At 42.0% G+C, this 128,033-nt stretch overlaps 2 protein-coding genes and 1 pseudogene across 3 annotated transcripts; 2 read left to right on the forward strand and 1 right to left on the reverse strand.

Annotated features, from left to right (window-relative positions):
* Positions 1-15,662: 15,662 nt before the first annotated feature.
* LOC127197243 (histone-lysine N-methyltransferase SETMAR) lies at positions 15,663-23,224 on the forward strand. The gene is made up of 2 exons (XM_051155016.1): positions 15,663-15,884; positions 21,971-23,224. The coding sequence occupies exons 1-2, from the start codon at positions 15,696-15,698 to the stop codon at positions 22,757-22,759; spliced, it is 978 nt and encodes a 325-aa protein (XP_051010973.1). The 5' UTR covers positions 15,663-15,695; the 3' UTR covers positions 22,760-23,224.
* A 22,700-nt stretch (positions 23,225-45,924) lies between these two features.
* Positions 45,925-121,331, reverse strand: Sumf1 (sulfatase modifying factor 1). Of its 2 annotated transcripts, XM_051155017.1 has the most exons (9): positions 121,068-121,331; positions 112,502-112,675; positions 108,818-108,892; positions 91,256-91,338; positions 89,441-89,563; positions 88,516-88,630; positions 81,703-81,816; positions 57,507-57,566; positions 45,925-46,306 (listed from the first exon to the last, which is right to left on the reverse strand). In XM_051155017.1, exons 1-9 carry the CDS (start codon positions 121,329-121,331, stop codon positions 46,196-46,198), a joined length of 1,119 nt encoding a protein of 372 aa, XP_051010974.1. In that variant the 3' UTR covers positions 45,925-46,195. The 2 variants fall into 2 exon arrangements, with proteins under 2 accessions (XP_051010974.1, XP_051010975.1); XM_051155018.1 differs by lacking the exon at positions 57,507-57,566.
* A 2,361-nt stretch (positions 121,332-123,692) lies between these two features.
* LOC127196845 (40S ribosomal protein S28-like) lies at positions 123,693-123,971 on the forward strand (annotated as a pseudogene).
* Positions 123,972-128,033: the final 4,062 nt, after the last annotated feature.

Consider the following 128,033-nt stretch of genomic DNA (forward strand, 5'->3'; position numbering starts at 1 on the left):
ACTGGTGGGTGGCAATCCCATAAGTTTTTAACACAAAACGTTCACAATAAAAACCCTCCAGCTAGGAAATGTCCTACCCATGAGCTACATCCCTAGCTACTGGTTTTTAGAGACAGGGTCTCACTCTGAAGCTCAGGCTGGCTTGAAATTCATGGTTCTTTGTCCTCCACATCCTAAATGCTGGGATCAGCTATGTGCCACAGTTTCTTTCTTTCTTCTTCTTATTTATTTATTGATTTCTCTGGACTAAGAATAATAATATCTGAAATACTTTATCACAAGCATTTAGTAAGAGGTTTGAGAGATGGCTCATCAGTTAAAAAGAAATGTGCTGCCCTTCCAGAGAAGAAAAGTGCACTTCCCAGCACCAGTATCAGCCAGCTCACAACCACCTGTAATCAAGCTCTCAGAGGATCCAACCCTCCCTTCCAGATTTTGTGGATCCTGAATGCATGTGACATACATCCACACAGGTACTTTTACATACACACATATGAAACTTGAACTATTTAATAATTTTTTGAAAATGTTTCATTGAGTAGTACTTAAATATATTGCTGAATTTTTATAGGCAGTATAATGCTTGAAGTCTAGAGTTGCAGCCAAAAGTCTAGAAATGCTTTGAGAAATATTAATGCAATGTTATCTAAATTACTGGTGCACAACTATTTCTAGATGATCTTATTATCTTATAAAAGATATTTGAGGGGCCTGGAAAGATGGCTCAGTCAGTAAAGTGTTTGCTGAGCAAGCATGAGGAGCTGAGCTCAGATCCCCAACTCCCACATAAAAGCTGGGTGTGGTGGAAAGCATCCGAATCCCAGTGGTGGGGAGGAAGCTGAGTGGACACCTTGTAGAGTCGCATCTGTAATCGCCAGCTTTGGTGAGAGACCACCTCAAGATGTAAGGTCAAGAGAGATTGAGAAAGATATCCAAGGCTGACTTCTGGCCTTTATATGTGCACTCATGTGCGCGCACACACGCGCGCGCGCACACACACACACACAGAAAAGGATATTTTTAAGATATTTTAAAGTTCTCATTATAATTTTTACATGTTTTCTATTTGTTACTATACCTTAATACTCAAAATGCAAAAAATTAAATAATACACCTAAGGAGATCAGAACTAAAATACTGAAAAATGAAAGAATATTTGGTCCTTGATGAACATCCTGCAATTTTGAAATTGGTGTCAAATCCTATACATTCACCTTAACAGAAATGATGAAATCAGAAATGTTCAACATTGGGGTTGGCATGGGGGAAGCCAGCTTTAGAAAGCTAGCTTTAAAAAAATCACACTCTAGTTTAAGAGATGTCTCTGTTACTATAACAAACATGTTATTTTGCTCATAATACATGTGATTTTAAAAGTTAAAAAGGAAGCTGTAAAGAAAAATAGAAAAAAGTAACATTTCAAATAAAATATTGATTTCAAGAGAAACCCTACTAGATTAAAAATGCATTTATTGTGGACAAAAAAAAGATATAACAAACTTTTTTAAAGTTTCCTCAGTTTATTGAATGCTATAACTTTGATATATTTTGGTAGTAGAATGCTTGTTCAGCATTCATGAAAGACTGGAATTTAGCCCCATGACCACAAAAAAGTACGTACGTACATATGTACATACATACATACATACATTAAAGCTTCTCTGTTTATTTGAACTATACATTAGCTCATCTTTTTGGAAAACAGATGGGTACAATTTATCAAAAGGTAAAATATCTTTTTGTTTAACAAAATTGCTTCTAAGATTCTCATTTACTTAGTACACATTCAAGGATATTCAGTAAGATATTATGTTTAGTATGAAAAATTGCTGCTGGAGAAGCCTTGCCAGGCCGCAAAGCAAGAGGATACAAGCAGTCCAGATGAAACTTGATAGGCTGAGGACAGACAACAGGGGAGGAGAGCTCCCCCTTTCTGAGGACTAGGGGAAGGGGAGATGAGGCATGAGGGAGGGAGGATAGGACTGAGAGGCAACGAGGGAGGGCATTACAATTGGGATATAAAGTGAACAAATTAAAAATAAAATAAATAAGAAGAAGAAAGAAAGAAACTGTGGTACATTTAAACAATGGAATACTAGTCATCTATTAAAAACAAGGAAATCATGCAATTTGCAGGCAAGTGGATGGAACTAGAAAAGATCATTCTGAGTGAGGTAAACCAGATCCAGAAAGATAAACGTTATATACTCACTTATAAGTGGTTATTAGAAAAAATAAGTGGTTATTGGCCATATTGTACAGGATAAACATACTACACTGCACAGACCCAAAAAAGCTAAGTAACAAGGAGGCCCAAGGGAGGATGATTAAATCTCAGCCAGAAGGGGAAAGAGAATAGACAGCAGAAGCAGTTGAAGAGAGGGAGCAAGGCAGGAGAGAGAGCACAGAGAGAAATGAGAACCGAGACCAGACCTAGGAAGCGTGGGGGACGGGAGGACAGAGGGTCTGCAGAGAGAAGAGAAACTGTGGGTGGAAGAAATCTCTGTGTGATAAGCTGGAGACCTAAGACAGTGTAGGGCTCTGGAAAGGTATGGGCATGATTTTAGCTAAGATTCCTAGTAGCAGGAGTCACGGAGATTAAAGAGAACACTCTCTAACTACACAGGACTCCTAGCGGAGAGAGGAGAACACCAACCCAGCCACAGAATTTTTGACCCAACATTTACTCTGCCTACGAGATACACGGGGATGAAGATAGAACAGAGATTGAGGTTATGGCTAACCCAATGTCTGGCCCAACCTGAGACCCACCCCCATGGAAGAAAGCCAATCCCTGACACTATTCATAACACTCTGCTAAGCTTGCAGACAGGAGCCTAGCTCTCCTCTGAGAGGATCCTCCCAGCAGTGAATCAAAACAGATGGTGAGATTCACAAGCAAACACTGGGCGATGAGTAGAGTCTAGAAGAAAAGTGGAGGGAAGGATTGAAGGATCTGGAGGTGACAGGATCTCCAATAGACAGCTCAGGCTTCATGTGAGCCCCCTAGTAAAGGGAGCAGGGGCTGTTTCTTACTCTCTTACATGGACTCTGCTGCCTGCTTTTTGAACACTTCCGCCTGGTGGGGCTGGCTTGCCAGGGCACGGGGCAAAAGAACCTGCTCAATTTTGATATCACCTGATGTGCTGGGGTGGGTTGGTGGGGGGGTTCCCCTTTCTGAGGAATAGGGCAGGGGGGAAGGAGAAGGGGTGGGTCTGGGAGGAGAGGGTAAAAGGGATAGAAAGTGGGACCAGGAGGAGAGGAGGGAGGAGGCTATGATCAGGATATAAAGTGAATAAATAAATATTTTTTTAATCACAGAAAATCGAACTTATTTCCCTATAATTCCTAGTCACAATTCCTGCAAGTATTCTTTTAGGTTATTCAAGAACAATGAATCTTGTCCTGTGCATAGAAAATGGGTACTTTATTATTTGTAGGTAATAGAGAAATGGACAGGGCTGTCCCCCCACCATGTGGCACACTTGGGTACTGCTGCTTCAGCACCAAACCCTATCTCTAGGCCGAGGTTTGTTGGTTTCCCACACGCTCCGGGTGGTCTACCTCTAATTCCACATCTCCCAACACAGTTCAATGCAGCTGGCCTTCTTATTTTATAAGAAATAAAGGAAATGCATGGCACTTCTTATTTTATAAATCAGATGATCTCTGGTAAGTATTTTGAGGAAGTGTGAGGTATGCTAAAGCCAGTGGAGAAAAGTCTGCTTTTACCAGTACTTTAATAATTCTATAGAATGAAAAAAATTAGACGACTTTCCCAGCTAGCTGTGGCAGTATAAACCTGTAATCCCAGTAAGGCTTCAGAACAGTTTGGGCCCCTCCCGCCTCTCTCTCGCTCTCCGTACATATATATGTATATTTTTAAATTTAACTTCTCCACTTTTATTTTCTCTACAATTAGCATATACTGGAGGGAGGAGGTGATATTGTGTACTCCACAAGATTGTCATAGAATTAATAACACAAATAAAGGGTTTTGCTTAGTTGCTAGCATATAGTTTGTGGCCAGTAAACATTACAAGAATATTCTTCCACAATCCTATCATAATGCCTTGTAGGTAGTATATCATAAACAAATATTCAACTATTAATATAAATACAAGTAAATTTTTCAACAGGCTATTTGAGATTTGTTAATAATAGCAGTAGTTACAGGTTGAAGTAGGCCAAACTTTTACACTAGATATAACTAATCCAGTTATTACTTTTTTGTTACACATGCGTGCGCACACACACACACACACAAAACCTTGAAATTTGATTGCTCTCTCCCTCCTCTTCCTCCTCTCTCTATAGATAGATAGATGTGTGCACTTGTGTGTGTGTGTACATATATGTGTGTATGTATATGTATGTGTATACATATATACGTGTGTATTGTGTGTGTGTGTATATATATATATCCTGGTCTTTCCATTTCACACTAAAGTGGCCTCTTTTTCTTCTTTTTACCACTTTATTTCATGCAAAATAAATAATGTATGCCTCATTCTGTTCCATAGAAGGTCTGCAGTGAATAATAGATAACTCGGCTTCATGCTTAGTGAATAAGCATTTTCTATTTCTCCAAGGGAAGAAAATGAAGTCACTTTTTACCATTCCGCTCATTGGTCCTGTGTTCCAGGAGAAGAAGGAAATGGGTCTTTATATTGACCTTTGGGGAAAAACAAAATTAAGTTTCCAGGCACAAAGTTGAAAACTAAATTGCCATGAATTCCAGACACTTTGCACAAAATGAAGCCAGAAATGTCTCTGTGTGTTATGGTTGCACAGGCCACATTTACAAAGGTAGAGTCCCTGTCTGTCTGACCTCAAAAGGGTCTCTCTCTTCATCTTTTACACACTTGTGCACACTCTCCTCCAGAGGCATTGCTGCCTGGGTTCCCCTCTCTTTACCCATATTACTCATCCTTAACACCATGTTTCTTTAGCTCCAAAGTGGCACCTAATAGATACCTATGTGGAAAATTCCGCCTGTGGCTTCATTTGGTTGCTGAGGAACAAAACTAACACTGAAACATTAGTTTCAAAAACAAGCTTGGAATATGATTTACTCCAGATGGTTTGGAACAAAATTTGAATTGTGTAAATGTAAATGTATTCAGCTAGCATAAATTTTCCTAACTTATCCATTATTAATTAGGACAGAGATGTTTCTCATACAGGAAAAAATCAAGTATTGGCTTTTCTCTAAGACGACCATTTTTGCAGGAATTTATAACTAATGGCCATAATCATCTTTGGTTCTAAAACACACAAGTGGGACTGGGATTGTAGCTCAGTGGTAACGCACTTGTCTAACATGCACAAGATGTAATCCCCAGCACTACAGTGCAACAATAAGAAATAACAATGTACAAAACCTAGACTGAAACAGACAACTGCCTTCAAGACCCTGGTCAAACACAAGGCAGATTTGTTTAATGGGACTCATTTCAACATTAACTGTCAGCCCTATCCAAGAACATGTAGATAGGTCTGTGTGTCACAGGAAGAGGTAGCACCCAAGATGAGTGAGTTAAGAGTGAAAAGTCCAACAAGCTCACATGCACCTGTACTCTATGCGATGAGGTAATGTATAGAATGTGGTTCACCTCAGGCTCAGCTCCAAAGAACAATGTTAAACATGATGATTTTTTTCCCTCTGCCAGCTGTCGCCACCAAGTTGGCTTCTTACTTTTTAATGTTTGAATGCCAACAGTGAAGCAGATGGCTGGACTGGATGCCAGAACAGTTGTAAAACTAGGTGTCTCACCTGAACAGGTACTGCCAGGTTATATTATGGCAAAAGCCTTAGCTACAAAAAGCCTAAAAAAACTTGGGGGTCCAGCAAGCACAATCCAGGGGATCATGTTCTTAATTTGCTAAGAGATTTTTTTTTTAAGTTTACATATTTCATCTTCAGTTGGCGTGGCTTCCTGTGGCATCAACAGTGTAATTTCTAGGCTCTGTATAGAAAGGAATTGTAAGTTGAGCTTGTGGGTGAACTCCAAAACATGAAATGGAACCTTTCACAGCTGAAACTTCACTTGATTAAAAAGAAAAATACCTGTAAATTGAACTGTGCAGATCAGAGGAAAAAGTGAGACTTTCCATTTATGTAGATTAAGACTAGAATTAAACTACAAAGAGAGAAGGAGGGAGTTTAGAGCCATGAGAGATGACAGATCATCCACAAGACATGGGTATGATTATAATATCCAGCTGAGTAGTCAGAGTCAAGACTGAGATGACACTGAACGTTTGTTCAGTTTCCCACAAAAATAACCATCTCCAACCTTTCATTCTGAGTCCAAGGGTTGGAAAAGCCACATAGTCTGGCTGAGTGACACAAATATACACCACTGTTCTGCCTTCATTTTCTTTAAAAACAACAACAAAGGCCGAGGAGATACAGAAAATAGGGTGAGAAACTCTCTTGATGACCATTCATAAATTGGTGGCTTTTCTCAGCATGTTTACAACTCCCAAGAGAGACATAACCATATATGCAATAGATTGGTACCATTCAGCCCTCTAAGGTAGCTCGCAGTTAGCAAATTACAGTAAAGTCAGTTAAATGCCTCAATACAAACTCCTCTGTAGCTTAATGGACTGTTGGCAGCTGTGAGGCTCTAAAGCCTGGAATATTCAGCAGTGAGATCAAGGGTACCTTTGTAGCAGACTAATTAACCCCATGATATTTTCAAAGCCCAAGGGCACAGTCCTTTGCAGGGACATTTCTTGAGTTGCATAATGCCAATCGCTATGTAAATCACTGTACTTTCAAGTAAGACTTTTTTTTTTAATGTGTACACTTTTTACTTCCCTCATTTCTAATCCTTTGCCTTTTCCAAAGCAACCAGAAGAAAAGCCACCTCCAAACATGGGTGGAAAAACAGGAGCTTGCTAGAACCTTTCTGTCCAGCTAGTATAGCCAAAATGGTTCCAACGTCAAAAACTAAAGTGGAGAGCAACATAAAAACATTCCTGATGTTGACCTCTGGCCTGCCCTTGCACCTGAGGAGCATGTGACTCTCATACACACGGGTACACACACACACCCATACACCACATAGACAACAAATTCATAAGTAAACAAAAAACAAACAAACAAACCATGGGGGAAAAAACAGTGTGGCAGGAGGAGTTGAAGAATGCTTGCCTAGCATCACAAAGAAAACCCTTAAGTATCTTACATGTAATTTTAACTAAAAATAATATAACTAAAAAACTTCAAGCACTAAATATAATAAAACCTGAGAGATTGGGTATACCGTGTTTTTTATTTTTAGAATAAACACTTTCTGAATTGCCAAAAAAATAAAATAAAATAATATAACTTCCTATAGCTTTTTCAAACATCCTTAGTGTTATTTATTCCTCCTCCCTCCCGCTCCCTCAGCACTGCCTTCTCTGGGCCCCCCTCAGTTAAAGATACCTCCCCCCATTTTTCCTGGTTTTCCCCTTCACAGGGCCTGTGTTGTGCTATTCCCCTCTCTACAATTCTTTCCAGGCCCTTCCCCCATTATAGTCTCCTTTTTGCCTTCCTTGTTTCTGTGGTCACTCCAGGTTACACAGTCACAGATGAAAACTTAGAGCAAGGATCCACACATTAGAGAGAACACACAGCATTTGTCTTTCTGGACCTGAGCTACTTCACTTAGTGTACTATTTTCTAGTTCCATCCACTTACCTGCAAAGTCCATGGTGCACATGTACTGCATTTCCATCATCCATGAGTCGATGAAGGATATTTAGGTTGTTTCTATTTGCTGGCTTTTGTGAATAGAGCAGCAATAAACATAGCTGAACAAGTATTTGTGGAGTAGGAGGCAGAGACCTTCATGATACTCTGAGGACTGGTATAGCCAGTCATATGGTAGATTAATTTGTAACTTTTTGACAGTTATCCACACTGGTTTCCATAGTAGCTGCACCAGTTTACAATCCCATAAACAGAGAATGAGAGTCCTTTTCCTCAATCCGCTCCAACACTTGTTATCAGTTGTGTTCTTGATCTTAGCCACTCTGACAGAGGTAAGATGAGTTCTCAATGTAATTTTAACTTTGTTTTCTTAGCCATTTTTATTTCTTCTTTTGAGAATTCTGTTAAGATCCATAGTTCATTTTTAATTGGATTCCTTATTTTGTCGACTCTTGGCTTTTTGAGTTCTTTCTGTATTCTGGATAGTAATCCTCTAACAGATGTATAGCTGGCAAAGATTCTCTCCTGCTACATGGGCTGCTTCTTCACTCATGTGATTATTTCATTTGCTGTACAGAAGCTTTGTTGTTTTATGAGATCTATCTTGTCAGTTGTTGGCCTTAATTTTTGAGCAAATGGAGTCTGTTTGGAAAGTCCTTTCCAACACCTGTATTTTACAGAATATTGCCTACAATAATGTTTCCACTCAAGAGTCACAGACTATCTAACAAAATTCCAGTACCAGGCATAAAGAACCTTCTTTTGAGTTCATTTTAGTTACTTTTCTAATGTTGTGGAACGACACCATGACCGAGGCAACTTATAAAAGACAACATTTAACTTGAGGCTTGTGGTTCTGGAGGGTTAGATTCCATGGCCATCATGATAGGGAACATGGCAGCAGGGGGTAGGCATGGGGCTGGATCAGTAGCTGAGATCTCACATCTTGATCCACGAGCGCAAGGCAGAGAGAACGCTCACTGAGAATGGTGTGGGCTTTTGAAACCTGAAAACTTACGACCTTCTGCTTCCCCCCACCCCCCACCCCCGAGTAACATACCTCTTCCAACATGGCCACACCTCTTAACCCATCCCAAAAAATTCCACCAACTGGGAACAAAGGATTCAAATACATGAACCTATGGGAGTTCTTACCATTCAAACCACCACAGAGTTATTAGTCAGGGGAGTCCAAGGAACTGCCAAAACAATAAGCTATTGCCATTGCCCTCGGTTGCTTCACAGAATCTAAAGCGAGTCCCTATTGCTGAAGACAGAACACACATTGAACACAGGACTCATAGGAATTGACATAATTCCTAACCTGGAAGCCTTATCCCTGAGCACTAGCTTTCAGAGTACCCAAGGTGTCATGTAAATTGCCAGGGGAAGAAAGCAATCAACAGTCCTACTCAGCTGTGATGCTTATGATTCACAGCAATGCTGCCAGCATGAAAAGAAATTCCCAAGGGCACAAGTAGCACTTATATCTTAAAGGTAACCAGTAGCCATCAAATTGGACTTAAGGCCCACTCAACAGGAGGAGACTCATGTCTGGTACTATAAATCTAGCCAATTGGCCCATAGCTAGTAAGGCCATGGAACCTATAGGGGAAACTCCTGGTGCCCTTTCCCAAATCAGTATAATGTCTAACTGTATTCTTAGTACCAATTTTTATAACAACAGAGAAGTATAGCTCTCACCCTCATCAAAGAAGCTTCTTTTTGCAGCAGAGACTATTACATAAAGACACAAGTAGTCAAAACGCAGAGAACTGGCTACAGAGTGCCCACACTTGATTGATAGATCTACAGCACAACCCCTCCATCTGAGGCTCAGGGAACATGGCAGAAGAGGGACTGGAAAAACTATAGGAGGCAGAAAACCGGGACATCTGCTTTGATATTGTGACGTCTATAAATGACAGGAAAGCTGTGCCCAGGAAATACCTCAATGCTATAGATGCCTAAATAAGAACTGAATAATGACAAAATCAGTTGACATGCCAAAGTGGATAGGGCAAATTTCATAAGGTGCCACCCCCGGGTAAAGAGCTACAGGCAGTTAATTAATTAATGACCTCTTCGAGAGGGAGACTCAGTCATTCCTAGAGATGAGGCCCTAATTGGTTATTTAATATCAAGTAATCAGCCCTAAAAAAAAAATACATACAAGCAACACACGATGCCTGTGCAGATCACACTTTTATATTTATTAATTTATATATATATATATTATATAGGGATGTGTGTTTACAATAATTAAAGAAAAAGAAGCCATAAAACTAAGAGGGAGCCAGGGAGAGCTAGGAGGAGTTACAGAGAAGGAGGAGGAAGTGATGTAAAGAGAGTACACACACACACGAATGTTTTAAAAAGGCGTAGAGCCCTGGTTCAGAGAAAAGTTACATTACTCATAACTACAACAAGACCTAAAGCATCCATGTGCCTGGTTGCCCAAGTCCCAGCTCTCCCAGGGGAAGAGAAACAGAGGACGTTTACTCTAACTATGGTTATGTAACAGGAAGGTAGGCCACATACAGGAAAGCCAAAGCTCACAAGGAAACAGCCTATTTAGTGTGGTGAACAGCAACCAGGCCTATGATTTGCTCTAGAGGGAGGCAACAGCCCTATCTTCCGAGACTCCATGCAAGCTAATTTGGAACATAGGGATTTGGTATCTTCTGCCTGCATAATATGCAAAAATGAATGTCTCACTGTATAAACAAATTTTAAAAAAGGGAAAGCTATCATGTAATTAATATAATAAAAACAGCTACTACCTAAAGGTTAGCAACTACATACATTGTGCTACATGTTAAACATTTATTTTAATATTTAACTGGCATAAAACCTGTAATATGAGGAACTCTGGTGCCCCATAGTCCCCTGGATGGGGAGACCTGGTGGCACTCTGAGGAAGGATAGCAGGCTACCAAGAAGAGACTTGATACCCTATGAGCATATATAGGGGGAGGAGGTCCCCCTCAGTCACAGTCATAGAGGAGGGGAGTAAGGGGAAAATGGGAGGGAGGGAGGAATGGGAGGATACAAGGGATGGGATAACCATTGAGATGTAATATGAATAAATCAATAAAATTTTTAAAAAAGGAAAAAACCTGTAATATGGAAAAAAAGAAAGAGGAGCCCTGAGTTTACTACCCGGCACCACTTACCAGGGATACGATGCTTATAAACCCAGCCCTCAGCAGGTAAAGGCAGGAGCAGCAGAAGTTCAAGATCAGCCATAGCTAGATAGTACCTTCAAGGTCAGCCTGGGATGTATGGGACCCTGTCTGAAAGCATGGTAAGCATTCATTAATTATGGGACTTGGGGGCACGACTGTCAGACACTTAGAAAGGCCTCTGAAGTAAAAATGTGGAAAAAAAAAAGTCTCCATTGTCCTCCTCAATGGGTAAATAAATCAGTAAGTAAAGATCTGGGGAGAGGATGAGGGAGAACAGAAGGCTTGCAGAGAGACAGAAAACTGTTGGGGGCGTATCTGAGACAAGCTAGAGACCTACAACAGGGGGGTGAATCTAGCTGAAGTTCTTTCTAAACAAGAATCCTGAACTATAGCGGTCCCCCTCTCAGCATCTGTTGAAAACCCAAGCACGTGTTTGATGGATTTTCCTATAGCAAGAACTAAATCTCCACAAAGTGGTCAAACTTCAATAGACAGCCATCTTTGCTTTCAAGTCTGTGTGGAAAAGTGGCTGCTGTGTACTTTACACTAGACCGGAAGATCCCATTAAATATTGACAGAGCATTTAGAAAAACAAGTTTTATTTGCATGTGATAGCTTCTGAGATATTATGAAAATGTTCACTACCTAGAACGTGAAGTGAAAAATGAAAATATGTAAGCATAATTCTAAGATGTGCTTTTCAAGGTCAAATTGTAAGAGGATCAAGTCCATTCTCAGAGCCTTACTGTTGGAATTTGCCTAATACTAAATGAGTGAAATTAATTGATTGTTGATGACATTTCAGCTTCAATAAATTCATAATTCCCTCCTTTCATCTCTCCACCTGTATATAATGGTGTATCATTAATATATACTTTCCAGCATCCAATCCCAAATATTACTGTTAATGTGCTCACACTAATTAATATTTATGGTTTTATTATCTTATATAAAAAAGAAGTAAAAGATTTCATTAACCCAAACTTAAATGATAAAATAGAAAAATATATAATATTTTTATTCTACTGAAAACATTTAATAGCTATATAACCGCAAGGGCACAAAAACAACATCATGATTTTATAAGATGCAATTCTCAGGTTATTTTAGTCACTTGTATTTTTTTTATGACCCACATGTCATACACTTAAACATAAAAATTTTACTTGCTGAAAGACATGATTTTCTGTCTAATTTATATTACTCTTTTTTGTCTTCCATTTGTTGCTATTGCTTTGGTTGTTTTATAATTGGGTTTTACACTGTAGTCCAGGTTAGCCTCAAACTTGTGGCCATCCTCCCATCTCAAAAGACATCTGGGTCCTACTAACAAGAATGCTTCTCCTTACATTTGAGCCATCCTCTAAGAAAATGAAAAATTCACAGACAGCTCTGTGCCCTGCTGAAGGGATAGCTGCAAGCCCAGTTCCTATAGAAAAAGACATATGCAGCATCTGTTAGTGGCTATAATGTCTATCCTATAAATGACTTGTGAACGCAATGGTCAAGTGTGGCCAGTGATTGCACTGTGAGCCTGAATGCTCAGCTGACTCTAAAAAACACCTAAAGTCCAGGATGGATGGGTATTCCAATGACCATGCTATGGCTACGATGCAAAACCCAATTATAAAAATCTAGGGTTTTATTTCTTGCTTGGTCTATTAAAGTCATGTTTTAAAACTATACTCTTCTCTATACACCTACTTGTTCTGTCATTGCTACATTTTGAAGACAGATATATATTTATTGTTATTGCTGCTTAAAACGAGAACTAAGGAAGAGGTAATGAAAATGAAAAATACTATGAAGGTAGAACCAAGACTTGGACATGGCTAACTCCTTATTATGCAGGCCTAGGGAACAGAAGGAATGCAAGGAAACACATCTGTTTGTTGTATGGCTAATCTCTGTAAGATCACCAGAAAAACAACGCTTGCAGAAGAGTAAATCAGTCCCAACCATTTTAAGCTTGAGGAGCCTATAAGACAGAAAGCAGAAATATCCAATATTCATAAGTGAAGTAAAGAAGAAACACCGGGGCTGGACACTGTGACCCTAACCCTTTATATCTGAAACCATATTGGCAGGGGAGGGCCGTGCACCTGTCCTGGCTACCCTGAAGGCTGATACAAGTGGATGCATTAAACCCGCATGTTCAAGACCAGCCTGAGCAACAAATCAAGATCTTATTTCAAATAATAATAATTTCTGAGTCCAGGTTGTCTAGTTAGGGTTTCTACTGCTGCCGAGAAACTCCATGGCCAAAAAGCAAGTTGGGAGAGAAAGGATTTATTTGCCTTACAACTCCATATTGCTGCTCATCATCAAAGGAAGTCAGGATAGGAACTCAACAGGACAAAAACTTGGAGGCACGAGTTGATTCAGAAGCCATGAAGGTTTGTTGCTAACTGGCTTACTTCCTGTGGCTTGCTCAGCCTGCTTTCTTATAGAACCCAAGACATCAAGCCCCGGATGGAACGACCCACAGTGGCCTGAGCCCTCCCCCCATCAATCACTAATCAAGAAATGTCTTACAGCTGGATCTTATGGAGGCATTTTCTCAGTTGAGGTTCCCTCCTTTCAGGTAACTCCAGTTGGTATGTCAAGTTGACATAAGACCAGCCAGCACACCAGGGAAGTTGAAAAAAGGAGACAAAAACCGACAGAATCCCAGAGTGATACCACATTTTAGAGAGTGGGGTCAGGAGAGTGACAAAAGCACACTGTTAAATAGAAATTACAGGGGGTAAGCGGCTGGGGAGAACAGGCAGTGGATAAAGGACTTGCTGCTGCATGAGGTGAGAACAAGTATTCAAAGCCCCAGGACCTAAGGCCCAGCAGGTGTGGCAGCTGCCTGCAATCCCAGCATGCCCTGAGCAGAGAAAGGGTGTTCCTACCTTCACCTCACAAACTAGCTATCTAGCTTAGCCTGGAATCCAGGAGCTCTGAGTTCAGCAAAGAACCCTGCCTCAACAAACAAAGAGGTCATCAAGGAAAACATCCAGTGTCAACTTTGGTCTTCCACGAACACGTTTGGTTTTCACACATTGCACATATATACACAGACAGACAGAAAGACACAAGCACACATACACGCACCCTATATATGCTGCTTTGTACGAAGTTACTATACACTAGACTACAATAAAGCATATTAAAAATCAAAATAGAGTCACTTGTCACCAAGCAGAAACTGAACTGTTTATACACTCCTCCGAAGAAATAAAGAATTAGAGAGATAACAAATTTCTCAGGATAACAAAATTCCTCTGCCTTAATCTTAGCACACAAACACTACCCTGGTGCTAAGCAATCTCTTATTTTCCTACTGCTCCATATTCCTGCCCATGCTGTACAAGATAAAGTCACTTTAAAAGGACTGATCTTCCTTTGTTCATTGCTTCTGCTTTTCAATCTCTTCTCTTCCTATTAAACAAATGTTATGCTCAGGAAATCATAATTCTATTTTATAGGATGAAATGCTGCCTAATCTAGAATTGAAAATAAGGCCAAGTAAGATATTTAGATGCAGTGGTGGCTCATGCAGGTAGTCCTAATATTCAGGAGAATGGAGAACTCAAGGCCACACTGGGTTACATAATAAAATCCTGTCTCAGAACAAATCTAACTAACCAAATATATATTTCTGTGTAAATGAATATATGTGTGTATGTATATGTATATCCTATATATACATGTGTGTAAATTAATATATGTGTGTATGTATCCTGTGTATGTGTACATAATATGTACACACAGGGTATATTCATATATATTCATTTACACAAACACACACACACATTTGTAGTTTTGTCCTCTAAAACACTAAGATGAAAAGATGCATTTTGTAAAACTCCTTCCTTGGCATTGAACTGTAACAAGTCCAGGAACTGGAGTGATATGGTTGCCCTCCTTGAGAACGCAGGAACAGCCTACCTGTAAGCACAAGTGATGGGCTACTCATCAACTATGCCATCCTTCCTCTGAAACCTGTGAGAAGAAACATCCACTCTGCCACGTAGGCCCGACTGCCTGTCTGTCCATCTATCTGTCTGTCTGTCTATGGCATTAATGTCTCTTCTAATAAATCCCCTATAGGAATCTAAGTGTCCCTCTTGAGCCTCCAACCTCATCAAAACTGGATCCCATAGGGGACCCTGCTATCACAAAAAGCAGTGGCGATACGATAGGGAAAACAACAACAACAACAACAAAAAAAAAAAAACAGGGGGGAAAAAACCAAGCAAACAAAAAAAACAAAAAAAAAAAAAAACAGCCAAGACAAGAAGAATAGAGAGGTTTAGCAATGTTAAAATATTGAACAAGATTCAGAAACTAAGTAACTCTACTCAAGACTGGATTTTTTTCCCCCATGATCCGGAGAGAAAGTAAGCTTACAAGGAGAGGACGCCATCTAAACACAAATTCTGCCACGAGTCATCCAACTTCTCCAGGGGTTCTAGATACTGAGGTGTGTCTTCTCCCTCAGCTTGGGAGGTGCGTCTCCCTCCAAACATCTACTAAACCCTCAAAAAGCTGAACAAACAAACATGCTTCTGAGGTTCCCCAGAAAAACTAAAACATTTCAATTTCTCCAAATTTTGTTGTACCTTTCATAGCTCTGTAACTATCAGCTATATATCAGTCTCAAAACAGTAGGAGCCAGTCCAAAAGCATCCCAACAACTCTGAGGGAGGAAACTCCAGCACCTTCCAGGTGTGGGGAGGCAAAACTACAACTCCCATGAGGAAGTGGGGTCACGGAATCCACAACTCCCAGCATCCTCCCGGAGGCCCGAGATGGTCAGGCCAGTTGGCGGAGTGAGACCGCAAATGTCTGCGGCAGCTGAGAAGAAGCGTCCCTTCGGGAAATCAGCGTTTGAGGAGGAATCTGCGGCCCGGATAGAACAAGATGTAGCGCGCGGCCTGGAGAACTTGCCTGTGAGACTGTGGCCACTGAGGGCGGGGCTCAGGCCTAAGCCTTTCCAGGTAGAGGCGGGACTAAGTGGCTGAAGGGGCTGCTCCCAGTTCCCGGAGGCGGGGCCAGTGCCCTTCTTCATGGGGGCGGAGCTAGAGGGCTGCGCAGGGACGTTAGGAGCGGCTGCTCCCCTTCCCCATGCCCCCAGGAGGGGCGGGCTCTCACTGGGCTTGGGTAGAGGGCTGTCACACCCCCGAGCGGCTGGCTAGAGGGCAGCTCTTATTTCCCACTAGGCAGAGCCTTCGCTTTTCCACGTTAGAAGAGGAGATAGAGGCCTGGCTGCTCTTAGGTAGAGAAGTTGAGGCACGCGCCCTTCCACGTAGGGGCGGAGCTGTTCACTACCTTGGGGGCAGGCGTTGCCCTTCCTTGTTGGGCGGGACACCAGGGCTGCGCACGGCCCAAGGGGGCGCTAGGACACCTTTCCTAGGAGCCAAGAAAGGTAAACGCATAGCTCCCCCACGTGGTGGTAGTTGTCAAAGCGGCTGTAACTACGGGAGTCTTTTTATCTTAATGTTTTTATTAATATTTGCGTACACGGTACCAGTTTTATTATGGCATTTAAAACATGTTCATTAGCAAATATTAATTGTATATAATAATGGGTGTCATGATGACATTTTCACACACACACATAATGTGTTTTGATTATATGCACCACCTCCACCTCCCATCCTCTTTTGTCCCTCTCCCACTCTCACTAGTAATCCTTCATCTTCCTGGCTAGTACTCCCTTCAGCGTTCATCTTGCCCTCATGATGTACGTGTGTGTGTGTGTGTGTGTGTGTGTGTGTGTGTGTGTGTAGAGACAGTGAGACCCAATGAGTTTCTTGACATTATTATTATTATTATTATTATTATTATTATTATTATTATTAAGAATACCATACAATATATGTTGATCATACTATTTTTCCCCTCCCTCAACTCCTCACAGATCCTTGCCCATCTCATTATCTACCCAATTTTATGTTCTTCCTCTCTCTTCGGGGGGTGGGGGGGGAAGCTGTTGGCTTGAAGGGAAAGTTCTTAAAATGAACAGAATTTAATGTTTTCTGTAAACCTGTAATAAGACCTTAACAAGGATTTTACCTTATACTTTCTGTAAAATGGCAGTTCCTTAAAGTGTGTGCGGCAGGGGAGTGACTTTTCGGAAAGAGCTTTTTTTTTTTCCCCCTGCAGCTTATTCTCAGAACTTAGTGAGAGATCAGAGCACTGCTGGCATCCTGTCTCCCATGTAAGAAAGCTGCAGTTTCTGGTTATGGATTACGGCCCCTAGAGTCCAACTTAGCTGAGGGCCGCTTCATGCTGAGAGGTCTTGGGCACATATGAATTAATTTCTTCAACTCCTTAGGAGCCTTCCATGTAGGGTTGAAGTAGCTGTCCCTCGCTTTGCAGCCCTTTGGGAATTACTGTTTCTAGTTCTCTGTAAGAACTCACTAAATGGGGGGCTGGAGGGATAGCTCAGTGGTTAAGAACACTGCCTGCTCTTCCCAAAGGACCCGGGTTCAATTCCCAGCACCCACATGGCAGCTCACAACTGTCTGTAATTCCAGTTCCAAGGGATCTGACACCTTCACACAAATGCACATAAAATAAAATTAAATAAATTGTTAAAAAAAAAAAAAAACTCACTAAATTTTCACTACTGCTGCTCCCTCAAAGCCCTGCCCTGACTAACCTTCAGCCCCTGAGCATGAGGAGCTGGGTACTCCACAAAGTCAGAGCTTGTTGTTTCCCAACTGAAAATAGTTTAAAATTTTATACCTTTTCCCTATCCAGTATCAATACAAATTAGGGCTGCCTCTTCCTTCTAGGGTGTTTGTGAGCAGCAAATGGGATAATGAATTGTATAGCAGATTCCAAAAGGCAGAGCAGGATTTTAATGTGAAAAATAATTACTGTCCTCTCGTCTATGATTTGTGGCCAGTAATATACATCTGCTTTTGCACTGATAGTTTCTTGTTAATAACATAAGTAGATAACACTGTATGTACCTATGAGCCCTTAAAGCTTTGTCAAGATCAAACACTGCAAGATGTCTGCTAAGATCACCTGTATGTTTTTCTTTATTCCTCAGACAGTCGAGTGCCTAGACTATGCCAGGCACTGTACTAGGTGAGGCCAAGAAGATGAGATCGTTTGGTTGAAGAAGATAACATTGGGCTGCTTTTATTTTTAAGCTAGAAGTATCTAACATTAAAGAAAAATATTGCCCCATTCTTAAGAAACTTCAATAAATATTCATTAAGAGCTAAAAGTATACCAAGTGCTGAGTTGGCATGCAGAGAATAGGAAAACATACTCCCTGCTCTCAGAGCACTAACAATAGAACAATCCTTCAGTGTTTAGCTGTTTGTGCCACTGAATGAAGTACATGTATGTTTGTGTGTGTGTGTGTTGTGAACTCTAAATTTTCAGTCTTAAATTATATTTTCCTTTGCCAACTTCTCTAAGAACTATCTATAAAATAGTTGGCCTAATGCAGTTCCTTAATCTAGCCTACTGTATTTTATATATATAAATAACTTAGTTAGCCAGGCACTTGCGTGTAACCTCAGCACTCTGGAGGTGGAAGCAGGAGAATCATGACTGTAAGGGCCATCCTGGGCTACGTAGCAAGACCTTGTCTCCAAAAACCGATTGCTAGGAATGTAACTCAGTGACAGAGTGCTGTATGCTCAAGTTCCTGGGTTTTGATCCCCTGCAGCATCAAAAAGTTAGAGGGTTTTACATAAGTATCTTCTTTAGAATTCTTACAGTCATTAGTGTCCATAAATTCAAGGGGGTTGATGTACTAATCATAGTTTTCAAATTCAAATAAGTACCTGTCTACTTTTAAAGAGAAGAGGGAAGAGAGAAACAACAGCCATATGACTGATCCTTAGACCAACCGTTGACAGCATGCATGAAAGTCAGGAGTACAAAGCTGTTGGGAAAAGATATTCCTAGTGTCAGAAAACGAGAAACTGAACAAAATAGAAGTAACTCAGCCAGGCAATTTTAATCTTCCAAAAGGGTTCACAGCAGCTCCACCAGCTAGCTGAGCAGGCACACCACGGAAAGAAGTTCACTTAACTGTGTCTCATTCTGATGGTGGCAGCCCAGCCTCACAATCTGACATGATTGGCTAGTTCAAAGTGGGTTGGCAGGGGAAGGCTGAGTTCCAAGACTGTCTACCACCCAAGGTTTGGCAAATTCACAAGATGAGGGAGCTTATAGAACATTGGTGTTTTGGGAGGCCATCCATCTCTGATAGAAAAGAGTGCTTCTCAGAAATTGCAATCCACATGCTTCACACTAAAACACAACCCTCACAGTTGTGCTAATGGTGTAGGATGTGGGTACAATTCTGCATGTACCACTGTCCTATACTCCCAGCTCACCTTCAGCTCATTTTTTCCTTATATTCCACATGCATAAAAGAAATCTTAGAAAAAGTCAAAATAGCTTACTTGCTGCACACCCTGGCCCACACAACCATTAAGGCATGAAAAACTCAAGGGGAAAATAATTTTATGTCTGCTTTGCTTTAGGGTGCCATGTAAAAAGAAAAGGGGACATTGGAATGTTCAGATTAGAAGCCAGCACATCATAATGTGCACAGGGTTGAAAGCCAAGGAGAAAATAAACTAATTCGTTTTCTTGAGCTAAGTCAGGTCTAATCATTTGTCAGGTCCCTCAGATCAACTTCAAACATTATTTTTAAGTGCTCAACTAGGCCTTGACCAGAATTATCTGGCTCCTGCTCTCCTAATAGCTGTTAGAAGCGAAAACAAACTGACGACACCAGAGGCCAAGTCCAAGGATTCTTGTAGCTGAGTTTTCAACACAACCAAAAAAGGAAGGAAGGTTTTCACAATACTTCCTTAAGTATTCCTAAGATTCTGGAAACTTCCTTAAGATTCATGCCCATGTTTAAAGTCCTGCATTATAGTTATTTTTTAAGTCAGTAAATAAATTTTTCTTAGATAATATTTTTTCTAACCTTTTGTGTGGAGGAAAACAAAAAAAAAGATGAAGATAAAATGCTTATAACTTACAATTTATATAATGGTTACATCTAGTTAAACATATATATGTATTTATTTGGGCTGGTAAAATTGCTCAGGAGGTAGAGACACTTGTGCAACTGGAAATTTACCTAGAAGTCTGTATTGTCTTTTCAAAGATACCTGAAGCTCATTTGGAATTTGGTGCCATTTGTAACCCAAGTCTCAAATTGTCAGACAATCTTAACTATAGAATTTGTAAATCTATCTATATATATGTATCATCTATCTATCTCTATCTCTAATTTCTGGTAAGGATCAAACCCAGCACATCTGTGCACATGGTAGGAAACCATATAAAAACATGTAAAAGAATGTCTGATAGTAAACCATGAATTGGGGATTTAGCGCAACAGTAGGAACACTTATGTAACATGTGTGAGGCCCAAGGTGCAATCTTCAGGACAGATAAAATGAGTAAATGTAGTAAAATAGTCTTGAAATTTTGCAAGTAGAAATAAACAACTAACTTATAAGGAGAGAAAAAGATATTCTCCTGCTTATGAAACTGCAGTAAGTCAGACTTGATTTTAACAGGAATCATCTTTGTTGGGGGAAAAAGTCATTTTATAGTTCAGTGACTTGAGTTCTTTGTTCCTCCTTGAGGAACAAACCACTTTAAAAATAGTCTTCATGAAAAGTTTCACAAGGGGATCATAAAATCTTCATTTTAGACTACTTCTTAAAAATGCCTCAATAACCATTTACATTTCAATGTGGTATCTTTAAAAGGCCAAAAGTGGGTTCTGGGTAAATAAGGCAGCACTAACTGCATTTGATAGACAGGAGCATCTGTTCATGAGACTCCTTTCATCCCTGTAGGACATCCCTACTCAGCTACAGTGGTAGACACAGTGCAAGGGGAAGCTCTTTAACTCCCCACCCCGAATCACTGTCTAAGCAGAAGCTGGCCTGCCCCCACCCTAGACTCCCACTCATCACCTTCTTAATCTTTCCCCAGGAAGGCCAAGCCTCCCCCAGTTCTGTGCTTTTTAAAGTACAGGCCTCTGCACTTAACTGCAGAACTCCACCAAGTCTGCACAGGGCGTGTGTCACTACATGCTGTTCAGTGTCTTTCTAAAGATGGGCTAGGAGACATCCTGTTAACAGGGACAGGGATGGGCATTCTCAACATCCCTCAGGATCCTGTAAAATCTTTATCCACAAATGGAAACCCATGCAGTTGGTGCCTTACAGAACCGCTCTTACCCAACTCTACTGATACAGAATCAGAATAAAATCAGAATAAAAACAATCCCCAGGAACTGCCTCCTACAAAAGAAGGGTTTGGAAGGACACATTGGTGAAATTTCTTTCTTATATTTGTAGTAGAAAAATCAGTGTTGCTTCTGACAGTGAGGTTGTTCCTTACAGTAAGATTTGGGGCTTTATTCTTCATTTATTATAAATGTAATGTTTTTAAAATGCAGGTTCATTCAAAACACCAAGAAATGTCTTCAGATTATCCCTTTGTCATTTAGTAAGAAGAGAATTCGTTTACACGTATCTGCTACATCTATAATTGTTACACTGATACCTATTTAATAAATCCCATGTTATAATTATTTCTGTGATTTTATTTAACATCTGTGACTTTCTTGATGCCAGAAAACATGAGGGATGGCTCATAATGAATATATGTATGTATATACATTATTAGAAATAGCTAAAAAGGAAAAATAATGAACTTCACATAGACATCAAATTCAATAGTTTTTGGTCAAAATGCTTGAAAAGAAATTATTATGAGTGCTCAGCCTTAAATGGAACATCTTTATCGGTCCTCCCACCCCTGCCAGTGCTCAGGGAACATCACAGAAGAGGAGGCGGGGAAATATGAGAGCTGGAGGATGGGGAGGGGTGCTGTGAAGTGCCCGTCTTCTGGGCGTGATGTGGCTGTTGCACTTGTGAATTCACAGTAGTTTGGTTTTGTCATATTTTTCATATATGCTGCAATTTAAAAATGTCCCCACTAAAAGCTACATACACATTACATCCATATGAAATATATGAATGCCACTCTCACCAGTAGCTCTAATTTTTTACAGTATACTCCTGATCATGTAGCTGGGCCTGGAGCAGACATCAACCCCACACAAATAACCTTTCCTGGATGTGCTTGCACCAAAACTCCATGTGTCCCTGGCACTTGTTCCTGTCTCCGCCATGAGAATAACTATGATGACAATTTATGCCTTAGGGACATTGGATTGGAAGCAAAGTACGCCAAGCCAGTTTTTGAATGCAATGCCCTGTGCCACTGTGGTGAGCACTGTAGAAACAGGGTGGTCCAGAGCGGTCTACAGTTCCTTCTCCAGGTGTTCCAGACAGATCAAAAAGGCTGGGGACTTCGGACCTTGGAATCTATACCCAAGGGAAGATTTGTCTGTGAGTATGCTGGGGAGGTTTTAGGATTCTCTGAAGTACAAAGACGAATTCACCTACAAACAACACAGGACCCAAATTACATCATTGCACTCAGGGAGCACATTTACAATGGACAGGTCATGGAAACCTTTGTCGACCCTACCTACATAGGAAATATTGGGAGATTCCTGAATCATTCTTGTGAACCAAACCTGCTGATGATTCCCGTCCGAATTGACTCAATGGTACCTAAGCTGGCACTTTTTGCAGCCCAAGATATTTTGCCAGGAGAAGAACTCTCTTACGACTATTCAGGAAGATTCCTTAATCAAATAAGCAGTAAAGACAAAGAAAGGGTAGATTGTGGACAACCAAGAAAGCTTTGTTACTGTGGTGCCCCGTCATGTGCCACTTTTCTGCCATATGACAGTTCACTATACTGCCCCTTAGAGAATCCAGGCACCAGTTAGGAAGGGAGCTCCTACCTGCTGGCCTTTCTGTGGACAGAAATCAGAGGGAGTTGAGCATTAAGTGGTTCGGCTACGTCTGGGTCATCTGCAAGCAGCCTAGCCTCAAGCGAGGTGTACCTTGTAGTCCGCATCTTCCTCATCCCTGTAACAAAGACCAGGGTTGCCCAGCCCTGCCTCTGCCAGGTTGCCTAAATTCAACTCTACAGTGCATCCCAGACTGTAAAATGTCCAATAATACCTTTCCCCCCAGAATACTTGCTTTTGTAGCTAAATGTGAATAAGTGACTATGTTCAAACTAGCAGGATACAAGCGAAAATTATGCCTCCTTGGGCATCATCCTTGTATTTCTTCTTGGAAACCAGAATTCATACTTGACGCCTGGTGTTGGAGCAGCCATCCTAAATCCAAGAAGATCCTGGGAAAGGGCCATGCAGAACATATCAGCAAGATTTCTGCTACTTAGAAAATGCGGCTGGTTCTGACCTAATGCCACTGTACTTGTAGGGGAGACGCCCACAGTGTTAAGCCACTGTTGCCTTGTATGAAGACCTCAGCGTTGCTTTCCAGCTAGTTTTGTCAGTAATAAAGCTGTTTGGTTTTCTGTCTGTGTGACTCTTGCTCTTATCTCTTGTTTGTTTCTAAACCTAAATTAAGGAGGAGGGATGTTAAGTTATTACCCGCTAAAACTAATAACCACCAGCTACTCCTACAGACCAGCTTAGGCAACAGTGAAGAGGAGAGAAGAAAGTCTTAGTGGATCTGTGGTAGGGAGACTTGAGCAGGCAGTAAACAGCTGGTTAAGGGAAGCCAACCATTGGGGAACAACTGGTGATAGCAACCAGCTTTGAGGAGAGGTTGGGGAACAAGGACTACTGGAGACCCAGCATATTTGGTACAAACTGATGGTTTTAAAGTCCAGGAGAATTTTATGTTCTGTCTCTCACATGCATACTGTTTCTCTCTCTCTACGTCTCTCTGGCTGGCTGGCTGTTGTTTGTTTGCTCCTTCCCCTACTTTTCTGTCTCCTTGTTGTTACCCATCTTTCTATCTCTCTTCTGGCCTGCTGTTCCTTCTCAGGCCAAGCCCAGTATTTTATTTAAAGTGTTCAATTTTTTTCATTACGTATTACCTCATGATTTTTCTCATCTTTCATAATCAATAGGGCATTCAAAAATCAAAAAAGGAAATACAAAAAGTTCTGTATAACCTACAATAAAGCATACAGCAAAAAGCAATCAATTTCCAAGCAATGGTCAACATAACCTGATTATTATGTCTTAAAGAATACTCAGAAGAGCCGGGCGTGGTGGCGCACGCCTTTAATCCCAGCACTCGGGAGGCAGAGGCAGGCGGATCGCTGTGAGTTCGAGGCCAGCCCTGGTCTACAAAGTGAGTCCAGGATGGCCAAGGCTACACAGAGAGACCCTGTCTCGAAAAACCAAAAAAAAAAAGAAAAAAAAAAAAAGAATACTCAGAAGAGTTTACTCATAAATTCCCCTGGGCTAAAGCCATCGTGTTTACATGATTGTCATAGCAACATAGCTTGAGCTACATGTTCTCTAAGAAAAAACTTTATTTATTCCCAGTCCCAAGCCAGCAGGTGTGCTATGCAAGCCTAGGCTAACTGCCAAGGGGTCCTTTTGTAATATATCTGTAAAGCATGACATCCCAAGCCCATCTTCTATTGCTCTCAAAGCAGATTCTAAAAAACTTCTAGAGGTAACAGTATCTAGCCAGGTACTGTTATGTCAAGGTCTTAAGTTTCTTTCATGCAGTTTCTGTTTGTGTGCTCACAGAGTTTAAAAAAAAAAAAAAAAAAAAAAAAAAAAAAAAAACTTGTATTTTTGGTTATGAGCCTAGCCTGTGGGAAAAAGTTTTTCCTGTGTGATTTTTATTAGAGCTGAGAAATCAAGAGTAAAAGACAGTTTTAGGAGAAAAGGGAGATTTTTAGATACAATTAATTATACCTAGACCATACATAATATTTAAGGACAGGATGATCAGCCGGAGATCTTTGGAACTTTGTCAAGCAAAGCTTCAACAGCTGTTCTGGATATTTGGAGATAATGCTGGGTAGTTGGAAGTCTCTGGAACTTTGTCAAGCAACGCCTCTACAACTTGTCCTCATGTCTGTGACAACCACCAGTAATGAAGTACAACCATAAGAATGACTTCTGCTTATAATCAGGTCAGAAAAGGAAGCCTCTTGCAAAGTTTTTGCTATACTCTTGGCTGTGTCTGAGGACTTGTGAAGTTAGATTTCAAAACCTCAAACAGCCTCACTCCTTCATTTAATAATTCTGTCAACATTATAGAAGCATATGGGAGTTTTATAACTCCATTTAAACTTCTGGAGGAACAAAGGCCTTCCTTAAAAGAAGGATAGTATAAAAACATAGGCAACTATAATCTGAGGTATAAAGCTCAGTGGTGGAGCACTTGCTGAGCATGCAGGGGCTCTGGGGTCCAGCATGTATACCACAAGATAGATAAATAAGCAGACATAATTTTTTTTAAATCAGGTTCATTCTACATATATCTTGTGGAATTAAATATCTTTAAAAGCAGTTATTAAGGCCGTAGAGATGGCTCAGAGTTTAAGAGCATTAGCTGTTCTTCCAAGGGTCCCGAGTTCAATTCCCAGCAACCACATGGTGGCTCACAACCATCTATAATGAGATCAGGTGCCCTTTTCTGGCTTGCAGATAAACTTGCAGGCAAAACAGTGTATACATAAATCTTTAAAAATCTTAAAAATATATTTTAAAATGCAGTTATCCAATCATATATATTATTAGTAAAAACAAATTTATTTCTGTAGTACATACAAGCCATACTACAAGGAGTCTGTGATTTTAAAAAATATTTATATTATTTATAGCACCCTATTCCAATGTAATAACCTAAGTGTGTTAGCTGTCCATCAGAAATAAGGGAAATGTATGTGAATTACCTCAGGAAAGGTGCTGTGAGCATACTAGAGTTTGTGTTCTCACAGCATCAGAAATTACACCCTGGGAACAATATAGTAAGCTGTACATACAATGCCCAAGTTACAGGGGTACAGTGTCACATTTTTCCTCCAAACACCAACCTTCCTTGTACTTTGATGTCTCTTGATAAAAGTAAAGCTTACTTTTTTGTAATTCAGCTTGTATCTTTCTCTCCGAAATGGCTCTTTTCCTTATAGTGCAACTAAAGGAACTAAACTACATGAAAAGCAAGAAGGAAATTCTTGGGGGACATTTGACTCACTATCTGGTTGAGATACCCTTTGCTGATTTTCACCCACCCTCTCATAAACATCTCCATCTTAATTCAGGGATATTTACAAAAGACAATCTGTTCAGAGACACAACAGCACCCACCACTTTTGTACTTCAGCCACAAAAAAAAACAATACAGATGACACTAGAGGTGTGTGTGTGTGTGTGTGTGTGTGTGTGTGCGTGTGTGTGTGTGTGTGTGTGTGTGTGTGTGTGTGTGTGTGTCCCCTTTGTCTTAGTTACTTTTCTATATCTGATAAAGCACCATGTCAAGGCAACCTTTAAAAGGTGTTTAATTGGACTTACAGTTCTAATGAGAATTCATGCTGACAAAGGCATGGAAGCAGGTATAGCTAAGCGTTCACATCTTGATCCACAAAATAGAACTAACTGGAATGGTATGAGTCTTTGAAACCTCAGAGGCCACTCCCAGTGACACGCCTCCTCCAGCAAGGCCACACCTCCCAGCCCTTCCCTAACAGTTCCATCAACTGGGAGCCAACCAAGTATTCAAATGCATGAGCCTATTGGGGTCATTTTCACTTAAACACCACATCCTCACGTACTTTCTTAGTCTTAAATAAAACTAAGTCCTGAAAATCATACTCCTAAGGTTAAATCGGAAGCCTTTTCTGAGTACCAAGTTAACTGAATTTGCTTTGTTTCCTTAATGCTGCCATGGGGACTACAAAGATATCTCAGTGGCTAAAGCACTGCTATTCTTGCAGAGGATCTAGGTTCAATTCCCAAAACACAAATGGCAGCTCACAACCATCTGAAACTCCAGTTGCAAGGGATTTGATTCCCCTTCTGGCCTCCATGGGCATATGCAACCCCAGATGTGTGTGGTACACATACATACATACATACATACATACATACATACAAGCAAAATATTTGATACAGAAAAAAATGAAATTTTTTTTAAAAGCTGATATTTTCACTTTTCATAGTAACCATTTTAAAATGTACTTCTCCTTGACTATGGTAAAAAAAAAAATAATGTATTTATATGACTCATGTGGTGTAATAAAGATGGCACAGCACAGCACTTCTGTGATCTTCCTAAGTTCCATCACCCCACTATGGTCATGAAAAACAAATATAAATGCAATAAAAAAGCATTCTACAAAAGTTTTGCCAATAACTTCTCAAAAGCTGCCAATGTCATTAAAGACTAGAAAAGTCAGAATGGCTAAAAGCACTGGTTGTTCTTCCAAAGGACCTGGGTTCAATCCCCAACATCCATCTGAACTCCAGTTACAGGGTATCCAGTGCTCTTTTCTGGCCTCTGTGGGCACTTTATGAATGTGACACTTAAATGTAGGCAAAACAGCCAAAATAGAAAAAAAAATTAATAACAAAAGGAAATAAACAAAAGTAAGTCAGAAATAGCCACAGCCAAGAGGAGCCAGAAGAGAGATGACATCTAGATGCATTGTGATTCCCTGGCGCAGAAGATATTAGGTAAAACTAGAGCATCAGCCACAGACTTAAGAATGGCATGCCAATGTTGGTTCACTAACAAATGTAACATGTGAAGATGAGATGTAAGGTAAATGTAACAGAAGATGGCACTGAGTACTGGAATGCATTTCTCAGCTTTTCCAAAAGTCTGAAACTATTCCATAAAAGTCCACTACAAAAGCAAATGCAAACAATTTGAAAAACTATTTCTCCGACAAGTAAGTGATAAAAGATGCTTAAGGTCATTAATAATATGAGATGTACAAATCAGAGCCACAAGTACCACTTCAGATTCACTATGACAACTATAAGCAGAATAACAATGATAAAGGCTGACACGGATGTAGAGATATTGGAGTATCATATATGATAAGTGAGATTACAAAATTATACAGCTACTTTGCTAGGTAGGATAGCAGTTCCTCAGTGCTTGTAAGTAGGTAGAACCCCAAGATACTTGGGTACAAATCTTATACCATTATTCATAACAGCAAAAGTGGGACACAAACCAAATGGCCAGTAATTGATGTACAAATTCATGAAATGTGGTGTCCATCCATTTCAGGGGAGTATTATTTGGCCTTAAAAATGACAAGCTGGAGACTTACAATAGGCTAGGCTCCTGAGAGGATATGGAGGGTGGTTCTAGCTGAGACTCCTAGTAGCAGTGGTCATGGAGACTGAAGAGGGCACCCTCTAACCAGACAGGACTCCTAGTGGAGGGAGAAGAAGACCAACCCACCCACAAAACTTCAACCAAACATTTATCCTGCCTATAAGATATGCAGAGATAAAGATAGAGCAGAGATGGAGGGAATGGCCAACCAATGCTTGACCCAACCTGAGACCTACCCCATGGGAGAGCACCAACCCATGACACTATTAATGACACTCTGCTGTGTTTGCAGACAGGAGTTTAGCATAGCTGTCCTCTGAGAGTCTCCACACAGCAAAGGATGGAAACAGAAACTGAGAGTCACAACCATTGAGCAGTGCATAAGAAACCTTGTGGAAGAGGGGGTAGGGTGGGGTTAGATAGAAGAACCCAGAAGGCACAGAGCTCCACAAGAAGACCAAGTACTAACTAACCTGGGCCCAGGAGTGGGGGTGGGGTGGAGGTGAAGGAAATTTGCAGAGACTGAAACACCAACCAAGGGCCATGCATGCCTGGACTGGACCTAGGACCCCTACACATATATACCCAAAGGGCGGCTTGGTCTCCATGTGAGTCCCCTAGAAAGGGGAGTGAGGGCTGTCTCTGTTGCATGCTTTTTGATCACTTCCCCTGGCTGGGCTGCCTTGCCAGAATACTGTGAAAGAGGAAGTGCTCAGTCTTGATGTGACTGGATGTGCTAGGGTGGGTTACTAGGGAGCAGACTACCCTTTTCTGAGAGGCAAAGGTGGGGGGCAGGGAGAACAGTGAGAGAAAGCAGGGAAGGACTGCAAGGAGAGGAGGGAGGGGGACTAGGGATGTAAACTAAAAAATAAATTTAAAAAGAAAAAGAGAGAACAATGAAGTACTGGAACACACTATGACGTTGTTGTTTGTTGTTTGTTGCTTACATATGTGTCTGTGCAGCATGTGTATGCCTAGTGCTCAAGGAGGTCAGAAGAGGGCACTCACTGGCTCTCCTGGAACTGGAGTTACAGATGTTTGTGAACCACACTGTTGGTACTGAGACTTGAATCTTGATCCTCTACAAGAACAAGTGCTTAGAGGCCACTGCGCTCTCGCTCCAGCCATCCCCTGAACTTGCTTTTTGTTTGCAGAACAAGACATGGCTTTGACTGCTGCTGTATGATGCTCATGGCTTAGGCCATTATCACCACCATAAATGGATGCTGCTCTGGGATGCAGGAGGAATGTGAGCTACACAACTGTTTGGGCTGACAAGAAAAGAATCAAGTTCATTAACTTACTAAACCCTTCCTTTCAGCATGCACACAACTGATTCTTCAATAGCAGGGTATTGTTTCCCTAGAGTGTATATGTTATCAATTTTTTGTTTCTCTTCCAATTTAGAGGTCAAGAAGTATTCACAATTACACAGTATTTATTACTGCTGCCCTGGAAACATATTTTTCACAATACTGTATAGTTTTACATTTGATTACGTGTGATTTTAAAGTTTTACATTGATTCTTGTCAGTATTGTATCTAAGAGATAATAAAAATGCCCCCCAAAAGTAATAGCTTATGTGATTAAACTGTTTTTTATGGTTTTAATGAAAGATGAGAAAAACAAAGCTTACAGAAACTACCTAATTTATGAACCCAATAAGGCCATTATTTTATTACCTATTCAAATATCACCAGCTCAGTGATTGCCAAGGCATGATAATGGAATTTAAAAATATTCAATATTTCTGCCAACTTTCACTCACATTACAACCAGCCTTGTATGCAGTTTCACTGATCGGGCTAGGAGGATGCTTTCATCCATAGTTCTCCCACAAACTGCCCTCGCCTTGATGCTTATAAATGAGACAAGGGGATACCTCTCCTGGCAAGACTAATACTCAAAGCGATGATGTCAAAGTAATTTATAGAGACCTTACCCTTCTTGCCACCTTATCCCATGCTTTTTCCCGGCCTCAGCCTGTTGGCCTCCAGCTTTGCATTCCTTCCATCTCTTCCCACAAGAATTCCTTTGCCTTTAACACTCAATGCTGATCATCCTTTTCAAGGTGTTTGCCAAAGTTCTAAACATAACCAGCAGGCCTCTGAAAAGCTGTTTCTCTCACCTTTATCCTTGCCGACAGTATTCCCTTCTAGAGGAAGCTTAAAGGAGCAGATTGATTAATACTGCCTTCAAAGGGCAATTGTGTGTGTGTGTGTGTGTGTGTGTGTGTGTGTGTGTGTGTGTGTGTGTCTGTGTGTCTGTGCGCACGCGCGCACACGTGCGTGCACCCATCTGTGTTATGTCCTCTGCGGCTAACTTGATAATCCTCTGGTCCTCAGCAGATGCTTTTGAGCCCCTAACCTAGTACATACTGGAGAAGTACAAGACAAAAGCATTCTTTAGCCTCAAAGACCTTAATTTCCCCTACTAGAAAAGCCACAGACATTATGAATGAGAGCCATATACATACGCTTCATATGGTCTTTGGGTGCCTATATCGTACTGGAACTGTATGTGCAAACTTGGCGCCTGCATGAATGAGTGAGCAGCAGAGGAGAGTTGTCAGAGAAGATTCATGAAGACGAGACTGTTTAAGGCCAGCAAGAGAGTCTGTAAGTAGCTAATGGACTAGTAAAGATGCAAAGATGGAGAAGATGCAGGGATGAGAGCTCATGCAAACTGAGAAATTGTGCTACAATATCCACTAGCACAACTAGATGCTTTGAAGCATCTTTTCCAAGTGCTGGAAGAAAATCGGCTGTTAGAACATGAGACCCCCCAGATAAAGAGTTTGTACAACATTTGTGGGGTCTTATTCACAAAATTCAAGTGTTAAATGAAAAAATAAAAAATTTTTTTAAATCTTCATTGTGATGCTGGGAAGAGGGCTCCATGGGTGAAGTGCATGCCCCACAAGCAGGAGGCCCTGAGTTCAGATTCCCAGAACCTACTGAAAAGCCAGGCATGGTATTACAAGTCTTGGTGCCAGAGAAGCAGAAACAAAAGGCTCCCTGGTTGGCACGAGCTTGTCAGACTAGCCAATCACTGAGCTCCAGGTTCAGTGAGAGACTGTGTCTCAAACAACAAGACGGAATGCAACGGAAGAAGCCACAACTTTAACCTGAAGCATGCATGTGGACGTGCCTACACACATGTGTACACACTGCTTGCTACACACACACACACACACACACACACACACACACACACACACACCAAATCTTGTTTGATTCCTCCTCCTCCTCTTCCTACAAACATTGATTGTTTTGTACTCCTAGCGTAATGTGTATGCGCTGTAGCTTTTGTATTCAGGGAATGCCTTTTTGGATATTTGACCATCAAAAAAGGATTTAAAGTTTCATAAGAGCACATTTTGTTCTGAACTGGCTGTACCACCCCACACCCCACCCCTGCAAAACACACACACACACACACACACACACACACACACACACACACCAAACTAAAAAAGTGACAAAGAACATCACATAGGCTGGCATTGTTGCCAGAAAGCACATCTTGCCAAATTTGTTCTCCTCAAACACAGGCCCTGGCCATGACAGCAAAATTAAAAAGGAGAAAAACAGTAGAGGAGACGAAAAGAAAAACATGGTCAAACAGGAACTCAAAGCAAGCACACCTCCTCACAGGAAGCAGAGGTGCGGGGGATAATGATACCCCAGGAGAGTAGGGGCTTCCGGTGTTTTAAAAAGGGTTTAGAACCCTAGATTTTATTTATTTATAAGGTTTAGGCATCTTTTCCCATTTCTGCTAAGAAGACATATACAAATGCATAAGTATGAATGCATACTGCTTTCCTTTAAACAATTTTTTCCAAGCAGACAAAAACGTTTTCTTTCCATAACATAATAGTACCCTATCAAAAAAACAATCTTTAAATTTTTTCAAAGTCTAGAGACTAGGGAGAGAACTCATCAGGGGAGATGCCCTGTAAGCCTGAGTTTGACGGTGTGGGGGTGAACCAGTGCTCCCCTCACAACCCACATAAGAAAGCCAAGTGTAGTGGGGCACACTCATAACCCAGAGATGGGGAGGTGGATCCCATTTGTAAATCATAGGTTTGCTGGGATAAATGCTACAATGGATTGTTGTTTTTATCTACAAGGAAAATCATTTGAAACACTGCAGGTCCCATTCCAGTTCATAGAGAATGCTGCTCTCGACACACAGAGTAAGAAGTGCCAATCTAATTAGAAGGACCTTGCAGAGATCATGAGACAGAAGTCCTAGGGCATCATGATCATCCTCTAGTGTCCAACAATGACAAAAAAAAAAAAAAAAAAAAAGCACATGCCAAGTACAACCCAAAGGCTATATAGCACCAGGAGGTTGCTAGGAGGCACACTTTACGTCCTCAATCACAATAAATGTGAGAAGCTCAGGTCATTTAGCTATATTTAGTAAGCAGCTATATATAGGAGCCACCATAGAGGAGTGCAGACCTATACCAGAGCTTATGGTAGTTATTGGTACTTGAGTACTATAAAGCCTTGGGTCCAAGCACTGGAAGGAAGACAACACACCCTGCTCACTTCCTAGCACTCGGTGAGATAGTTCACAGACACTTGTAACTTCAGCTCCAGGAAATCCAATGTCCTGTACTGGCCTCCACATGTACCTGCAGTAAACTGTGCGTGTTAACACACACACACACACACACACAAATAAAAACTTTAAAATAATCTACATTTAGCCGGGCGTGGTGGCGCACGCCTTTAATCCCAGCACTCGGGAGGCAGAGGCAGGCAGATCGCTGTGAGTTCGAGGCCAGCCTGGTCTACAAAGCGAGTCCATGATGGCCAAGGCTACACAGAGAAACCCTGTCTCGAAAAACCAAAAAAAAAAAAAAAAAATCTACATTTATCAGGTTTTTTATGGCTGGCATTGCCTCTACATTGGCTTCTAGGGGGATCTATGCCAAGGGTGATGACACTTCCTAACTGGTTTTTGGGTTGTTGTTTCATTTTATTTTGCTGCTACTCAAACAAGAGGCAAGAAATATGACAAAGACAGTCCCCAGTAACAAGGTCACCAAGATCACCCAGGAATGACTCACTTAATCTAATGTCTCTAAGCAGAATTTGCCAGACAGCCCTCCCTTCCATTTCTCTAGTGGAGAGAGACCTCAATATAATTCAAACCCACTTTTCATACATACCACAACTCTATCTCCCAAGAGGCAAGAGGCCCCACAGCTCAGAAGCTAAGAACAGAAACTTCAGGTTTATAATTCCAAGCTTCATTTTGATCCAACAAGCTAAGCCTCCTGAGAGAACACTCAGAAAACTGTAATTTGAACAGTCCCTCGACAAATGCTTCTAGTACAAGTTGGACCTGGTCCAGTGACCAACTCTGGGGGGGGGGTCATAAGATGGAATCAAGAGATGGGGTGTTGGGATATGATGAAACTAGGTGGCATGCCAGGCCTCTCTGGCTCTTAGACCATGGTCGGTAACTCTGAGAGGCACATGAGGACAGAGGCAGCCCGAATGAGCCATATGTGGGAAAGGTCAGAATTATTAACTCAACCAGGGAGCCAACTCACCAAACCACAGGGTGAGACACAGCATGGAAACTGTGGGCACTTAGGAGGTCACTGTCAGTTGTGGGCACAGAGAAGAGTGGAAAGAATCTGTTCCTGGGGATGGAACTAATTAATCGTGAATCACTTCTGCACACTGGAGTCCTTTGCAGCCATGAGTGAACCAAGCTGCATACCCGCAGGGTGCTACTTCAGCCATGGAAAGCAGGGAAGGCTGCAGCGCTAGACCACGTGAAGACCTGGGCTTGAGTCACTCACCACTACTGCCCACCCTCGTGCCAGCTATTCCTGAATCCTGCAGAACAATTTCCCGGATGCCAGCTCTGCTTGCTCTTCTCAGGCTCAGTGTAGGATAAAGAACTCTTTTTAAAAAACATTTTTATTAATTTATTCATATTACATCTCAATTGTAAAGAACTCTTGAAGTATGGCTATCTCCCTGTGTTGAGGCATATGACATGGGTATGCCATTCCCAGTGCTGTAAACTGCTGCAAAGGGCTGGCAATATCCACCACAATTATAATAATTTTGTGTTTTGTTACAGCATTTAGACTCCAGGTACAAATCCTACCAAAATATTGCCACCAATTGGGAAAAATAAATAAGAACTAGTTTTCTGGAACATTTTTTAAACAATAAAGATTTTTAAAAAATACCCAGGGGAAAGGAATGTTTCATTCAAATCAATTATTTTAAAATAAGCTATACTCAGGCTGGAGAGATGACTCAGAGGTTAAGAGCATATGCTGCTGTTGCAGAGAGCCCAAGTTCACTGCCTAGCATCCAGGTCAGGTGAATCAAATCAATGTAACGCTAGCTCCAGGGAATCTAACACCATATGCTAGCCTCTGCAGATACCTGGATTCACATACTAGCGCGCGCGCACACACACACACACACACACACACACACACACACACACACACACACACACAATTTAAAGCAACAATAATAATCTAGGGGTTGGAGAGATGGCTTGATGGTTGAAGAGGTGCAGAGCACTCAGATTCGGTTACCAACAACCATATGGCAGCTAAGAATCACCTGTAACTATAGTTCCAGGGGATGCCACACCCCTTCCTTGCCCTCTGAAGGCAAAAGCATTCGCATGCACATACACACAGACACAAACAAACACACATAATTTTTAAATAGAATATTTTAAAAGATGTACTATAGTAACCAAAAAATTAGGGGCTGGAGAGATGGCCCAGCAGTTAGGAGCACTGGCTCCTCTTTAAAAGGACCTGGGTTCAATTCCCAGCACGCACACAGCAGCTCACAACTATCTGTAGCTCCAGTTCCAGGGGATCCGACACTCTCACACAGACATGCATATAGGCAAACCACCAATGCACCTAAAATAAAGAAATAGAAATTTAAAACTGAGCTATACCCATAGTAATACACAGCACCTTCATGAGATATATAAAATATATAGTATTTATAGATAGGTTTTGTTTTCTTTTGGTGCTGGGTATGAAATTCTAGAGTCACAAATGCTAAGCAGATGTTCTGTCACTGAGTTTTATACCCCAGCTCCTCCTTGTTTTATAAAAACAATGTTTTATACATTCTGTACAATTTCTATATGTGAGCACAGACATGTTTATGCTTATCAGCTGATTATGTACATATTAATATGCATATATTGTATGTACTTATAAGTGCATGGAAAAATCTGCAAAGATAGGCTGTTGACATAATAACCCACCGGCATGGGTTTGAAGGGTCAGAACTCATAGAATGAGCACCTTTGAAAGATACACACACACAAACACACACACACAAACACACACACACAAACACACACACAAACACACACACAAACACACACACAAACACACACACACACACAAACACACACACACAAACACACACACAGAGAGAGAGAGAGAGAGAGAGCATTTTATGTTCTGTTGTTTTGCTTTTTAAAGTCTCTTTAAATAGCCAAGGCTATCTTTAAACTTACATAGCCAAGGCTAGCCTCAAACCAATGATCTTCCTGCCTTGACCTTTACTTTCTCCTTTGAGTTGCTAGTTTTACCCTATGTATTTATTATGTATGGTGAATTTTTAAAATACGTATTTTTCTTGAGAAACTTGACAAACGGCTATTAATAATTCTTTTTTGAGACTAAACTATAATCACATCACTTCTTCCTTCCCTTGTCTCCCTCTGAGCGCTCCCGTATACCTTCCTTTATTCTCTTTAAATACGTATATACATATATTTCCCTAAATACAACCTGCTCAGTCTCTATAATGTTCCATGTGTATGTTTTCAGGGTTGCCCTTTTGGTATTGGATAACCAGTTGGTGTGCTCTTCCCTGGAGAAGCCTGTTTCTCCCACTCTCAGCACTCCTTAGCTCTTTGTGTAGGACCGAGGCCTCATGGGCTGTCCCCCATCCGCTTTGGCATGTCTGTTGTCCTTGTTCAGCTCATGTCAGGCAGTCGAACATGTTGGTGAGATTTTATGGGTGTAGCTTCTGACATTACGAGGAGACATAGTTTCGCAGCGACCTCCCCCCATCCTCTGTCTATTATGACCTGTTTGACCCCTCTTCTGCAGTGTTCTCTGAGCCTTAGGTGTGGGGATGTTTTGTAGCTGTATCCATGAGAACCGGGCTCCACTACTCTGCAGTTTGATTGGTTGTGGTTTTCTGTAATAGCATCCATCCATTGCAAAGAGACGTTTCCTTGATGAGGGATGAAGTAAGATAATTCTTAGTAATAGATGCTTCCAAAATAATCTAATTGGAAAGATGAGGAATCATTCCAACCTGTTTTCCTTCCTGCTCTTCACAAAGCTTAGCAGCTAGGGCTAGAGCGATGGCTCAGCAGGTAAGAGCACTGGCTGCTCCTGAAGTGGACCCAGGTTTGGCTCCCCGCAGCCACAAAATGGCCCACAACTGTCTAGTAACTCCAGTTCCAAGGGATTTGACACCTTCTTCTGACCTCACTGGGCAATGAACCCACACGTGACACACAGACATTCATACACATAAGCTAAAAACAAACACATCTGAAAAGCTAGCTCTTCCAACACCTGAACATTGACCCACAGGAAGAAAAGGTTACCCCCATCTTGTTTAGCTCCTTCCCCTTCGCACCCGTAAGCCCACAGCACCCCTAAATAAAAGGTTGTCCAACTTGACAGACCATTTACTCAAAACCACTAAAAAAAACAATAAAATAAACAACTACAAACCCAATCCGGCCACTAGAGGGAGGACATTATACATGAAAGCACTTTCAGCGACCACCTTAAGACAAATGTTGCCTCAGGAGGACTCGCAAATAAACATTGCTCAAAGCTCAGAGGCCACAAACACTGACCACTGGCAGCCAGTCTTTGGCTTCCCTAATAGAACGTGACACAAAGGCCTTCGCTAAGAAGATCACACACATGATTGTGACCGCCGTGATGATGGGTTTCTACCAAACAGTATTTACAAATGTTGGGGAGCAGCAGCAAAGGGGGAGCTGGAAGCTGCCCCCAAACCACTTCTGAAGGAACAATGCTGCATTTTGAGCCTAGGCATAAAGATGAAAAGAGTGAGAAATGTTAGCCTGGTTTCACAAGGACCAGGGAACTTCATCTTATCAGAGCCGCCTTTTTCAGACTTTGGCTGGATGAACACAGTGAATACACTTTTCCCTTTGTTCTTCCTAACGGATCTCAGCCCCCTCTAACAGCTACATTTGTTTCATGTGCTTGCGCCTGGCACAAAGGAGCTGATAATGTAGCCCCCGATCACCAGTATTTCCAGCAAGATGACCACTTCCCGCATTTCCACCTTCTTCTACTTCACCTCCGAAATAAATTCGCATCTTTCTGGAGAGTCACCTAGTCGGTTTGTAAAAATAAGTGGTACATGCTGCAGGGAGGGGGAAGGTGTGATCAAAATGTGTCTTTCCAAAACTGTTATGGTCTTAACCTTGGGTGTCTCATTATCTGATTCAACTACTGAGACATGACAAAGCAGAGGCCTTCTGAGTTGGGACTTGATTGACAGCAAGTCAAGGCTCTCTGCGTAGATCTACCTGGACTATGTTAACACCCCCGCCAGGATTCTGTCTTCTAGACATATTTGAACTTAATTTTCAAAGCTTAAATGGGCAGGATAACTCAGTTAAAGTCCAAGATGTAACAAATGATCGAACCAGAATGGAAATCTTAGACAGTCTGGCTCTTGTTCTCAACCACCTATCCTTTCTACCACCTCCCACCTGGCTGTTTCTCCCTGTGGGGCTTTTGCTTAGCCTAGTAATCTCCCAGACAAACTTCATCCACGCTTCCTCTTGCCAAGCTCTCAAGAAAGTCACAGGCTGAATAACATAGTGGTGAGAAAAATGATGAGAGCCCTGATTCTATCTCATTCTACAGTTGTCCCCAGGGCACCTTGCAGACACTTAAGAGTCCTAGTTTCTCAGATGCCCATTGGGAATCATGACCCAAAACAACTACTTCCTCCCACCTCTGTGCTCCAGATTAAACCAGATCATGGGCATTGAGCGCTCAGTACAATGCTGAGCACTCACCAGGGAAGAGTGAAGTGGGTGCTTCAGACAGCAGCACCCCGACCCTTCTCACTGGCTTTATAAAACTGCCATCTCCTAAAGAGAAGACAGGACCCCAGACCATCATCCTCTTGTGTGAAGGCTTCCACGTTGAGGAATCTTACTTGGCATGTACCTAATACATGCGGAACTCATGTGGAAGTCTGTCATTACACTGGTTCTAGCTACAAGACTCATCTGCACACCCAATCATGTTTTAGCAGACGTGTGGAAAATGTGACACCCTCTGGCAGCTTTCTTGGAAGGTCATTTAAGCTGTTCTTGTGGTATTTTGAGTTCCTTGCTCCCCATCCTCAGAGGAGCTGGGGAGGGGCAGGACACATTCTTCAAAGACACAGTTAGTTACTAAGGGTGTTAGCAAACAGGAACCTCTATTATAGCTAGCCCCAGGGGAGTTGGTGGTAGCAGGACATCAGGCACATCCACAGGCAGCCTCAGGGGACTTGGTGGTAGCAGGACATCAGGCACATCCACAGCCAGTCCCAGGGGACTTGGTGGTAGCAGGACATCAGGCACATCCACAGCCAGCTCCAGGAACCTGACGATAACAAGACATGCCATCACCAGCAACTAAGATGCAGACACATTTCCGACTGTCTGCTGCAAACCACATGTGCTCTCCCTATGCATGTACTAGGTTACCTTATAAAATGACTTGTTTCCTTCCCTGCTCTCTCTTGCTCCCTTCCAGTTTCTCTTACTCTGTCAAGTCAAGTCTGTCATGGGTGCCCTCTACTTTTTCTGCTCTTTCCCCTTCCTTTCTCACAATAAATCTCCTTTAATATCAGACCTGTTACATGGCCCCCATATTTATATAGTACAACATTGGGACTTTGCTTTTCTCCTAGAGATTTCACTCTCAAAGTTCTGACTCCTAGAAATGACAGAAAACTAAAACAAGCAAACAAAGAAAACAAAAAAACCCAACTATGACCATTGGGCTATATACCATGAAGGTGCTGGAAATTTCTGTAGTACACTCACGAGATCTAGGAATTTAAACAAACATATATTAATAATGTTAAAACAAATAGTGCGGACTCATTGGCCCAAATGGTGCTGGAGACCCCCCAGAGCCCCAGATCATACTGTGTAAATTGCTGAGCTGGGAAAACACTACTTGTGTTTTCTCTCTGCCTGTGCGTTCTCTCTGCCAAACCCTAATTGTTTCCTTGAATATCATCTTAATCTTTAAATGTGGGAGTTGACGGAGAACGGAGACCCTGGACCTGTAATCACAGAGGAAAATATGAATTTAAGTCACGAGGCTGAACTAAACTAGAATCAAATCGGCTCAGAAAACATCACGGGGCTGATCAAGGTCTCGCCAGCCAACACATCTCCCTCCCTTTTCTGCTTTTCCCTAAATTGTTACATCCATGAGTGTCTTCTGTTTTAATTGAGGTGCTGGGATCCAACCTCAAGCTTGGGACATGCTAGGTAAGCACACTGTGAATTACAAGGCCAGACGCACAAGAGGCACTTTCACTGTTTCTGAGTTAGGTTAAGGAGGATTAGCTTCGGAATTACCCACAACAGCAGTGACCAGATCCAACCTTCCCTCTGCATGTGCACTTCGTGGGACAGACGGACCACGTAGCATAGAAGCGGTTTGGAAATTCAGAGATCTGGAATGAAGTTTGTTTTTAATGGGAGTCTACCTCACACTTTCACATGGCCATAGTCCATTCTGCTATCTGTTTATAGCTATAACTACAGCTGACCAGCCCCACCTCACTACACCTTCCTCCTTCTCTGTTTTTAAAGTGTGTGTCTGTGGGGTGGGGGTACATGCATGAGCACACATAGGGCACAGATCACTTGTGGAAGTCAGAACATTTTACAGGAGTTAGTTCCCTTCTTCAACAATGTAGATCCCAGGTTATCAAACTTGGGTCATCAAGCCTGGCAGCAAGTGACCTTACTTACTGAGCTACCCCTCTGCTTTTAATAACAGATTCCCAGTAGAAATGAGGCCCTAGGAAACAATGATGGAGGTACACCATGCTAAACACTACTTGAATTTGCCATTCTCTCCTTGGTCCATATCCCCCTCCCCCATAGGTGGAGATCATCATCAAATATATTTTACCAAGGACCGCTGCCTGCCTAAAGGTGGCCCAGGGAAGTTGATGGGAGCAGAGAGGCATGATCCCAAATAATCTCATTCCACATGATGCTGAAGACAACGGCTGAAGAGACTCAAAACTTACTTCCCTGTGTCGCTTAAAGATAGATGAAATTTTACTTGGCAAGTGTGTGAAGGAAACAAACTCGTGGACTTTCAGAAAGCAAACAGGCCCAAATGAAATACAGGCAGCCCTTTATCAGCACACTCAGAACAGCCTTGCCTCTTTTCCTCTGGCAGCCCGTTAGCTGGTTTCACTTTCCTCCTAAGCTGATTCTGAGCTTCTAATAGTACTTTGCTGAGGTGCCAAGCTGACATGATAGCAGTCACACTGATAGCTTAGTCCATTCCCCTCAGAAGATAAAGCAGGGAGTCTTGTCAAACAGGGCCTAGACTGAAGGCAGGAGAGCAATTCTATCTGACCCTCAATTATTCTGAAATTCCAAAGGCTGAACCAACCAGCCTTCTCCTGATGATGGCTTTGGGGGTCAATGACCATTTCTGGACAGGTTAGAACCGGAAGCTAGCCATTTCTACCCCTTGGTGTTAATCCCTTGAACTTTCTGAACTCAAATAGGCAAATTTCAAAATGAAGAATTTCTTATTCACAGCCTACCTAAATATCATCTGTAATGATTTCCCTTAAGTAAAAAATTAATTAAACTATGGCTCTAATGCGCTAAACAACAGTGGGTGAAAGGAGCCCTGGCTAGCTGCCAAGTTTTCATCCCAGGTTTTCGAAGTTAATAATTTCCATGGTGTTTTAAGCATTAGAAACAACAAAGGCCATATTCTGACAAACCTGTGGAACTAAGGTCTGTTCTGGGGACTTTGTTTTACAAGAAGCAAGTTTCAACCAATAAAAAGGAAACCAACAGTTGGGAGCTTGTGATACTTCCTGGTATTAAGCTGAAAACTTAGTGATGAAAGGTGAAGGTCATGAAAATGTGCTGCCAGTGTCTCTACCAATTCCATAATTCTGTTAAATGACTTTAGGTGTGATGGAGGATGGAATCGTGGAACTTTGCACGGGGGTTTCTGGGTAAATGAGGTCCCTGGGCAAGCTGCTGCCCTATCTCTCAGTCACGAGCTCCTTGTGCACTACTTGTGGGATCAGTCATTCTTCCCAACTATATTGTACTCCATAAATGAATTTTTTCACTGTGTGTACATTTTATTCATCTTTTCAGATTTACTTGATTTTGTACTGTGTATAGTGGTTTACCTATCTGTGTGTCTATGCACCATGAGAATGCCTAGTGCCCACAGGTACCACAGAAAGATGGGAGGTCCTCTGGGACTAGAGGTACAGGTAGCTGTAAGCCACCATATAGGTGCCAGGAACCATAGACAGACCCTCTGCAAGAACGTGGCATACACCCACAACTCCAGGACCCAGGAACTTCAGAGCTGGAGGCTGTACAGTTATAGGCCATCTTGGGTCACACAACAGGAGGGAAGGGGAGGGACTCAGCAGGTACAGGTGCTTGCTGCCAACCATGACTACCATGTCCTGATCACCAGGGCACATATGGCACAAGATTCCCACATATGACTTCTGTGTGTGTTGTAACACATAAACACACACACACACACACACACACACACACACACACACACACACACTTGTTGTTTTATTGCCCACTCCTTACCCCACCCCTCTCCACACTACTATAATTCCTTTTTCTGACAGCCAGTCTACAGGCTAATCCTCTTGTGTGGAATACTGGTTAAGGTATGAGAAAGAAGAGGAGGAGGAAGAAGAGATGTGTGTATAGCAGCATTTCAAAATGAAAAAAAAAATTAAATAAAAATAAAATCCCTCTGTAAGAGTTGCTATTATAAAATTCCCAAAGTTTCATAACAGAAAGCAAATGATGTTTGTTACCAAATTATTCCCTTTTCTAAGTCAGCTAAAGATTTAACTTCATGGGAAAAATTCTAAGTGCAACTGGAAAACTGAAGATAAAGATGATTTCCTTAGTAAACATGAATACAAGGGAGAGAGAGAACTCTGGGATTCTTGTGGTTAAAAGTCATTATTTTATGTCAATAATTCCATTATAAGGGCAGCCATGGAAACAGAAATGGCCTACTCTGACACTACTTTGGAACCACCATTTCACCACATCGCCCTAATCAACACCTACTGAAATAAATAGTACCTTTCATTTCATTGGACAACTGAAAAGCTTTGTCCAAAAGTGGTGGGACCCAGGAGGGGGAGAAAAACTGCACCGTTACAGAGCTATATCACATTCTAAACTAGGATGAGCCATGTGAAGTCTGCAACCAATTTGCAATTCAGTGTTTTACAGGAAGGCAGTGTCACTCTTGGTTGCCACCACCATCTTCCAACCCCTCCAGGTCCCTCCTCATGATTTCAAGGCTTTGGGAAATAAGATATGCCCACTTCCCACTCAACTAATATGTATAGCCTATCTTGAAAATAAAGGAAGACTATTAGAAATTTGAAGCCAGAACAGATTTTTTTAAAAAACACTCCAATTCTCTTTATGGATAATTTCCTTTATGCATCAACGGGGGCAAGAAACAACTTTTACAAAGCAATCCAAAATAAGGGCGACTAAAGGAGAAAATCAATAAAAACCTGTTGTCCATATTGGAACTGGCCCACCTGACAAGTGATCTCTCTGCTACAGTATTTATTTAATGCAAAAATGACCGAGTGATTGATAAGCAGGAAGAATAGGACGGGGGAAGTTGCAGTGGGCTGTGTATAATTTGCATCAATTTCCAAAATAAGCAGGCACAAACTTCCTTCCAATACAAGAGAAAACCTTATCAATCAATTTATGAAGTCCTTCGGAAAACACAGAAAAAGCAACTGAAAGCTCTTTGGAGAGGCCCTTCCTTAGTGGAAGGAGTTGTCTAGCTGGCAGTGCAGGAAACTGTTACACTTCCTACTATGTTAAGCCCTCCTAAGAGCAGAAAATGCAGCTAAGAAACTGCAAAGACACTGCTTCATAAGACACCATTGAGGATGAGACTAGTTCCTGGATCCAAAATGGAGGTTTGATGGGAACCATCTCCATTAGAAGCACATGCCTAAAGAAGGGAGAGCAAGTGTCAGGGCTTAGAGACACAAAAGCCTGCTGTTACTATAGTTACAAATGGCAGTAGGTGCCTCATTAGAGTCCTGGTTTCCTTAAAACGCCTATTTCACAGGCATTGCTGTGAGAGTTTCCTAAATCGGCTGCCTTGATCTACAAATTTTTTCTTATGTGGGGTGTGTGTGTGTGTGTGTGTGTGTGTGTGTGTGTGTGTATGTACACTTTTGTAGGGAATAAAAGCTTTCCATGATAATGGTTGACTATGCAGTGTCCCACCCAGGCTTGGGTGTTGAATACTTTACCTGGTGGTTCTATTTTGAAAAGTTGCTGACATTTTAGAAAGTGGGACTTAGATGAAGGAAGGAAGTGAGTAGAGGTGCTTCTGCCAAGGTTATACCTGCCCTCCATGATGTGGACAGCCTCCTCCTTTACATGCTTCTGTGGCCATGATGACTTCCTCAGCACAAGGGCAGCCAGCAGTTCTAAGGACAAGTAACAGCCACCTTCAGAATTACACTGATGGTACTGAAATGTAAAACTGTTGTTCCTTCATTCTGTCTGCCTGTGCATATGTCAGCATGTAATTTTATGACAGTATATTGTACTAGCCTACACAGGTGATTCTTAAATCCTAGAACATGCTAAGATTTTGTTTTAAATGTTCACCAATATCATGCTGCTGCTAAAAATAAAGTTCTGAAGACTGCCCAAAACCACTCAGGAATGTTTATGATACATAACATCAATTAATGGCAGAAAAGATCAAAAATATACACTCTAATGATGCAAAACAGACAGGTGTACGTGCATGTGCACACAGGTGGGAGGTAATAAGTAAAAACAAAAACTGCCCAGGAGTAGTGGTGATGCTAAAAATAAAAACCTCATTTCCTACATAAGCTACTTCCGACAAATGTCAGGCTCCCTCTTGAGTGGGATTAATCATCACTTAGGAGTTTTTAGAGAAACAGTTTATATTCACAAGGTGATCATAAATGTGTCTACAGACTCAAGCAACATGACCACTTTGCAAAGAGGTTGTATAAATACACAGCCACTGTCAGATGTACATGGCAATAACCCTAGTACTTGGGAAACTGAGGCAGGACAGAAAGTTCAAGATCAACCTCATGAACTTCAGACCAGGACTGGCTACAGAGTAAGACCCTGTCTCAACAACACAAGTCTGGGAGTAAAGGTGCTTGCCACCAAGCCTGATGACTTGAGTTTGAGTCCTAGGATCCATGGTGGTGGAAGACAACAGACTCCCACGAGTTGTCTTCCGACCTTTGTGCATGCACAAGTACACCTATGCTCACACACAAATATAATTTTTAAGTAAAAAGGTAATAACAGAAATCCAGCGTTCACTAGTCACTTGTGAATATTACCTGACTGACACTTTGAGCAGCTAACATAAAGACAAGCTTTTGCTTCAACTGCTGTGTTAAAAACGGCTTAGGAACTCAGGAACCGGGATCCTGAGTGGAAAGCCTTCCCTCTAAAAGTGCTTTCCTGGCATGGGAAGCATCTGCTCACCAAGGCAATGCCCTTGACTTTGTATCAGCTATTGTGGCTGTAACAGGGTTCCTGGCAGAACGTCCTTGCTTTAGAGAATAAAAATTGCTGCAAGCTACATGTGCATCAAATTTGTGAACTAGCTTCTGCATGTAAAAAAAAATTTTAGTAAACAAAACACACAAGCATCACAAAATGATGTTTTTGAGGAAAAACACAAAGGAGGAACTGAGAAAGAGAGTCTGACTTGGGAGGTACCAGTTTATTTGACAAAGTGCATGGGTCAAAGCATCTGATATCTCAAAGCCGACAAGACTTCCCATTTCTCTAGGATAATATACTGGATACCCTGAATGCGGTCTATTCAAGGCCCTGATTCTTTCCCCCCTGTACCTAAAACTCAATGCTTTCCCTAATTAGCACACATTTCACATTCTCTGAAGGCTTGTGGGTGAAGGGGAAACAGGGCTTCAAACTCTCCCTCTGAGCCAAAGGCACTTAATGTTACAAATAAAGGACAGTAGAGTCACTCCACAGACGTCGTGTGTGTTCAGAACTCCGAACATGAGTGTCCCTTCACTGGCCTATATGAGATTTGTCACAACAATGTAAAAGACACTGATTTCCTTGAAAGAACAAAGTGCAGCATGAATATAAAAGACTCAAACCCCACCCTTTTCTGAAAATAATACATAAGAGAACTCTCACCTTCTATGATTAGTATTGCCCAAGATTCACACATGGCAAAAAATAGCTAAAAAATAATCTGTCATATATTCTCACTATGCAATCACAATACACTCCACTAGTGCACATAGAATCTGCGAGTTGGAGAGAGCCTCAGAGGTCATGTTGTCATCCCGTCATTTGATGAGGGAACAGAGGCCCAGGTAGATGAAGGCTGGACCCCAGGGTCTAACCCTGAGGCAGAGTCTGGGCAGGACTCCATGGTTCTCGGCTCTCTCTTTCCTCTTCAAAAGGCTCTCAAAGTAAAAGATGGCGACGATCCCCAAAGATGCACCACACGCTAAAGCACAAGCACTGACACGTGTCAGGAATTTGGTCACACGAGACAGTTCCTTTGGCCACTGGGCAGACACATAACTCTCTTCCGGTGAGATACTTAACACAAGATCAGTTCCGAGTTCAGGGGGAAGCCAGCTGCAGGTGAGAAACAACTTCTTTGATCTGGAAAGGCTCCTTGTGGCTGTCAGTCTGCAGTGGGCAGGTGGTCTGCTGCACAACGGAATCCCAGGTTGGATGCAGAGCTCTCCGGTGTGTTCTGGCTTCGAGCTGCACAGCGGTACCTATAGCAATAGGACTACAAGAGATAAGATGCTGTAAGAGATCCTGGAATCCATGGCTTAAGGCTTAAGGCAGATATAGCCCCACAAAAGTACCAGGTACAGAGAAGTCACAGCTACCTGAAGGCAGGAAGCCCCTGAACTGCCTTCATAGACACTTGATGTGATGTATGCATGGCAAAGGGCAGCAAATTAAAGAATCAACCAGCAAGTATCTTTTACCTTACAAATAACACCTACATACAGCAGAAAGGCCACCACTGCTTATAACACCATAAAGAGCAAACTGCAACCTCCCATGGTTAACCATGTGATTGTACACTCAGCAGCCACTAAGAATTACATTTTTATATAATATATGAAAACACAAAATTCCCATAGTGTTAAATAAAGAGTCAGAATATGGAGCTATATATATGATACGATTTAGTCTATATAATCATGTGTTAAGGGAAAAAAAGACTAAAATATGCACAAGATTAAAACACACATACACTCACAATCATTATCCTTGAAAGCAAAGCTTCTAATTTTTGGCTTATTACATCAATTTTTGACATTATAACAATAGAGATAAGTGGTAATAAAAAGATTAATAACAGCATCAAGTATAGTGGAATATATTAAACAGATCGGCAAAATTTCAAGTCAGCAGAGGAACTTAAAATATAAAAAAAGCAACTGGAAACCCACTTTCTTCCCAATACCACGGGATTTTAAATTGCAGTAATAATAAAGCTATACATGCTGGACTATGGTTTATTTCATTCTGTCTAGTTGTGCAAGAGCAAAGTATAAGTGATCACACAAACATGGACATTGATTTCCTAGGACACAGTAGGCAGGGTAGCAGGGACTTTTGATTGTAAAACCCAAGGGAAATCAAACAAGTTACAGAAGGTGACATACTCATTAAAGGAAGCAGGATTCTAATTTGGACGAACTGTAGTGTGGTGTTGGCAGAACATGAGACTCTTATCTCAGGGTCATGGGTTCGACCCCACACTGGGTGCCAGTTTGTTGCAGTTAATTTACCAGTGTGGCTTAATAATGTTTATTATCAGGCCTATAATTATTATTACGGCAGTATTTTCTAAGCTGCTAGCAATCAATCAAGACACAAACACCTGTTATATTTTAAAATAGCCTTAGTTAACCTGCGGTAGGGCAGACATTAATTCCCTAAATACTTCCCATAGGGGGGCAGGTATGGGATAGCTGCCCCAATCCTATGCCATCTGGCTCTAATAATTTCTATCAAGCTACCTCCCATCCATGATCCCATACACTTGCTAATGTTCATCTGGGCCAAATCCTCCATCCACACCAGCCATGTGCTTCTCCTCCACCTAACCCATGATGTTGCGGCCTCCTCTTCTGCTCTCCTTGGGTAGCTCTTCTCCCAACAATCTCTCAGTCTCCCCAGCCCTGGAGCCTTAGCCACACCTATCCCATTTGTCCTGCCCAGGTGTGATGGCCTTTTATTGGTCAAATAGGTTAGGCTCTTAGACAAGGACGGGTGGGGCAGAGACAGCAAGCAGTAATTAGCATCAAAATACATCAGACCAACCTCCAACACAGTTCCTTTCTTAGCAAGAGTCCACACTCCTGATGCACAGGGTAACATTCACCTTATGTCTTCTTTCCCACCACCAACACACTCTCACAGAAACATACAGGACATGTATCTGTGGCTACAGACTATTTGACACGGCATTATGAAAGCTGCAAGATTCCAAATAACCATGCATAGAACTCTTGTGAGGTTCATTCTCGATTCATAAGAACAGGGAATGAAAACAAACTAGTCACCATGGATGCTTGGCCCACTGAACCCAAGTACCTACCAGCTGGTAAAAGAAATTTCAGAAAGAATAACGTAGAATAGGTTGGTAACTCACACAGAAGAGATAATTTGTGGGAAGGGAAAAAAAATAGGTCAGCATGCAAGACACTTTTTATTCCTATTATTTTTCTTTCACAAAAAAAAAAAAGTCAGATGCTTCTAATTTCCATAAAAATTATCTCTGAAGATGACATGGAAATTCTCTGGTGCATTAAAAAGGAAGACATAATGCTCTATCTTCTATAGATAATAAAACAATAGCAACCAATTTTCCTTGTGGACAGTGAGGAACAGAATGTATTACCAACTCTCAGGTAGACAGACGGGAGATGAATTTCAAATGTGCTTGAAATAATAATAAGGTGATGCTCCTGCATCTGTGGATCCACATGAACAGAGGCTCTCAAATGTCTGGTAAGAAGTGTGTAAGGAGACGCAGCAGAAGCCAGAGCAGGCATTAGTCTGCTGTAAAATGCAGAGCTCTGATATTTCTAGAATCGAGCTCAGGTAACTTGGAGCCTCTATGAAACCATGCACTGCAGTGAACTCCAGGCTGCAGCAAAGGTCAAACTCAGGGGGAAGCACACTGATGGCTCTGGCAGTCTTATCCCACGATGGGACCACACACAATGAAAACAAGCAAGCCCTTCATTTCCTGATTGTACACAACAAGAGAACATATCCAGGTCTAGGTATGGTCCTGTCCTGGCTAGTTGGAGGCTGCAGGCAGGTGAGAAAACAATGCCTATATACCAAACAGTTACAAAACAGCCTTGAGCTGACTTAAAGAAGGGAGGCTAGTCATTTGGGTCCCTTGCAGAATACCAATGTCTATAGAAAGGCCTAGTTATGGCAGTGGTTCTCTGAGTGCAGTTGTGATGATGTCACAATAGACTGTACCCTGGCACCATTAGCCAAAATACACCTCTTCTTCCAGAAGTTGCTTTTAAGTTATGTATTCAGTTTGTATATTGCACACTCCAGTGATGCAATGACAGTCCTGTCGAGCACTTCCACCCACTGAGTCTTCTCACTGGCCCTTAGGTTGCATAAGTAAGGGTATTTTTATCACAGCAACAAGATAAGTTACTAAAGACAGTTGTAGACAGACAGACAGACACACACACACACACACACACACACACACAAACACTCATGGGGGAGGGAGAGAAGACTGGAAAGGTTGTCCAAATACACATTCCTAGGCTAATACACCCAGGAATGCTGCTTTCATGGGGCTCGTGTGGGACTCAGGGTCCATTTCTAACAAGCTTCGGGTGCTGCTTCGGCCCATGGGGTACACCCCAAGTAGCCGCAATTTATAAAGGAGGATGGCAGGTAGATTACATGGCTAAACAGTGGTAACAGAAGTACAAAATGGGCAAAAATGAGGCATGAGAACAGCCAGACCATACACAGGCCGATCACATCACAGCAAGGCTATACTGTAAATATATGAGCGTGTGCAATATGACAGATGCAACTTTAGGCATGAGGGATGCAATCAGAGCACACGAGCAAGGAACCTGCTATCAGAGAGCTGACATTCAAAGGGATTAGTCACACTGCAAACAGACTGAAAAATTCAAGACTGCTTCTGCCAGTGGTCATCTCTGAAGAAAGGTAAAATGGGGAGAAAGGACTGAAAACAAAAGGGGCTGATTTTTTTAGGGTGGTTTGGAAAAGCTTCTCTGAGAGGCAGCTGAAATGCCCAAAGAATTGGAAAACTGGAATTCCAGAGAAAATTAGTCAAAGATGGTTAATATAAAAAAAAAAGCAAGAAATGTGAGCAGATAGATGGAATCACACCACCATCTCCCGGTCTGAGGAGTTTGGATGAAGCACAAATGAAAATTGTATGATTTTGCTTATCTCTTGACGAGCAAGGGTAAAACCCCAAGCTCAGTGGCTACTCAACCTTAGGCAAAGCCATGCAGGATCTGTCCTCGCCGATCAAATGAAGCTGTCCATAGAAGTACATAAGAACACTCCATCTTGCCTTGGAGACTGAGCTCAGTGTTGGGGCGCATGCCCAGTATGAGCAAGGCCTGAATTCAATCCCTAACACCACAAAAAACTGAATGAAACACACCAAAACAAAGCCCTCCACAACAACAAAACAAAACAAAACAAAGCAAAACAAAAAAAGCGGCATAGAGGAAGCACTGTAAATGCTATGCTTAGGGGAATTACACCACTGGTTACTGAACCTCACTTGGCCGATTTCATCCTCACGGAAACAAGAGCAGCACTGTCCAGCTTTGCGCAGGCCCCTGAGATTCAGGGTTGCATGTGGGGAGAAGAGGGTACCTCCTACAGCTTCCGGCTATGTATATGCTTGTGCTATGCAGACAGAGGGGAAAGGGTAATTAGCCATATAAACCAGCACGTTGAAAGGCAACTGGGGTGTTATGGCACAGGACTGCAGTTTTCATTGGGTGGATTATTTTATATGCTGCTAAAGCCAGACTGCAAAAGTTCTTCTGAATTTTTAGTGTCTGCTCAGAACAGTGTTGAAAAGGATTCTGCATCGATGACACAAGAGACTAGGGAAAAAAATCAGTGACATATAAGATTTTTATTGTGAGCACAACTGAAAACCTTGAGTATAATTCAAAATAATTAAATTTAATATATATATTAAAGTACATAAAAACTCATGGCAGAATACCATCTAATAGTTTTCTCTAGCACATAAGGCATTTGGTTTTTATTGTCATCTTTATCATTTTATTTCTTTTTAAATTTTATGCAAAGCTTTTAAAAAAATTTTATAGATAGATAAGGTAAAATAGTTAGATAAGGTCTTCAAATACCTCAGAGTCCTACAGAATATAGAATTTAAAGATGTTTGTGCTGTTTAATGATTCTTTGACAACAAGACAGGTTAACTCCTGGCAACACCCAGCCTACCTCAAAGATGATGAACATCAAAGAACCTCCTCATGGAGATGGCTTCAAATGTGGCAAACCAGCCACCGGGCAAAATGTCCTCCTTTCGACCACTGACAGAATTATGCCTAAAACTTGGCAAGCTTGGATCCAGGCAGAGTCGATGGCCAAACTCTGCCAAGACAGGGTAAGCAAGTCCTCAATTGTTCCTGCCTCACAAATATGTCTGTCAGATATTTTGGGTGAGAGGGCTGAAGATGATGCTCCAATGTTTTAGAGAGATATGGGTGACTGTTCAGGCAGCAAACTACTTGGTCATTTTTTTTTTATTATTATTAAATTAGTGCTGCTAACCTGCACTCCCTGTTTACTCAGGTAATTAATTTTACTCCTTTTCAAGTCTCTGCTGAGGTTGAAGACCAAATAGTTGAGTTTTACAATTAAGCCTAGTCGTTTAGAGATTAAGATGTCTTTAGGTCTAGATAGATGTCTTAAGTTGATATATGCTAGCTATAATAGATATTGAGTTACATTCAGAATTTTAGTCTTACCGAGATAGGAAAATGTTTTCTTCAAGGTTGCCGAATACAAACTGCCAAAACACTATGAAGGTAACATGAAAGTAATTGCTGAGTGTTCTGTGGTTCTTTTGCTGTATGTAGTCTATTTTATATAGACTTAATAATGTAAATGTATATATAAGAAATATAAAAATTAATTTTAAAAAATCAACAACCACAAAAATGGTCACTATTGGACCACAGCAGTTTCCAAGGCCTTCTATTAACCAAAACAGCTATGAAGAACTGAATAAAAACAAAAACAAAAACAAAAAAATGCCCAGCCACAAAAGTGATGAGGGGATGGGGACACCATTTGGTGGTAGAGCACTTCCCTAGTGTGTGCAAGTTCCTGGGTTTGATCCTTACACACACACACACACACACACACACACACACAGTGCTGAGAGGTCAGGCCCATCACTTGCAAAGAGTCAATTCATCTTCATCATTCTACTTATGCACATCCATTCACTCAGAAGTATGTATTAATAAGTAGCTCTCTTAGATTTCAATAATGGGTCACTAATAGAGACACAATTAAAGAGCGCATGTCCTGGTTATGAATGTTCTGGTTGTTCTTTATATTTTTCTACCTCTATTTTTAGAATCAAAAGTGGTTCTTAAAGGAAGTGAGGTCTTTGGGTGGTTGAAAAATGGGTCATTCTATTAACTGAGACAAGGAGTAGAAGGAGGGACATGTTTTAGCCTGATTTCATCAAAATGGCTAATTACTTTGTAAAAGTGATCTCAGTATCTGTACTAAGAATGTGCTCTGAGATCAGGAAACAATCCACCTAAGATAATGGCTTACCAGCCTGGAGGCCTTGAACTCAATGAAACAGAAATATGGTTTTCATAAGAGGAAAACATTTCTCAGATAAAAAGGTATCAATATCTCATATTGAATAAAATCATCCTAGGGAAGCCTGTAGCGGAACCCAGGACTTACCACTGCTCTTTCAAATGTCACTAAACAATTTCTTTGTTACTCTGGCAGGAGAGTGCCCTGATGCTGTAGATTGGAAAGAAGATCCCACACTGGATGTTGGGCATCAATCTAACAACATCAACAACCAAAATCTGTACTTGAGTGCTTATTGTGTGAACTGCTCCATCAACTTAACATATACTGACTGCACATTCTTCCAAGAACCCTATGAGAAGGGTATAAATAGCACTTACATTACATACCCAAGGAAAAACTGAGGCCAGGGGATATTAATAGTGTGCCTAATGCCACACCATGTAAACGGCAAGGATACCAGTCTGTGCTCTTAACTGGATGCTGTGCTATCTCCCAGCTTCTCTTCCTGTGTCCTCATCTCTTTCCTGAAGCTACCTTAGATAGACTGTTAAAAAGCTGGGGTTGAGGGGCCTGGAGAGATGGCTCAGCAGTTAAGAGCACATCACTTTTCTAGAGACCCTAGGTTTGAGTCACAGAAACCACATGGTGGTTCACAACGATCAGCAACTCTAGTTCCACGGGATCCAATGTTCTCTTCTGGCCTCCATGGGCCCTAAGAATGCAAGTGATATGGTATACAAACATACATGTAGGCACAACACACACACACACACACACACACACACACACACACACACACACACTCACACACACACGTTTTCATACTTTCATATGCAGACAAAATATCCATACATATAAAACAAAAGTAAATTTTATAAAAATTAATTGTAATATTCTTTTTATTTATTTCTAGAGTTGCCATTTTTCTCTAGTAAAAGTCTGATTCCATGCAGTTTTGTCATTCTGCTATTCTTTTCAGTAACAGTGTCTCCATTGCTCTAAGCCTAAACAACTCAAGATACATTTTACAGGTTGACTAGGAAAAGTTAATTATTAACTTGATTCTAAGTCAACCATTCATTTTTAAAATGGAGCTATAGATAATAAGCCTAAGGAGAGGAAATGAGGTGATACAAGTAACTTAATCCAAAAAAGACAAAGATTAAAAAGAAACAAAGAACAAATAAGGCAAAACAAAAACAAAAACAAAAACAAAAAAAAACCCTAAAATCTCAAGATACAAAATTCAAAGCCAATAATATCAAGTTTCATTATATATAATTGATTTAAATAATCAATGAAAATGTAGAGATTGAAGTAATAAATTCAAATTTGCATATGAAAGACTTGATTCCTTGAAAGACAGAGTGTATGCCTTAAGGCTCTGAAAAGGGTAGAGGCCTACCCTTAGGCTGTTTAGAGGTGAGGCCTTTGGGGGAGCAGAGTAAGACTAAGTAAAGTAATAATGGGTAGAGTCATCATGCTTGAATCTTTTTTTTTTTTTTTTTTGTCCATCACTTGAATTTATTTTGCATGATTGCCAAAAAACAATTGACCACAATTACATGAATATATTTCCGAATGCTATTTTATCTGATGGGTCTATGTATATAATCTCTGTTTATACATGTGGAGAGATCTAGTTTTGTTAGATTCATTACTATGGTTTTTGTTTTGGCGATACTTTAAAGGGTTAATTTGTATAATTTGATTTCCCAAGTGTTATTGTTTATGTGTAGTAGAAATATGTTTGAATCTTTAAGTTGAATCTTCATGCTTGAATCTTATTGGCTTTATAGGAAGAAAAATAGTGATCATAATGAATGTACACACACACACACAAGCGAGTGCGCGCGCCACTTTCCATGTGATGCCTTAGACCAACTCCGGACCCAGCAAGAATGTAAGCACCATATGATCCTCCTTAACAACTCTGGATCTCTAAAAGCATAAGCCAAAATAAGCCTTTTTCTTCGAAAATTTAATCTTTTGGGAGGTTTCATTACAGGGAAAATGAAAAAAAAAAAAAGTTAAATGCACAAGTCTAGGTCCAAATGCCTTTACTAGGGAACTCTACCAATCATTTCAGAAAGAAATGATGTTAATTTTACATGAACTCTTCTTTTAAAAAACTGAAGATTGAAGAATATCTTGCAATTACATTTATGAACACAACAATTACCAAACCCACACAAAGATTATTAGGAACAACAAAAAAGGATCTACTCATCCATAATTATATGCAAAAGTTCCCAACATTTTAGAAAACTGAATCCAAAATATATAAAAAGGCTAACACATCATGACTAAGTGCAATATTCCCCAGGAATGCAATGATGGTTTAATAAATGAAATCAAGCTGGACATGGTTGGTTGCTATTGTGAGAATCTGGGTTGCAGTGTGAGTTCAGTTAACCTTGGCTACATAGTAAGACATTGACTCAAAAACAAACAAACCAACTAAGAAAATGAAAATCAATCATTGTATTTCATCATATACTGTAGTAACTGATAGAAAAGGGAAAAAAAATCACCTCAACAGTTACACAAAAAACATCCAGCAAAATCTATATTCATTGATGATTAAAAACTTTGAGCAAAAGCAAATATCCTCAATCTGATATGAAATGTAACGACTATAGTAGTACAATAATTTAAAACTATTTTTTATTTCCTATGATTAAGAATGAGACATGAAGGTTAGGCATGATGGCACAGACTTTTAAAATCAGCACTTGGAAGGCAGAAATCTTTGTGAGTTCAAGGACAGCCTGGTCTATGTTGCAAGTTCCAGATCTGGCAGAGATAGATAGTGAGACCCTGTCTCAAAACAAAACAAAACAAAAACAGAAAAACAAACAAAAAAGAAAAACAGAAAAACAAGCAAATAGGATGAGACATGAGCCATGCAAAGTAGAACATATCCACAACCCACTTATTAGGGGATTAAGGCAGAAAGAATACTTTACTTCAGGAGTTAAAGACAATCCTGGCCAGCATACCAATACCCTGACATAATTAATTATTAATCCACAAAGTCAAATATATCTAAATCTTATTACTAATGTAGATTTGTTGTCCTTTTTATTCATTTCTTAAAAAAAGAGTCTCACTGTGTAGCCCTGGCTGACCTTGAATTCACAGAGCTCCATATACCTCTGCCTCCTGAGTGATAAAATTAAAGCTATGAGCCAACATGTCCAGTTTAACGTAGGTTGAAGCAAGAAATGAGCTGAACTGAATGAACTTCCCACCTGAATCACAGGGCCAAAGGTTCTACACTAAGCAATGTGTAGAGAACACACGACAACAAAATCATCCATGTATGTCATTAGCTACAGTTTCTTGAGGCCATTATCAAAGCTGGAGACCTAAGTAAGGATAGGTTCCCTGGAGGCTATGAGAGAGACTCTAGCAGAGACTCCTAGTAGCAGGGGCCAGAGAGACTGAAGAGGACACCCTCTAACTAAACAAGCCTGCTAGTAGAGGGAGGGGAACATGAATCCACACACAAAAACTTTGACCCAAAATTTACCTGCCTACAAAATGTGCAGGGATAAAGATAGAGTAAGTAGAGCAGAGAGTGAGGGAATGTCCAACCAATGCCCCACCCCATGGGAGAGACCCTGACACTATTAACAATTGTTTCTCTGCTGTGCTTGCAGACAGGAACCTAGCAGAGTTGTCCTCTGAGAGGCTCTACTCAGCAGCTGAGATTCACAGCCAAACATTGGGCAATATGTAAGGAGTCTTGTGGAAAAGCGGGGGGGAAGGAGAAAAGGACCTGGCCGTGACAGGAGCTCCACAAGAAGACCAACAGAGCCAACTAACCATGGCCCAGAGGAGCCAGCTAGGACTGACGCACCAACGAAGGACCTTGCATGGACTGGATGTAGGTCCTCTACAAAAATGTAGCTGACGCGCAGCTCAGGCTTCATGTAGGTCCCCTAGTAAGGGGAGTCGCTGAACAAGGACTCTCTTGCCGGCTTTTCCATCACTTCTCCCTGGCAGGACTGCCTTGCCAGGCTACAGGGAAGAGGATACACTTAGTACTACTGATACAACATGATTAGCTGGTATGGATGGGAAGGGGAGATCCTTTTTTTTCTGAGGAATAGGGGAGGGGGAGAGGGAAGGTGAGGAGGGATGGGGCTGTGACCTGGATATAAATGAACGAGCTAACTTTGCTATATGTTTTCAATAGCTACAGAGCTTTAAAACCTGGCTTTTCACTTATGCCATCTAATTAAATTTGATATATATATATATATATGCATATGTGTGTATATATACATATATATTTATGTAATCTCAGATGATTCTGAAGTAAAATAATGTTTGAGGGCTACTGTTTTAGGAATAAGATTGCTAATATCTCTATTACAAAATTAGTAATTTACATTAGGAATCACTATAGATGGTTTGAGTCTCTAGGACTTGCTAGGACTGAGTAAATTACCACGCAAAGATTCTTGGTAATAATAAACTGCAAAATGCTTCTCAGTCAGAAGACAGAAGCTGAACGCTGAAGGCAGTAAAAATACATGACTCAAGGAGAAAAGGGAAAGGGTCAGGTTCCATTTCCAAATTCCTTATGAAGGTTGCTTGTAAGGCACCGATCACTCAGACTAACCAAGAATTGCCAGTTTGGACACCGAAATCATAGCTCCGGGAGCAAAAATGCACATTTGGGTGCTTCCATTTTGGTAAATCATAAACTACCCTCCACTTATAATTTGAGCTTGAATCTCAACTCACATTTTTACCGACTCAAAAATTTACAGACATCTGAAATTAAGGGTGTGGTCCTAGACTTAAGCATGAGAAGAGGTAGAGGACCCGCCCTATTGTATAGGCCAAGAGAAGCCTCTCATCAGAACAAGAGCCGGCAGATGACCTGGCTGGCAGTGTGCAACTGACTCACACGCTCTGCTTCTCCTGCTACTCACCCCCATGACTCTTAGTAAGTTGAAGGCTCTCCTGTCTTTTTCTCGTTTGGCTGAGAAAGGGTTTATATTAGCAAAAATGAGTACAGCATTTGGGGGGCAGTGTGTTATAATGAATTTATGACCCACAAGAATACCTCAACAGAGCTTAGTGGCATGACTGACCTTATGGCACATGTAGGATCCACCTTTCTTCACACGGTCTTTTCCAGAAGAGGGGCCTTTCTAAGGATGAAGAGAAAAAGTGTTTGTTAGTCTGGACAACATGTGTGCTCCTCACAGAGTGAAAAGGAGTCCATTTTGACAGAAGCAGTCATCTTGTGGCCACCCAAATTCTCCACATGTGTTTCTGTGTCCTGGACACCACACTCTTCTGAATACCCATGATCCCACATGTCCAACAACCTATGTCCTACAATTGTCAAATACCTGCTACTGCATGAAGACTGTGATGACAGAAAGCATTCATTTTTTATGAGTTATTATTATTATTACTATTATTATTATTATCATCGTCGTCGTCATCATCATCATCATCATCATCATTTTGTCTACGTGTCTCTAAACTGTTTGGCAGCATCTCATCACCCTGATATTCAGATTTACCCTTCTTATCACTGACTTATACGAAGGGTGAGTTATGCTGGTGCTGGCTAATGATTCTTCTGTACATCACCTGGTATTTACTTTACAGTTTCAAAAACTATACGCACCCTTGTAACTATCAATGTAATTCAGAAGCAGAACAGTGTTTTCTTTAAAAAATAAATTAGACACGGTGCCTGTTAGGAACACGGCACACTGCTCTAAGTCTTTTGTGTCAACTCTCGTATCATCAAGAGCCGCTTTGGAGGAAGGAAAAGTGGCAGAATGAAGATTCACATGAAGGCTTGGCTTCGGGAGCTGTGCTCTGAAGCACTCTGCCTTAGTTCCCCTTAGAAACCAGAAGGGCAGGAAGTTGGAGAGAGTCTACTGTTGGCAAGAAGGAACAGTGACGAGAACAAAGACCCAGACAGAGCAGCCAAAAGGTAAGTCTGTTTCTTCTAGAAAGAAGTTCTGATAAAAGGGCAACGGGGATGAAAATCCTGGTGCTTCAACTGCCAAAATGAAAGCCTCAACATCAAGTACATTCTCCAAAAGGCATGTAAGATGTGCCAAGAAATTCCCGTAAGCCAGAGCTGGGGAGTGGGGGTGGGAATGGTTTTGTTTTTCCTTTGTTGTTCAAAAAGACAACTAATCACACAGCCATCTGCTCTGTTTACTGAAAATAAGAGAAGCCCCACAATCCTCCTCCTGGCTTAGTTTTCCTATTTTCTAGCTAAAACGTATTTGCCAAAGGCCATTAAAGAAAAGACAATAGCTGAAAGGACTATGCCCTCCCCATGCTCAAACAGAGGTAGCACACTGCCTCGCCCATGTTATCAAGGTGGATAGAAAGGCAGGCTTCTTCCAAGGTATTTATACACTGTCACATACTCACTGACTCTACATAATTCCTTTTCAAATTCTGAGTATTCCTAAGGCCCTAAACACTCAGCTACTCTGATATACTACTGATTATAACTGGCATACTGAAAATGGAAAAAGCACGAGTGAATATAAAGGCTAGAAACATGGCTTTCTCTTCGTTTAGTATTGGACAGCTATTACATCAGAATCTCTGGATGAGTTTAGTGATGTATAAAAGCAAGGCATGCGGGGCTGGAGAGACAATTCTGCAGTTAGAAGCACTGGCTATACTCTAGAGGACCCAGGTTCAATTCCCAGTACCCACATGACAGCTCACAACCTTCTGTAACCCCAGTTTCAGGGGATTGGAGGACTTCTTCTGGCCCCTGTGGGCACTGCATGCACATGGTACACCAACATGTATGCAGGCAAGACATCCATACGCATAAGACAAAAGAGAAAAAGGGTAAGGCATTAATCAATAATTCACTTGAAGCATGTATAATTATGTATCTCCCCATATGATGACCACCTCTCTTAAGACTGTTTTTTGCTTGGGAATTCTTGCATTTGCTGCTTTGGGACATTCTCCACATTCTGTTAGACCATAGGTTACTAACAATTTAGTTCTCAACACAATTATCACAGTATATTTTGTTTGTCAAAATACATCTAAGAGCAGAAAGTGGGTCATTCATTCACCAACGATAAGATGTGAAAAACAAAAGTTCCCTCTCACTGCTCCTCCAATGACCTAAAGTTGCAGTTGAAAAATCTGTCACTCTTCGTGGGGGCCCAGCAGTAACAAGAACCATAGCAGGCTAACACAACTTCAATAGCCAAAACAATCCTGAACCTAGGCAACTGCTCAGCTACTTGCTATAAATAAGACTATTTTTGCTATAAAACAAGATATAGGATTAGGTACAACTTTAGAAATACTTAGCACTTTGCCAAAAAGGCAGGAAAATTACTAAGAGGATGTAGTGTCATAAATAGTGACCCTAAAACTCATGTTCAACAGAGCCTTTAAAAAATTACTGATTTGGGTTGATGGGATGGCTCAGGAGTAATGAAATTTAAAACAAAGCCTTTTTGATCTAAGTTCAATCCACAGGACATACATGGAAGAAGGAGAAAATTGACTCCTTCACGTTGTCTTCTGACTTCCTATTATATACTGACACAGGTGTGTCCACACATAAACAAACAAAACAATAAATAGGTTAGTGGTGATATCTCTAGCTCTCTATCTTGAGGTGGTAAGAGCCTATGCTGAAGGCACCACTCACTTTGGGTATAGGACATAGAGTAATGAACTTCAAACTGACCAGTAAACTCTCTCCTAGATGGCTACACTGTGACAGAGGTGCTGTGAAGGCTGCTGTAAAAAAGGAACACCACTGATCTGACCTACTGTGGAATCCTCAATGCTACAATTCTGAATGCTACAATACTGAATACTACAATCCGGGATGCTACAATACTGGCATGCTGGCAAGACGTGCCCATTATGACAGCAGTGGAATGATGGTTACGGGAGTAACCAACCACATTCTGCTTGGCTATGAGGCCAGCTCCTCAGGAGGAATTTCACAGTAGGCCTTCAGGGGAGCTGACTGTTTTTCTTTTGCTAAATGGTCACATTGTCACATTGCCTTCTAGATACTTATGTTTATACCAATGAATTTGTGTTGCTCTCCTCTTTGGTCAGAGAAGATTCTTATGTATGACTCATAACTGGTCAAAATTCATAGTATGAATAACTCTGTGGATGTATCATCTATATCAGCTTGCTGACATCCAAGGCTCAGGAAAGAAACGTCATAGAAGAGGAGGAGAGAGAACATAAGAGCTAGGAGATAAGGAGGAGAGTCATAACATGCTGACCCCTGGACAGGACATGGTTGTTGCATGCATCAGCTCAGTTGGACAAGATCATGTTAATCAAAATTCCATAGCAGGTCAAGGAAGAATCCTCAAGATGTACCTCCCCTCAAAGAATTAAAAATATGATCTAGACCATCAAAACCAGTAGATCTGGACTCAGGAGGCCCTGCACAAACTCTTCCACCAACCAAGGACAATGCATGCAGTAAACCTAGACCCCCTGTTCAGATATAGCCAATGGACAGCTCATTCTCCACGGTTGTGGGAGTAGTGGGGGGACTGCCTCTGACATGAACTCTGGTGCCCCTTATTTGATCACTTCTCCTTGGTGGGGAGGTGCAGTGGCATACAGAGGAAGGGGAAGCAGGCTATTCTGATGAGACCAGATAGGCTGTGGTCATATGGTGAGGGAGAAAGTCCCCTCTGTCAAAGGCCTAGGGGAGGGGAATAGGGCAGAAGAGGGAGGAAGGGCGAGAATGGGAAGATAAAAGCAAGGGGATAACAATTGGGATGAAATCTGAATAAATTTTTTTAAAGACAAAAAGTATTGTCTAATTCTTCTACCTTTTATGGACATATGGTGAAATTTTTAAGTAAAAAATTATATAGTACATGGGAATTTCCTTTAAAATAATATAAAGGTATTTGCTTAAACTAGTCTGGATAATTGCCGAAATAGAAGCTTCACAATGTGTCACCACAGCTCCACCCAACTTTATTCCCAGAATTCCGTTCCTTCTGCCTTCCAGTTAAAGTAAACTACAAGAGACATCTACTGGGAAGCCTGGAGGACAAAAGAGAAACAAGAGCTATAGTGTTTTCATGTTCAGACTACTGACATAAGGAGACCAAGCAGGTCTATAGCTGCTTCTGCCTCCCTTGGACCATCCATCCTTCAGCCTCTGACTCCAGCTGTGCTCTGTGCTCGGGGATGAAGGGCACTCATCCTGTCTATAGCAATCTCCATCTTCAGAGTTGAAAGCAGTAAGATTGGCAGCTTCATTGTGTCTGCAAGAACTTCAGGTGACTATTCTGCCAGATTTCTTCTTCCCAACTAGACATGCACCTTTCTTTTCTCATAGATTTCAAGTATCCACACTACACTTGAAGAAAACCACTATTTCATAAATCTGTATGCATATATATATATGAATACAAGGAATTAATTTTAAAAAACAGCATTATAGCTACTCAGTATGATAACTCAGTAATAAATTCATTTTACACATATAGCTGTACACAGACACACAAACACACATGGTTCCATCTCTGATCAAATCAATCATGATTGACAGAATTAATAATTACAGAGTCTGAGCTATGGGATTCTTTGTTTTCATTTATATCTCAACATTTTCAAAACAAGAAGCTTAAAAGATACATTTACCTAAGACGCCACCAAGCAGAGTCATTAAAGAACTATTCGTAACATTACTTAAAGAAGAAAGAACAGAGATGTTGAAAGGCAGGGTGTGAGGCTGTAAGGTGCCCTTCATGAGTTACTTCTCTTATGGTAAAAACGAGGAGCAGATTCAATGCAGTAAAGCCTAAAGTTCTCTGGCATAATGAGGGCCTTCTGCACACACTCAGACATAGTTCATTCAATTTTTTAATGTATCTTTACTGTGTTTACTGTCTTGTAACAAGCAAGGCGGTGCTTTAGAGCACAATGCACTCACCAAAGCAGAAAATAACAGTGAGCTTCTAGAAGGTGCCCACAATCCTCCAAATAACCCCTCACTCATACTCCAGTAAGCAACCCTAATGAAACTTTACTGGGACACCACACACACACACACACACACACACACACACACACACACACACACACTTGCACAAGAGACATGAAAATGTAAGGCCTAGCTGGGTGGAAGATGGGGATCAGAGAGATTGAGATGGGGATAAGAGGGCAATGGGGTGGAAATGACACTTATGTATATGTATAAAAATGTCATAATGAAACCAATTATTGTGTACAATTGATAAATACTAATAAAAATATTTAAAATGAAGTAAAATTTTTAAAAAATGAAAGAATGAGCCTCTGAGGAAAAGATCAACCATGGCATTGCAGATGTCACTTGTACAAATATGAAGCATGTGCAAACACTTCAGTGGTACCTCAGATGCTGCCTGATAGCCCTAAGGCCATTGGCAGAGTGTGGGCAGGGCAGGAGAGATTAGGCAGTTTACAGTTACTGCAGATTTTCCTTTTAATCCAATGAAAACCAGAGCTTAACAGGAAAGGTGGAAGCAGTGGAGAGCATGATCTAAGCTGTTTGAAATTTAAAAATGTCTTTGACATTAGCCAAGCCAGATGCTTGTAGTCTGAGCCCTTTGTCTCTAAGAAAATAAAGAGAGGAATCATGAAACTATTCAAAATTTCAAAGAGATTTTTAAATAGCTTCATGGGTCTCTCTATGAAATATCTGCTCAACTGGCCCAGACAGATGCCTAGGAGCCCTGCCTGTGTTCTTCCTGTTTACCAATACCATTCCCACCAGCCTCGCAGGAACACTTATTCTCTCTGCCTAGCTCCAGCTGTACATTAAACTCTTACTTAGTGTGCAAGATCCACCTCAAATGTTATCCACCTCAGGATGAGAAACATGGTATCAATCAACCTGGGTTCAAATCCTGCCTCTGACACTGAATGAGCCTTTGGGATAGTTATACAAGCCTTTTATGACCTCAGGTTCCTCCTTTAAAAAACAGATAATAATCATTCCTGCTTCTCTGACTGATGCAGGGACTGAAGGAGATAATGTGTGGGATGCATTAAACAAACGGCAGGCAATCTGTGCCACGCTGATGCTACTACCTCATCCTATTAACTTATAACTAACTCAGATTTCCCCAAAGGTGCTCATGAACTTAATAGCCCTGGCAGTGGATAACTTCAAATTCAAACCCACAGAGACCACTTGATCTAGTTTGTCTGATGCTCAATTCCCAAATGGAGTTGTCTGAGTCCTAAGAAAATTCATGCCATGTTAATAACCCTTGTGGAATAAAGGTAGACTGTTTTATACTACAATAAAAATTTCCACAGCTGGCATGAAAGAGTACAATTTGATTCAATCACGGCATCAAACTTAGTTGAACTGAACTTTTCAACAGTAAAACCAACACAGAAACCTGTGAGTCAAAGATAACAAAGTTAATGTCATGTAAACATATAGTGACCAAATCCAAAAACATTTGTCTTCTTCATACTAAGCTCTTTCCACTAGCCTAGTTCAAATCACATCCCAATATCAGAAAGAAAAACTGAAATTCATAATTTTTTAATTGGACAAGGGAAGCTATTCTTTATTTTAAAAAATATTTAAACAGCAATTTTGTGACTATCTCAAAATATCTCTAAATCCTGGGAGATAATCTGGATTGCTCTCTCTCTCTTTCATCCCTACATCTAAGTAGTCCAATTAGCTCTACCTCCCAAGGATTGCTCTAACGAATGGTAGCTCATCATCTCCATGGCAACCTCTATAGTTCAAACCTTCATTATTTCTCAGCAGAACCAACTACAACAGCCTCCTAACAGGCCTTTACAGCTTCCAAAATGGTACCTGATAGGAGCCCATTAACATCTGTAGAATAGATAAAAGGCTGGCATTGTTTTTTTTTTAAAAAGCCAGACAAAAGGGAATGCATAATATATAACTCCATTTATCTAAAACTGAAAAAGGCTAGAAAGAGGATCACAAATTGCTGGGGCCTGTGCAAGGTGGCACAAAGGAAGTCTGAGGTGACTTGTAGATTAACTATTCTGATTGGAATGATTTCATGGCTGATTAACAAACTCAATGAAAATGAATACTTCAAATGCATGCATCTTATTGCATATCAATGTCAATTATACCAAGATAAAACTGGGGACTTTCTTGTTTGTGAATTTGCGTGTTTTGAGCCTAGTTCCTGGCTGGCCTGGAACTTGCTATCTAGACCAAGATGCTTCAAATTCATAGAGATCTGCCTGCCTCTGCATCCCAAATGCTGGGAGCTGTGCATACCCAGCCACAGTTTTTTGGTTTTTGAGAGAAAACCAAACACAGTAAATGACAAAAGTCAGAGTAAGCCATAAGTCAGTAGGAAGCCTAAACCATTTTCAGGAAAATACAAAGTGTGAAGTAATTACTGCAGTGGTCTCCTCAAACACCATGGCCAGTAGACCTCTATGTCTCCTACACATCACTAGGGACAAGAAGGAACAAACATGAAGCCAACAAGATTTGTTGTGGGCTGATAATTCATAAAGACGACTACAAGAGAGCACAGCAGCTCCACAGATTATTTGTTTCTACTGTTGCATGTTTGGAATTTTCTATAAATAAGAACATTTTTAAAATCAAAAGACACAAAAGTTTAAACTAGGATAAATGAAAAGAAAGATTGTTTCTTCAAGAACCTCAAATGCTAGTCATCAAAGACTTCCTTAGAAGTTTAAATGCAGAGGAATTGAAATTAAAGGGAGAGATTTTATTCTAAGCTCTACAACCTTGAGAAGTGCACTAGCTGTGACGAGAGCTAAGTTACCCTTGCCCTGGTTGACTGAGAGCTGAATTCTCTGGCACTCTTGACTTCTAGGCAAGCCTTCCAACTGGCAGAGGACATGGACTCCTACAGGCAGGGTTCCAGCAGCCCAAAATTCAAGCAACCAAAAAAAAAAAAAAAAAAAAAAAAAAAAATCATCCCATTGCCTGCATACTAGCACAGCGTCAGAGATATTATGAGAGTGACTAAGACACAAGCCCTGCTCACCATTCCTAAAAGAAGTCTCTTTAGTCACCTCTGCCATCTCCTTTTTTAAGGCAAGGTCTCATTGTTGTAGGTCAGGCTGTCTCATCTTTCGGCGAGCTGGGATAATGGGTGTAGACCATCACATCAGCCCCTACTCCCTTAAACAAAGGCACTCTGCTTTACAACATTCCATAACAGGAAACAACTGATGATTGCTGATTGTTCTACATCACAATCACTGCAAGTACACTCACCTTTTCATCATTTCATGATCCCCTATGGTGACCCAGGGAAGCAGGAATTATCACTTTAAGGATAAGGAACTTGGAAGCCCAAGAGTGCTGCAATGTATGTCATATCCCAGGTAGCAAGTAGAGAGCCACAGAGTGGTAGAATAGCAGAGTCACGCTATCAGAACACCATAGCACCTCCAGACCTATCTCATCTCTAAGCAATCAACCCTCTCGTAGGTGTCACAGAATCTCTTTCCGAGGTACAAAGTAAAATGTCTCTATAATTCTCTTTTATGCTCAGTATTGAACACGACAAAGGATTCAAGGGGAAGCAGATAAAAACATGACTTCAAATAAAGCTTTTTGAATTATGTAAAATATTATTCATCCCCTAAGAAATGATCAATGAAAAAGGGTATGCAAGCTGGGTGTGGGGGTGAATGCCTTTAATCCCAGCACTTGGAAGGCAGAGGCCAGAGGGTCTTTGTGAGTTAGAGGACCGCATGGTCTGCACAGTGAGACCCTCTCTCAAAACAACAAAACAAAAGGAAGGAAGGAAGGAAGGAAGGAAGGAAGGAAGAAGGGAGGGAGAAAGAGAGAAAGAAAGAAAGAAAAAGGACACATAATTAGATTTAATTATTGCATTAAAAGAGGAAGGCGATGCCAAAAAAAGGTCAAAGGTAGAGGGAAGATCAAATTAGAACAGCCCATCAGACACACAAACCAAACGGGTAGCTTCTTTTTCTTTATAAAACCATAGAATCCTGTGGTGGCAAATTACCCTGTTTTTCAAATGAATGACAACAGCCACTTCCTTTATGCTATTAGATCTACTCATGCTAGGTCAAACAGGAAAAGAATTTTCAAAACTTCATTCAAGTTGCTCACACCACAATGGATGGCTCTCCACTGTCTAATGACCTATAATTCTGGAATCATGCACAGAGTATGGTAATTAACCTAGTAATTCTACTCACAGAATAAGCTGATGTAAATAAACCTAGAGGTTTAAACTTGCCACATACATCCTATACCTAAATAAATACATATAGTGGTCATTTACTATAATAGATTCTAGTATTGTCACTATTATAAGGAAACTACATACTTTATTGTCTAAATAAAGAAAAGTTTGAAAGATGAAAGAAAAACTATTAACAATTTTGCCAGGAGAGGCGTGGGTGGGCACTCAGGATGAAAAACAATGAGAAGCCTACCAAGGTCGCAAGCAGGCAGAGCGTTCCAGCCCAGGCTGCCAGGCTCCACTACTTACATGCTTGGTGTGGGCTATGGCATAGAGCATCACAGTTGTACAATAAATGACTCAACTGTTCCAAATGAGGCCCATAAATCTTCCTTTACAGATTCCTTTCAGAAAAATACCAATAACTCAAGAACTGTGAGGAAGAGTTCATTTGTTAAAGGATATTGTCTAGCTTCACCTCCCCCACCTTCCCACTGTATTTTGTTTGTTTGTTTTGGGGGATAAGTGAGAAGGGCTCACTATATCCAGGGTCCAGGGAAAGCCTAAGTCACCTGGGTGCCCTATTTCAGGCTAGTGTCTGAACCTTAGAAGACTAAGATCTTAATCTGTGGGGTCTGTGCTAACGCCAGGAGCTACAGTTGGTTTAAGAACTCATGAGCTGCTGTTGGAGAACTGGTAGAGTAAAATGACATGTACTTCACATCAGGAGAAAACCCACATATACACATCTAATGTCAGAAGTGGTATCAGAGCCAGGTGTGATGGCACATGTCTGTAGTAACTGCACTTAGGAGACGGAAGCAGGAACATTTCAATTTTGGAGCTAGCCTGTACTACATAGCAAGTTTGCGGCCACACAGGGATATATATATATATATAATAAGATTCCCATGGGCAAACAAAAAAAAAAAAAAAAAAAAAGGAAAAGGAGAAGAAGAAGTATAAAGGGTGAAGAGAAGAAAAATGGAAAAGCAAGAAGAGGCAGTGATGGCAGCTATGACAAGTGACAGGAACAATGAGACATATCAGCATGCCCCACCTCGTGGCAAATTCTACCTTTATTTCTGCTAGATAAGGTAGGCACCGGACAGCACAGGCTTGATTCGGCTTACCACTTCATCGTGACATTCACCAGCATCTGAGGCTGCAGATGCCAAAAGCCATTTGCTCACTCCATGGTGACCACTAATGGTCACTTAAATGCACGAGAAATAACTGTTGGCCAGTGATTTGGGACTTGGCAAACAAAGGGAGTGAAGATCAGAAACAAACAACCAAAGATGGAAAGGACCACTGTAAATTCTTTTCGCTACAAAAGCACAAAGGCAGTCTTGGTCTTCAAACACACTGCACACAGAAAGTAAGCAGAAACATCTGCAGGATGAGCCAGACAGAAGGCATCCCAGGGCAGCTAGCACAGCACAAGGACCTGTGACCACCAGGGTCTAGTCTCTGATCTCTCTGATCTTGAGGTCTCTCATTTGTGAAATGCAAGTGCTGTAGAGGGACCCTCTCAGGTCCTGCCTTCACAACCATTCCACAGGAGCTTGTAGATACACACTTAGGTGGGCGCATTTACCACCCCAAGTTGTTTCCCTGCCTCCAGAGAACCTTTCTATCCATTCTTCCAAGGATGTGAGATAAGCAGTTACGATCTTCCTTAAAATGCCTCATGGAAGGGCTTTCATTTTCATAGCCACTCTCCTCCATATCTTCCAGGGAAGAGAAAGAGGAAAAAAAGTGCAGCCAGATCCAGGAAAATGGTTTAATGTTCCAAACTATCCAGCATCATATACGTGCACGCTGCGGTGAGTGAGAGGTGATTTTAAATAAAATTACAGATATGAAATATGTAAGTGCTAAAATCCAGTCAGCCTAAATATAGAGACAGCCATTGCTGAGAGAAAACAAGTCCAATGGGTTTCTGTACCAAGGAAACTGCTTTTCCACCTAACAAAGGCGGTACACAGGTCTGAGGACAGCAGCTCCTAATGTGTTAGGTGCTTCTTCAAGCTTGGAAAGGTAGGGAGACACTGTGCCATTCACACGAAAGTATAAAGAAATCAGTTTCTTCCTGCGTGAGGTAACCCAGACCCAGAAAGACACACATGGTATATACTCACTTATAAGTGGATATTAACCCAGCATAGATGTCCTCTGAGAGACTCGATCAAGAGGGGGATCAGGATAGACACTGGGGCTCAAAGCTGGACTCTGGGCAGAGCACTGAGTGTTATATGGAGGAATTGGGGGATGGAAGGACCAGGAGGGGTCAAGAGCTCCACAGGGAGACCATCAAGGCCGAGGGACTTAGACCTGGGAGGCAGGGGGTGCTGCACAAACTGATGCACTAGCCAAGGACAAGGCATATAGAAAACATAGACCTTCTGTTCAAATGTAGCCAAAGGACAGCTAACACATTCTCCATGTCGGGGTGGGGAGGAAGGGGAGAGTGAGAACTTCCTCTTACAAGAACTCTGGTGCTAACAATTTGATCACTGCTCCTTGGCAGGACGGCCTTGCAGGCACACAGAGGAAGGGGATGCAGGCTATCCTGATGAGACCTGATAGGCTGAGGTCAGAAGGCGAGGGGGGGCTGTGGGGGGGGGGGGGGAGAAGGACAACCTCCATTAGAGGTCTACGGGAGGGGAATAGGGCAGAAGAGGGAGAGAGGGTGGGAACGGGAAGATAAGAGTGAAGGGATAACAATTGGGATATAATATGAATTAATAATAATGATGATGATGATAATAATATACAGGCAGCAATTGAGAAAAAATAAGAAATCAGTTTCCTTCATTGTAAACAATGCAAACATTTTTTAAAAAGGTGACTTCCAGTTGAACCAAAACCAAGGCACCAACATCACAGGGGACCAGCTACACTGGCTTAAAGACATGCTCCAGAGTCAATCACATCTACTCAGAATAATACTGTGAAAGCCTTAGTCCTGCAAGTAATATCAAGTAGGGTTCTAAGCATCCCTTAAAGTGAAAAGGATAAAGATTTCTGTTTCTCTGGGGATATAACATATTCTCATATAACTTTCTGTACTCTGCATGGTACTTCATCAGCAAGTTAAGGGGAAACGTGGTAGTCAGCTTATAGCAAATGGTAGTTTACCTTAGACATTATTTTCACAGAACTACTTGAAGATTTCCCTGATTTTATTTGGACAGTCTGCAAGTGGGTGAATGCTAAGCACCCAGTTCTCTGCTCGCTTGATGAGACACGGCGTTTACTTCCTTTACTGGGTACGAAGTGGAGGCTGTCCATGGGAAGAAGTGTTATTTATAACTGCATGCTAGCAGATGGCACAGCTCTTCTCCACATCTCTAAAAGGGTCCGGGAAAAAAAAAAAAGCTATTCCATGTATTAGATTTCATAGTAAGGTATATGCCTGTAGCTTACAAATATTTCTTTTAAACTTTGATTATATATAAAACACTAGTTATAATTAGCATTTATGAAGCACTTAGTACACACCAGCCTTAAACTAAACATTTTCTTCACAGTATCATGGAAACCTCTTAATAGACTTGAAAAAAGACTATTTCTTCACTTTTTCAATTATACTTGCTTATTGTTTGTGTGCACATGTGTGGGTAAGCAAGACCGTGAAACCTCTTGGGATGGTAAAGGCACCCATCGAAGGATGTATCTATGAGCTGCTACTCTCTGTGCAGTGCGTCTTAAAGACTGACTTTGTGCTCTTGTAGAAGTAAAAATTTAAAGGGACCCACCTCCAGGGTACACATGGATGTCAGAGGAAAAACTTCAGGAGTCTGTTCTTTCCTTCCTTCCACAATATAGAGATCAAACTCAGGCTGCCAGGCTTGGTAGCACTGCCTTTACCCTCTGAGCCATCCCATCAGCCCATACTACTGTTTCTTCACTGATCCACAATGCAGCTGTGTAAGTACATTAAAACTTGCCTCACTCCATTCAACTAGTGGGTGGCTGAGCTAAGATGTAAAACAAGATCCAATATTACACCTAAATGCTTCCAACAGTCATACTCTACTTTGTCTCTGCACGTGACTACACAGACACACACATCCATATGTGCTTATGTGCTGTCACTTGCTTTTAAAACATCTGCAACCTTCATGAAGTAAAGGGGATATGTCTGTTAGAGTTCTGCTTAAGTCTACATTCCTGTGATGTCATTGCTTACCTGCCACGGGGGGGGGGGGGGGCTGTGTGGCCCTGCCTAGGAGTATATAAAAGGATAGTTCTACCTCGCCCATCCCTCTTCCTCTTCCTCTCTCTTCTTCTTATTGTTCCTCAGTCTCTATCTCTGTCTCTCTGTCTCCCCGCCCCCGTCTCTCTGTCTCTGTGTCTCTGTGTCTCTGCATCTCTCTCTCTCTCTCTCTCTCTCTCTCTCTCTCTCTCTCTCTCTCTGTGTGTGTGTGTGTGTGTGTGTGTGTGTGTGTGGTACCCCTCCCCGCTTTCCTTCTCCCCTCATGCTCATTTAATAAACTCCTCTACAACATAATATCTGGCATCTGGTACCTTATTATGTCACTGCCTAATATCATTCTCTTAGTTATTAAACATAAAGTGTCTAAATGTCCAAAGCCTTACATACAAATGTGACATGGTTGATTACCAAAAAATATTGCTAAACAGAGGAGAACACAATCATTCCTCAGTCTGTGAAGGGGACTGGACCCAGGGCCTCCAGAGGAATGCCAAACTCACATATGGTCTAATCCTTTATGCAAAATGGAGCAGTGCTGGCATATAACCCACAATCCTGCTGTGTAGTTTGCATCATCTCTAAATTATGTATAATTTCTGATATAACACAGACATTATTCAGATCTCTATCTTTTTGAGAAATATTGACAGCAAAAAGGTCTGGACAGTTTTTGGTACAATTTTTCCATATTTTCAATGGACAGTTAGTGGAACCCTAGGAAGCAGAACTTTTTGGTGCCAACGGCCACTTCCATAGACTCGCACCAGCGTGACGTGTTATGTGCATATTAAAATGGGTCCACAGAGCTACATCAAAAAAAAAATCACAGCATAACCTGATTAAGAAGAAAAGATAATTTGATTGTTCTATTTTCTCATCAGGCTTTATTTCCAGACACTTGAGGGAAAGAACAAATGAGTCACAGTGCGGCAGAGGGACAGCACTACGAGTAAGCTATAGAAATGGAAAATGACACATTGGTACTTCAGCACTCATTAGCAAGTTAGGTGCCAGATTTTAAAAACAAAAATTTAAAAGCCCAACAATTTGCCAAATCAGTATTTTTAATAAAAACTTAACAGAAATAAGAGATAGAAACAGCAAGAAGGCCAGGAATCCAATTTCAAAATTCAAAAATCTTAGAAACCGTAGGCATAATTTACCACCTCTCCCTTGCTTTTGGAAAGAGGCACTGCATGACACAGCGATTCATGCCTCCTAAATTATCTTGCATATTCATAACACTTCCTGATATAACATATGTGGCTTGTGATAAAATATTACTACAAGGAAGTAAGTAGCCCTTCATATTTTATGTTTGAAATAACACTTAAGAGTGCAGTAAACAACGACAAGTCTAGGGACTGGAAGAGCTGGAACTGAGCCCAAACTACAAATGAGGCTCAAGAGCCAGGTGCAGTCAGGACTTCTCTCCACTCCATGAATTATCAGGGAAAATAGTTCTGAGACCATAGACCTTCACAGCATTAGGATGATTTTGAGGATGTGTGTTGGTGGGAGACTAAAGGAAGGAGGGTTAGAGATAGATGACAGATAGATAGATAGATAGATAGATAGATAGATAGATAGATAGAATCGATTAATAGATGGATGGATAGCTGGGCGTGGTGGCGCATGCCTTTAATCCCAGCACTCAGGAGGCAGAGGCAGGTGGATCGCTGTGAGTTCGAGGCCACCCTGGTCTACAAAGTGAGTCCAGGACAGCCAAGACTACACAGAGAGACCCCGTCTCAAAACAAAACAAACAAACAAAAAGTAGATGATGGATAGATGGATAGATAGATATGGATAGATGATAGATGAATGGATGGACAGACAGATGATAGATAGAGCCCTTATACACATGTGCTTGAAAAATCATTCTAATTCAGGGAGAAGAAAGCCTTTATCAATACAATGCATAGCCATTTTTACTTCACTCTCAACAAAAGTACCATATAAGTTTATACAATTTCATTTAACTTAAAATACAGGGCTGGGTACAAGAAGTGGTAGACTTCTCGCCCAAGCATTATAAGGCCTTGGGTTACATCTTCAGCAGCATACACACAGCAAACCAAAATAGATTTTACCATCCTTAGCTACATAAAGGGATAGAAGCTGTCAGGTACAAATGAAGCACCAATTCGCCAAACTCTAAAAGGCAGTTCAAATATCCAGAAATGGGCTCCACCTGGACTCTAGGAGGGCTGTAAGACAAAAGCCAGCATTCTCAGAAACTTGCGAAGCTGGTACCCCTCTGTAAAAGGAGTCATTTCCCTTATTACTGGCAGAAGGGACAAATGGCTACCTGTGGTGCGTATTAGCATCCCAAAGCAGGTGCTGGTTTTCAGGCTCCCTCAGTATCACAAGTACCTGTTGCACATTTCAACGTCTAGGCTAGCATCTAGCCCTTCTCACTGCTGCCCCTACCTTAAACTTCCATAGTCCAAGGGCTTCCCTCCCACAGCTATTCATTCCCCTTAGGATCCTGCTATTCCCCCCTCTCTCCCTCCCTCTCTCCTTCCCTCCCTTTCCTCTCTCTTCTTCCTTCCTCTCTCTCTCACTCTCTCTCTCTTTCTCTCTCTCTCTCTCTCTTTTATGCTCCTTCTTCTCTCTTTTATATCTTCTCTCTTCCCTGCTGTTCTCCCCTTTCTCAGAGATGGCCCAGGCCAGGTCTAGCCTGCTGGCCATGTTCAATCTATTTCTTTCTCTTTCTGCTCTGGACTCTTCCACAAGCCTCTGGCTGTTCTCTCTCTCATACCTATTATAAAAACCTTCCCCTTAACCATACCATGAAGCAGACATGTCATCAGTTTATATAGAGGCAAGCCTGGGCTGCATAAGACCCTAACAAACAAAACACAAAAACTTACACTAATCAATAGGCTCAAATGGAGGACTGTTTCTAGATGAAAGAGATGGCTGTTTTCAATAATGATTCCACTTTTGTTCAACAGTAGTCAAGGGAAACTGTCCACAAATACAAGTTCACTTAGATGTGTGAAACTATAGATTAAAAACAAAATTGTAGGTCAGAATCTACACATATGCTAATCTCTGTTAACTACTGAGAATGATAAAACAGAGCTCCAATTGAAAATGTAGAACAAAAGGTAGGGTTTGACCAAGTGTTAAGAATAGATGTCTAGGGAGCTAGAGAGATGGCTCAGAGGTTAAAAGCACTGACTGCTCTTCCAGAGGTCCTGAGTTCAATTCCTAGCAACCACATGGTGGCTCACAATCATCTATGATGTGATCTGATGCCCTCTTCTGACCTGTAGGTGTACGTGCAGGCAGAGCACTGTACACATAATAATAAATAAATAAATAAAACAAAGAATAAATGTCTATTTAGCGCTCATTCCTAAATGAGACATCTTTATCAACAGCCTCTGCCTCCCATACCAAAGGCTCAGGAAACATTACCAAACAGGAAACAGGAAGAGTGTAAGAACCAGAGGATGGGAAGAAGCACTGTGAAATGCCATCTTTTGGATATGACATGGCTGTTGTACTCATGGACCAACTGAAGCTATAAGTTGCCAGCACAAGACAAACTCAACAAGATCATTCAACATTCCAACAGGCAATACTAACTGAAATCATTGGATTATTGGTGGGGGTGCTCACATGATGGGATGGCAGTTAGTGGTGCCCACAAGGAATGGGAGGGGGAGTTTGACATGAACGTGATCAAGATACACTGCTTACACATACAAAGCTGAAAAAGAATTTTAAAAGGACGTTCTATTAAAAAATTAGGGGCTAAGAATACTATAGCATGTTGGGTGACTGACCGAAATACTGAGAAAAACCATCCACCCACCAAAGTCCCAGATACAAAGAGATGATTAGGAGGCCCACAGAGATGAGAGTCTAAAGGAGACAGTCTGGCCTCAATGCAGGGATAAGCTGTTATCTGTCTCTCTATCCATACCCAGGCAAGATAAATCAGCCTCAAGCAACTGACTCAAGATCAAATCCCAAATTTTATCCAGAATTCAGTGCTCCCTCCTGTTAGAAATTTGTAGGCACAACTCAGGGGGCCAAAAGTCAGGAGCTCTGGTAGTCCCTGCTGATCCCCACAGACCTACTCAGATTCAGAAAGGGATAAGGAAGGTATGAAACACCTTCAAAAGGAAACTGGACCTGGGCTTTGGCTCAACCTTCTAAAGTATCATTGGGACAAACCACCCAATGCCACATGAATGATAAGAATCTGCAGTCAGGATTCACTCTCTGTGGGCCAAGGCCTTTGATACTGCTGTTTACCACGAGCTCAGACCAAGTGCCCAATAATGTTGCTCAGCAAATGCAGGTAACTAACATGACATGGCCTATTTTTTAAAAGTGAGGAGAATTGGAAAAAAGAAAACACCCCCACTCAGGGGTGCTTTGAAATACTAATTAGCTTTCATTTGCTGAGTGCTGACTCTGCTTCAGGCACAGGACTCAGGGGCTGTCTTTCTTTTTAATACAAGAATACAATGCTGAATTTATTTTTTTTTCCCCCACAGAGCAGAAAGCAGAATCAAAGGATTTATCCTCTTGCCCAAAAACACTATATCATGCAGTGATACATGTATGCAGACCACCATATTTAAATCATTTACAAGCTATCCTCCCAACTGCTTGACTATCTTCAATAGTACAATAGACTGAAATAGTTCAATAAGACTGACTTTCCCAGTCAGGAGCAACAGGTGCCCACATTGTCTGCTCCCTGAGACCAGCTTGCTACATCCTAAAGGCAATTTACAGATATTTTAGTGTTTCTATTGCTTTGATAAAACACCATGACCAAAAGCAACTTGAGAAGAAAGGGCTTGGCTCACAACTCTCAGGTCACACTAGATCACTGATGCAAGTAAGGGCATGAACTCAAGGCAAGAGCTGAAACAGAGGAATGCTGCTCACTGGCTTGTTCCCCATGGCTCACCCAGCCTGCTCTCCTACACAAGGTAGTGTGCTGGGCCCTCCCACATCAATCATCAGTTAAGAAAATATCCCACAGACTTATCTACAGCCAATCTATTGGGATTTCTCTTTCTGGACTGTCAAGTTGATAAAGCCAACCAGGGCAACAGATGAAGAAGGACTAAGCCCAGCAAGGGTGAGATGGCTCCCCTCTTCTCAGCATTAGAATTGGTATTCACTCTTCTCACTTAAGAAACCCCCACACCTCATAACAAGTTTGGAAATGTAGGCAAAGTTGCTAAAATTGGAACTCTAGGCATTCACACTGACTTCTATGCCTCAGTCATTCTCTTGTGCCGGATGAAAATCTCCCCCAGAGCCACAGAGACAAACAGCAGTGAATACCCAACTCTAGAGCACCTACTCCAGAAAGATTTCCAGCTAGAACAAAGTTAAAATCATTCACTCACTCACTCACTCATTCATTTATTCATTTATTCATTCATTTTTGGGGTCTTTTGAGACAGAGTTTCTCTGTGTAGCAGCTCTGACTGTTCTGAAACTCACTCTGTAGACCAAGCGCACAAAGATCCGCCTGCCTCTGCCTCTGCTTCTACCTCCTAGTGTTCAGATTAAAGGCATGTGCCACTACCAACTGACTTTTCATTTTGTTTTTGAGATTATAATTTAATTACAACATTTCTCTTGTCCCTTTCATCCCTCCAAGCCTTCTCATATGCCTTTCCACATTCAAAAAATTATTTTCTTGAAAGTCTCATGAAGCCAACAGTGAAGGCGTACCTGGGCAGATACAGTAAAGGCAGCACAGTTACTATTCATGGTGTTCTCAAACCAGAGGACTGGTGTGGGTCCCAATTCACTTCATGTGACATGTGCAGATGTATGAGGATTCAGAGAGGAGTCCTTAGAAACATGCAAAGAACAAACATTTCATGCCCCAGAAGGCAGAAAGGATGTGCTTTCCTGACCAATTTCCTACCACATCAAAACAGGGCAGAGAAAAGACTTCCTAACTGTCCAGAGCTATACAGTACAATATATGGCCAAAAGCCATGTTGACAAAAAGTAGACAGATCTCCAGCTAAGCCTCGGCAGGCAGGAGAGGAGGAATGTGTCTGGGCATACCCCATAACACAGTGGGAACTGACTTAAGTGTTCCAGAACTGACTTCAGCTCTTTCTGTTCAGTGTCCTCTCCACTTATAAACAGCTAGATCTCCTTGAGATAACTGACAGAAAGGAAAGGTACTATATGCTGAACACCTCTACCCCAAACTACCCTCAGGTTTACAAAAAAATAATTCAACTATCAATATGCTGCAAGTCTAAGGGTTCAATTACATAAGCTGTTTCATGTACAAAATTACTTAAAATGTTATTTAAAAATCACTGGACTGCCAGAAGCGTAGAAGCATGAGCAAGGTTTGTACTGTAAGGACTAAGGGCTGTGACAACCAAAAACAAGCAGTGAGACTAGCAAGCAACCGTTATTTCCAAGCCCGTTTTTCTTCCCCTGTGCTTGCAAGGCCAACATTCTACATCGTCTCTGCTGGCAAAAACATCTAACATTCTACTTAGATAGTTAAAATGTAGCAATAGAGAAACAATACTTTTGAGACATAGAAATGGAAAGTGTTTCTACACATTAACATGCCTACTCTCCCAACGATTTCACAAGGTGGGGACACTATTTCCAACTCATACGTAAAGAAGCACGGGTGGACTCTAAGTGGATATGCATTACACTGTTGTTCAGGGTACAGTTAGAAGAATATGAGCTACTCTGGATATTTCCAAGACTAGAATTCTCTTCCTGGGGGTATGGCAGGAGAGAGATAGCTATCTAAGCCAGGCATGACGGCACATTCTTAAAAGCACAGAAAAGGCTGGAGGATTTCAGTTTAAGGCCAGCCTGGCCTACAGAATGAGATCCTGTACCATGTCTCAGAACAAACAAGCAAACAACCTGTTTAGATACAACAGTGTTCCTCTTTGAATCAGAAAGATACTATAAATCACACTGTCCCACCACATCATCATCTGCACATCAGCATGGTACCTGGTAGCCACAGTAACTAAGTACGGGTAGGAAATCAGAACATTAAAGAATCTCCTACTTTTTTTTTTTTTAGCTCTACATTTTTTTTGAAAGCACTACATATTGTCACAGATAATATGGGGCCCAGATGTAAACAAATGACAAAGATAAAATATAAAAATAAGGTTTTAAAATTTGTATGTTTTATGTGGTTAAGATACGTCAAAGCAATTGGCCATACTTTGGGCTGTCTGTGTGGGTGCTCTGCAAGCACCTACAGAGGACTGACAGATGGACAGATGCACACAAACAAGCAAACTAAACTGATCCTCATGGCACATGGCCAAATATCTCATTTTCTCTTAGGACTTTGTGTACAAAGTATGCCAGGCTTTTTCTACAACCTGCTTTGCAATAGATGACAAGCCAATAAAATAAAAACTAATGATTAACTTTTGCTCCCTAGAAGCCACTGAATAAGAAAAAGATATTTCCTGAATAACCTGCACATAGGGAGAGCTGACTTTCCCTAAGCTTTCCAAAGCAGTTTTAAAAACTACTTGCTATGAGCTCACCATGGAGCTGGCGCTAAAAAGTACGACACTGAAGAGGTCAGATTCTGGGTTAAAATGTTCACACAGGCACTTGGGGTCAAAACTCTCTGCGAAGATGTCTATTTCTAACTCTGCTTTTGAAAAGCCTGGAGTTTGGACAGAGACTGAAGTACCCAGGCCTAAGTCTCCAGGACTGAAATTACAATGGGATTAATGGTTAGACTCCAGGTTCTTTGCTAAGCACTAAAGATACACAAGCCATTAGGGGGGAAAGGCAAACAAAGTAGGCCCTCACAGAAATAGGAATTGCTCAAAACAGGCAAGAGCCCCTACAGCTGCAAGGTCTTCAGAGCCCAAATACCAGACAGGATTCCCTAGAGATCTGGAGAGTCAAATGGCAGCTGGGTCTAAACAACTTCCAGCCCACTTACGGCCTAAGGAAACAAAAATCTAGAGTTCACAGCCTTCCAAGGAGTCTCCCCTCATCTCCCCTGAAGAACGAGGTGAGCTGGTAATGGGCTCGGCTTCAGACACTCCAGTTCCTAACTGGATTAGGCTAACACGACACAGAAGCACAGGTAAAGACTGTCTAGAGAAAGACTGCACCCTCTAGACCTCAAAACTCCACAGTTTTCTACACACAATGTCTGGTGTTCAGTCAAAACTAACCATGTACATGTGAAAACAAGATGTGGCCAAAACAGGAACAAGAGAAGAAGATAAGCATGCTGGCAGACTGTTTCTTAACAGGTGTACAACACTGCCAAATGATGATAGTGGGGCTAGAGAGACAGCCATTCACTAAAGAGCACTGGTTGCTCTTCCCTCTGGAGGGGTGTGTGTGTTGGGTGTGCGTGTGTGTGTGTGTGTGTGTGTGTGTGTGTGTGTGTGTGTGTCCCAGCACTCACCAGGCTGCTTTCAATAGTCTCTAACTCTAGTTCCAGGGGATCTGATGCCCTCTTCTGACCTCCATATATACAACACACACACACACACATACACACACACACACACAGTACACACACATACTTGCCAGCAAAGTACTTGCACACATAAAATGAAAAATAAATATTTTAAATGACTGAAAAATACAGTAAAGTAGCACTAAACACTGACCAAAGCAGCCGAAGTATAAAACTCTGACAGCACCAGTGCTGATAAGAACAACTTCGGTTCTTTTCTCTTCTTTGATTAACAAGAGAACAAGGCAACTGTATAGGTTCTTACTATTCTGGGTCTCTACTCCTCTGGACATCTGTAACATTTCATAGTTAAAAGTTTTTAAAAGAACTGGAAGTTGTGTCTGAAAAAGTGATCAGCAAAGTTTAAGTCATTTTTGGCTTCAGAGTCATATTCAAAAGTTACCCTTTCTCTATTTTGCAGACAATAAAAAGCCATTCAGAACAAAGTATACTGATAAAAACCCATAATTCCAGCAGCACAGTGTAGGCAAAGGCAAGAGGATTCCAAGTTCAAGGTGAGCTTGGGCTATATAGTGAGCTCTAAGCCAGACTAGGCTATACAATATGACAACAAAAGATAGAAAGGAGAGGGAAGAAGAGGGGAGGGGAGGGAGGGAGGAGAGATAGGGGTGGGGGGGAGACCATACATGAATCTTAATGGAAAAGTGGCAGTATTAGATCTGTTCTGTCCAAAGATCATTCCCGTTGCTAAACTGCAGATAGGGTGAAGCCAGGAAATTGCCTGGGAGGCTGATGAAGTAACGGATGAAAGACAATAATGACAGTCTGTCTACTGGATAAAGGAAGCGGTAAAGGTCTCAATGATGGCATCAATGATTTGGGGTTTAGTTCTCAAAATGGCTGAATTGCAACTTCATCAAATCGTAAAGCAAATGAGGCCACTGCGACAAAGATGAATCTAAATAGGACAATATCACTGGAACAAGAGTGACATCCAGGAACTAGCCTACAACTGGTGAAAGGAAAAATGTGAATTTTTCTACAAATCCTTAGGAGAAAGTCAAGCCATTACAAAAGTGAGCGCTAACAAGCACTCAGCCCAACACCAGATGGCCAGAGACACATTCACACCTTGCCAAGATCCTGGAGCCTTGCACAGCCCCTTCCAAGCATGCAGATGCTTTAATCTGACAGGGAAAATCTATTTCTGCCTCTAACAGCAAATGCCAAGTCACGTCTTGCCAGTAGAGAGAGTGGCTGCTCCAAGCACAGACTCCCCAAGTATGTGAAACCTTATTCTCACTGGGAGACAGGGGTTGTTTGAGCGCTACCTCCACCAGTCCCTCCAGAGAGGAAAAGAAAGAGTGAGTAGAGCTTCAAAAGAGCTCAGCTTTTTCATCTGCACTCCCAGAAAAGTAGATATAGATCTCTGGATTATTCATGAACAGCCCACATATTTTTCTGTGAAAACAAATTAAGCATATCAAACAGAAATGTATCCTAATATTCTGAAAACAGCCTGAGGCATGGAGTCCAACAGGTTTTTCACTAACTCTAAACTGGCTAACCTAACTAAAGAATTAATGTTCTTTATCCTTGTCTTCTGTGCACTGCAAAAGGTTAAGCACAGAGCATTACCAGTGGGGCTGGTTTTAATACTGTTTTTTGGTCAGACGGGAGGATGCCTACGCTTGCTAGAGATGGAATTATTATATATTCCACCCCCAATGTGTTCAAAGACAAGAAGTATTCAAAGATGTTCCTTGTAAAGGAGGCACAGTCCAAACACATGCTCATTTCAAACCTCAACTCTTATGTACGGTTCTGGAGAGCTTGGTTGTAGAGACAGGGAACCCGTGTTCAACCTTTACAAAGAAGAGTAAACAGAGCTCAGAGAGGCAGGGTAGCCTTCTCTTCCTGAGGAATATGGTGCTTTCTCCTGTCACACAAACAAGCTGATGAAACAACTTCTAAGGGGCTCAAGCTCCAGACTCCACAGTTACCCATCCTCATCTTCTTCAAATGCTGCTGCTGAATCAAAATCTGGACCCAACACAAACCATGCATGGAGTTTCATAAAAAGTGCAGTCTAGTGGATCTTAACAGTTAATATTAAAACATTAATGAATTTTGTAGCCAATTATATATCACACTTTGTTCATATTTATGAGATGGGGCACAGGCAAATGCCCTGAAATAGGTACTCTTATCATAATCCAATGGCATGTGAAATAAGACATTTTTATAAAGGGCTCTCATGCTGAAACAAGAGACATGCACTTGGTATTCCTTTAGAAAAATGTGAAGTCACTGTCAAGAAAAACACCGAAATCCTTGCTGTTGTCTGCTTAGAGAACAAGTGTCACTCACCAAGAAACAAGCTTGCTCTGTAAGATACTCACTGGGTTGAGCGTTTCCTCAGCAGAATGGTGAACCGTCCACCAGTCTGAGGTCCACTCCCATGCGTTCCCCACAATGTTGTACAGGCCATAGGCATTGGGAGGAAAGGCATCAACCTAAAAATACAGAAGGGAACAACACTGACCAATTGTTCACCGTGCTTTACAAATCTCTTTGGTGTATAAGTGAAGCAAGACCTGTTTATTTCAGAATATGAATATCAATTTACATCCCCGCCTAAGAAAAAAAAAAAAGTCTGGAAAACATAAAAACAAAAGGTCCTGCCCCCTCTGTTTTGGTTTTTACTTTAAGCATAAAAAGGAGTTTATAAAACCAAGAGAAGTTTATTAATGGCCTGGAACTGCTAAAGTTATTTTTGATAGTGACTAACACTAACTGTAAGTATAAAGGCTTTACTAGTATGAGAGAGGGGGTATATATAAGAGTGTGTGTGTGTGTGTGCGTGCAGACAAGCAGTATTTACGTCTTCAAAATTATTAACAGAAATGTCCTACTAGTATCAATATAAGGCTTGTTACTAAAGAGCAACTTTTCTAGTCATAGTGTCTTTCAGCGTCATAGATGCCACATCAACTTTACCATCTCCACAAGCTCCACGCAGTTCACCACCTTATCCTGGAGCCTCAGTCACTGTCATTAAATAAGGAAACTGTTAGCTCATTATCTCGTGTGTTCTTAACAATGGATCTCTGGACTACTGCGGTCTATAGCAAATTACACATCCACCAAGAAATCCCAGCATGATTCAAAGGCAGGTCAGACGGCACTGGGTAATACTGACAGGCATGGAAGCAAGGTACAGTTTATGTAAGACAGAGGGCAAGAGGAGAAACACAAACTCAACAGGAGTCAATCCAGGTCACTGGCCAGCTTCATGATTTTAAAATTCTCCCAACCAGGACTGGGGGTTTAGCTCAGTGGTAGAGTGCTTGCTTTGAAGTCCTAAGTTTGGTCCCCCACAATAGGCAGGGAAGAGGGGCAGATCAGAAAAAGATAAGGCACAAAAACAAACAAACAAACAAAAACTCATGGGGGAAATATTCTTTCACTTCTTTTCAATAGACATATTTTTTAAAAATCAGTTTGTGATGAAAAAAAGTCAAGTTATCTTTGGAGATTTTTTTCTCTTTTAATAATTCATGCTTTTCCATACTAACAAAGTAAGACTGTAAGAATGAATAAACCAGCATTCATGTCTATGTGGCTTCAGATGGTCTCACATCTACACATGAATACGCAAGCATCTGCTGCTTGGGTAATTCCGTGCATTTCAATCAAAGTTAGGAAGCTGCACTGAAAAGAAGTTCATCAAGATGAGCTGGAAAGCTGAAGAATCCCACCATGCTGCTTCCATAATCAGCGTTTACTATGGAAACAGCCTTGGCTCATTCAGAGATGCCATGTGCAGCCAGTCCAGGCAGGGAGGGGCTCAGTGGCAAAGGAGCTCTTCAAGAGTTTAATGAGAGAAGAAAAAGAAGGAATGCCACAAACTAAAATTCCAGCTCTAAAGAGATGGGCATGAGAGGCATGCGGCAGCCCTACCACTTAGGAGGTGGAGGCTGGAGGATAGAGACCATCCTGGGCTACATAGCAAGTCTAAGGCCAATTTAGGCCCACATCAGACTGACTCACTTTCTCTCTCTCTCTCTCTCTCTCTCTCTCTCTCTCTCTCTCTCTCTCTCTCTCTCTCTCTCTCTCTCTCTCTCTCTCTCTCTCTCTCCCTCCAGCTCTACAAAGCAGAATGGGACAAAGAAATGACACATGAATTCCAAGGACAAACTTCAGTGGGACAATCTAAGTGTACCCTGGAATAAGGCTCAGTGACCTAAACATAAGAGACAAGAGGGATGGAAGGCCACAGCATAAGTTATTTGTTCAAAAACATGGAGGTGAGCAGAAGAGACTAAGCTCCAAGGAACAAGAAAGAGATGAGTTGTCTGTGGGAAGAAAGTTCAAGATGCCATGAGGCAGATGGAATAAGAAACTGGAACAGATATTCTGGAGAAAAGAATCCATCTTCAAGCTTCTAGAAGGTACAGACAGAGGTGTTCTCAAGAATCTGTGCCAACCATCATGGGTGCTGCTAGCCAACAGGAAAGTAGCAGGGCCTGATCAAAGGTTTGCCTTCCCCATTTAAATAATAGGATACTTGAGGTAAAATCTGGAGGTTACCACCCTCTTAATTACTAACTTATTTTATGTGAGTATGTCAGTATGGAATATGAATTTTTCACTGCCATGGTTATATGAATCACACTAACAAAAGCATCCTCCCAGAAACTTCAGATGAAAACAAATGGGAAAGACAAATCCTTCTTGAAATGCTAATTTTCAGACACACGAGTTGATAAGCATTAAAACAAAAAGTGAATTAATGATGAGGTAGCAGTGAAAGGCAGACTATACATCCAGCTCCTTAGGCCCCGGTGCTTAACACTCAAAGAGCCTAGGCAGCAGGATTGGGTTAATTCCTGTCCTCAGCCTACCAGAGCATGGCCACAGTAAAGGACAGTTCAGGCCAACCCAAGGTCATTTTGTTAAGCATTGACTCAACTTAAAGACAGAGGTCTGACACCTAACACAGACGAGACCCCTCTGAGACTTGCCTCATCTTTGACCGAGTCTAGCTTCAGACTGGGTTCCTTCAGGGCTCCTGGTAATTGGACCAATTTTTTCTTGGTATCTGAGTGAGCAATGTCTTCAGGTAAATTCTGCAAATACCTGTTGACCTCTCTATCAGACACTCTAATGGTAAACAATGAAAAAGCAGAGCAGGGGTTTGTGTAGCTTAATGCTAGGGTGGTCCTAGCTTCAATCCACAGAACCATGATAAAGGGAATCAGATAAACACCTACAGATTGGCAGCACATTCTTATCTCAGATTGACCTCTGTCTGTCTGTCTGTCTGTCTGTCTGTCTGTCTGTGTGTGTCTCTGTCTCTGAGTGTGTGTGTGTGTATGCATGTACACATGTGTATCAAGCCCTCTGAGGTTTGTGTTGTTTACAAAGGTACCTAGAAACGGCTCGTTCCTTTATTTCTTTTTCTCTTTTCCAGCTCACCCAACTTAATGAAGATACAATACTGTGGTGGTAATCACAGGAAGAATCTGTAACTCTCAAAGCAGCTTTATCATGGCCTCTTACTAAAATTGACTAGGGCCTACATTATTGATCTGGTTCGTTATATCTTCCACAGACTTCTTCAAACAACAGAGACAATGGTAGCTGTCCCCTGTGCCTCTGGGATAGAGCCTGCCCATCTCTCAGGACAAAATGATCCTGTTCAACAAGCACGTGGACAGTTCTGTACTTTGGCCTTCACCATTCTCATTCGAATGCTGTTACTATAACAACTGAGGTCTGTTCCATCTGAGCAATGCCCTGAATTCAGGGTTTACTGCAGCTGCTGTAGGTAGCATCACGTGCTTAGATGGAGCCCTCTCCTGCCAAGGTTCCCCTCCTGCCAGGTTTGTTCATATGTTCACATCCAGAGAAGGTTGGGAATGAGTTTGACAGGCACTGCTACCCATTTTTAATGCTACTTACACCTACAGGTGAAGCTACTGCCCTGCGCTCTGTAACAACTAACATCTTATTACAGAGAGAGAAAGAGAGAAAGAGAGAGAGAGAGAGAGAGAGAGAGAGAGAGAGAGAGAGAGAGAGAGAGAGAGGAGAGAGAGGAGAGAGAGGAGGAGGAGAGAGAGAGGAGAGGAGGAGGAGGGAGAGAGAGGAGAGAGGAGAGAGGAGGAGAGAGAGAGAGAGAGCGCACCCATGTACCACAATGTATATGTGGAAGTCAGAGGACACTAATGGAAGTCTATCTCCTTCAAGCATATGGATCCCGAGGGATCAAACTCAAATAGCCCAGCTAGGTGGCAAGCATCTTTCTGCAGGGAGCATCTCACTGGTGCAGACAACCAATGCCTTTCCTGGAGTTTGACACACACTCACAACAGGCACCACCACTGACATTTTGTTCCAGCACCAGTTCCTCTGGTCAAGAGACCCCCTAAAAGTCCTCACTCCATATCCTGCTCCCTCCAAAAGGTTTGGCTTGTCGTTCACTTAAAGCCTGAAGAAAGGTAGAAATCCTTGCCTCCCTAAGACCTCAAATGGTTTACCAAATAGCAAAGCAGCTCTCCTGAAGGAAATCTAGGAAGAACCAGCTACCAGATGGCTTGATTTGCCTTTTCTGCCTCTACTGAATAATGCATCATCTCCTGTCACTTTGTGTTGGCTTAACATACATGTAACTCACATACATGGAATTGGATACAAACACAAATGCATCTTGAGCTCACGTAGGGCTAAGTATTCCCAAGCAACTTGTTTCTTCAACTAAATTCTGCTTCAAACACTGCACTGCCAACAACAGCTCAAACTGACTTCCAGTTTCTCTTGATCAGGTGCCTTCACTCTTTCTGCTCCAAGAATTTCTCGGTCTTTTACTCTCATTTATTTAGTTTCCAAGCCGAAAATTTCTAACCATTTGGTTATAATCCAAATAACATATCTGTGTTAGATGTACAAATACTCTCTGCAGGAAGATTCTCTAGAAGAAAAAATGTGAATTTTAAAAGAAGATGGAAGGAAGGAAGGAAGGAAGGAAGGAAGAGGCAGAGAGAGAGTAAGAGAGAGAGAGAGAGAGAGAGAGAGTCTTTGAAAGACTCCTAGACGGAAACGATTGCTGTCTTTCTAACAAACCCCGTTATGGGCTATTTCTCCACCACAGAACTTCTTTCCTCGTTGTGTTAAGAGAAAATAGAAATGTTTTTGTCTAGTCTGAAAAACAGTATCCTCTCAAAACTGATGCTGACACTTAGTCCTCAATTCAACAGAACTGAGAGAGTGGCCTACGGGAGGTGACTACAGGATGACTGATGAGTTCTTGTCTAGAAAGCCTCCAAGTTGAAGGGAGTGTGCTATTACTCTTCTGGCTCTGGCTATAAGAGAACACAGCGCCTCTTAGTCCCCTCAAGGGATACACAAATGCCAATCTCACTGAGCCTTTCATCTTAGACGTCTTAGTTTCCAGATCTGTGAGACATATTCCTATTTATCAATGACCCAATCTGTGGCATTTTGTTATAGCAGCACAAAGAAACCAACTAAGATGATTTTTAGGCATAGCTTTGTTACTGATTATTGGTAAAAGGTCCATGAAAGAAGAACTCCTCTACACCAATAAAAAGAAACATGCCTTGGGCACTGTGGAACATGATTAAGCCAAGAAAGTTTTCTAGGTTGGGAGTGTATCTCAGTGGTAGAACATAGCTTAGCCACAGGCAAGGTATTGGATTTGGTTCCTGTCGGGAGAGAAAAAGTGAGGAAGGGGAATAGAGAGAAGTTTTCTAACCTTTAACCACTGATTACTGCTGGGAATCAGTATGAATATAGATGTTCATGCAGCATCGTTAAAGTAAAACTGATCCTAACCTACAACAATCAGAGGCAAATCAGGATCTATATGACAGGCTATCCAGTCAGTGAAAGACAACGTGATCATGACCTGAAAGTGACAAATAAAATGCTCCTACAGTAAGGGGAAAAGTCTAGGATTTAAAATGTTCTATCCAGAGGCTAGAGAGACAGCTTCGTGCTTAATGCATGCACTGCTCTTCCAGAGGACCCAAGTTCATTTTCCAGTACCAAAATTGGGTGGCTTAGAACTACATGTATGGAACTTCAGTTCTGGGGGAACCCAACTTTCTTCTCAAGCCTCTGTGGACATCTGCACATGCCCACACACAGACACATAACTAACAGTAAAGCCTTTAAATTAGTCTATCCCATGTGATATATAAATATATAAAAAATATTTGTGATATATATGCACCAGAGGTGCACATGCTGGCAAACAGGGTAGTTAAGGGCTTTGGGAACAGGGCAAGCCGAGTCAAATCCCAGTTCAGACACTTCCCAGCTGTGTAACCTGGAGCAAGAGTTTACATCTCTGTACCTAGAATGTCACAGGGATACCAGTGCCTACCTTAAAGAGTTAAATGGACATTACTAATGAGAAGATCTATGAGCGGTGATGGAGCACTATGCCAGGCACACTGCAAAGCTGGTGCCACCATCACCATTAACCCCTAGTGTGAGTGGAATGTCAGGAACCAAAATGCTAATGGAGATTAACCTGGGAAGTAGAACTCCAGCCAGCTTAGCTTTCTCCTCTAGCCTAGTAGTCTTTTTCTATAGTATGCATTATATAGTCAGAAAGAAAATGCATCCCACAAGACATACCTGATGGCTTCTAGCACCTGCCACTCTTGAGGGTAGATAATATAGGGAGAACAGTGTCAGAGAGTAAGCGCAAGTGATGCCTTTGCCCCATTAATTTTTGTGGTTTGGCGGGGGGGGTTGTTTGTGTTTTTTTCTGTTTTTTAGGACGTGTGTGCGCGCGTGTGCGCCCACGCGCGCGCACACACATGCATGCACACACTGTATATTCAGCATGCTCATGCCACAGTGTTTGTGGAGACCAGGAAACAATTTGAGAGTCTGTTCTCCCCTCTCAGCATAAGGGTTCTAGGTGGTCAGCATGCTTGCCAGCAAGCACCTCTACCCACTGAGGAATTTCCCTGGCCCCAATTTTGCATTCTTAAAATGAGGTCTCCTGTACTCAAGCTAGGCTAGTACTCACTACTGTGGCCAACCTGAACTTCAGATCCTCCTGCCTCAACTGCTGGTATCACAAGCACATGACTGCAGATCTGGTTCTTTCACCCCAGTTCTACAGTGGCTCAGCTCACGGGGACAAGAAGCCCTTCCCTAGAAGCCTGGCTACTCACGGGTGCAGTTCCTTGGAAGCCATCCTCCCCAGTGTTGGTCACAGGAAACTCGCCTTGCCAAATGTTGGCATAATGCTGGCCTTTGGGTTGCAGCTTGTTGCCCCAGGGGAAAAGCCTGTCAGGAGAGAAACAGGCATCAGGGTGATGCACAGACTTCTGGACTGCAGTCAAGAGAGGGTGCAATGGGAGGGAACAAACAATGCGCATTTGTTCTGGATGAACCTTTTCGTTAAAAGATACACTAGTAAATAAAACTTTTAATTGGGTTTTAAATTTTTTTCCTTATAACTACTCATGTCAAGTGTACAACAAGCACAGTCTCTCCTCACCACTGCGAAGGCCTGAAATAAATGACATGACTGAAAGAACCCTTCTAGAAATCTGAGAAATGAGGCATCCTTCTGGACTTATATGGTAGCATGATCGGGCACAGCACACCACACTTTTTTTTCAAGGCTTGTCTATTTTAAGGAGCTTTTCCTAGAAGATGTGACCCAAACATGAGTTTTCTGTCTTATGGCTGTAGAAGCAGAGACTACCACAGCTTCAGAAGATGGCTAAAATAAGAAAATGCTAAAAGCAGGGCAGCCTGCCAAGCAGCTCTGAGGAGGGATGCACAAGAGGGGGGGATGCGCAGCAAGAACTCACTCTGGGGCTGCAGGGAGACCCGTTTGGCCCCATACCTGGCTTTGGGGACTATAAAGAGTTGCTGACTCACCCACTAGTGCCACCAAACTACCTCAGAAGGAAGAAGAAAAGCCAGCAAGAACAATAGCTGTTATTAATCAACTCTCTGACCACAGCAAGTTCCAGAGAGCTGAAGAGAAGTGAAAAGGGGAGGAGGGAAAGGGGAGGAAGAAGGATTGGAAGGGGCCATCCTCATGCCCACATCGCTGAAAAACACAAGGCCTTCTGATGTGTGTACCTGTTCTGCAGGCCTCCCCTGCAGCTGTACTCCCACTCTGCCTCCGTGGGCAACCTCTTCCCTGCCCACATGCAGTAGGCAACAGCATCATTCCAGGAGACGTGGAGAACCGGATGATTTGGCCTAGAGAGGAGGAAGCACAGTTAAAGTGACACTGGTCTGAAAGTGACCACAGTAACCCTCTGTCTGGTCATGATTTCAAAGCCTAGCTGTGACACACCTGTCCAGTGGGGACTTCTGGAGTCTCAGATGCCCAAATGGGTCACAGCTCCTCTTGGAAGTGCACTCAAGCATTTCTTCACTGTGCAGACCTGGGTGCCTACAGATTCCATGGATACGGCAGACACAAGGAAGCTCTGCCCATGCTGGTTCAGTGCTGAGAATGCCATCAGCAGATGCTTCTGGCTCCCTCAGCATTTTGCAGAACAGTTAGGTGAGCCTTAGAGCCTCAGGGGACTCTCACAGCAAGGGCATAAGGCCCACAGAGGCTCAGCTTACAGTCTCTGCATTCCTCGGAGTTCCAGGCAAAGTGGGCCAGAACTTTGTTGGGCCTACACTGTAGTTTTGGCATCCATTCCCTTAGAGAAGTGTGGGTCCCTAACAAACACTCTACATGCCAAACTCTTATCCTGTTCCCAGATAGCGCTTTAAACTTTGCATCCTTCTGCTACCCTACTAAGGATCAGCTAGCACTAATTGCTTTACTCTACAGCTCCCACGTCAGCCTTTGCTGAGAGGACAGAGGAAGTCAATGGAGCTGAAATCACCACTCACTTTTTTTTTTAAAGCAAACTAGACTGGCCCACTCCACTCCCTTTGCATCTCCAAATTCCTACAGGACATCCATTAATTCTCTCAGAAAATGCTACTGAGTAGCTTAGCGTCTACTGCACAAATGTAAAAGTACATTCCAGTGTGGGGATGCAGCCCAGTAGTAAAACACAAGGCCCTGGGGTCAACTGTTAGCACCACAAACTAAAATGAAGTCTCCTTTGAGTTTCACTTTTTCTATTCGCTTTACAATCTACTTTGAATCTGGAAAAGAAGCTGTGAATTGGGAGCTAAGAGGCCTGGTTCACCCAAGGTCCCCAAAATCCTACAACTGTCTACCTCACTGTCTATTACTAGCACAGAGGAAGCCTGCTCAGACCTTGAAAAGTCTGGTCTCTATCAAGGGGCTGCCCTCTAAATCTGAACTTCATGTACCCCTGGCTCCCTGGCCCTGACGGCAATAACCTGCAATGTGGTTAAAGCAGAGGCCTTAAAATGTCGTCTGAAAATTGGGGTTAAGAGAGCAGTTCCTGGGCTGCTGGGAAGCTGAGTCAGGATTGAAACACCTCTCCTCCAGGGTTTAATGTGCATCTCTATTTTTGCTTAAGATAATTACCTCCTTGCCACCCGGGAGACCTGCTGACCGACTTGCCACTCTGGTTTTTAAAGTCAAATTGTGGCTTCTAAGTATGTCAATCCAGGACTAAAAAGTACATGGATCCTATACCAAAAGGCACCTGGTAAGACACAACTATTTATCCGTAAGACAGACGTTCCCCTACTACATAAAGACTCATTCATGGATAGACTGTTATGAGTAAACATGCCATGAGATTTGTGATGGCCTGTCCAAGGGAGGGAAATCTGTGAGGAGGAACCCTGGCAAGCCAACTGAAGCAGGAAAGAGGCCATTCAGTCAAAGGCTGCTGTGACTAGACACACCGCTGGGTCTGTCATTTTACATATAAAGATAGCCAGAGTTCTGCGAGAGCACAGCCATTTTCATGGGAGCGAACCACATGAACTGGGAGTGACCAGACTCACCTGTGCAGAATGGTGGAGTCCGGGCCCTCCGGGTGTCTCCAGTTAGCACCCTTGACAGGTAACCACCATGGAGCAGCTGCAACCTCAAAGCAACCAAAAATAGGCTCCTGTCAGCCACCATGACTCCAGAAAAACACTGGACTCACACACACAGCCAAAATATCAATAAAATCTCACTGAAGGTCATCAGCTCTATTTGGGCTCAAAAACATATGCCTTTACAGAATATCAGGACCATAGACTTACGTGTAAACGCACCTTTAAACAAGAAACTATTAATTCATGCCATAGGCACAAGTGACTGAACAGATGTGTGGGTGAGTGTATATGTGTATTTGCATACACACACATGTGCGAGTGTGTAAGTATGTGTAAGTGCTGCATAGCTCGGGGATTTTCTGAGGCTGCCCTGCCCAACAATCCTCTATAATCTGTGACAAGTGGGAGATAGGAAGCTCGGTATGTCTCCATCTTAAAAGATGGGAGGACAGTTCATTTTCACATTAAACACGAGGTTGACGGTTATCCAAAGCGGCCAGAGATTAAGAGAAACACAGGGAAAAACAAAACAACAACAACTACATTTAAAAGACCATGGTTCAATCTGCAGCCAGCATTAGCTGGATACCTTCACGACGTCCAGCAGCCTTCCTCTGTGAAGCAGGACCGAGATCCAGCCTCAACAAACTAAAAATCAGGAAGCCAAATCAGGTAAGGAAAATCTTACTAGGACCTTAGCAACTTTTTTAGGGTTCATTAATCATGTTCACCAAAGCAATAAGAGTGAGGAAGGAGCCCGCGGACTGAGTGGTTAGGACCTAAAGCTAGGATGCCAGTCAAAATTAGTTTTGAATTGTGGCTCTGCTGTTGACAGTACTAAGCTCTGCGTGCCGGCTTGCTCATTTGCAGACAGAGTCAGCAACATCCACAATGGTGAAGGCTCTGCCCTCGGCAACTCAGGGTAATGACGGAGCAGGCAGTGGGGAAAGGGAACCACTCTCACTGGGCTTGGCCCTGTGACAAGCAGGCACAAGGAGAGCCACAAAAATCAATCACTCCTACTACTAGTGAAGAAGAGGGACTCTTCCAATATAAACTAGACCAGACTCGAGCTTCGCCCCATGACCTATGAGGAAGTGGGGTGCAGGTGACAGGGTCTGTGTCCCTGCTAACAGTGACAGCAGTCACTGTGAACACCAAGACTATTCACATTCATTTTTTTTTTCTTCACATTAGCACAATCCAAACATTTAACATGTCTCCACGACAACCTGATGGGCAAAGTCATTTGTTTTAAATACTTCAACAGACAAGGCATTTGTCCTTCAACACAGGACTGCAAGGCATGTGATTTCACAGCCCGCGGGATCTGAAGCATACATAGTCTCCTGCTCCATCTGCAACTAATCTGGGTTTGTTCAGTGTGCCAAGGACAGGCCATTCTCTCGGTGGCAGGGGAGGATGCGCACAGAAAGCTCAGGTCATAAGCACATGACTCAACCTGCCCAACTCCACTCTCAGCATAAAGCGCTCCTATGGAAGATCCTAGCCCTTAAATTAAACAAAAACAAAAAAAAACCCAAAATATATCAAATCTGAGTAGGAGGAGGAACACCTTTGCATTTTTTTCTTATGCCATTTTATATTTTTAAATATTTCTTTCACATTTAGCAATGAAAACAAATACACAATCTGCTTATATCCATTCTGCCTACTAATGGGCATTTGGGCACTTTTAGTTTGTAGCTATACTAAACAGTAATTTGAATACTCTTCTCAGAACGTGTCAGAACGTGTAGCTTTGGGTTATACCACGTCTGCTCACTACATTGTGGAAAGGACTGCAGGTTATACATAGGGCCAGCTTTAGAAGTGACAACAAATGCAAGGTGAGCAGGGAGCCCCTCTAGTCACCTCCCCCCTTCTTCCCAGGAGAATATCCACCGAGCTACGTTCTTCATAGAGGGCCCAAGGGCTGCTGCAACAGTGGCCTGTCAGTGCTTTCGTTATCCCTAGCTTTTCCCTGAACTCAACTACTTACAAGTACTTACAGAAAACATACTAAGTGCCAGGCACTGAGACTAATTCCTGGAGAGGATATCCAAGTTCCAGTGAGGCACAGTAGAACAACAGGAAAAAGTAAAAGGATGTGAGAAGGAAAGAAGGCCCTCTTGCCTTGGGATCTACTTTGTCTTTCTTGCTGAGTCAAAAACAGAAAACAAAACAAAACAAAACCCCTGCAACGGATATTAGCAAAACGTCTCTAGGGGAAATGTAGGGTCTAAGGATATGGCAAGCAGAGATGCTAAAAGCTACACATGAACTCTGCTTACCTGGGGCCAGAGAGAGTGTAACCTTTAGTTTTAACACACCAGCACTCCTTTCTCATGCCTACATCTAAGCTGGAAACCTGATAAAACTACCTTACATTTTAATTCTGCTTCCTCTTTAAACTTTGTTATGTTACTTCTGATGTGGAAGATCACTCAGAAAGCCAAAGGATCATACACACCCGGTCCAAAACCCTGCACCCGTGTCTTGGGGTTGTGTACTGTCCTTTTCCCAGATGGCTTACTGTCTATATACCTACTAAGCTCTTACTACTCCACTTTACTTTGGCTCATCCTGAAATTCTCTTCTGCAATGTAATCAAGGATCTGGCTTTCCGGTTGGAGGTTCCAAATGGGGAGGAAAACGCCTCAGGCTGGCAGCAGGGTTGGGCTACAATTACCACAGCACTTTAAGATGGTATATTGCCATTTTTTCCAAATTATTTATTTTATATATAATAATTATTTCATTGCAAAGTTTACACTTTGCCACCTCATTTACTTTCGAAAATGTGCATTCAGATAACCTCACGCACATCAGTGCCCCGATTCCAGACTTTCCTTCCCATTCTTTTGCTGCTTTTCACTTTTTTCTTTTCTTCAGTTTCACATTCCTCTAGCACACCAACCCAAAACAGGCCACTGGCTGACATGTTTTAAGGTCCTGGAACTACACAATTATCCGTTCCACTGATGTCCACAGAGAAACAAAAGAACGAACGCATCATACAGGGCATGACGGGCCACTATGGTCAAAGGTCACAGGCTCCTGTTCAGTCTTAAACAGCAAGACTGAAAGACCGCAAAGATGCATGTAGACTATGCAGAACACAAACAGGAAATACAGACATGCATGCAGACTATACAGAACACTACTTCTAAGTAAGTTACAACATTACCTAGCTGCCCTACACTTAGTTATCAAAACTTACTTTAATGAGAAATATATTATGTACTGTAATAAAAGTAACCTATAGAGTGCAGGTCTGTCTTTGTTTCCATAGATATTTGTATAAGAATGCATGTTAGTATAACTAAAAGTAATTTGAAAAATTCCTGGAGAGTGTACAAACACTTAAAAAGGGTGAAGGACTGAGAGAGCCATATACTTTTTTTAAATGACCATGTATCATAAAAACAGGCTTTATCGGTATCAGCAGTCTAGACATTCTCCAGGCCTTTTAACCCTGTCTTGTTAGGGCCTCCTGTGTGAGGTAGAGTGTGTAGTAGCATTTTTTACCTCTACTCACTAGAGATGAGTTATATCTCAACTGTGACACACACACGCACACACACACACACACACACACACACACACACACACACACACACACACACAGAATCTAGATACTGCCACAGGTTCCTGCAAAGAGCCAATCGTCCACTGAAGCGACAAGCAGAAAAGCATTAGTCATTTTAAATGTTGATACTTCCCATTGGCACAGCAATAGAGGCGTCTGACAAGCTAGAAGACATAAGATCTCAGGCTCTCTACCCCTCTAGGCCCCAGTTTACTCATTTGTGAAATGGAGATAAAAATTCTGTGTTCCCCCCGCTTGCTGGCTGCCTCCCCCTTCACCTGGGCAGCCTGGAAGAGCTTGTCTCGGTAGCTTGCTGTGGGAGAGCTGACAGGCTGACAAACTCAGCTACCACCTAGGCCCGGATCTAGGACTTTGAGTTGGCCCACCCCAACTTCTACCCATCTATGAGCTGCTAGAGTGTGTGATGGGGCCAGTCCTGCAGAGCCAAAGCTACCAGATCTCCGCGACACACGGCAACAACCAGTTATCTGAGAGGAGTCCTCATGAGGGATCCAGTATTGATGGGATAGCAGAAGCCAGAGGCCTTGAACGAGACCAATGTCTCACTGCCATGAACATTTGCTAGTAAAGATGTGTGGACAAAAGGGTAAACTGTGGGACACGCTGTGACACACTACAGCTCCCACAGAAAGATTTTTGGGGGGATGGGGGTATTGTTTGTGGGTTTTGCTTGTTTTTTATTTTTGTTTTGAGGGACAGGATGCAAGGGCCGAGGGTGCATATGGAGAAACTGGGAGATGAGTGGGATTGGGGTGCATGGTATGAAATTCACTAAGAATCAAAACGTTTTAAAAGAAATCTCTGTGTTTCCTAGGATTGTTATAAGGATTATATAACAAAATACATACAAAGCACTTGGATAAAGAGTAAGAATCACCCAAGTGCTAGTTACTAGTCTTACTATGATTTATCCATGTTATTGCATCTTACAGAAGTGACTTAAAACTTCCATAGAGCCCATAGTCCAATCAGCAAATCCTACCATCAATAGCTCTTCAGTCTGTGCCTCCCCCACCCATCAGATCACCCTTTCAAATACTGACAGGAAGTGCCCAAGGACATAACATCAAGGAACCCCAAGTGTCATAGTAAAGTATTCTCAAGAAGAGTATGTATTGACAGCCTTTCATCACAGGCTTGCTTCGAGAGCCATCTATACACAGCCAGCCTGTTCCTTTGCAGCAAGCTGCACTATGGAGAAGGCGTGCATGAGAAAGATGCCCTCCACACTAGACAAAGTCTCAGCAAACATAAAGACACCAATGATATGCCAGTCTGTGAGACTGACCATGGTCACCACTGTGATAGTCAGATGCAGAGTCAAAGGTCCCAGATGACACAGGAAACTAAAGTCACCCCATAATAACTGTGATGAGATTAGCCATGGCCTTGTTCATCCTGGCCAGTTTGCTCTGGATGAACCAAGATAATTTCTGGCTAAATTCATGGCACACTCCATCCAATGTCACTGGACACCTTCTTCATGCAAATGTCAATTGTATTTTTAAGATTCTTTTAATGTGTACGGTTATTTTCCCTGCATGTATGTCTGTGCACCACATGTGTATATGGCGTGTGGAAGCCAGAAGAGGGAGTCAGATCCCCAACACTGGTGATACAGATGATTGTGAGCTTACATATGGGTGCTGGGAATCAAACCTGGGTCCTCTGGAAGACAAACCAGAGCTCTTAAGCACTAAGCCATCTCTCCAGTCCCAATTTGAAAATAAATGCTATTCTTTAAAAAACCTTTAAAAAATAAGACAACTTTTGTGGACAAACACACTTAGGGAATTACCCAGAATTTCACTGCAAATGATCTAACCCCTAACTTTGGTCTTTACTGGTCGTTTTTGTTAACTGAGTAGAAGCTGCAACGTGGACAGGCTGGCATAAAAACATAAAACCACATCATCCTAAAACAAGAAAGTCTGTTGGATACAGTTGTCCACCTACACATTTGCTACTTAACCAAGACTACGTGAGTGGTAGCACAGCTTTATATTCGAGAAAAGGGATTTTAAACATGACCTATTTATACTCAGCCATTTCCATAGCAACTGCCTTGGGTTTAAGTCGAAACAGCTGTACCAGCCTGCCAGTGACCAATGGCAATCTAAACGGAACTCGGGTGAGTCTCATGCACCCTTGAGAAATGGACTTCAGTGAGCAAAGACATGGTTTCCCACCTTTCTCATGGGACATAGCCAGACTTGTAGTAAGAACTTGAAAAAAGGGAAAGGGGGAGATAGAAAAACTGCCTTTATCCTTGCCAAAGGTGGTAAGTTACGTTTCTTACACATACAAGCCCAGAATAAAAATCTACACAGAAGACAGAATCCTGTGTAATTATGCATATTTAGGTCTAAAGATGTCAAGTTCACAATTTTACAAGTGCTTTCTCAGAAAACTAAATGCATTTAGACAAGCAGATGAAAAAGACAGAGGTTTCTTGAAATGCAGTATAAACATGACAGCTATCTTTACAAAAACAGACAAGGAGAATTTTTTAACTGGCACCAGCGAACAATGAGAAATAGCAGACCTATTCAAATTCACAAAGTATAAATAAAACAGAAGGAGAATCTAACAACTGGAAGAAGGAAATGGAACGAAGATCGCGGTGACGAAACTTTCTCTAGCTTCAGCCACCTGTACAAAAGCTCAACATCAGAGCAAGGCTCTAATAATGGGTGGGAAGAAAGTCATCATCACAAAAGGAGGGTAGTCAAGCCAGATGGATGACGCGTAATTAAATCCTAAGTCGGGTACCTTGATGACTTAATAGCTGCATGCAGGAGATCTCAAACAGGACATTTCATAAGTATTATATTGAGGAAATTTACAGTGAAACTAAAAAAATGTTTGTTTTGGTTCTTAGTGAAAGCCCCCACTCTGAAACATTATACTCACAGTTTGTATACATGACGTTTCAGGTCTTCATGGAAAGAATGGAAACCCCTGCAGAGTTGGGCATTACAGGCGACATGTAAGAACAGCTCAAGGAACGCATGGTCCAATGAAAGCTGAAACTTGATCAGCTTTACTCATTTTCAGTCAAGATGTAGATAGACACAGGGAATGGTACTGATTTGAGTTATTTTCTTAAACAACAACAACAACAAAACTTTAACTTTGACAAAGGGTGCAAATAGGTGACAGTATGTCCCATCTTTAAACAATATGGTAGTACTCAGAAAACTCCTCTATCACATGAACATCCAGCAAGTAGATTGAACCACTTGCTGTATGCCCATGTGTGGTGGTTTAAAGGCGAATGACCCCATAGGTGCATATATTTGAATGTTTGTTCCCTGGTTTCTGGAAGCATGTTTTAAAAGATCAGAAAGTGTGGTTTGATTGGAGGAGGAGTGTCACCGGGGCACAGGCTTTCAGGTTTCAAAAGCCAATGCCATTTACATCCATTCTCCCCCCCCCCTCTCTTACTCTCTTTCTTTCCCTCCCACTTTCAAATAATGCAAGCTCTCAGCTACAGGTCCGGCACCATGCCTGTCTGTCTGCTGCCATGATCCTTAAAATGACTGTCAAGGACTCACCTTCTGAAACTATAAGCCCAATAAACTCTTTCTTCTATCAGTAGCATCAGCTACAGTGTTTTACCACAGCAACAGAACAGTAACTATGACTACAACACAGAAAGAATCCTATGTGGGGCTTGTATGTAGCTCCATGGTTGAGTCCTTGTTAGTGTGTGTACAACTATAGCTTCAAACATCAACCCTGGAAAATAAGCATAAACAGAAAAGATTGCTTAGAGAGTATTTTGAAAATTCTATCCACTGAAATATTTTCTCTCTCACTCTTGTTCTTATTTCTACTCTTTCACAGTGGGGACATTATGTGCACTACCACTGAGCTATATCTCTTACCCATTGGTTTTGTTTTTTTTTTTTTAAGATAGGGCCTTGCTCAGATTTGGACCCAGGGGTCCCGCTCAAACTAAGGCACCAGCCAAGGACAATACAGGAGGTAAACTTTAAACCCCTTCCCAGATCTAGCCAATGGTCAGAATATTCTCCACAGTTGAGTGGAGAGTGTGATATGACTTTCTCACGTACTCTGGTGCCTCACATTTAACCATGTCCCCTGGAGGAGGAGACCTGGTGGCACTCAGAGGAAGGACAGCAGGTAGCCAAGAAGAGACTTGATACCCTATGAGAATATACAGGGGAAGTAATCCCCCTCAGGAACAGTCATAGGGGAGGGGAATAATGGGAAAATGGGGGGGGGGGACTGGGAGGATACAAGGGATGGGATAAACATTGAGATGTAACAAGAATAAATTAATAATAATAAAAAAAAAAAAGATAGGGCCTTGCTACATAGCTCAGGTTAGCCTTGAACCTGTGATCCTGCCTCTGCCTCCTGAATGCTGGGGTTACAGGTATGCAACAACCCACTGTCATTTCTTATTTGCACATAAAAAAAATTGGGGGGAGGGGGTTTCAAGACAGAGATTCTCTGTGTAGTCCAGGCTGTCCTGGAACTTGATCTCTACTCCAGGGTGTCCTTGAACACACAGAGATCTGCCTGCCCCTGCCTCCCGAGTGCTGGGATTAGTGGTGTGCGCCATCACTGCCTGGCACATATGGATCTCTTAAAGGCAGGTATCCCTGGGCTTGTTTTTTTTTTTTATTAAATATTTTTTACATATACACTTATATTATTCCACATATATACAATAAACTACATATAGCAAGAAGAACCATGAAACAATCAGGAATTATACAAATGTTACATTCTTAGTATTTTGGCTATTTGTATTTGGCAGCCTTGAAGAAAACATCTTTCCTATCTTGGTGCATCTAAAATTCTGAATGTAAATCAATCTCCATCACATCTTGTCATTATCAACTTAAAGCATCTATTTAGACCTAAAAACAACTTAGCCCCTAAACAACTAAGCTTCATGATAAAACTAAACTAACTGAGTATACAGGTTAGCAGCTTCCCAAATGAGAAGATGACAGAGACAGTTTGCTATGTGAGCAGTCACCCAAAACTCTCTATAATGTTGTAGCATCATCTTCAGCATTCTGGCTCACTATATCTGACAGACATATTTGTGAGGAAGGACTTGCTTACCCTGTCTTGGAAGAGTTTAGCCGTCAACTCTTCATGCTTCTACGCTTTCCCTTTTTTAGACAGAATTCTGTCTGTAGTAGAAATAAGAACATTTTGCCCAGTAGCTTGTTTGCCACATTTGAAGCCATCTCCATAAGGAGGTTCTTTAATGCTCACCATCCTCTTTGAGGTAGACTAAGTGTTGCCAGGAGTTACCTATCTCATTGTCAATGAATCTTTAAAATAATAAAAACATTTTTAAATGCCATATTCTATATGTCTCTGAGGTTTTTGAAAACCTTATCTAATTATTTTACCTTATCTTTCTATAGAATCACATCTATCTGCTGTACCTAAGATGTATATTCTTATGATAAAAATAGACTAGTAATTGATATGACCATGATTTGATCAACTAACAATTAACTTGTATGACTTTTTTTTTTTTTTTTTTTTTTGGTTTTTCGAGACAGGGTTTCTCTGTGTGGCCTTGGCTATCCTAGACTCACTTTGTAGACCAGGCTGGCCTCGAACTCACAGCGATCCGCCTGCCTCTGCCTCCCGAGTGCTGGGATTAAAGGCGTGTGCCACCACGCCCGGCAACTTATTTATCCTAAACAGCCTGCAATAGCACTTTCAAAGTATTGGAGGCAATCTTGTATTATAATTGAGTTATATGTGTACAATACCTCATATTAGAGTAGAAATATATATAATGTGTGTGAAGAATAATCTTAAATTTAAATTCTATACCACTGTATCTAAAATTAAACTTATTTTGCATCTATATATAAAATTCTATACCAGTGAATTAAAAATAACCTTGGGAGTGACAATTAAGGCATTGAGTTGAGGAGCAGATTCACTTATCTACTTTTTGTTCTATCTTCCCTATGTATTTCTCTATTCCCCCTTCTTTCTTTTCATCTTCTATCTCCAAACCTAAGAATGGAAGATAAAGGAAAAGAGAGACATCCCTGAGTCCAACCTAGTTTTCTCTCTAAATAAGATCAATATTAACTTCTAACTAATTCCCATAGGAAATAACCCTCTATAACCCAAGAAAGCAACCAAAAACCTACTCAACCCCCCCTTAAAAGAATGGGGCATCGTTCTCTTAAGGTTTCTTCTGGCTGATTTGGGACCAGTAATACCTTTGTAGAGGCCCAAATAAAATTGGGGAAATGGTTAAACAAGCTAGGAATAGCATCTGTGGTCAAGTTTCTAAATGTTGAGAAATTCCGGGCTTAATTAGAGTCCTGTATGAGACAGTCTGAAGTGCTAGACCCATTGGGATTGGAAGCTTTCTTTGAAGCTGTCCTGGGAGCTGCTTTGTTCTGATGAGGAACAGCAGCTGCAGTACTGGTGTTTGGTAGATCTGTTTGGTTGTTAGGTCACTGTGCAGTCCTGGTTGTCCTGCTGATCAGAAGTAGTATGTGATCTGTGCCACCATCTTGGATCTTCTGGGCTTGAGTACTTATTCTATAATCTACCTTGTTTCCGTAAGGGAGTTGATGATATGAAAACTAACATCCAGTTGAGAGAAGGGAAGTTACACTCATTCTTCTCCTTGAACCAAGTTGAGCCTTAAAAGACCTATGCCTTAAGAAATAAATGTAAGTGCACCTTTAACAGGCACTGTGTGGCCCCACCTCACCTCCTGCATTCTCATCCTGATCAAGTGCCTTGGAACAGGAGGAAACCAACTATTATACAAGTTCTCCCCTTTCAGGGTTATCACAGGTTTCTTCCTGAGCCCATGCTGCACACTGGCTACTAAGTCAAGCAAACAACTGTTCCTTTCATTAAAAGCGCAAATGACAGAAGCATTTTATCTTATCCATCATCCAGCCCTAGACTGCCCTTTCCAAATAATTCTGCAGCTGTGAACTCACCTCACCCTCATGATCAAACCAGAGTGAAAAGCTGACTCTGCAGCCCAAGAGATAAACCGGTCACAGCAGGTCTGAACCCTGCTTTTTCAAAACCTAAGTGTGCCAACACAACCGCTGAAAGATAAGCTGTCATTCTGCCAGATGCATACTAACTTCTTATTAAGTGGTAGTCTCTGTACTTGGGACACAGTAATAAATAGCACAATGCAAAGCCAGGCATGGGGGCACACAGCACTTGGAAGGCAGAGCCAGGCAGATCCTCTGAGTTCAAGGCCAGCCTGGCCTACAGAGTGAGTTCCAGGAAAGCCAGGGCTACACACACACACACACACACACACACACACACACACACACACACACACAAACCCCTATATTAAAAAACAAAACCAACAAACAAATAAACAAACGCATAATGTATTTAACCTACCTTACAGAATGAAATCTAGTAAAGGGAAACATTTGTGAAACACCTACACAAACAATTATGATAAGTGAGATGAGCAGTACAGAAGAAGGGGAAAACAAGCCCCAAGAACACCTACCAGACAGGGAACACATCAGCCTGGAATGTGGGGGAGACAGGACGGTGTCTAGATAGATAGACCTCCCCCAGGAAGCACAGCTGAGATCTGCCCACAGAGATGAAGGCAGGTAGTCAGAGCAGGTAGACACAGCAGCCCCTCTGCCAAAGGCTCTGCCTGAGCTGATCCGAAGATCACTTTCTCCTCACCTGCAAGAGTCCACTGAGACATTCTTTCTCACCCAGACTTTCCAGGATCAAAAACTGTGGAAAAGTCCTCAAATAACTGACAGGTATTTCTGGAAGGAACAATTGGGAAGATCAGCGAGAGCGGGAAGGACCTGTATCCACAGCAGTGACCTGCGAGTGCAAGGAACCCACAGTAAGAGTACGGAAGCGCTAGGACTCTTATCCCACCAACCCTCGACACTGACCCACCACAATACCCTTGTGGCACAGAATCTCAAACCAAGCAGAAACGCTGCAGGGCAAAAGTCGCCTCACCAAAACACAGTAACAAGAGGGAGAAAGGCAAGAAGGATGTGAGTAAAGTGACAAGGCCATTCTAGACCACACCTCTTTCTAAAACTTTAAAAAAAAAAAAAGTTGATAATGAACAACAAAAATTATTCAGGTTCAAATACAACCCAAAGTTACTATAAGGGAAAAAGAGATGAAGAAACAGGACAAAAATAAACGCAGCCTGGAAGACATAGGCATCCTTTTCCCACTGTTATAGCAAAACACCAGACGCTGGACAATGTTTAAAGAAAACTAGTTTGGATTGAGAGTGTAGTTCAGTGCCTATCATGTAGAAAGATCACTCCCTTTTTGTTCATCACAAATGAACATGTTTAAGTAGCTATGTCGCTAATGATTCCATTCATGCATGTATGTACAGAGGCCAGAAGTCAGGTGTCTTCTCTACTTACTTAACATTTTTTCAGATAGAGGTTCTCACTGGCCTGGGGATTACCAGTTCAGCTAGACTGGCTGGCCAGCAAGCTGCTAAAGTTCTTTTTATAAAACTGTTTCTCAGTTTCTCTCTTAACCTAGCTATCACACAAATAATTGAGACTCTATTATATTATTTTAACAAGTTTCACAGCATAAAAACTGAGCAGTTATTACTCTCTTCATAACACTCTGAGCTAATTTGACTTCCTTTTTGCCAAAATCCCCGAGATACTTGCACTTTGTAGCTTTTCCTGTCTCTGCTCTCCGTCTTTCCTGATATCTCCTGGACCTCTGCCTGTGGCTCAATCACCTACTTCTCCTCTAACTCTTCCTTTCCTAGCTGGCAGGAAGTCCAGCCCTATTCTCTCCCCTGCTTAACAATTGGCTGTAAGATGTTTTATTGGCATATCGGGGGACAATTGGGGAGCAGGGTTTATACAACATTAAGACAGGAGAATCTCAGAACAAGGATCACAACCAGATATGTTGGGTACAGAAATCAAATTTAAATTACACAATAACTTTATGCCGTCAGCAAGTACCAAGAATCCCTCTGTCTGTTTCCCTGGTTCTGGGGTTACAGTCCTGTATTACTGAAGCCAGCTTTTCACATGGGTCTGGGGATCAAACTCCAGTCTTCGTGCTCACAGGTAACCATTTTACTGACTGGGCCATCTCTGCAGCCCAGGCTCTCCCTTTTATAACAACTCTTATAAGAATAGCAATCCCTTTGGTAGGTAGTGACACCAGTGACCTAATAACCTCCTAATATTAAAGGTTACACTATATCTTAATAGTTTATTTAAAGTCTACCACATCTCTACATTACCATGTTAGGACTAACCTTCTAGTGCAATCGCATTTAAACATATAATAATAGTTCTTTATTGCCAAAGTCAACAAAGAAACAGAAATTAAATGAAAAGTCATTTCACAAATATTATTTCAGAGACCCAAAAGGCAAAATGAATAAACGTTTTACTTAAGGGAAAGGAAAGAAAGAAGTAATTCAAAAAAATAAGCAATAAACATGGTCAGAAGGTATATACCTCAATGGTACACTGCTTGTTTATCATGCATAAGACTCTAGGTTTGACCTCCACCTTCCAAAAGCTTACAAATTAAAGGCTCCAAATTAGGGGTGTGAGCAGTAAAGGCACAGAAAAACACAGTAAAAAAATTTTAATGCGCTTATGTTTAAACCATAATGCTGGAAATTATTACTGAAAAAGCAAACCTGTATCTGAGAATATTGACTCACAATGACCAACGCCAAGACTCACTTATAGTGCAAACACCACATACTAAAGGGGAGAAAACACTTGAGCACTCAGGCAAAAACAGTAAGCAACTTTCAAGGGAAAAAAACGTATTAGACTTTTCAACAGCAAAAGAAAACAAAATAAAGAGTGTTAGACACTTGAGAAAAGCAAATGTGAACCAGATAATACCTCTCCAGCCAAATGACCTGAAAGTTAAAGTGAGTTATCAAGCTGCTGTCAACAAGCAGGAGCCCTGTTCCCACGGCGACTCCCTACAGAAACTAGTAGGGTCTGAGCCCCTTCAATAGGAAGACCCTGAACACAAACATCCTTTCAGAACTCAGTCTAAGGACTTAAATAGCACAATGCACTGTATACAGCAGATCCCAGGCTCAACAATAAAAATACAACAGCCTGACTGTATCAGAGCTGAGGCAGGGGAAAAAAAGCATGAGTGCGATTCTGAGTTTTCTTTAAGCTGCTCTCAGTAATTACAGAGCTGACACTGGGTGTGTGTGGTTTTGGATGACATTCTGCGTAGCTGTAGGCTACTTACCTCTGCCCCTGTCCTGAGAAATGGGATTCCTGGTGTAGAAACAAGGGAAAGGATATATTCAGGGCAGGCTAAGTTAAAAATCCAGAAATGGAAGTATCAACATGAAACTGTGGCATAGCTTATCTAAGCTCTACCCACGGTAGCACACCATGAGGAAAACCCAGCAACACTCCTATCGAGATGCAGTTATGATCGGAACAGAGCACATTCTTGTAGCCTCGTCTATCTGAACACTAGGTGACCAGCTGGAAGCACTGCTCGGAGGTTACTGAACCTGTAGAAGGTGGAGGCTTGCTGGAGGGAGTGCGTCACCAGGCAGGCTTTGACATTTTTAGCTGGTCCCACTTATATTCTCTGTTTCCTGAGTGCGGATGCAGTGCAATTAGGCAGTCTCCTGCTCCTGTCACCAGGCCATAATGGACTCTTTCCTCTGAAACTTCAAGCCAAAATAAAGTCTTTCCTCCCTAAATTGCTTTTTGTTTGGTCAGTCTTATCACAGCCACAAAAAAGAAACTAATAAAGAAGCCAAGACTTCTTCCAGAAAAAGCTAATACTAGACTGGGGTGGAAGCAGATGCTCTCATAGAAAAGGCTGAGAAGCCACAGAGGACTCCTAGGCTCAGTTAAGAAGGATTCAGAACAAGGGTGTGGAGTGACTTACAAATGAGAACACATGCAGGAAACACGGACCAGAGACAGCAGGTGAGCTGTACTGCAGCTGTCAATCAGCAAAATTCAGACTGAGGATGCCTACAAGCTAAACGGTCTGTGGTCTTCAGAGGGCAAAATTAATGAGAAGACAAATGGGGAATGTGATGGAAAGCAAATTAGTAATGCCTTCAACAAAAATGTACTTAAATGGGCAAGATCCAACTGGAGGTATACCCCTGGGTGATGATACTACAAGAAACGGCAAGAAGAACTCACTTGAAAAATCAGGCCAGGGCTACTTTAGGAACAGAATGGATGGGATTGATGGGGCACACAAAGAGGGCTGCTGGGCCAGGTAGCAACTCTAACTCCTGATCTGGGTGATGGGGACAAGTGTGCTCCACCTTAGGATAATGTCATAAGTTAACACATTTAAATCAGGTGACTGACTGTCTGTATTTGTGTTTTGTTAAACACTCAAAAATAATTAGGAACATTCATATCACTAGGGTCAACTGGCATAAACAGAATACAGCTCTGAAAATAAACACAATTACTACATTTTTTTTAATCAAGTACTACAGCTTCATCAAGGTTACTTACTACACTTGCTTTTTATGTTGAAAACAAACTATTGTCAAGTGTTACGAACATGACCCTTCATTGAAGTAAGGCCTAAAGATGCATGAAGGGGGAGGGAGGGTCCTGTGACTGTGGTGACAGCCCATTATCTCATCTACCTCCTGAAGTCAACAGTAAACTCATCCCATCGACAACCCACATCCTACCTTATAGAAATGTGAAGTTGCAAAAGTTCTAGTGAGTAATGATAAGTCAGGCCAACAAGGGAGATGGGATAAGGCTCTTGCTCTCCCAGACCATTGATGACTTACTTTACTCATTTGACCCTTTCAAAACAACCTTAAAGGTTTGCTTTTCCATTATAAGCACTTAAGCATGTGGCCAGCCACGCAGCCAGGTGAGAGGTGCTTGTCCTCATCCTAGCTATGAGCACATGCACACTTCACTGTGACTCGAGGCAATGTTCCATGACTTGCCTTCACGCCTAATACGTTAGTGGTTCCTAAGAGACATGACACCCTGAACCTGAAAGTCAAATTATAGGAACAGGTGCAGATGGCCTCCCTCATCTGAACCTCAAATCTTAAAACAGGAGCCACACCCTGGGTTGCTTGCTGGGTCATCATCACTACCCTGATTTGAATTCAAAAAAAAAAAAGAAAGAAAGAAAAGAAAAAAAGAAAGAAAAAAAGAAAAAAAAAAAAAGAAAGAAAGAAAAAAAAAAGAAAAGAAAGAAAGAAAGAAAGAAAGAAAGAAAGAAAGAAAGTGGAGGAGGGAATCAGATTGTATAAGAGACAACATTAACTGGCAATAAGAGAACTGGAATTCAAAAAGAGTGTAATCAAACCTTTTAAATATTTACTAAAGCAAACATGAAAAATAGCCTGACTCACCAGAATACAATTTGAGAGCAAGTCTTATTTACTTCCTCTCCCACCACCCCAAGTTACGCTACATTAGTTGGAACACAGAGAAAGCATGAGCCAGAAGGGGTCCATTTCCTGGTGCTGCTACACCCAGAAAAGACACAGTAAAACCAACGCCAGGTGTGGTGGCACACGCCTTTAATCCCACCACTTGGGAGGCAGGGGCAGGTGTATTACTGTGAGTTCAAGGCCAGCCTTGACAGTCAAGGCTACACAGAGAAATCCTGTCTTGAAAAAAAAAAAAAAAAAAAAAAAAAAAAATTTTTTTTTTGTTTAATTTTATTTTCATGTCCAGTGTTGTGAGGTTATAAGATCACCTGGAACTGAAGTTACAGACAGTTTTGAGCTGCCTTGTGGGTATTGGAAATTGAACCCAGGTCCTCTGGAAGAGCAGCCAGTGCTCTTAACTGCTGAGCCATCTCTCCAGCCCCAACACTTTAAGATGAAGTCCAGACACGACTTTTTTTCAATTTTATTATGTGTGAGGGTGTTTGCATGCCTGTATCTCTGTGCAACACAAGCACACAGTGCCTGTGAAGGCCAGAAGAAAGCATCACATCCCCTAGAATTGAAGTTATAGACAGTTGTGGGCCTCTGTGTTGGTATAGGAATAGACTACAGGTCCTTTCCAAGAGCATCCAATGGTCCTAACCACTGAGCTATCTCTCCAGTCCCCAGGCATGAATTATTTAACGGTAACTTGTAGAAAAGAGAAAGATTAGAGTGTGGTTTCTTCATCTACATCCTCCATATCTGTCTTTCTTGATCTTTCTGTCTCTGTATCCTGCTCTTCAGTATCTTCCTACTAATGTTGTGAGAACTCCCAACTTCCCAGCTAACCTCGCTCTTGCTCTTGTTTTTACATATTCATGAGCTATATTCACAAACATTTACAGACCTGCTAAACTTCCTGACACAGGAATCCCAAATTCTTTCTGACAGATACTTATAGAACCTATCCAATAGTCTCCAGGTCTTAGAAAAGCAGACTTAATTCACACCCCTGTATTCTCCCTGGCCCATCCCTTCCTCTAAGGATGAGCTGCCAGCCTCCATTTCTTATGAACATTCATTAAAAGGACCCCTCCCGTAGACATGACTCTGCACACAGGAATTCATGAATACTTAGGAAACTAGCTGCAGAGCAGACCCAGCCATGACTGAGGCTGTGAAAACAGAAGTCTGTAGCACTCACTCATCCTCCTCTCTAAAAATGGCTGCACGTAAAACACAGCCAAAGTCCAGAGCTGAATTCTACTTTGAAGCATGCTGTTACTCTGGGCGCAAACAGAAAACAGACATCTTCCCCAGCTTGTACATCTTCAGCTAGACAAGGCACCCTGGCCCATGGTCCTGTGACACTTGGGGCAAATCTACAGAGGGAGAAGGGTTAGGCACCAGCAGGGAGAAGAAGGTAGAACTTGCTGTTCCTGAGGAGCCCCACAGAAATAAGAGAGGCTGTTTGAGCATTACTTACTGCCTGGTCGATGTGGGCCTTCACTTGCTCACTCAACATGCCTTCAAAGACGAAGGAGTCTCCAAACTTCTCAGCCTATATGGAGGGTAAAAAAGATTAGGGTCATGGCTTCAGGGTGCCATTTTCCTCCCAATGCTACTATGGTGACTCGTCCCATCCAGGAAGATGGTGGCCTCGGGTTTTCCCTGACTTCCCAAACTACTCAGAAATTACTTTAAAGCATCCAACTTCCTTTTAAAACAGGTTCAGGTCACTCACAAGACTGTTTGCATGTGAGACCTGATTTGCTGATAAGACTGCAGGCTAGAAGAGGTTAGATTCTAAGAAGAACCTGCGGAAAGAACCCTATTTCTCCCAATATTGCAAATAACTCTGAAAAATTATATTCTTGGGATATTATACGTGTAAGCTGTTTGCCTTCCACCTTGCTCCTAGGATCTACCTAAAAGAATTGAATGGTGTTGCTTGCTGATTCTCAGACACACTCTATTGTGCTTAGAGCTGTCAAGGGATCAGCCTAAGCAGCAGCTGGAAATCTGTATTTTAATCACTTTCTGACAGTATTGTCACAAATCTGTTGATATCTGCTCTGACAGTGAGATTCTTGTCCTTTAGTTCCTGTGACTACTGCTCTACTTTTCATCCTACAAAGCCACCTGTTCTTACAGATCCATGGAGCACCAGGACCGTCTTCCTGGGCTCCCCAGTGACTGCCTGTGTAGATGAGCTTCTTACACTAGGCCAGCGGCTCCCTAGCCTGTTCAGTTGAGCGCATGTGGTCAGCTTGTTAGGACTCAAACTGCCAGAACAAGCTGCCTCTGTCACATCTGGTAGTTCTAACACAATGAGCTCAAGAAAATCGCAGGGAGCCCATGCAGTTTCCTCACTTTCACCAAGATCAGTTTCCTCCTCTAGGCTGGCCTATCCTCACCAGGTAAAGTTAACTGACCACCTGCATGCACCAACCAAGGACAATGCATGCAGTTAACCTAGACCCCCTGTTCAGATCTAGCCAATGGACAGCTCATTCTCCACTGTTGTGGGGAGAGCAGGGACTGCCTCTGATACGAACTCTGGTGCCCCCAATTTGATCATGTCCCCCTTGATGGGGAGGCCCGGTGGCACACAGAGGAAGGGGAAGCAGGCTATCTGGATGAGACCTGACAGGCTGTGGTCATATGGTAGGGGAGGAGGTCCCCTTCTGTCAGAAGTCTAGGGGAAGGAAATCGGGTGAAAGAGGGAGGGAAGGTGGGAATAGGAAGATACAAGTGAAGGGATAACAATTGGAATGTAATCTGAATAAATTATAATAAAAAAAAAAAGTTAACTGAGTCCTGGTCCCTGTACATCAGGCCTCACAAGAGCCTTCAGCCTGTTTTATTGACTAGAAATGAATGTTTTCTTCACCTGATAGTATCCGTGTGTTCCCAGTGATATCATGATGCCTAGCAACGCATACCACTTATCCACTCAACAAACACACACATAACACCTGCCTAATGCCCAGTCTAGGGCTAAACCAGGGATTACTATAATAGGCATCATCTTTGTTCTTTTTTATATTTCTACCAGCATATATTAGTTACATAGAATAAAGGGTTTTATTATGTTTTTATATATTACAGAGTGAATTTTTAATCCTATTCAGTCATTATCCTCTCTTGCTCCTTTCCTACCTTCTATAATCATCCTCTCCTTTCCAAACACTGCCCTTTCTCCTTGAGGAAGGGACATTCCAGCTAATCAGACTGATGCAGCTGCAAGGCACGCAAGTAGAGATGAACAGCGTGCTCTGGTTCTGAGCAGAGGGAACAGCTCTGGTTCCGGATGGAGGTAACTAAAGGCACTAAAGGGGGAGGGGAGAGGGGAGGGCTGGATCATCCTCAAGAACAGAAACAAGAACCACTGGGCTAGAATCTGGTGAGCAGTGGGGAAAATGTACAGTGAAGTTGGAAATACTGGAAGGAAGTCTGTGAAATGTCCTGAGAATATGAAACAGTGTCCCAGGCAGGGACTCTGACCTCTGTTGTGCCCTACACCCTCCTGGCAGCACGAAGCTGAAAACTCCTCAGAATGAGAGGTTCAGATACATAAAGTAAAACCAATAGCATTACCAAGAAAACTACTTAGAATCAGTGCTGCATGGTACATGTGGTTATGTAATAAATCACATCCACTCAGGTCTTGTAACTCTCTTATTTCGAGGTGGGGATGAATGCAAACAGCATGTCAACAGCTACAACATGACGCACAATGTCTGCCTGTCAGGTACCTTACATTCGCATGTGCTGGCTAATCTTGCAGAAGAACTCGGCTCTATAAAGGCCCCCTTCCTTAGAACTCCTCTAGGGCTGGAGTGGTTAAAGCACTCACTGTCTCATCTTTACTGACCAAGTAAAAGCCAAATGTGGCTCCAGCCCTCTGTAATCCCAGTGCTAGAGGCTTGTGAGGCAGGACTGGGTGGATCTCAGGCTCACTGGCCAGTCTGTCTGGCCAAAAGTGCGATCTCTATGGTCCGTCAGAGATCCTCTCCAAAAGTAAGGTGAAATATCAGCAGTTCACAAGCACAAGCAACTCTAACTCCAGAGATCCATTGCCCTTGCCTGGCCACTTCAGTCACCGGCACACGCATACTCGCATGCTTCTGGCTTCCAGACATACCCACATGGGTGATTGTACCTACCACTTCATGTCACACTTAAATAAAATAAAATAAAGTAGTAAGAGAGAAGCCATTGAGGAAGATATTGCAATATCAACTTCTGGCTTCCAAATAAGCCCACATGGGTGCGCGCGCGCGCACACACACACACACATGTTTTTCTAATTTATACTATAAACTGAGCTGAGCATATGAAATAAAAAGAATAGAGATTTTGCTTACTACAAATATCTACAAACAAGATTTAAAACCACTTGGTATATTTTAGAAAATTCCAAAGAAATGAGAGTTCAGAATTGAACCTGAATGTTGTTTTGTTTTGGACTCCACTCCCAAATTAATTTTTAAATTAAAAAAAAAAAAAAAAAAAAGGGTGTTTGGTGCCAATTATTTTTTTAAGTAGGGACTCCACAAACTGAATAGAAGGGTAAGGGTTTTGATGAGATAAAAGGAGACAGTACTTAGGAAACAAATAAATTTGAGATTCTCACAGTAACAGTCATAAACTAGATCTAGTTTAGGAAAAGGCCTAAAGCAGCCTTCAGAAAAGAGCTATCGAGTCACCAATGTACAAGAATAAAGCCACTACGATGAAAAGATACACTTAGGCACTTGACCATTTCTGCGTTGTCTAAAGCTTGTGAGACAGGTAGTATACGATGCCTTAAGAAGAATTACATGCCATCTGTGTTCTCAGAAAGCCTAGTGAGCAGCAGCCCTCTGCAGTGGATTCGAGCACTAACACAGCACAGCACAAGGGTTAAGAGCTCAGGTTCAGTGGTCCACACTGCCCATGCATGCCTGCTTCTAATCATTGACCAGTAGTGTAATTAGCATGAATCAATGTTGACTCTCAGCTTGTAACATCAAGGAGCTGCTGGGAGAAATTAGACAGATGCCAGAAGGAAGTACATATCACGGTGCTGGACACACAGTAAAAATGCTTAAACTTTGAGCTATTACACCCTTTCTGAAGGTTCTGGAAAATAGCCAGTTCTCCCTCCCATCCCCAAGCCCATTACCTCTGTCAAATAGCCAGTTGAGTTCACAAATTTCTCAAAGTCAGCATTGCTGACTTCATAGGCATCCATGTAAAAGGCATCAACAGTGACTCTCCTGGCAGGGGCTTCTCCATCCTGCTTGATCTGAGGATCATCGGTGCCCATCGTAAATACTCCAGCAGGGATGGGGACCATCTGCAGCAAAGGGAGAAACACAGGACATCATACACCTAAAGCAAAGCGTATCTTTGGCTACACAGTTCTCAGCACACATCAAGCATGCAGTGCTTAAAACTCCCACCACAAATATCTCTGCAAAACTAGCCAAGGGCGTGAGAGCGCTCAATGGTAACATGCTTGCTGCACAAACCGAGGGACCTGAATTTGGATCCTTAGCAGCTACATAAAAGCTGGGCGTGGGGGCTTGGGTCTGTAACCCTAATTGGTGGGGAGGACGCAGGATCAGAGATATGAGGATCCCAGGGCTCAAGGGCCAGCAAGTTTGACTGAATCCGTGATCTCTGGGTTCCGTCAAAGATGCTTCTCAAAAAATAAATTAAGTAGAGAAGCCATTGAGGAAGACACTTAACGTCAACCTCTGGCCTCCACATATGCATGTCTTTATAAGTATGCACACACACAAGCATACAACACATGATTTACACACACACAAACATACACACACACACACACACGCATGCACACAGGCACACACACACTTGAAAATCACTCCACAAGCCAATGAGAGTAAACGACAAGCCACAGAAAGAAGGGGGAATTCTTTTGGAAAGCTCTTTCTAGATGAATTTCACAACAGATTTGGACATGCAAGAGAGACAGTCCTGGAAATACTGCAACAGTAAACTATGGAGGTAAGGAAAATATTGTGCTCATTTTTTTTTAAAGATTTAGATCTTTTTAAAATTTATGTGTAGATGTCTATATCCCAATGTGTGTAAGACCATGTTTGGGGCACCTGTGGGGACAAGAGAGGGTGCTGGATCCCTGGAGATGGAGGTACAGGCAGCTGTGAGCAAGGCAGCCCACCTGCTATCCCGGGCACAGAGGGCAAAGAGAGGGGGATCATCCTCAGAGAATGCTTGCTAGTAAGACTAGGCATATCAGAGAGCCTGGCATTGACCAATATGCTCTGCATCAACAAATAAGGTGGGATGGCAACTGAGGATGACCTGAACATTGACGTCTGGCCGACAGACAATGTGAACATGCACGCCACACATGCAAACATGAATGCATAGACATGCACAACACGCGCATACACACAATTTTAAAAATAATAAAATACCCAAAATTCAAAAAAAAAAAAAAAAATGAGAAAGTAGCTCTGCAGTAGCCAGAGGCTATGAGGTAGCAGGAATGCGAAGTGACTGCTTAACTGTTGAGTTTTTTCAGCGATATTGAAATATTCTGGAATAAGATAGCAATAATAGTTTTGACTTCCCTAAAAAAATTAAATCACTGAGTAATACACTTCAAAAAAGTGAATTATATAATATATGAATGATATCTTTATTAAAAATAGGCTCTCAACTATACTACTTATCAGAACTCTGTCTACAGACACAAAGTATAGCTTTAAAATTATAAAAACAAAAATCTCTCAGATTTTTTAACTGTCAAGTCTCTGACCTAGAAACAAGATTTTAAACCAAAGAAAGAGAAAATAAACTCAAAGAGGTAATTAGCTTGCGGGTGGGGTTCCTCAATAAGCATAGAAGAGTTAGATTCTACATGTTAAGGTTATAATCATGTGCATGTCTTTTCCAGTCACAAAGGTGTTATTTTTTAAAATTTTTATGTATGAGTGTTTTGCCTGCATGGATGGCAGCACACCACACCACATGCACGCATGCCAAGTCCAGAAGAAGATGTTGGATCCTCTGGAACTAGATTGTTACAGGCCATGTGGCTCCTTGAAATTTTACCTGGATCATCTGCAGAACAGCAAGTGCTCTTAACCACTGAGCCTTCTCTCAGCCTCTATGGTGCTATTTTCAGCTGATTTGTATCAAATGGGATATTTGTCCAATGTGTCAATCCTGTTTCAAGAAACAAACCTTGACTTCCTCTATTCCCATGTCCCAGGGTCACCTACCCTTGATGATTCTCCTACATCCCTCTCTTCTTAGCATCCCCCCTTCTCTATTCCCAGGTACCCTCACAGGTGGTCTCCCCGCGCCAGTCTCACCCATTCTTGCCTCCCATTTATTCCTTCCACTCATTCACTTCTCAAGTATTTGGGTCCTAGGTAAGCTTTCTGAACTTTTGTTTTGTTTTGTTTTGTTTTGTTGAAAGAAGGTTTCTCTCTGTATCCCTGGCTGTCCTGGACTCACTTTGTAGACCAGGTTGGCCTCGAACCCACAGTGATCTGCCTGCCTTTGCCTCCAGAGTGGCTTTCTGAAAATTCTGTATCTAACACATCACCATAGCTCTGTCAGGAGGAAAGACAGGAAACAGACTAAATCATCAGCAGTGTGGACTGTTGAAGCAGACAGTAGGTCATGCAGAAATAGAAAAGAAAGCAGACATAAGAAGAGGAAGAGGAACTTTTCGTATGGTGGCATGGAGCAGGCTCAGCAGTACACCATGGTGGGAGGAAAGCAGGGTGCACACAGAAGATGTGATGGTACCCAAGTGTAAGAGGAGAGGGGCCTAGAAAAGGTGACTGTGCAGTCACAGATTTTAAGGTTTGCTTGCATCTACTTGGGGGTTGGGGAGAATAATATAAATGAGTAAATATTTTTCTTACCCTACACCCATTTTTTAAATATTAGAACCGTATAGATATAATATCTATTTAAAAAAGAAAACAAAATAGCCAGGCATGATGGTCCTTTAATCCCAGCACTGGGAAGGCAGAAGCATGTTGATCTCTATAAGTTCAAGACCAGCCTGGTCTACATAACAAGTTTCAGGCTGGCCAGAGCTACGCGGTGAGTCCCTGTCTCAAAATAACAATGTAATACACTAGTTCAAACAACAAATTGAAGTGTCAAGCTGATCAAATCTATTTTCCTATTTAAAATTATGCAGGAATTTCTATCACATTTTGGGGTGCAATATCAAAATGTCAGAATCTAACACTTACCACCTCTTGCTCGTACTTGGGTGCGTAAGTTCCATGAGCTACTCTGTCTCTTCAGGAATCATGTCATTGTTCAAAGATCACCCTCTTCTTGGGCCTCTCCTGCCATACACCTTTCCCTTAGCTGTGTCACCTTGCTTCCTATGATGCATGTCTCTTTCTATCATAATATCTCTTTCTCTCTTTCTCTCTCTCTCTGTCTCACACACAAACACACAAATTATCTTACAGTTCCTTTTCCAATGCTTTATGTATGTGCATGTTGGTGTGTACACTTGTGTGTATGTGCCCTTGTGTGCACACACATGTAGTTGTGCATGTGGAAGCTAAAGACCCATCTTCAGGAACACATCCAGCTGCACTGAGACAGGATCTCTCACAGCCCTGAAGCTCATCAGTCAGGCTACACTGGCCTCGGGTCTTCCTGTATCTTTCTCCCCAATACTGGAATTAAAAGCACATGTCACCACATCCAGCTCTGCAGGTGGGCAATGCACATGACCAACTGAGCTTCTTTACAGGCTCTTTAGTTACACATTTTCTCCTTACTGGTGTCTTAGGCTCCTTATGAGGCCAAAACAAACTTTTCATCTCAAGACCTTGGGGACACCATATGGCACAAGCTCCAGTCAGAGTTCAAATGTTCTTCACTCATGGAATAAATAAGATGATGAATACAATAAGTTACTACTTGAATTATTCATAAGTAAGAGATTCAAAAGCCCATCTCATTTGTAAGACAGTCTCAGCCATGAGTTACATGTCTGTGTCATAGTGAGCCTTGGTTCAGGGACTGAACTAGATTTATCCATTATTCTTGATACTCTATGTAACACCTTGGACACAGATTCTGCCGTCCTTGGGAGAAAAGTGGGTTGTTTTTTTTTTAACAGCTCTGCAAAGAAGTAGAAAAACTATTTTAAACATAAGTTTCAATAGAAAGATGGTTATGTGGTTAAGAGCACACACTGCTCTTTCAGAGGATGAGAGTTCAGTCCCCAGCAGCCACCTCAGGTGGCTCACAACATATAACACCAGCTTCAGGTGATCCAACAGCATCATCCTGTTGTGGAGCAGTTTCCTGCTAGAGTAAAACCTTCCACCTTGGAAAGGAAGCTCCTTAAAATACAGGAGGCTTACAGAGAGGTGAAATAACAGAATGGTGGGGGTGGGGTGGGGAAAAACAGCAGAATGAAGCATTCCTTCCTTGGGGGAAGCTCATTAAGCTGAGAAAGAAAACAAAGTTCATGGAAGTCCCTGAAACTGACCAGGTTCTAAAGTCCCTTCCTCGCTATCATAGTTAAGCAATGAGAGCTGCTAAGGGGCACTCTCAGGCTCACTGGACTGCCTGGAAGAAGCAGAGACCTGTGACACTCTCCAGCCTTTTGGAACTGCCTGTAGGCTGTGCAGTGTGCTCCAGGTTTCCAGTTTGGTGAGCTGTCACCAGAGCTGGGGTGGGCTTTGTTGAAGCAGCAGCCTTTAAGTCACTTCTTTTTCTTGTAAGTAACTCCTCAGCTATATTCTGTTGAGTAAGCCCAAGTTGGATTTTGGTGGTATCCTTCCTTTTTGGATTGTCATCAGTTTTCTACTGGGGGTGAGTAGATGTCTGTTTATGTCTCCCTAAGAATAGAGTTACACAACACCTCCTTGGGCACTTGCATCATGTGCACATACCCACACATGCACATAATTTAAAGTAAAAGAAATATCAAGTCTTTAAATGAGTCTTACGATCCCATAAAAGTTTCATAAAAACCCATAACTACTGGTGATATCAAAGTACTTTGAAAGACAGGAGTATCATGAATTTAAGGCCAGCCTTGGCTACACAGTAAGTAACCAGAAAAAAAAAGTAACAAGAAAAAAAAATCATTAAAATGCTAAAGAAAGTGGGGATAGAAAAAAATCATGTCTACAGAACACAAGGTCTTGCGATGAGAATAAACTTCATGTACTTCAGCTCAAACCCACAACCTGAAGGAAGCTCTGCCTGCACACTGTACCCAACAGACTTCTCTAGAGTTACTAATTATTTCTCAAACTCTTCTCCCTCATGGTGAATACAAATGACGGCAACACCATCGAGCTTGCACTGTGGACCCCTGGCCTAGGTTCTTTCCCATCTTTGATTAAGCAACAGAGATAGAGAACGCTGAAGAGACCAGGTTTCCATTCTGGAAGATATAGATGAAAATAGTTCTAGACTGCTCTAAGTAGACCATAATTTCTAACTTACACCAATCAAGTTTTCTGTGTTACAAATGTAAAATGTCCATTCTAGGGAAATTCCATACATACAGATGTTTCAGGACCACAGGCCAAGTTAAAAGACAATTTAGTTGTGTCTTCGGGGAAAGACCAGAGTCCAAAAATCCCTTCTTCCCTGTGTCTGAAGGTGAGTTCAAAGCCTATGCTACCCTACTCAAGACAGACCCATAGGGCATGGTGAGGTAGCTCAGAGTGTGAGGCCACTTACTGTACAAGCCCGGCAACCCAAACCCATGTAAGGTAGATAGAGAGAGCGGACTCCTTAAAGTTGTCCTCTGAACTTCATGGAAGCACATACATAAACACAAGAGACACACATATACACTTAGCCAGCACATGTTTGTAAAAGATTGAAGCATGAGGCAGTCAGGAATCACTCCATCATTACAGAAGGACGATGTGAGTAGCTGCTAGTGTTTGCACACCCAGCATCTAGTCCCATACGCGCAGAAGCATCTGACGTCTCCTTTGAAAAATCACTTCTCAAGGCATCACTAAACATGTGTGACCCAAGATGGGTGACTCACCTACACATCCTGAGACAAAGGCCTGTGTTCAGTATGCACAATGACCGACAGCAATGTTTTGGGTCTCCAGTGAGTGAGTTTATGAGGTAAACAATGAGCTTGTGGAGCATCCGATCAGATACACTATCCAGTGGAAACTGACTTAGGGAAGCCCCAAGCACCGAAGAGTCAGCTGGAGCCTCTGATCCACAGAAAGGGTCCAAAGCACAGTCTTCTCCCGAGTGAGACTTGCCACTAGCCATGCCCACCACAGGCTTTGTTGTATCTTGGGATAAACAGTAGGTGAGTATCCTTTTGGGGAGGGTATCTCCCAGGAGTATTCAAGGATACAACGTTTCATCCAGCCTGGGATAAGGAATCATGAAGGACACTCTTAAGACAAACATGCTTGGGTCTAATGTGGGGGAGCCAACCTGAGCTCAGAGACAACTTCTCAGTGAGTTTAAACAGCATATGATAATTTACTAATACAGTAAATCCTGTATTAGTAAATCCTGGCCAATCCTGGCATTCTTCAGATCACAAAGTTTCAACTAAGAGCAGGACCTGGAAACTTTTCCTGGAGCCACCAAAAAACAAAACAAAACAGAACAAAAACAAAAAGACAAAAACTCTTTCCCCTTCCAGCTTATTTAGAAGACAGGATTTTAGCCGGGCCTGGTGGTGCACACCTTTAATCCCAGCACTCGGGAGGCAGAGGCAGGTGTTTGAGGCCATCCTGGTCTACAAAGCGACTCCAGGACAGCTAAGGCTACACAAAGAAATCCTGTCTGGAAAACAAAAAAAATCCAACAACAACTACAACAAAAAGAAGACAGGATGTTATCAAGAAACAGAATCAAACTAAAGTAAGATGACCTAAGAGACAACAACGGTCCAGGAGATGCTGCCCGATGCCCTGGATACAGTTGTGTCTATGGCCATGTGCCTTCTCAAACTTCCCAAGTATAAAGAATCCACTTTACGCAATCTTGATTCCATTTGCTACTGTATGAATTTTGTTTTATGCACAAAAATGAAATAAACTCATATGCAACTCTCTTGTAGAGCTCCTTTTCCATTTCCTTCTTTGACGCCTTAAACTTAACAGCAAAGGCTCAGACAAAAGAAAACAATATGCCAACAGCCACCTTAACTATGCAAGACCGTATCTAGCCACACGGACATCCCTGATAGGTGGAATAGCACCCAAATTTTGTCCAGCACTGAGATTTGACTCATGAAGCTTCAGTTGCCTCACCTATGAACTAGAAGATAATGCACTGCACAGGATTCTTGGAGAGTGAATACAGCAGAAGTATATGTTTACAAGGGTGTCTTTGAAACCTACCTGATAGCCTTTTACCCCTGAAATATCTTCTCAATATTGTAGCCACACACACACACACACAAAAAAAAAAGACAAAACATCATTCAAGGGATATTACAGAATGCCTAAAATAGGTTAGGCACTGGAGGGAGGGCAGTCCAGAGAGAATAAAACAGATCTAAAATTGTTTCCATCATCAAGTAGGTAGCAGGAAAATAACTACAGTAAGTAAAATAGATAAGTTGCCATTGAGCAAAAGCCCCCAAAATGCCAGGCATGGTGGCTCATGTCTTTAATCCCAGCACTCCGAAGGCAAAGGCAGGCGGATCGCTGTGAGTTCGAGGCTAACCTGGTCTACAAAGCGAGTCCAGCACAGCCAAGACTGCAGAGAAACCTTGTCTCAAAAAAAAAAAAAAAAAAAAAAAAAAAAAAAAAGCCCCAAAATGCTATGGGCATATTAATAGAATAGGAACAAACAGTCATGCACCCAACTGTCACCATCCCCCACTGCTGAGCTGGAAAGTGCAATCTGCAGACAAGTATCTTTAGTTGCTGCAGCGCCATCTTCCATGGGTCAATCTATGGAAACATTAAAATGGAGAGGAGGAAAGGTCAGGTGAGACCACAGGGGTTGTTACCCCCTCACCAAGTCCTGAACATTAGTGCCAATTAACACAGAGGAAAGAAAAATGAGATGGGAAGCAAGAATACACTGTATAGGAATACAAAAAAAGGTGTTATACAGAGAACCTGGGTGAATCCCCTGAAGTTTGTTCTACAAACGCACACACAGATAAAATAGCTTGCAGGTAGAATGCAGAACAATTTCTTATTCACTGTTTTCATCTGTACATGCTAACATCTAACACACCTAGGCAACAGACATAAAAACAATAAAGCAAGTGCACTTGGCTTGATCCTTCCTTGCGCTCAAAGTGCTAAGTACAACAGAATAAATACACGAATCTGCCAAGCAGATGCCACTGAAAAGAGACTGCAGGTGAGTTTAAGGCAGCCTTGAAGGCTCAGTCTCCACGGGTACTAAAACAAGAACTGAGAACTTAAACCCCAATCCGTCAGGCTTTAAATTCTTAGCTCTTCACCAGGAGGACAGAGTAGAGGAAAGTGGAAGTGGGCAAGAAGAGATAAGAAAGAACGGACAACACTCTTCAAGATAAACTCTCTACAGCCCAGGAATAAACAGGCACAAAACCCTGCCCACCTCCCTACGGGGAGGAGCAGGAAAAGGGACTCCTGTCCAATGGGATCTACAGCTGACCGACTTGGGGTGTGGTTAGACCCTTCCCAGGACGTCCGAATCACCCCTAGCATGGTCCATGGCACCCACACGACCCAGGAATGGAATGGAAAGCGCACCTTGGTGAGCGCGAGGGGTCGTGGGCCCGAACTCAGGCCCGGGACGTTTGCCTCCCGGGAGTAGCGCTGCGCGGCCGCCGAGCTGCCATGGGCCACGGGCCGCTGGGGCGTTCCGCAGCCGCACGAACCCGCGACGGATGCCGCGCCTGCCCCGTCCCCGGCCTCTTCGCTCCCCATCGTCCCGCACACTAACACCAGCAGCAAGAAGACATAAGCAAGCCACCAGCGGCAGCCGAGAGGTGGCTCTCGCGCGGGCGCAGCCATGTTGTTCCGCGAGTCATGTGATCCGCCGTGTCACGTGACCTGCCCTGCATTAAAAGGGTGGTCTGGGAGTGTATCCAGGTAGTTATCTGGCCCTCTCCTGCTAATGTTAAAAGTATGCAAAACACAACAAAACCACTACATCCAAGGCCTTCTGCAGACAATGCTCCCCTCTTTAGTTTCGTGGTTGAAAAATATTCATATTTATTCATCGTTTGCTAAGCACCAGTACTATACTAAATTAAAACTTCATTAAAAAAAATATTTAGCTGGGTGGTGGTGGCCCATGCCTTTAATCACTACACTCAGAGGCAGAGTCAGGCCGATCTTTGTGAGGTCAAGGCCAGCCAACAGAGCAAGTTCCAGGACAGCTAGAGCTACAGAAAGAGAAACCCTGTCTCTGAAGCAAACAAACAAATTAGTTAATCCTCACAGTAATGTTGCTATATTGGGTTGACAGGACAAGTAAGTGACCTACTCAAATTACATTTGTCAAAACCAAAATCTAAGTCCAAATAATCTAACCAAAATCCCTGAATTTTAACCACTCTAAGCAATTCAGTAAATGGATTCAAAACAGGAAAAATAAACATGGCAAAAAACAGTACACCAGTAAGTAGAGTTAGGGGAACACACACTCTGAGGATGTGCACAATAACATTTCTCAAAGTTTGGACACACAGCGAGAGCATCACCTGGTAACTTAACAAGAAATGCAACACACAGTACCCACAAGGCAGCTCACAACTGTTTGTAATTCCAATATCTGATATTCTTACACTGATATAAATGCAGGCAAAACACTAATGCACATAAAACAAATAACTTATTTTTTTTAATAAAAGAAAGCCAACACTTTATCAGATTCCATGGAAACAGAACACAGCTGTTTGTAGAAAGGGTGGTGTGCAGCTGTGTGCCAAGGCCCGAAGACACCAGGTGTCCTGCTCAATAACTCTCTGCTTTTAAGACATTGTGTTCCACTGAACTTGGAGCTAAAATGGAAGCCAGGAAACCCAGATAATCCTCCAGTCTCTACCTCTTCTCAAAGCGCTGGAGTTTCAGGCATAGGCAGGTACTAGGGATTCAAACCGGGGTCCTAATGGCTGCACAGCAAACATTCTTAACCCACGGAGACACTGCTCATTCCCATCGCCGCCTTCCACTTCCTGTCCTTCTGCCCAGCTGATTGGCTAAACAGCACTTTATTGACAGTTGTTACATCCACTCAAGACATTCCTCCACATGAAGCTGTGCATAATGGTGCACGCCTGTAATCCCAGCACTCACCGATCCAGAGGCAGGTGAATCACTGTAAGTTCAAGGCCAGCCTGGTGTACAAAGCAAGGCCAGGACAGCCAAGGCTACACAGAGAAACTCTATTTGAAAAACAATAACAGAATGCCATGAGCCTACCATAACTATCTTCTGAGAGGCTTCATTCAGCAGCTGATGCAAACAGATGCAGAGACCCACATGCAAACAATAGGCCAAGCTTGGGCAGTTTTGTGGAAGAATGGAAGGAAGGATTGAGGGGAGCTGGAGGGGTGAAGGCACCACAAGAAGACCTACAGAGTCAACTGGCCTGGGCCCATGGGGGCTCATCAAGATTGAACCACCAACCAAAAAGCATGCGTGTACTGGACCTACACTCTGTAAACATATGTAGCAGATGTCCAGTTTGGTCTGTATATGGGTCCTCTATGACTCTGTTGCCTGCCTTTTGATCCTCTTCCCCTAGTTGGACTGCCTTATCAGCCCCCAGTGGGAGAAGATGTGCTTAGTCCTACTGTGACTTGAGGTGCTGGGGCGGGGTTGGTACCCCTTGGAAACTTCCCCTTCTCTGGGAAAAAGGAGAGGGGAAAGGGAAAGAGAGGGCTTGAGGGTGGAACTAGAAGAAGAGGTGTGGGAAGCTGAAGCTATCGCCCTCGCTAAGATGGCGCCTGGCAACCTGCCAGGCAGGATGACTTGCAATTCTGCTCCTGGTAAACAAGTCCTATTTGGGTTGTGGGCCGTGCTTTGCTTTGACGTATGCATCCCGCCTTGTCGGGAACCAATTGGAGCTACCAACGTAAGGGCTGCTGATTGGTTGAGGCAGAGTATATAAAGGGGCGCGGAGGTGTTGGGGCAGGAGAAGCGAGCGGGAGAAGAAGAAGCGAGCGAGCAGGAGAAGAAGAAGCTTGCTGAAAAGGTTCCTGAATAAACTGCCTGGAGAAGAAAGTTCGGGTCGCGTCCTTATTTTCCGCTGGTTGGAAGGGATGCAACAAAGAGGGAGATGGCTGGGATCAGGCTGTAAAGTGATTCAATTTAAAAAAATATTAAAGTTAAGAAAAATATGACATGGTCCGCCAGATCGCCGCCATCATGGACACGAGCCGCGTGCAACCCATAAAGCTGGCTAGGGTAACCAAAGTGCTGGGCAGGACCGGTTCGCAGGGACAGTGCACGCAGGCATGTGGAATTTATGTATGACACCAGCCGCTCTATCATCGGAAACGTCAAAGGCCCCGTCCCAGAGGGTGATGTGCTCACCCTATTGGAGTCAGAAAGAGCGGCTCGGAGGTTGCGCTGACCCTGCTGCTGGGTCCTGGATATCCACCACTTAACCCGTGGAATGACCTGCAACTGTTAAATAAAGCATTTGTATTTAAAAAAAAGAATATGACATGATGTAACCAAAAACCCAAGAGACCCATTGGTTGAGATAGCAACAGGAAAAAGCCAGTAGGTAAATACAAGCTGACATCTGAGGAAAGAGGAAACAGAAAATACACTGGGTAGGAAGAGCTTCTAAGTCTAGTTTTTCATGAAGAATGCTAAGGTCAGTGCAGCCAGGTGCTTCTGAGCAAAGGCCATATTTGAGGGGGGGAGCACTGAGCTCAAATATCTAGACTCTTCCCTTCCCTTCATGTTCAGAGTGGCTGGGGCTGCCTGTGAAGAGTACTGGCCACTGTTTTTAGTTTTAACACTGAAAGATGACCAGGCAGTGCATTCTGTCATAAATCTCAGTGCACACACCTGCTGACTGTCACACACAACCAGGAACGTTCTAGTTTATTTCCCTGTAAGTTTTTCTGTAATCACTGTGTCAGTTGCTGTCTTCTCGGTGCTCACAAGACACCAATGGGTCTTGGCATGTGCTGCTCTTCCCATCTGGATGCTTTATCCTTTACATAGTTGGTCCTCTCTTAACCATCGTGCTTCAACACAAAATGGCAGAATCTGAGACATCTTCTTTGATGCCCCAATATTCCGCTTTCTTCCCATCACAACCCTTCTCCTGCAGACTGTATAGCACCTGTCACTACCTGGAAGGATGGTGTTTGCTTTTCCCATTCTTTACAGGGATAGAGTCTCTCTCTCTCTCTCTCTCTCTCTCTCTCTCTCTCTCTCTCTCTCTCTCTCTCTCTCTCTCTCTCTCACACACACACACACACACACACAAACACACAATGTGTGATGCTATATTCTTAATGCCTAAAATGTTCAGTATCAGTTCTAGTTTGCTCCTCTGTTGCTATGACAAATACCATAACTAAAACACCCTTTGGGAAAGAAAGGGTTTATCTGGATTACACTTCTAGGTCACAGTCTATCACTGAGGGAAGTTAGGGCAGAAACTCAAGCATGAATTGACGTAGAAACCATAGACTTATGATACTTACTGACTCCCTCTCTAGTTTTCTCAGCTAGCTTTCTCATATAGCCTAGGTCCACCTGCCTAAAGCTGGTGCTGCACACTGTGGGCTGGGCCTTCCCATATCAACCATCAATCACGACAATGCCTCACAGACTGGCCACAGGCCAATCTGATTAAGGAACATTTTCAGGTGAACTCTCTTTTTAGGTGAATCTAGATTGTGTCAAGTTGACAATAAAATAAAAGTAACCAACACAATGTGTATAAATATTAAGTAAACATTTGCTAAATAAATGAATGAATGATCAATATTGCAAACCCGGCACAGGGTATGTACAGGGGACAAAACAGGAAGATATTTTTGCCTTTGTGGAACTGACATTAAGTTTTGGAAACATCTGAAATTCTTAGAGAATGTTATTTAGTACAAAAGAATAGTTGAAGATTATTGGGTTTAGTTTTTACTATCATAAATTTATTTTATATGAAAAACAAGAAGAATTTCAATTGGACATTTTTCTCCATATCTTGAATAAAAGAAGACGGTGGGAACACTTAAGGGTAAGAAAATTCTTCTATGCAGCTCTCTAACCAGGCTCTTCTAAAAGTCTTATGTGGTTAAAACACCTATTAACTTTGACACTTTAGGTCTCTTTTCTTCTGTTCTTTCTTTCTCTCTTTCTTTCTTTTCTTTTCTTTCTCTCAGTTGCTGTGATTAAAGGTGAAGGACACTACACCTGGCTTATTTTCTTTGGTTTGGTTTTTATTTTCAAATACTTGTACTAATTCTTTAAGAATTTCATACAATGTATTTTTTATATTTACCACTCCCCAAAGTCCCCCTAGATCTACCCCAACTCTCTACCTGCCCAATTTTATGTTCTTTCTGTCTCTTTTGTTGTTGTTTGTGGTTTATTTTGTTGTTGTTGTTGTTTTATCTATCTAGTCTAGTTTGTATTGCCCAGTTACCTTTGGGATCCATCCTGATGTGTGTTCATATACTGAGTGCCACACCACTAAAGAAAATTGTCTCTCTCCCAGCAACTATCTAATGTCAATAGGGCCTCAGCAAGGGGGACTTAGTGCTCAACTTCTGCCTTATGTTGGTACTTTGACTTGAGCTTGAACGTGTCTCCTGCAGACGGTCACAGTTGCTATGAATTCATATGTGCAACTTCCCTGTTGCACTCAGAAAGTAGTTTCCTTCAAGTCATCCTCTGCCTCTGGATTTTGTAATTTTGTACCCAAGTCCGTAAAGATCCCTGAGTGATTAGGGGAGGGGCTTGACATAGCCCTCCCATTTGGAGATAAGCACTTCAAAGTCTTGTGCTTTCTGCACATTGACCAATTGAGAGTCACTGTGTTGATTGGCATCAATTGCAAGAAGCTTCTCTGGTGATCTACAAGTATAGCAATAAGTCATCAGGGATCATTTTAACATTGTATTCATTTGACAGAATAATAAGAGTGGGGTTTCTCTAAGGCAAATGACCTATCTAGACACTGGCTTTTGGCCTTGTTAACAGTGCTAGGTTAAAAAAAAAAAAAAAATCCAGGTGCAGTGGAACACACCTGTAATCCTAGCACTCAGGAAGATACAGGTGGATCACTGTGAGTTCAAGGCCAGCCTGGTCTACAAAGCGAGTCAAGGACAACCAAAGCTATACAGTGGAACCTTGTCTTGAAAAGCAAACAAACAAACAGTGCCAGGTATGGGTTCCATTTAATGGAGCAGGCCTTAAATCCAAGCAGAAAGTTGTTAGCTACTCCCAAAACATTATGCCACGATTGTATCCATGGGTATATCCGTTAGGTAGATTATTATTATAGCTTACAATGTTCAGAGTTGAGTGAGACTTTTCTCCTCTAGTTGTGTGCATACGACCTTCCAACATTATAAACTATCCAGGAATGATTATCCTTCCAGATAGTGTGTCTATATTTATAACTCAGTAAATATGAGATGTCTTCAGCAATATGGTCTTAGAATCAATTTCTAGAGGGTAACCAAGATCAATGTCAATAGCTGGAAATCTTTGGAAAACTATGCGACCCCATTTGTCAACAACAGAGAGAGCGTTGTAGCCCATTCCTGGTACTGGGGGTTTTATTTGATAGTGTGTGGTATCTAATTGGGATACTGTCTTCCTACTATGTGGTAACTCCACTTAAACAGTGTGTGTGTGTGTATACATACATACATACATACATACATACATACATACATACATACATGTTTTGGGAACCATCTTAAGTAGTAGGATGCGACATGGGATTTTCAAAAGCCCTCCAATGTTAGGCTTTCCATACGTCTTCCTTTATGCTGCACCCAGCCCTTCTCTATTCAATCCTTTCTGTTCCATCACTCCCTCTCCTCTTTATAATTCTATATTCTACAGGACTCTTTTTTAATTTTTGAAAGTTTGTCTCTTCATGCTGCCCTAGCATTTGTTGACCTCACTATGTAGCCCAGGCTGGTCTGAGACTCCTAACTCTTCTGCCTTAGCCTCTCAAATGCTGGGCAATGAGAAGACATTTAATAATCCTAGAAAAGAAGATGCCGATTCCGTTACTTGGAATGACTAGACTTCAGGGAAGAGGGTATGGTTAGATATTTGAGTGCTGGTCCAGCATATTCAAGGTCCTAGGTTCAATCCTCAATATCACAAGTTTTCTTTATTTAAAAAAAAAAAAAAGACGTTTTGCATAAGGAGCTAGCACACTGTGAAGAACAGAACTGTGAGCTGGGGACTGGTTTAGAGTACACACCAGCTCCATAGATCTTCAACGCAGGTGCTCTTCAGCTCCACGTGGTTTCTTCTCCACTTCACTCCTCATTTCACCAACTTCTGCATCTCCCCGTACACTTGTGTCTTCTTTTCCTGTTAGCATGCCTACTTCTACTTTCCCTTCTTTTACATTAAAAATTTATTTAGCTTCAAAACTTCTACTTACACTTCCTGTTTCAAGCATGCTCATGACCTTCTGTGGCCTCGCTCAGCATCTACTCCTCTTGCTACAGTGATGCTCAAAAAAGATCAATTTCCCTATTTGGCTTCTGCGGA

This window comes from Acomys russatus, chromosome 13 (genome assembly GCF_903995435.1).
Source record: "Acomys russatus chromosome 13, mAcoRus1.1, whole genome shotgun sequence".
NCBI classification, from domain to species: domain Eukaryota; kingdom Metazoa; phylum Chordata; class Mammalia; order Rodentia; family Muridae; genus Acomys; species Acomys russatus.

Excerpts from the sequence above, each read along its gene's own strand:
- Sumf1 (XM_051155017.1), bottom strand. The coding sequence starts at position 121,331 with ATGGCTGCGCCCGCGCGAGAGCCACCTCTCGGCTGCCGCTGGTGGCTT. Across the intron at positions 91,339-108,817 it reads AGGCCCACATCGACCAGGCA|GTTGCAGCTGCTCCATGGTG; the intron begins GTAAGTAATGCT and ends GGTTGCTTTGAG. Across the intron at positions 46,307-57,506 it reads GATCCTACATGTGCCATAAG|TCCTATTGCTATAGGTACCG; the intron begins GTCAGTCATGCC and ends TATCTCTTGTAG.
- LOC127197243 (XM_051155016.1), top strand. The coding sequence starts at position 15,696 with ATGGTCAGGCCAGTTGGCGGAGTGAGACCGCAAATGTCTGCGGCAGCT. Across the intron at positions 15,885-21,970 it reads TCAGGCCTAAGCCTTTCCAG|TATACTCCTGATCATGTAGC; the intron begins GTAGAGGCGGGA and ends AATTTTTTACAG.